At 40.0% G+C, this 111,793-nt stretch overlaps 2 protein-coding genes across 10 annotated transcripts; both read right to left on the bottom strand.

The window, feature by feature from the left end:
• Positions 1 to 34,646: 34,646 nt before the first annotated feature.
• On the bottom strand, positions 34,647 to 41,261 carry LOC127430230 (galectin-9-like). Its single transcript, XM_051679864.1, has 12 exons — positions 41,136 to 41,261; positions 40,848 to 41,025; positions 39,970 to 40,058; positions 39,150 to 39,357; positions 38,884 to 39,003; positions 38,262 to 38,291; positions 38,089 to 38,118; positions 37,913 to 37,942; positions 36,991 to 37,020; positions 35,896 to 35,984; positions 35,603 to 35,759; positions 34,647 to 35,406 (listed from the first exon to the last, which is right to left on the bottom strand). The coding sequence occupies exons 2-12, from the start codon at positions 40,881 to 40,883 to the stop codon at positions 35,260 to 35,262; spliced, it is 966 nt and encodes a 321-aa protein (XP_051535824.1). The 5' UTR covers positions 40,884 to 41,025; positions 41,136 to 41,261; the 3' UTR covers positions 34,647 to 35,259.
• Positions 41,262 to 49,252: 7,991 nt separating this feature from the next.
• LOC127430222 (kinase suppressor of Ras 1-like) lies at positions 49,253 to 110,563 on the bottom strand. Of its 9 annotated transcripts, none has more exons than XM_051679827.1 (20): positions 110,026 to 110,563; positions 90,993 to 91,142; positions 76,267 to 76,414; positions 74,157 to 74,619; positions 72,898 to 73,055; positions 72,129 to 72,198; positions 71,936 to 72,019; positions 71,790 to 71,851; positions 71,583 to 71,695; positions 69,591 to 69,759; positions 68,809 to 68,850; positions 67,458 to 67,500; positions 59,651 to 59,732; positions 58,960 to 59,372; positions 58,371 to 58,461; positions 57,979 to 58,112; positions 57,107 to 57,238; positions 52,742 to 52,883; positions 51,671 to 51,804; positions 49,253 to 50,896 (listed from the first exon to the last, which is right to left on the bottom strand). In XM_051679827.1, the coding sequence occupies exons 1-20, from the start codon at positions 110,269 to 110,271 to the stop codon at positions 50,758 to 50,760; spliced, it is 3,015 nt and encodes a 1,004-aa protein (XP_051535787.1). In that variant the 5' UTR covers positions 110,272 to 110,563; the 3' UTR covers positions 49,253 to 50,757. The 9 variants fall into 9 exon arrangements, with proteins under 9 accessions (XP_051535787.1, XP_051535789.1, XP_051535788.1 ...); XM_051679829.1 differs by having other exon boundaries at positions 59,651 to 59,711; positions 110,026 to 110,561; XM_051679828.1 differs by having other exon boundaries at positions 91,002 to 91,142; positions 110,026 to 110,561.
• Between the last annotated feature and the right edge of the window lie 1,230 nt (positions 110,564 to 111,793).

Genomic DNA, 111,793 nt, shown 5'->3' with positions numbered 1-111,793 from the left:
GATTTATATACATTATTTCATGTTAGTTCATACTGTATTCACTAATGTTTAGATGCACAAAAAAATTGTGATAGTATATGTTGAAATCAACATTAATCTAGACTAATAAGTGCTGTTTATTGTTAGTTCATGTTAACTAATATCCTGTATTTAACTAATGTTAATTAATACAACCTTACTGTAAAGTGTTACCTAAAAAGAAAATGTTTTGCCAATGATCTGTGTGTTCAGCATAGGTGAGTCAGGGACAGGGGCATTTTAACCTTGAATAATAATGTGATAGACCTAGCCACATACATTGTGTAGACAGTGCAGTCCCATTCCTCATATGATCACAAACAGGAATTATATGATGTTCAAAGAGAGACAGGGGAATGCAATCTTTGCCTCACAAAATATCTGTCCATTTAAAAAGGAGTCCATAATCAATCTTAAGAAGCACTTGGAGGTTCTGAATGTTCTCTGTGTATTGTATATTTGTTCTTTAAATATAAAGTATTTTAACAATTATTATATGTATCATTTAGCCATGTGTGCTTGTAGCTATACCAAAATGCAAACACTGCATTGAAAGTGCTTAATACAGTCCACAAATTCACATACAGCATTTAAAAAAAATGTTTTTTATTAAGATTCTAAATGAATGCACAAAATGCAAAGGTGTATGTATTTGCCCCCTTCTTCAAAAAATAAAGTTTTATACAAGCCCTTGTCCATATTTCTAGACACTCTTTTGTAAAAACATACAATGCAAACAAACATTTCAAAGGTGTCAGTCACATTAGGGTTGCGACCATTCCCATAAAACGCGTAATCTTCCCGTATTTAAAAATGAAATGATGATTGGATCAATACAGTAAGTGATTTGTCCTATATTTTTAAGACGGAACAAATGTTAAGAGACCCCAATTAAGTGCAAATGAAAGCTTAAGTTATTAGTTAAAAAAAAAAACATTTAATGTCAGCAAATATTGATTGACTTTAGTTAATAATGATTAACATTGGGGGCCTGGGTAGCTCAGCGAGTACAGACGCTGACTACCACCCCTGGAGTCACGAGTTCAAATCCAGGGTCTGCTGAGTGACTCCAGCCAGGTCTCCTAAGCAACCAAATTGGCCCAGTTGATAGGGAGGGTAGAGTCACGTGGGATAACCTCCTTGTGGTTGCGATTAGAGGTTCTTGCGCACAGTGGGGCATGTGATAAGTTGTGCGTGGATCGCAGAGAATAACATGAGCCTCCACATGCTGTGAGTCTCCACAGTGTCATGCACAGCGAGCCACGTGATAAGATGCGCGGATTGACTGTCTCAGAAGTGGAGGCAACTGAGACTTGTCCTCCGCCACCCGGATTGAGGTGAGTAACTGCGCCACCACGAGGACCTAGTAAGTAGTGAGAATTGGGCATGCCAAATTTGGGGAGAAAAAATTATTAATGTTAGATACTGTATAATGATTAACACTTTCACATGTGATTTTCCCCTGTACGTGCAAAAGGGTTAAACCAGCCCCAATATTGTTGTAGCATAATGATTATGCAATTAATAAGACTGAATTTATATGATTATGATTAATGTATGATTAGTTCATGGTTTGGCATTGATAGCTATGAACATTTTTAATGGTATAAATTGTATAAAACTTGTAAAAAATACAAACATATTTACATATATAAATTATGTATAAATGTAAAACATTTTTAATCACAAATGATGAACTAATTGTATCATTGGCTTGAACCATGTGTAATAATAAAACAATTATTCATAATTTTATATTTTATATGCGTGTGTATAGAGGTATTATGTTTGTAAATAGTGTGTATGAAGGTTATCTGTTCTTTTTATACCCATTGTGCTAACTAACCCCAAAACCAATGTGCCAACCAGCCCCAAAATCAATGTGTCAACCAAGCCCTCTCACGCTCTTTTTATAAATTATGTCAGCCAGCTAGCATAACTTATCACAGACTTACAAATCTTATATCAAAACATGAACACTTAACTACAACTGAAACATTTTAAAAATATTTCTTTGTATTACTTCTACAACATTTTTAGCAGAGGTTTAATTTTTGTTTTGACATAGATAAAATGTAGTCACCTTAACAGAGTATTTTAACATTCAAATGTCCTGACAGAATCAATCAGTCAAGAAGTTAAAAATGTAGGTGTTACATTTTGGTGAAATTAAATTACAAAATTACCAGAAACTAATTGTGTGCTAAACAACCCCTGTAGCCAACACTGTTCGCATGGAATAACCAATGATTTACTACATAATATACAACAGAGCACGCTGTGTGGATATATTGTATCCAACTATGCAATGTGCTTAATTATGCTGGCTTGACAAATTTAATATACTGTTATTCTACAAACTTTGCTTAGGTTTTTTTAAATCCCTATACCGAGAACAATTCTAACACTTACTACTAGAGCTATCAATCTACATCCACTGTGCAGTTTTCACACGGCGGACAAATTTTAGCCATTTTAGATTTTTAATAGGAATGAAAACGAGGATGTGAGGGGTAGACTTAGGGCATACTCACACTAGGGCCGGTTGCCTTGTACCGTGCCCAAGCACGATTGTCCCCCACTGGGCTGCACTCACATTGCACTTAACGTTCCGGGCCTGAGCACACTTACGTTATTACGATGCAACTTTTTGTTTGGAAGAAAACAGGAAGAAAACACTCTCGCAGAGCACAATGGAGTCCATCATTGTAACGTTACTTACTTTGTGGCTTATTTTGAGTCGTTTGGAGCACGGTGACACACGGCCCTCTCATATGCCTAATTGTCGACAGCATCGTACCACTGGAATTTATCCTTTTCGCCCAACGAGCTGCCAGATTTACGGAGTGCATTCCGTACCTTCAGATACTGAACCCACAGTTTTTTCAGCTTGACACGTCATTACTCAATGGATCTTCGGTATCCACGAGCACGAAGATAGTCGCAAATCTGACCAAATATCTCGTTGTTCTTGTGTGTTGTATCCAGTTGTTGCTGTATACTCTCGTCTGCCCAAATTTCCAGTAAACACTGCACCTATGATGTAGACCAAAGTGATCCCTTTGCCCAGTCGCATCATTGACGTCATGTTTCGAGTTCTGGTTAGCGATCACACTAGATGTGTACCGTGCCCGAGCCCACCTCTTCAACTGGGCAAAGGCACGGTTCAGCATACCATGCCCGGTATGGAGCGATCACACTAGTCAAACGAACTGGACTTTGGGGGTCAAACATGCTCGGGCACGGTACAGATTGCCTAGTGTGAGTACACACAGTCTCTTCAATGGACTGTACTGCAGTTTAAAATGTTTTTGGATCGTTCTGCGGACAAAACATTAATTAAATATCTGTCCAAGAACATTCAGTATACAAAGAACTCCAGACAACATGAGATGTGGAAAATCAGATGTGATCTCGGAGCTTTATACAGCTTTATATTGTTCGTGCAATTGAAGAGATTGTAAGTCTATCCCTCACAGCCTCGTTTCCATTCCCATTAGAAATCAAAGATGGCGCTAGCTTGAATAAGGTGTGTAGACACAGGCTCACATTCACACAGTGTTTGGGATTGACAACCGTATTTAGTTACAGGTGTGAGTCTTGAAATGTCCCATTCATACAGCTTACAGTAGCAGTTTGAATGCTGTCTGTATGAATGAACAAAGTCACAACCGTATTCTAATCGCTGCAAAAATTGTGACAGACAATGACTAAAAGATGGCGACATCCAACACCAGCATGTCTTATCAAAATTGCCGTCATGTTATTAAATAAATGAGTCCAATCAAGGCGCGAATTCATCCATCAGATCATAATTAACAGACAGCGGCTTTGAATGTGTTTTAACCGCATGCAGAGAGCAGCTTTCGTGTCGCGAGGCTCGTGCCTGTAAGCAGCCGGTGGAAGAAGACAGCAGTTGAATGAATCGTCGGATGACAGGCAGCTCATTCCTCCATTCCTCCATCTCCGTGAGTTAACAAACCCCACATGAAACACACGAGACACACACGTGTACAGTGCAGCATGTCTCCCACTGTACATGACGCAACTAGTTGTCCAGTACGGTTCCATTCACACAGCACAGGGTTGCTGAGAGTGTGGTTTGAGACCTGATCATTTACGGGTGTCAGTTCGGTTATAGAATTCGGTTGTCACACCCGTAAAGAACCGTCCTGTGTGTGAATGTAACCGTATTAAGCACTCAAAACAGGTCTGATAACTGTATTCTGCTGCTGTGTGAACGTGGACTTAACATTGGCAGAATGTTCAAATGGGCCAATGTGTCAAAAATTGCAAAGGTAAACAAACGCACACAAGGCATTTAATCTGATTAATTTAATGTAGTTTAACATTTTTAGACATTAAAATTTAGAAAGACATCAAAGATTATGTTGGCAAACAGTAGCCCTACTTTTAACCTTAAATTTCCAGTGTGACAAATGTACTTAAAGTATTATCAGTGATTGTAATTCTTTGCTTGACATTTTTCAGACCACTAAATAATGTTAAAACTCCAAAATCCGAATTTATCCCCTGACTACACTCCGCAATGCAATTTTGACATCATTAGGCAGCAGGTTAACATGCAGACAAGCTGAAGGTAGCTAACTGTCCTTACATATGAATAAATATGACTAATAAATCGGTGGAAGTTTTGAAAAAATCTTCTTGTAAACCTGGATACTATGCTTGCTAGGTCTGTACAAAGGTCAACAGTAGATCTTCATATACTTCCAAAACATTAATATTTCCCAGTGTAGAATAGCGTTGCTTGTATGTGTGTGCATGTTGGCCATTAACAAGCACATCGCAATGTTGGGGATTGCACAAAATGGGACCTGAAACACATAAACAAAGCTAAGATTAAGATGTGGTATTATTTATCCTTAATCATGTCCCAAAGACACATGAAGTCACTCTTAAATGCTATGAAACAGATTACCATTAGTAAGTTTTGTCTCAAACATGAAAGAGTGCAATATGGAACATGTCCCATTCACTACAGTCAAACACTGTCAAACTGAATAGAAACTACATGTTCAGGGATTAAAGATGCGAGTATGCCTACCTGAAAAATGTGTCCTCTTTGAAACGGCATGCCTCCAAACTGTATCCCACTTCTCTATATCAAGGGTGTTGCGCACAACCATATTTTCTTCTTCTTTTTTTTTTTATTAACATTTTTTATTGATTCCAACAAAGACAAGAATAGATTTAACAACAGAATTATCCATACGGAATCAACTTATAACCCTTTATAACGGACCCTCAATGGTCATCCCAGTGCTCAAATACAAAATAACACCATACACACATATAAACAGACACACAAATAGAAATACATAAGTACATAAAAAAGACAAAATTCAACAAATAGGGAAAAAAAGGACACACCAATAAAAAAAATTCTCCTTCCACTGCCCCTCACTAGGAGCCTTCCAAATGAGACAAATAACTGCCCCATTTCCTGCCATAAATTGCCAGATTACCCAGCCGTCTGGAAGTCATGTCCTCAAATGCCGCCACTTTACCCAACTCAGTGCATCACTCACGAAATGAGGGTGCATCAGTTGACTTCCATCCCCTGAAGATTACCTGTCTGCCAATCATCACGCTGGTTAGGACCCAGCTTTTTATATATTTATATCCTATATTTAGGACAGCCCCAATCGCCCAAAATACACAGTTTGGGGCAAAATGAAAATTGAGTGTCCACTATGTCACACATAAAGCTCTGGACCCTCAACCAAAATTCTTGGATCTTAACACATCCCCAAAAAACATGGGTTGTGTCCCCGTCTTCTGATTGGCATCACCAGCAGGTGGGTGTGTCTTTAAGACCAAGCCTATACAATCTAGAGGGGGTCCAACAGAATCGATGCAAAATCTTAAATTGCATCAGATGCACCCTTTCATCTCTAGATGTAGACTTGACCTTTTTTAGAATCCTAGCCCACACTCCCTCCTCCAATACCAAGATTAAAACTTTCTCCTATAATCTCTTGAGAGAAGTTGAAGCTCCGTCCCCCAGACTCTGAATTAACAGGGAGTAATACACTGATGCCTCATGACCTTTTCCAAAGGCAGTAATCACAACTTCCAGAGTATCTGCCACTTTAGGGGGGTGTATGCTACCCCCAAAAATAGTACAGAGCAAGTGGCGCAGCTGTGAATACCTAAAGAACTGAGATCTGGGAATCCTAAAATGTTGAACCATATTTTCAAAAGATCTCAACCCTCCACTCTCATATATGTCACCGAGCATATTAACCTCCCTAACAGTCCACTCTGACCAGCAGAAAGGGGACTTATTAATACGTAATTTTGGGTTCAGCCATATGCTTGAGGCAACATTTTAAATAAATGTCTGAATTAAACACTGTGGACACTTTTGTCCATACCGCGTGCAAATGCGAGATAACGGGGTGTGACTTAACTTCTCCGGTTAGTTTAATAGAAAGGTTTTGCAATGGCAAAATAGGGGCAAGAACTTCCTGTTCAATACAAAACCAGGGTGGGGTTCTCTCAGGTGGAAGCGACCAATGAGCCAAATGTCTGAGACCAAATGCATAATAATAAAATAAAATCTTGGGTAGGCCTAGCCCACCTTTGTCAATCGGCCTATGTAACTTACTGAAATGTAATCTGGGACGCTACTATCAAATTGCTTGAAATAAGAGAGGGGGACATCTACAGGGAGAGACTGTAGCAGGTAGATGAATTTTGGAATACAATTCATTTTTATAACATTAACCTTCCCTATCATAGATAAATGTAATGATGTCCACCTGCCCACATCGCTCAAAAACCTTTTTATTAAGGGGTCAAAATGAACTAACTAAATCACACAAATTTGCTGGGAATAAAATGCCCAAATACTTAATGCCCTGTTTGGTCCACTAGAAGGCACCAGGCTGAAAAGTCGTTACTGGGTAGTACACTGTCAGAGCCAAAGCTTCAGATATAGACCAATTGAATCTGTATCCTGAGAACTTACAAAAGGAATTAATAATTCTGTGGAGGCAAGCCATAGATCTAGTGGGGTCGGAGACGAATAATAAAATATCATCTGCGTAAAGCAAAAGCGCATGCACCATACCTCCTGCCACCACCCTTGGAAAATCATCCTCCTTTCTTATCGCGGCTGCTAATGGTTCCAGGGTAAGACAGAACAATGATGGGGAAAGAGGGCAACCCTGCCGGGTGCCCCTATCCAGAGTAAAATAATGTGAAATTAATCCATTTGTCTGTACTGCCGCTACCGGGTGTCTATAAAGCTTAAATCTATCAAATAATGGATTTCCTGATATAATATAATCCATCAAATAAAAGTATTCCTGAACCCATATATTTCCCAAACCTTAAAAATATAATCCCATTCTACCATATCAAACACCTTTTTGGCGTCAAGTGAGATGGCAGCGACCGGAGTCTGATCATTCGCCACTGATCATTCGCCACTGACCAATGAAACCTTCTGATGAAACGCCTAATGTTATCAGAAGAGCTGCAGACCCAAATAAACCCCACCTGACCTATATGTATAAGAGATGTCATAAATTTACTTAATCGGTTAGCCAAAATTTTTGACAATATTTTAACGTCTAACTGGATCAGGGAAATTGGACGGTAACACTTACACTCACTTGGATCTTTGTCTTTTTTAGGATTCAGAATGATCCGGGCTTGTGTCATGGTTGGCGGAAGCTTTCCATTCTTTAATGATTCCATATAAACTTCTAACAAAAGTGGAGCCAGTTCTGTAGCATAAGATCCAAAAAATTCAGCGGCAAAGCCGTCTGACCCCAGAGCCTTGCCTGTAGGAAAGGCCTTAATTACCTTGCCAAGCTCCTCCAAGGTTATCTCAGAATCAAGAGAATTTTTTTGCTCAGTCGTCAGTTTAGGGAGTTCCACAAAGTTTCTAATATCTTCATCAGTAGACGAAGACGTGGAACTATAGAGATCAAGACAGAATTCTTTAAAAGCATTATTAATATAAATGGCTGAAGTAAATATTTCACCACCAGCAGATTTCACTGAGGGAATGGTAAAAAAAGACACTCTCAGCTTTATATATCTAGCCAAAAGCTTCCCTGCTTTGTCCCCTGACTCAAAATATGATTTTCTTGCCCTGAATACCCAAAACTCTACCTTCCGCGACAAAATAGTATTATATCTGTATTTTAATCGGGTCAGTTCTCTGAGGCCATCAGATGACATTCATCGCTTCAGCTCTTTTAATATTCCCTTCCAACTTCATGAGTTCTCGTGCTTTGGATTTTTTGATGAATGAGGCATACTGTAAGATCCATCCTCTAAGAACTGCCAGAGTGCCTCCCAATCCATGCCCACAGAGGATACTGAGGACCAGTTGGTCTCCATATAAACATTGATTTCAGCCTTTAACATTTGTTGGAATTCAGGATTTTGCAAAAGGGATACATTAAACTGCCAACTATATAATTTCTTTTTCTCCGTATGTGGCAACACCTCTAAACTCACCAGGGTGTGATCTGAGACTAAATTATTTCCAACTGAACAATCAACAACAGATGAAATAAGGGACTTAGATATTAAAAAAAATCTATTCTAGAATAAATCTTATGGACTGATGAAAAACATGTATAGTCTCTACCAGGCTCAAAAGTCTCCAAATATCTGTAAGACCAAGATTTTTACACATCCTGTGAAGCGTCACTGTTGCTCTTGGGGACTTACACACTTTTGCTTCACTATGATGAAGGACTGAGTCCATCAAAAGATTAAAGTCTCCTCCCAGTATTATATCATGAGGGGTGCCAGCGGCTTGCAACATCCCTTCAAGATCTATAAAAAAGCCCTGATCATCACCGTTTGGTGCGTAAATATTAGCCAAAATCAACCTTTGCTCCTGAATTTCTGCTAAAACAATAATGACTCTTCTTAATTTATCTTTAATCTGTTTGAGACATTTGAATTGTAGATATTTACTTATCAGTGTAATGACTCCCCTGCTCTTACTTGAGCCAGCACTTACCAAACACATGTCCACCCCATATCTTCCCAAATTTTTTAGCTTCCTGCGGGGAAAGATGCGTTTCTTGAAGAAACACTATAATATTTCTTACGTTTAAGAAAATAAATAACCTTTCTTCTTTTTTATGGGGTGCCCCAACCCATTCACATTCCACGTGGAGAGAGACAATCCGCCCATATTAACATTTTACATTTTGACATATTAGAAAAAAATAGATTGTGTCAAAAATAAAATTATAACGACAACATTCCAACATTAGTGCAACAATCAACCCCGAACATCCCCCAGAACAAAACAAAAAAAAAACAGAAAAAAGAAAAATGCACGCATTAATCCCGAGCACGACAGTGCCAACTGGCGTCCATCCCTCTAAACTCAAACAGTCCATGTACGCCTACGAGAGCCCCCGTGACAACTTTGCCGTCAGATGCTCAAGTCCGGTGCTTCTATGCAAATTTTGTGAGACAGAATTACATAGAGGAAAATAGCCAATAGGAGGCATAAGCACAAAGAGCGTGTAGATTCATCCACATAACTGTCCCGAAGGTGTGTTCCTCCACAAAACAAGCTCCAGCCGCTAGCGGAACCAGCACAAAAAGAACAAAAAGTCGCTCAGTTTCCTCAGACAGTCAAGTGAATGTCCAGTGAATCAGGCTCACTCGTTCCATTGACTTTATGAAGGATATTGCTTGCTGTGGGCATGTAAATATTTTGCAGCCATCCTTAGTATCTGTTCTCTATTTGGCCGGGAACATCAGTGCAAAAAACCTTCTGTTGATGTAAGAGTTTCTTGCATTCCTTGAATCAATCATGTTTCTCTCTTGTTGAATTCGCAAAGTCTGGGAACAAGAAAATGCTGTGGTTTTTCCAAGAAAGCCTTCCTTTACTCCTCGCCTCGTGTATCATGAGATCTTTATCGGATGATCTCAGAAATTTGGCCAGAATTGATCAGGGCCTGTCTCCCTCCGCGGATCTCTGAACCTGAACTCTGTGAGCTCACTCGATTTCCAGCTTATGGCCTGTTATGTCGAGCAGACTCGGGAAAAGCCCGTCTAGGAATTTCACCATATCTCGGCCTTCTTCGTCCTCAGGAATTCCAAAAATTCGGACGTTGTTTCGCCGGTTACGATTCTCCAAGTGTTTCAACTTTTCCCAGATGCACTCCAAATCTGCCTTGGTCGATAGCGGGTTAGCAGCTAATTCCCTCTCCGATGACTCCAGATAATCTATTAGTTTCTCGACATCCCCCACTCTTGTAACCATCTCAGTGAATTTCGTCTCCATCGCAGTGATCGATCAACGTCAACAGCAAGATCCTCCAAGTCAGCAATGACCTTCGTCAGCATTGACGACACGTTCATCAGTTGATACCGAATTTCCTTCACTTCACCATCCAAATTGACTCCCGGGCTTTCGGCCTGCTGCTCAGGGGCTTCAGCTTGAGCACATAAGTGTCTTTTAATATCTCCAGAGCCTGAGGATTTTGAATTCTTTGACATATTGTCTACCTAGAACAGTTAAGAATCAGGGTGTATCGAATCTCACCGGTTTATGACACAAAAAGTATCAAAACTAGCAAAGTGCGCAGAGCTCGCCGTTCACACGTCCGAACCTCGCATGGCGCCATATGCTGCTCGCACAACCACATTTTCATTGAAATGGTGTAATGCAATCCCAGTTCTGTGGCGCAGGTTAAATGATACTCTGATGGAGAGAAGAGTAGTGGAGGCTAAATAAACAGAGTTTCTACCATCAGGAAGGAGATGCTCTATATACAAAGTATTTACAGTAGTCCCTTGACCAAATCTTACCAAATCTTAAAATAAAAATAATACTTTGACAGTTCATTGTGATGATTAGTTTTTTTATTTCAATACATATAGTTGAATTATTTATTTTTTAAAGTGACAGTGATTTAATGAACATACTGTAGCTGTATCTATAGTTATGTCTAAAACTGGCATGCATGTAAAGATTGTAAAAAAAAAAAAAAAAAAGCTATTACTAAAGATGAATCTCTATGGAACACGCCAGAGTGCATTACAGGCAAATTAACAAAGAACAAATGTACATGTTCACTCACTTTGTACAGACCTCATAACTCTTTACTCTACCCCTCATATTACCCAGCACAATAATATTCCCCCCAGGACCCTAACAACATACATTTGACAGGCAACAATAAAAATGACAATGTAATAGGCCTATGTAACCCACCCAGAGTAAAAACAAAACCTCTCCACATACGTTTCCATAAAGGTGTCATGATTTGCATTTCAAAGCCCAAACATTTCAAGTAACTTACACCAGATCCAAGAGGTGCAGCACATTGAGGCTGTAAATTAAATTTAAGGTTCGATTTATGCAAACCACTTTTCGCTAAAGTCATGGTCTATTAAATAAAAATTAACCAAACTATTTTCTTACATTATTTACCTCCCAATGTATCACTTAAGTTGTCATCTAAAAAAGAGAAATGCTAATATTGTAAAATGTATTAATTTATTTGTCCTCACCGCAGGATTCTGAAAAACAAAAACACTCAGCTCCACCATTCCCTCCACTGAGACAGTGTCCACCCGAGTGAATAGAATACGGTGGATGAAAACTATGAAGTGTCTCCCATTGGTACTTATCTAAAGTGTTATTGTAAAACCAGCACATCAACAAAAAAAAGAGAAACATTATCATTCTAACTAGTACAGAACAAGAAAGATGCCATGCATTGGTGGACAACAGAAAGATCTTCTTTGCCTGTCATGTATGATTACGAACAAAGTCACATACTAGGTAAAAGCAAAAAAGCAGGAATGACAGAAAGTGAATGACCTTGTATGAGTTCTTGTATGAGTGACAGGGATCTGGAGAATGAACGGCTGGCCTGAGGGGAAGGGAGTTTCATACTTGTGTTCCTTGGAGCCCCAGTTACCATGCTGGTAGGTGTTGTTCAATACATACCCACAGCCACTCTCATAGTATGGATTAAAATGCAGAGCAACATCAGCCCCAGACTGAGAACCACACTGGAGGTTCACACTGAATCTGGAGAACACAGAATGATATCTGAGACATGGTAAAAAGAGGGGAAATTACTGCTGTGACAAGAAAGGTGATGGGTGATCTATATCTATTATCTATAGTCAAGTTTTCACTAGTTAAAATGTTAATTCTTGAAATCAGCAATGGAATTACTGCTAGTACTGCTAGTTTTTTTTTTTTTAATCAGTAATTAGGTTTGCCCTAGTCAAAAATTAGCATTACTGTACATGTATGTCTTTGTATCAAAGAGCCTGCATGAATAAACCTGAACACAATTTAGGTCATAAATCACAACAAAATGCCATTTACTTAAAACATTAGGCTTTATGCCACTATTAATTATGTTTTTCCATGCAAAAAATACATTCAAAATGCCAATATCACAGTGCCTTGCATGATTTTAGTTGACCACTTTCATGCTTGTCACAGTGAAACACCTTAATTAGCAACGCTAATTCTGCATTTTTGTGCTTTGTTCAGGTGAACTGCATTTTTAAAAAGCGATTTATGACCTACATGGCTTATCAGACCTGAAATCCTTGCTAGGCCTGCACTAAAGTCAACTGTAGATCTCTGCAAACCTCCAAAATATCATTGTAATGATGGGGATTGCAAGAGATGGTGACCTGAAACACACAAAACTACAAGTAAGATGTGGTATTACTTACTGTCATTTTCACAATGACAATTCTTGACAGCAAACATAATCGAGAAACATGAAACAATGGAACATGTCCTATTACAGTTTAATTTTAAGTATCTGTTCAGGGATCATAAAGATGTGAATTTGCCTACCTGAAAAGTTTGCCCTCTTTTAAAGGGCATGCCACCAAACCATTCCTCCGTTCCCCACTTCTCCATCTGATGGGTGCTGCGCACGACCACATTCTCTTCGAAACGGGGATTGTAGTGTAATGTGATCCCAGTTCTGTGGCGCAGGTTAAATGTTATTCTGATGGAGAAATTAGAGACAAGCATGTTATAATTATCTTCACTTTGTGACATTAATATTGACTCAAGAATCACAGAATATTTGGAAACATTTTGATACTTAAGAGCTATTCTCTCATGTGTCAAACCTTTTAGCATTAGGGTTGATCACTCCATGGATGACAATGTTTTTGCCAGGGTGCAGTCCACCGTTGATGACGCTTTTGTAGGGGATAGTCTGAGTGTGGGTCAAAATAATAGACAATATTTATGATAGACTGTAATATAGTATATTACATATTTGTCTATTGTATTGTAATAATAGTAAATAGTATTTTGTTTCTCTTTTCTCCCTTCTCACACTTTACTGAAATACAAATGACAAAAATTCTATTATACTTTGTGATACTTATTTAATCATTTCTTAAAAACTGAAATGAGTGCCTGATTTAAAGTGACAGTGGTTTTACAAACATGCTCAAAAATATCATATCCTCTTCCAAATGTTTAAAAAACTAAAGGGATAGTTCACCCACAAATGACAATTCTATCACCATTTACTTTCATTGTATGGAACAAAGATACAATGAGAGTGAATAGTGACCAAGGCTGTCATTCTGCTTATTCAACAGAAGAAAGAAAACAAAGCTATACTGGTTTAGAACAACATAAATGTGAATAACGGATGACAGAATTTTCATTTTTGGGTGAACTACCCCTTTAAAAACCTAATTAAACAACAACCTCTAAACCCCTTCAAGAAACTTTGGCAAACATGATTCCAAAACAGTGGGGAAGTGGTAGATATCTCCCAAAAACAAAAGCAAATTGATTAACATTTGACACTGGTTTTATGATAGATGAATATAAATATCTGTTGCCAATTGTATAACTGTCCAACCTGAACCTTTTAATAATTAATAGAAATATATTTTGTTAAATTCAGTAAAATGTGGGAGTTGAAGAATTGTTAAAGCCTAATTGTTTTTGCAAGGCACATACAGTATAATCTGAAAATAATCATTCATGTATGACCTTTCCCCTAGATTTGCTGAAAATGTGATGTCCTGTGATGGGAACTGCTCTTACATAGGCAGCTGGAGCCAAGTAAGAAGGAAACTGAAGGCAAAAAAAAATAAACTCTGTAAGTACCGCTTTTGTATATAGGAGAAACGCAATGTGATTTTGCAATAATGACTGAAAGATAAGAGGGAATGCTAAATATGATCTAAAACAGTAGAGAACAATACGATGGGCACTAACAACATACTGTATGTTGCACAGAACATCAATACAAATTATATATAATTTAGAAAGATAATTATTAAATATGAATTAGTAAAACAAATCACATTGCAGACTATGAAATATCACCAGATAAAATATGACAGTGGGGTCACACTGACTTGTTGAAATCACTGAGAAAAACAGGAAGTTGTGTGCACTGACATTTGGCTGAGTGGATTTAGTCATGATCCGTTTCATGAGTCACAGTTTACACATGAGCCCCTTTGTGTTTGGCTGAAGTCTGTACTTGCCACACCAAACATGGGAAAACAAGATAATCTATAGAGATTTTTTGTAATCAGTTCTTTCCCTGGAAGTATTTTTCATCTGATGTGATAATATGTTCCACAGCATAGACTGTACAATACAGAATATGTGGACAGAACTAGTTGAAAGAACATGTTTCTCAATTAAAGAATACAAAATTGATGTTTGCCAGTTCCTTTCATATTTAATAATTATAAAAAAAAAAAGCCTGTAAAGCTGCACAATGCCAGTTCCATATATTTATAGGTTTTAAGAATGATTGAAAGGATCTTTGAACCAGCAGTCTAAAACACCCTATGATAAATATGGTTTCAAGTTGTTTTCTTCACTAAAAGCATTCTTTTAACCTTGTTGGATCATCAGTTGTAGGCTAATGTTTGTAGAATCAAGCAGTAACTTTTGAACTGTCTAATGTGTAGATCACCATAAATTTGTCACGAGTTGCATTTCAAAGTCTTCCCAGCATTTGATATCTTGAGCTTACCCCACATCCAGGAGGTGCAGCATACTGTGGCTGTAAGTGAAATGTATTCTTGCTGTTTATGGCAGTAAAACTAAAAAGAAAATGTAATTAGTTTAAAACATATTTTCCTTTTTTTACTTGATTAGCCTATTCAAAAAGACTGGCATAAACCTCCAACATATTCCTACCTGAAATCCTGGCTAAGCCTGCATATTATAACCCTGGAAAGATAATATACAAAGTGGCTTCAAAAGACATTTCAATGCTATGCATGTCATTATACATAGTTTTGCTGTCTCTGCTGTGATATAGCAATATGACTGAGCTGAACTCTGTCAGACGCATTGGCACACAGCTGGCCCCGGTGCCTGCGCAAATATGCATTTCCCCCAGTGAACCTGCTTGCACAGACTCTGTGCAGGGTCAGGGAGGATGAAGAATAAGTCGTGTTGGTGGCACCGTACTGGCCCGCCCAGACTTGATTCTCAGAGCTCACGAAAGTTCTTTCACTTTAATTTTATCATCAAGATGGCGCCACAGATGGTCACCTCAGTGTGTAGCTCTTCAGTTCTTTTGTTGTTTTTGTTTGTTTGTCCTGTGTTTAGTAATATTTTTCCAGTCAGTTTTACCAGGGACGTACTGCTGAACATTTGGCAGCATATACTAGACAACCTTTTCCCAGTTTTTTAATATTCGGACGTTTTGCTGAACATTTTAGTCGGAGGCGCAGCTGTGTTGTTTAAACGCGCTATGAGACGCAGGCGAAGGAGACGAGCAGGCGTGCTGGTCAGGATGCTGGTCAGGCTCTGTCGGCGTGGTTTTCGAACAGCGCTGCCAAGTATTCATCTAGCGAATCTCCGCTCTCTTCCTAACAAAATGGACGAACTACATCTCCTCACCCGTACAAACAAAGACTTTTCAAACTCTGCTGCCTTGTGCTTCACAGAAACCTGGCTGAGTGAAGCCATTCCGGACAGCGCGTTACATCTCCTGGGCTTTCAGCTGTTCAGAGTGGATTGCATCGCGGAGTTAATGGGGAAAACGAGAGGCGGTGGTACATGCTTTTACATCAATGAAAGTTGGTGTACAGATGTAACAGTGTTATAGAGGATGTGCTGTCCTAATTTGGAAGTGCTCTTTATTAACTGTAAGCAGTTATACTCGCCGCAGGAGTTTTCCTCGTTTATTCTGGTGTGTATATTGCGCCAAATGCGTGTGTGAACACAGTGCTGCAACAGCTGACTGATCAAATCACAGACACAGAACAACAATACCCGGACTCAGTTATTATTATTCTTGGGGATTTTAACAAAGCAAATCTCACACGTGAGCTGCCCAAATACAAACGACACATTACATGCCCCACCAGAGACAGGAACATACTGGATCATTGTTACACAACAATAAAGGATGCATATCGCTCTGTCCCTAGAGCAGCTTTGGGACTCTCTGATCACTGTCTGGTTCATCTTCTTCCAACCTACAGGCAGAAATTTAAATCAACCAAGCAAGTATTAAGGACTCTAAAGAGATGGACCAATGAAGCAGAGCAGGAACTACAAGCCTGCTTCGATTGCACGGATTGGAGTGTTTTTGAGGCTGCAGCCACAGACCTGTACGAGCTCACAGATACTGTTACATCATATATCAGTTTCTGTGAGGATATGTGCATTCCTACTAGGACTTATTTAAAGTTGAAGAATGACAAACTGTGGTTTACAGCAGAGCTCAGGCAGCTTCGTCAGGCCAAAGAGGATGCTTAAAGGGGTGGGGATAAAGTCTTGTACAATCAGGCCAGGAACACACTGAACAAGGAAATCAGAGTGGCTAAAAGAAGATACTCTGAGAAGCTGAAAAACAAGTTTTCAGCTAACGACCCTGCATCAGTGTGGAGTGGCATTAAACAACTCACAAATTACAGGAATCCTACCCCCAACCCTGTGGTGGACCAACAACTGTCTGACGACCTGAATGTGTTCTACTGCAGATTTGAAAGGCCCAATCTCACACCCCACACCCACTCTGACCTTCACTTCACACAAACACCAACACCTCCTGTAACCCCCCTCCTCCCCCCTCCTGCTACTCAACCTGCACTTAAGATTTGTGAAGATGATGTGAGCCGCGTCTTTCGGAAACAAAAGACGGGGAAAGCTTCAGGCCCAGATGGCGTCTCACCAGCGTGTCTTCGATCCTGTGCTAACCAGCTGGCCCCCATCTTCACACAGATCTTCAATAGATCACTGGAGCAGTGTGAAGTCCCATGCTGCTTCAAATGCTCAATCATTATTCCTGTCCCAAAGAAACCAAAAATCACAGGACTTAATGACTACAGACCTGTCGCCCTGATATCTGTGGTCATGAAATCATTTGAGAGACTGGTGTTGGCCCACCTGAAGAACATCACTGGACCCTTTCTAGATCCCCTTCAATTTGCTTATCGAGCAAACAGGTCTGTGGATGATGCAGTCAACATGGGATTGCATCATATCCTGTAACATCTGGACAGACCAGGGACATATGCAAGGATCCTTTTTGTGGACTTCAGTTCGGCTTTCAACACCATCATCCCAGCTATACTCCAGAATAAACTCTCTGTTCCAACGTCTATCTGTCAGTGGATTACCAGCTTTCTGATGGACAGGCAGCAGCTTGTGAGATGGGAAACTCACTTCCAGCACCTGTACAATCAGCACTGGTGCCCCCCAGGGATGTGTGCTCTCCCCACTACTCTTCTCCCTCTACACCAGTGACTGCATTGCCAAGGACCCCTCTGTCAAGCTCCTGAAGTTTGCAGATGACACCACTGTCATCGGCCTCATCCGAGATGACGATGAGTCTGCATACAGAAGGGAGGTTGAACAGCTGGCTGTCTGGTGCAGTCAAAACAACCTTGAGCTGAACACGCTCAAAACGGTGGAGATGAATGTGGACTTTAGGAGGAACACCCCAACACTGACCCCCCCTTACCATTCTAAACAGCACTGTGGCAGCAGTGGAGTCATTCAGGTTCCTGGGCACTACCATCTCACAGAACCTGAAGTGGGAGACACACATTGACTCCATTGTGAAAAAAGCCCAGCAGAGGTTGTACTTCCTTCGCCAGCTGAGGAAGTTCAACCTGCCACAGGCGCTGCTGATACAGTTCTACTCAGCAGTCATCGAGTCTGTCCTCTGCACTTCAATAACTGTCTGGTTTGGTTCAGCTATGAAATCAGACATCAGAAGCCTACAAAGGACAGATCGGAATGCTAAGAGGATTATTGGTTGCCCCCTGCACCCCCTTCAAGAACTATATACTTCCAGAGTGAGGAAAAATGCTGGAAAAATCACTCTGGACCCCACTCACCCTGCCCATTACCTTTTTGAACTGTTGCCTTCTGGCCGATGCTTCAGAGCTCTGAGCACCAGAACTGTCAGGCACAGGAACAGTTATTTTCCCTCAGGCTATCCATCTCATGAACAGATAAATTGCCCCATTGAGCAATAACTACAGTGGTGTGAAAAAGTGTTTGCCCCCTTCCTGATTTCTTATTTTTTTGCATGTTTGTCACACTTAAATGTTTCAGATCATCAAACAAGTTTAAATATTAGTCAAAGTTAACACAAGTAAACACAAAATGCAGTTTTTAAATGAAGGTTGTTATTATTAAGGGAAAACAAAATACAAACCTACATGGCTCTGTGTGAAAAAGTGATTGCCCCCTAAACCTAATAACTGGTTGGGCCACCCTTAGCAGCAACAACTGCAATCAAGCGTTTGCGATAACTTGCAATGAGTCTTTTACAGCGCTCTGGAGGAATTTTGGCCCACTCATCTTTGCAGAATTGTTGTAATTCAGCCACATTGGAGGGTTTTTGAGCATGAACTGCCTTTTTAAAGTCATGCCACAGTATCTCAATAGGATTCAGGTCAGGACTTTGACTAGGCCACTCCAAAGTCTTCATTTTGTTTTTCTTCAGCCATTCAGAGGTGGACTTGCTGGTGTGTTTTGGATCATTGTCCTGCTGCAGAACCCAAGTTTGCTTCAGCTTGAGGTCACGAACAGATGGCCGGACATTCTCCTTCAGGATTTTTTGGTAGACAGCAGAATTCATGGTTCCATTTATCACAGCAAGTCTTCCAGGTCCTGAAGCAGCAAAACAGCCCCAGACCATCACACTACCACCACCATATTTTACTGTTGGTATGATGTTCTTTTTCTGAAATGCGGTGTTACTTTTACGCCAGATGTAATGGGACACACACCTTCCAAAAATTTCAACTTTTGTCTCGTCAGTCCACAGAGTATTTTCCCAAAAGTCTTGGGGATCATCAAGATGTTTTCTGGCAAAAATGAGACGAGCCTTAATGTTCTTTTTGCTCGGCAGTAGTTTTCGTCTTGGAACTCTGCCATGCAGGCCATTTTTGCCCAGTCTCTTTCTTATGGTGGAGTCATGAACACTGACCTTAACTGAGGCAAGTGAGGCCTGCAGTTCTTTGGATGTTGTTGTGGGGTCTTTTGTGACCTCTTGGATGAGTCGTCGCTGCGCTCTTGGGGTAGTTTTGGTCAGCCGGCCACTCCTGGGAAGGTTCACCACTGTTCCATGTTTTCGCCATTTGTGGATAATGGCTCTCACTGTGGTTCTCTGGAGTCCCAAAGCTTTAGAAATGGCTTTATAACCTTTTCCAGACTGATAGATCTCAATTACTTTCTTTCTCATTTGTTCCTGAATTTCTTTGGATCTCGGCATGATGTCTAGCTTTTGAAGATCTTTTGGTCTACTTCACTTTGTCAGGCAGGTCCTGTTTAAGTGATTTCTTGATTGAGAACAGGTGTGGCAGTAATTAGGCCTGGGTGTGGCTAGAGAAATTGAACTCAGGTGTGATAAACCACAGTTAAGTTATGTTTTAACAGGTGGGGCAAACACTTTTTCACACAGGGCCATATAGGTTTGGATTTTGTTTTCCCTTAATAATAACAACCTTCATTTAAAAACTGCATTTTGTGTTTACTTGTGTTATCTTTGACTAATATTTAAACTTGTTTGATGATCTGAAACATTTAAGTGTGACAAACATGCAAAAAAAAAAAAGAAATCAGGAAGGGGGCAAACACTTTTTCACACTGCTGTATGTGCAATACACAGTTTAGTCTTTTTTATATTTATCCAACACATCCAACCTCTTCTGCCATTTCATTCCTCTGAAAAACAAAAAACAAATTTGCACTGTACATAACAGATTTGTATTAGATTTGCAGTACATGTGTGGTATGTATGTATGTGTGTGTGTGTGTGTGTGTGTGTGTGTGTGTGTATGTACGTACGTGTATAATTATTTTTTATTTTTTATTATTATCTTTGTCTTGCTGATGTTTTTGTATTGTTTTTGTATTGTTGAACACTGGAAGCTCCTGTCACCAAGACAAATTCCTTGTATGTGTTAGCATACTTGGCAATAAAGCTGATTCTGATTCTGATTGAATATTAACATAAAAATTTGTTACTCACCTTTTAGCCCCTGGCAAATCCCATCCACTCAGGATAGTCTTGCTTCCTGCAAGCCTCCTAAGATCGAACCAGTGAATGGGGTTCTCTGTTTTGGATGAGTAAATATCTGTAACGATTGCAGGAATGAGGCAAGAGAAAAAGGATCTATATGCAGACTTTTTAATAACTCAGATAAATAAAGAAACTCAAACACGAAAATAGAACAAACTGTTACATCCATGAATGGAATACAACTGACAATGAATACAGGGGAACATGGGGACTAAATACACAGATAACTAATGATGCAACAAGGGACACCTGACACTAATGAACACAAGGATCAAGTGACAGAGCCATAGGAAACTTGAGGGGCAGAGCCATGGAAGACTTGAAGATCACCGGGGGCTGGACAGGCTCATCGACAGCCACAGGGAACTGGACAGAGTCAGTGTCTGCAGGGAACAGTACAGGCTCATCGACAGCCTCAGGCAACTGCACAGGCTCATTGACAGCCTCCGTGGTCATGAGCACTGGCAGTGATGGGAACAACCTCTGTGGCTGTGGGCACTGGCAGTGACAGAGCAACGGCCTCCTTGACCGTGGGCACTGGCAGTGACAGGGGGACAACCTTCAAGGTTGTGAGCACAGGCAGTGACGGGGAATGGCCTCCGTGGCCATGGGCACTGGCAGTGACAGGGGAACGACTTCCGTGGCCGTGAGCACAGGCCGTGACAGTGGAACGACCTTCGTGGTCCTGAGCACAGGCCGTGACAGGGAAACAACCTCTGTGGTCGTGAGCACAGGCAGTGACAGGGAAACGACCTCCGTGGTCGTGAGCACAGGCAGTGACGGGAGCAGGAGCCCTTCTCCTCCTCCTCCTCTTGTTGACATACTATAGGCCTATATAAAGACTTCCTATGATTAAACTTAAACTGTTATTCAGAGTAGGCAAACTGCTTTAGACTAAGTGATTTCAGCAGATTCACAAATTACCAGTGAATTACCAATAGCTTCCTGATGGTAATAACTTTACAGCAATAACAAGTTTAAATGTAATTTTTTTTATTAATTTATCTTATCTTACCTTTACTGGTAAAAATCACTTAGAAACTTAATGTGAAAATGTCATAATAAATTAATTGGCAGGGCCCAAATTTGTTGCTGACAGGTTGCTCAACTACATTTTTTAATTTTTTGAAGATGGGAGTGGTGCCAGTTCAAAACTCGCCATCACAATGTTGTGGTTGCATGAAAATGTGAAGTCATGTTAGCTTTTGTTGTCATTTTCCCAAGTGTATGGGGGAATGAAATTGTGATTCACTTACTGGTCACTGCCCTACTTTCTACACCAGAAACCTCCAAACTCTGTGGGTGATCTTACAGTATGTTGATGTTTCATGTGTCTGACGCAACAAATTTGTGGATGTTTAGAACAAGTTTTTGGACCTTTAATTTTATTATTATTATTATTGGAACACTCAAAAATATTTTAGCCTGTTTTTAAATGTTTAATATATACATTTCAACTTTATTAACTGTAATTTTATTAAACTGAATTGTGTAATTTTTTAAAACAAAATTAAAATAAGAATGCTTAAAATATTTAAGTTTTTTTAATTTTATTTTGTTAAAGATTTTTACAGATGAAGTGGAATTCAGGTAGACAGAGGTTTGAATTTGGCATATAAAACCCAGAAATACTTTTCATTTGAAAGGGTTATGCACTGCTTCATTCAGTGCCTGCTGTGTGCACAAGAAGAAGGTCCAATAAAAGTATTTATTATTTTAATACCAATAAAGATTTTTTTTATGAATAAATATGGTAAAACATGGGTAATACTTTGCAATAAGATTCCATTAGTTAACATTACTTAACAACATTAGTTAACATGAACTAACAATGAACAATACTGAAGCATTTATTAATCTTAGTTAATTTCATCATATACTGTAGGCTATACTAATACATTTTTGAAATCAAAAGTTGTATTTGTTAATGTTAGTTAACAAATTAGATCTCCAAAGAAAGATCTTCCTGGGCTGCAGTTACTAAGCTTAAGTTACTTACGGTGCTTTTGGGAAATGCAGCCCTGGTCAGTAATCAAACTGAGATCCATAAATACATTACAAATATCTTTAAATGAGATTTGACTAGTAGCCTAATAATTCAAATTCAAGATATCTGGTATTTTGACTAATAATATCTTAGTTTCAGATATCAAAGATGCATTAGGATATCTTTAATGAGAAGGAATTAAAGATCTCTGAAATTTGAGTTATGACTAGTCAAAGACCAATTGAGACATCTCTAATTACAATGGGCCGACGTCCATACAGGAGCTCAATGGGGGAAAACCCCGTGGAGACTTGCTGGACCTCCCTGACTGCAAATAATAGGGGTTCCAGCCATTTGCGGGTGATAAACACTGGTGCGAATCGATTTAATCCCTAGCAATTCATAAAGTTTGCGCAGTGTACGTGACATAAAATTTGTGCCTTGGTCAGTGAGGATTTCTTTTTGAATCCCCACCCGGGAGATATAGGGAAGAGTGCCACCGCAACACTACGTGCTGAGATGTTGCATAAAGGCACCGCTTCTGGATATCACGTTGCATAATCCACCAGGACTAATACAAACCGATATCCGCATGCTGACCGCTCTAATGGCCCAATGACGTCCATACCAATTCTTTTGAAGGGGGCCTCGATCAATGGTAATGGGCGCAGTGGCGCTCTTGGGGTGGACGGTGGATTCACCAACTGACATTCACGGCATGCCGCACATCTGCGTACATCCCCACGAATGCCCGGCCAATAAAAGCAGGCAATTAAACGTTGCAGTGTTCTTTCTTGTCCTAATTGACCCGTCATCGGATTATGGTGAGCTGCCTGGAAAAGTGTTTCCCGACGGCTCCTTGGGACTAATAACTGGGTTGTATTTTCATGCATTTGGGTGTCCTGCATCACTCGATACAACCGGTCCCAAATAATTGAAAAATACAGATATGTGAGGGTGACATCAGGCTGGAGCTGCTGACCATCGATTACTCTCACTTGGTCAAACGCATGCCTAAGAGTTTTGTCACGCAACTGCTCTAGAGGAAAATTCCCCTCAGGGCGGGAGTGCCGGAGGATTCCCCTCCTGTGTCATCCTGAAGCTGAGCAGACGTGGACAGCCCCGGCTCTGCCTCCCCAGCCATTGCATCACACACCGAGACTTCAGTTTGCAGGACCCATCCACACACAACGCTTTTAATAATCTTTTAAACCCCGGCTAATTGGTCCCCAAAATTAGTGGATGGGTGAAATTGAATTTGAATGACGGTAGTCACTACCGGATATTTGTGAACATCCCTATGCACACACCTCACCATCACCTTGTGTTTTGTACCCAAAGCCCCATCATGAACCAAGCCGTGATGAATCGAGGTTTTATTACAGCCCGAATCCACCAGGGCTTGGTATGTATGCCCCTTAATTTTTACCGGTATACGGTACATCCCTGCTCGATCGGGGGTAGTCTGTGACATGTCGGGTACACGGATCCACGTCTCTGCCTCCATTACTGGACCTGCAACTCCGACAGACCGGCCCAGGCTTTCCGGCTGCACTCATAGTGGTGGATACATCAACCTGGGAAGGACAACGGAGAGGGGTAGGGGAGGGGGCCGGCACGTAGGGGGCCGATCTCGTGAGCAGGAGGTGCGGCTTCATCACTGCCTCCGGGGTCACAGCGGAGGATCCGCCGGCATGCAAAATTTTAACAGGGCCAAAGTCCCTTACAAAGGTATGCACAAATGAATGAGAATGTGCCTATCCTTGCCATGTTCTTTTCTGGAGAATTTCACCTGCTGGTGAAAAGGCTCTCATTGGCCATCCGCCAGTCAATGAGGGCCCGGGTTTCCTCAGTCATCCCTTGATTAAAATATTGCTTAAATGTTAGTTTTAATGTACAATAAAAGCCATTATAACAAGTATAACACATTTGTTCAATAGGGAATAAAGACAAAGGGAAGCTTTCTTGGAAGAACCATAATATTTTCTTGTTCCTGGACTTTGCGAGTTCGACAAGAGAGAAACGCGATCGGTTCAATGAATGTAAGAAACTCTTACATCAGCGAAAGATCACTTTTGCTCTAATGTTTCCGGCCAAACTGAGAATAGAAACGAAGGACGGTCACAAAGTATTTACATGTCCCAATCAGGCAATGTCTCTTATTGAATCAATGGGTGAGTAAACCATTGGGTGTTTCTCATGTGAGTGGGTCGACTCGCTGTACTTACTCTGGCTTTTGAGGAAGCTGGGCGTCATTTTGGTTTCTTTTTTCTTTTTGCGTTGGCTTTGCCGAGCGGCTGGAGTTTGTTTTGTGAATAACACTTTTCCTTAAAGAAACTTTTGCATTGACGAAAGATCACTTTTGCATTGTAGTTCCCGGCCAGTTTGAGAGTGGACACTACGGATGACCACAATATATCTACATGCTCACACAAAGGATGTCTTTTATAAAGTTGACGGATTGTGTAAGTCATGGTATATACTTTTATGCAGCCTCCGAGTAAATTGACTCTACCATCTGGGGAACCGGGATGCCGGATTTGTTTCTTTTTGTATTGGTTCTGCCTAGCGTCTGGAGCTTGTTCTATTGAATAACACTCCTTTGGAACAGCTGTGGATTAATCTGTTCGTTCTTCGTGCTTATTCCTCCTGCTGGCTGGAGTTTGTTTTTAGTTTTTTTTATGGGACATTGGAATGATTACGTCATCAGCTGAACTCATAACAGCCAGCTCACTGAACATTCGTTTGTCTGTCCAAGGAATCTGAACGGTTTTATATCAGCTGAAATTTGTTTTGTGGAAGATCACACCTTTGAGACAGTTCTGTGAATGAATCTACACGTTCTTTGTGTTTACTCTTCCTATTGGCTGGGGTTTGTTTTACAAAGTATTTTCTGTTATGTAATTTTGCCTCACAAATTTGTGAGGCAAAATTGAGCAATCTGATGGCAAAGTTGTCGTGGGGGCTCGTGGGTGTTCATGGACCTTTTTTTTGTTTTTTGGGGGGGATTTTTCCCCTTTTTCTCCCAATTTGGAATGCCCAATTCCCAATGCACTCTTAGTCCTCGTGGTCGCATAGTGATACACCTCAGTCCGGGTGGCGGAGGATGAATCCCAGTTGCCTCCGCGTCTGAGACAGTCAACCCGCGCATCTTATCATGTGGCTTGTTGAGTGCGTTGGCACGGAGACATAGCGCGTGTGGAGGCTTCACGCCATCCACCGCGGCAACCACGCTCAATTCACCATGCGCCCCACCGAGAACAAACCACATTATAGCAACCATGAGGAGGTTACCCCATGTGACTCTACCCTCCCTAGCAACCGGGCCAATTTGGTCGCTTAGGAGACCTGGCTGGAGTCACTCAGCACGCCCTAGGATTCGAACTAGCGAACTAGCGAACTCCAGGGGTGGTAGCCAGCGTATTTTACCACTGAGCTACCCAGGCCCCACGTTCATGGACCTTTTGAGTTTAGAGGGATTGTCGCCGGTTGGTGCTTTCGTGCGCGGGGTTAATGTGTATGTTTTTCTTTTTCTGTTTGTTTTGTTCTGGGGGAAGTTCGGGTTTTGATTGTTTCACTAATGGGGAATGTGGTCTGTATAATTTTGTTTTTGACACACAATTAATTTTTTCTACTATATCAAAATGTCAAATGTCAATATGAGTGTACTATCTCTCTCCACATGGAATGTAAATGAGTTGGGGCACCCCATAAAAAGAAGGAAGGTTATTACTTTTCTTATACGTAAGAAATATAATATAGTGTTTCTTCAAGAAACACATTTCTCCCCGCAGGAAGCTAAAAAATTTGGGAAGATATGGGGTGGACATGTTTTTTAATGCTGGCTCAAGTAAGAGCAAGGGAGTCATTACAGTGCATCCAGAAAGTATTCACAGAACTTCACTTTTTCCACATTTTGTTATGTTACAGCCTTATTCCAAAATGGATTAAATTCATTATTTTCCTCAAAATTCTACAAACAAAACCCCATAATGACAATGTGAAAGAAGTTTGTTTGAAATCTTTGCAAATTTATTAAAAATAAAAACAAAAAAATATCACATGTACATAAGTATTCACAGCCTTTGCCATGACACTCTAAACTGAGCTTAGGTGCATCCTGTTTCCACTGATCATTCTTGAGATGTTTCTACAACTTGATTGGAGTCCACCTCTGGTAAATTCAGTTGATTGGACATGATTTGGAAAGGCACACACTTGTCTATATAAGGTCCCACAGTTAACAGTGCATGTCAGAGCACAAACCAAGCCATGAAGTCCAAGGAATTGTCTGTAGACCTCCGAGACAGGACTGTATCGAGGCACAGATCTGAGGAAGGGTACAGAAAAATTTCTGCAGCATTGAAGGTCCCAATGAGCACAGTGGCCTCCATCATCCATAAATGGAAGAAGTTTGGAACTACCAGGACTCTTCCTAGAGCTGGCCGCCTGGCCAAACTGAGCGATCAGGGGAGAAGGACCTTAGTCAGGGAGGTGACCAAGAACCTGATGGTCACTCTGACAGAGCTCCAGCATTTCTCTGTGGAGAGAGGAGAACCTTCCACCAATCAGGCCTGTGTGGTAGAGTGGCCAGACGGAAGCCACTCCTCAGTAAAAGGCACATGACAGCCTGCCTGGAGTTTGCCAAAAGACACCTGAAGGACTCTCAGTCCATGAGACACAAAGATTGAACTCTTTGGCCTGAATGGCAAGTATCATGTCTGGAGGAAACCAAGCACCGCTCATCACCTGGTCAATACCATCCCTACAGTGAAGCATGATGGTGGCAGCATCATGCTGTGGGGATGTTTTTCAGTGGCAGGAACTGGGAGACTAGTCAGGATCAAGGGAAAGATGAATGCAGCAATGTACAGAGACATCCTTTGATGAAAACCTGCTCCAGAGCATTCTGGACCTCAGACTGGGGCGAAGGTTCATCTTCCAACAGGACAATGACCCTAAGCACACTGCCAAGATAACAAAGGAGTGGCTCCGGGACAACTCTGTGAATGTCCTTGAGTGGCCCAGCCAGAGCCCAGACTTGAACCCGATTGAACATCTCTGGAGAGATCTGAAAATGGCTGTGCACCGACGCTCCCCATCCAACCTGATGGAGCTTGAGAGGTTCTGCAAAGAAGAATGGGAGAAACTGCCCAAAAATAGGTGTGCCAAGCTTGTAGCATCATACTCAAAAAGACTTGAGGCTGTAATTGGTGCCAAAGGTGCTTCAACAAAGGATTGAGCAAAGGCTGTGAATACACTTATCTTTTTAAGATTTTGGAAATGTATGGGTTCGGGAGTACTTTTATTGGTTGGATTAAGCTACTTTATAGACACCCTGTAGCGGCGGTACAAACAAATGGACTAATTTCAGATTATTTTACTGTAGAACCCTTTCTTCATCTTGGCTGGAGGGACAGGCTCTATTGCGCCCTTGCGCAGAAGGGTAGCGATCTCCGCACGCAAGGTAGCGGTGTTCTTGCCCTTCACCGAGGTGAAGTGGACACCGCTGAACCTGGGCTGGTGTCTGACGAACTGAATCGCGTAGCCGAGACAGATGGTCCTGGTCAGCCATTGTGACGGGTTGGAAAGTGCCCAAACTCTGGGCGAGGGGGACCAAGGGAATGATCCATGTCAGACGTACCGGCAGGTGGGGCCTCGCGGCAGGGCGGAGCTTGAGGTGCCACATCGAGGGGACTCGAGCCCCGTAGCCAGGAGTCCAGGGACATTGAAGCACTTACCTGGCTCCTGCTGCCCACCATAAGATTGGCCGAGAAGGGGGGAGGAGGAATCTCATCCCCGTAGTCCACTGGAACCAATCCCGTGTGGGTGTGTTTGTGCCACAGCTGGGCGCACAGGGGCGGGGGTCCGCTGCTGGAGCGCCATACCTGCCAAAATGGGACAGTGGACGGTGGTCATGACGATGGCGTGTGCACTGGATATGCGACCCAGGAGACAAGGCAACCATTCTTTTGTCAGGCTTTTGGGTGCCGCAGTCTCCTGGGCATGCGGCGACAAAATATTCTCCTCCCGGCCCTCCACCGAGGGATGGAGTGGTCTGTCGACCAGCCCCAGAGAAGTGGGTCTCCTCGCCCCTGGGTCACCTGTCTTGGGGGCATTTTGAAGCCTTCCTCGGGTTCTTAGTGGCCGGCTGCGAGACGGGTGGCGTCTGCTTCCTGCGGCGGAGCCGGTGTTGTTGCTGCAAGAGGACGCCTGTTGTTGCTGCCAACAGACAGGGTGCAGGGTCTTAAGCTGTGCCGGGGCAGGATACGTTGTAAAACCTCTGTCTGCTTCTTCACCGCCGAGTGCTGCTGGGCAAAGTCCTCGACGGCGTCGCCAAACAGGCCAACCTGGGAAATGGGGGCATCAAGGAACCGTGCCTTGTCCGCCTCTACCATCTCGACCAAGTTGAGCCAAAGGTGGTGCTCCTGGACCACCAGGGTGGACATCGCCTGCCTGAGAGACCACGCCGTGACCTTCGTTGCCCGGGGAGCGAGGTCGGTCACTGAGCGCAGTTCCTGCATCAATCTTGGGTCAGAACTACCCTCGTGCAGTTCTTTTAGCGCCTTGGCTTGGTGTACTTGCAGGAGAGCCATGGCATGCAGGGTGGAGGCGGCTTGTGCAGTGGCACCGTTGGCTCTAGCCGTCGGGGACGACGAAAACCTATAGGCCCTGAACGAGAGTTTTGGGTGCCCACACAAGGTGGCGGCACTCTGCGGACACAAGTGCACCACGAGTGCCTTTTCCACCTGGGGGATCACCGAATACCCCCTGGCTGCTCTGCCATCAAGAGTAGCGAGAGCAGGGGAGTTGAAAGACCGGGACCGGGCAGTAAAAGGTGCCTCACACGATCTTGTCAGCTCCTCATGCACTTCCGGGAAGAAATGAACGGGGGCAGGGTGTGGCCATGCCCAGGAACCGATCGTCGAGCCGCGAGGGTTCAGGGGAGAGTGGAGGGTTCCAGTCCAGACCGGTGCGGGGAGCCGGTCCTTCTTTTTTCTTTTCATACGAAAGCGAGCCGCGACCGCAACATTTTCATGGTCATGTTCTCGCAATGAGGATATGACTCATCCACGAACAATGTCTCCGTGTGGGCAGTGCCCAGACACATAAGATAGTGATCGTGGCCGTCAGAAGCGGAGAGATATCGACCGCAACCAGGAATAACACACAAACGGAAAGGCATCTTTAAAAAGACATTCCGTGTGTGCCGCTCTTTTAGAAAGAAAATATACTCTTTTTTAGAGTATACTGTTTTAGTTATTTCTGCCGAAGCGCCCAGGGGCGTTCTCTGCACTCCACGGGTGCAGAGGGGGAGAAGCCACTGAAATGTGCCGTAGAATACAGCAGATGAGGTGAATGAGCTTCGCGGATGAATTCATCTTTAATGAATAGAACAGCTCGGCTCCGAAGAGAAAATCTGAATGAGTGGTTGCATACCAGCTCCTTTTATACCTGTATATCCGGGGGAGTGGCATGCACATTCCACTTGCCAATTCTCATTGGCCTTTTTTCAAAAAAGCAGCGGTGTTTGGGGCTCCCAAGAGTGACCCCTAGTGTCACTACATCGACACAACGTCGAGTGAGTGACAGATAGGGAACGCACTTTTCCTTCAGCATGTGCTTGTTTAATACCTGGCCAGAGCGCTTCTCTAGCTTCTCTGTCCTCTTTGTTTAAGTCCTCCGCGAAATGAATGCCTGCCTCCTTACACACGGTTGAGCCCTTTGACATCACCCAAACTTGATCTCTATAGATTCTCTTTGAAAATTGAATGATGATCTGCTGCATGCGATTTCCTTCCTTTCTGCCAATTCAATGAACCGTGCCAACTGCCTCTTCCATTTCCCAGGGCACTTCAGGAGCAATCTTTGAATGCAGCGAAATCACCTCTTCTCTGATGTTCTCGTTCGGTTTCTCTGGCGAGCCTTTGATGCGTAAGTTCCAACGCCTTTTGTAGCGATCCAGTTCTCCTACCCTCGCCTTCAGCACTTTATTTTCCTGTTTGAGAACAGAAAGATCCAGATCCATTTCAGCTGCCTTCTGCTTGTGAGCTTTCAGCTCTCCCTTAACCTCGTAGATGACACTACAGTTCTCTTCCATTTTCTTTGACAACTCCTCCAACTTTAATTCCTGCAGGTCAAACCTCCTTCCAAGAGAGTGAATAGCCTTGAGGATATCCGCATTAGAAATCTCTTCCTCCTGCTCAGGATGCACTTTCTTCATGACGTGCGCTTTGTTGGGAGTAACAGGTAGATTCTCAGGACCAGTTTCTTCCAAAAGACACTTGTTTGCAGCAACAGCTACCTCCATCACTTCGGCGTAATCGTGCTCGTTTATGTTACTACTCACTATCTTCCGATTTTTTTGCTCTGCCTGCCATCTTTAGATGATGAGAAATATATTATGTTGAAAAACTAGTTGGAAAAAGTCTAAAAACACGAAAATAAACTATAGGACTTTGCTAGTTGTTAACTATGCTGCCATCTAGTACGCCATCTTGGATCCACTGCGTTCTTGGTACTTGTGTTCTTGAAGATTGGAATCAAACTTCGGCAGTGGATGATGATGTAGAACGAGTCCACGAGAACGTAAGAACACAAAAAAGAAGGCAAAAATTGGAACAGTACTTGGGCTGCGAATGATGATCCATAAGTCCATAAAAGCACAAGTACAGACAAGAACGCATAGCGAGTAATGTGACCATGCAGTTTAAAACTTAAATATGCCTAATAAATAATTAAAATTAGGTTAACAAAGGAGATTAGAGTGAGAGTGTGCAATGAGAGATTCCCTCTCTCTCTTCCTCCTCCTCTTCCTCCTACAATGGATGTTTCAAATCAGCTAGCCTGTAGTCTTTTTACAAGGCAGTAACAAATTGTATGATGCATAATGGCAGTAAGGCTACAAGTACACAGTGCCTTGAACTCTAACCAGATGATCTATTCATGTTTAGACAGGTCTATGTGTAATTCAATACACTGATGCCTGTCATTTTAATCCTGTTCTATGTGCATTTGTTCAGTTTCCAGCCAAAAAATGTTAGGCTAGGTGAGAGCCCATTATGATTCATATCGCGTACATTCACGCTACATGTATTTATTGCATCACTTTCTTTAATCTCTATGATTGAGCATCAACACATCTGAAACTCTGTCTAACTAAAGCCATCATTATTTCTTTAATTAAATTCTGTAATAGTTAATACATTTCGGCGCCTCGACAAGGTTACAAACAACTTCTATGTTTGTCAGTATTTCCATATTATTTTCAAGTTTAAAAGACAAACTCCTGGACATACTGGCCAAAGTGATCAGCACCTTTGGACGGGACAGCTCCCGTAACAAAGCACTTATGTTCTGCTTTATAATGAGCGATCTTCGTGCTGGTTTGGGAAACAAGCGTTTCAATAACAAGCTACGTAGTTAAGGGTTGAAATACAGATATCAACAATTAAGTTTTTTTTACTAGATTCAATTCTATTTTTGATATCACCAATGGGTATTCCCATGAGTAATGACATATTTTTTTATAGGCCTATCAAGAATTAACATTTTTACTAGTGCAATCCTAATTACTGATATCAAGAATTAGCATTTTCATTAGTGTTAATTCCATTGCTAATATGAAGAATTAGCATTTTAACAAGCGAAAACTGAATCACAGATATCTAATTCATATTCTGCACAAGATGTTGAAGCTTGCAATATACTGATAGCATCTTTAAATTCAACAAGCTTCTCATGCACTCAGACTCCAATGCTTTTTGTGTTCCAATGCTTTTTGTTTAACAGATCTATTTCACCCATCATTAAAGGTCAGTTTGCTAAATAATTTTATATATAATTTCCATTACTAATGATAAAAATTTGTTGTGGTTCTTCTGGATGAATTTTGGTTCAGCAGATGACAAGACCGTATACTTTTAAGTCCTTGAAGATTATCATAAAAGATTGTAACAGACCTGTTAAAAACTCATCCACTTCTGCTGCTATAATACTCTTCCCTTCCTGCAAGCATCCCTGGATTGAACAAGTGAATGGAATTATCTGTGTGAGAGATGTACATATACTGATTACTTTGAACATGCCCTGAAAAATATACTGGATCTGATATAGGGCTATTGTCGTACACATTGGTAATAATAATGCACTTCTGTTTTGAGGATTCTTCATAATAATTTGGCAAATAAAATTAACGGGCTTAATAATGCCCAACATCCTTAACATAAATGCAGCATAGAACTTTAGAAATATGATCTGCATGAAACATGCATTGTGCAGAACTGAGTAAAATATATATTCTCCAGCTCAATGATGTACCAAACAGTTTATGTTATGTCAAAGAAAAACATTGTTTTATGAAACTGGTCACATTCACTTCTGATAATTTAAACTCACTTCAACTCTAAAACAGAGAAAAAATATATAAAGATAGGTAGAATGGTGAACACTCAGTCTGCTGCTGATAAACCTAACCTAATAAAAAAGTTCTCATTTTAAAGGCAATAACATAAAAAAATAAATTCTAGGGGCAGCGGTGGCTTGGCGGTTAAGGCTCTGGGTTACTGATCAGAAGATTGGGGGTTCAAGCCCCAGCACTGCCAAGTTGCCACTGTTGGGCCCTTGAGCAAGGCCCTTGACCCTATCTGCTCCAGGGGCACCGTATCATGGCTGACCCTGCACTCTGACACCAGCTTAGCTGGGATATGTGAAAAAAAGAATTTCACTGTATATGTGCAAATGTATAATGTGTGATAAATAAATATAATTAAATAGCCACTTACGATTGTAAATATGCTGCTGTTGATGGAAAGCCATTCTGTCCATACTTGCTTTCCTACACTCTTATTGTTTTGAGCTCAGTGTAATACTGCCAAATCTAGAACAAGCCAAAATATGGCTATTGAGGATAGTCATTATTAGGTGTCAGTTTCTTTAAAGGAGAATATGGTTTAAATATTTATTGTCTGTGTATTCAGCATATTCAAAGACACCATTTATTTTCTTATTCACACATACAGTATAAATCTTCCTATTATTAGGCTCTTTTAACTACTGAATGACTTGACATCTTTATTTTTACAGCAACCAAAAAATACACTTAACTAAGGGACATTCATAATAACATCACAGTCGCAATTGTATGACATTTTGAATCCTCTAACCAGCATAGAAAGAAGCATTCTCTTATACAATAAGGGGGAAAATGAGGGGTTTGTTAATGGAGGGCCATGACCATTTTTTATTTATTTACCATCTAAAGTCTTCAGCTGGGTATTGAAGTAAGCCCTCTACAAAATATTGTGCAAGTTAACGTCCATGGTGTCTATGTGATTAAACTATTATTCCAACTCACTGTCATAGTTATATTAGTAGTAACGTAATGTATTTTGTAACATCATTCAGTTCCATGATTGAAATGAAAGGAACCACTGTCTCTTATACAAAAAAATTAAAATTAAAAAAATAAAAAATAAAAAAAATAACTGGCATGTGGGTTTCTTTGTTTTTCCAAAAATTCATTGTATATTTGGAAGGGAATGGAACTAAAAATCAATTGCTAATCAATATATTTAAAGCATTTGTCCATTCCCTGCTCTTCATAAATAAAAACTTTTGTTTTTAAATGTTTGACAAAGAAAGGGGTCTGAACTTACTATAGGGTACAAATAAAAATAGTTTTTTTTCTACTTAAGCCAGTTTCATTCAAAAAAAATTGTTTAATTGCAGGGACCACTAAAAAGAAAAAAGCACTTAAAGAAACATTAAGTAGTTTTCTGAGGCACAATGGCACTCAATCTATATCACATAACAGGACTCTATGAACATTAGGGGGCACCAAATTAAAGTTAATTTTGTCTTGAATTTGACTTCAGATTTAACCGCTCTTTCCAGCAGAGCCCCTGGCCTGTCCAACAGAGACCAGTCCAACTAGGTCCCAGAGTCCTACTTAGAATTGAGTATTTCACAGATGTGTTTTATCACAATAATGTCCTTTTTATGCTTATGCATATTCATCATTTTGCAAGTGTCACAATAAGTGAAAATATGTGCTTTGAAATAGCTTAAACAATATGAAATGTAAGAGCCAGCAATACTTATTTGCAAATAACTTTATTGTTTTTATATATAGATATTAAAGTTCACAGTAATATATGCCACAGTGATGCTCTCATGCACTCTAAAAAATGCTGGGTTATTTTTTCTACCCATTCGCTGGGTTAAGTATTTTAACCTATTTTGCTGGGTTATATTCTCGGTAATGGCTCATACTGACCCAGCGTTTGGGTTCCTTGGGTGACACAAAGTGCACTTGGAATATTTACCCAGCACTGGGTTACCAAATAACCCAGCAATGGTTATTTTTAACCCAGCATTTTTTAGAGTGTGGGAATACTGAGTTGATCTCTGCTGCTACCTTGAGTTTAATGTAAGTACAATGTCAATAAAGCACATAGGCAGTAAGGAACTTTATAAAAACATATTGGCACATATAAACTAAAGCATGCTATGTATGTCTTTTCATCAAAGAGGCTACACACCCAATACGCCAAAATCATAGTGCTTTGCATGATTTTAGTTGACCGTTTTCATGTGTTTCACAGTGAAACTCCTTAATTAAAAATGCTTTTTCTTGTTTTTCTTTGAGTGAATTGCATTTTTAAGAGCACTTTATGACCTAAATGGCTTATCAGACCTGAATCCTTGTTAGGCCTGCACTAAAGTCAACTGTAGATCTCCGCAAACCTCCAAAATATCAATATCGTCCAGTTTTTTGTAACGATGATTGTAAGTGTGTGCTTGTTGGCCATTGACAAACACATTGTAATGATGGGGATTGCAAGAGATGGTGACCTGAAACACACACAACACTAAGAGTAAGATGTGTTATCACTTATTGTCATTTTCACAATGACAATTCTTAACAGCAACAACATAGACTAACTTTAATAAGGATTTCGAGAAACATGAAACAGTGGAACATATCTATTACAGTGTATTTGAATATTATGAGTCTGTTCAGGGATCATAAAGATGTGAATTTGCCTACCTGAAAAGTTTGCCCTCTTTTAAACGGCATGCCTCCAAACCGTTCCTCCGTTTCCCACTTCTCCATCTGATGGGTGTTGCGCACAACCACATTCTCATCGAAACGGGGATTGTAGTGTAATGCAATCCCAGTTCTGTGGCGCAGGTTAAATGTTATTCTGATGGAGAAAGTAGCAGAATTAGAGACAAACATGTTATAATTATCTTCACTTTGTGACATTAATATTGACTCAAGAATCACAGAATATTTGGAAACATTTTGATACTTAAGAGCTATTCTCTCATGTGTCAAACCTTTTAGCATTAGGGTTGACCACTCCATGGATGACAATGTTTTTGCCAGGGTGCAGTCCACCGTTGATGACGCTTTTGTACGGGATAGTCTGAGTCAAAATAATAGACAATATTTATGATGGACTGCAATATAGTACATTACATATGTGTATATTGTATTGTAATAATAGTAAATAGTATTTTGGTTTCTCCCTTCTCACACTTTTCTGAAATACAAAGGACTGTAATTTAATTATATGTGATACTTATTGAAACATTTAAAAAAAACTAAATTTCAAAAAGGTTTAATTTAAAGTGACACTGGTTTTATGAACATGCTCAGCAATATCTAGAACTTCAAAATGTCTAATACCGAATTATAAGTGAGGACAGAATAAAAATAGACACATCTAATGTGCAAATGCCAATGCGATGAAAAACACCACCATCCCTAAAATGAAATGATGTTTATAACAGATTTTCTTTGTCAGCATAGACTTAAAATCTATTTTAAAGTGCAAGCGGATTTCATGGAAAATAAAGGAGGGAACTATTGCTAGAGAAACAGCTTAGGCAATAACAATCTTCTCAAAGGAAAGGGAAGGCCAAAATCTGGTTGGCTCCTGAACAATAAGGTTGAATGTCCTACAGTAACTTTTACAGTTAAGGCTATAAACTCATTTTCTTTGGCAAAAGTTTTTTAAAGGGATAGTTCATCCAAGAATTATTGTATGGAACAAAGATGCAACAAAAGTGAATAGTGACTGGGGCTATCATTCTGCAAATATCTCCTTTTGTGTTCCACAGAAGAAAAAAAGTTGCACAGGTTTGGAACAACATGAGGTATATGTGTGTGTACATATATATATATATATATATATATATATATATATATATATATATACACACACACACACACACACACACACACACACACACCAGTGTCAACTGATTATCTTGTTTATATTTTATGTTAAATTCAGTCAAATGTGAGAGCTGAAGAACTGCTAAAGCCTCAACTGTTTTGCAAGGCACAATACATATAATCATTAATGTATGACATTTCCCCTAGATTTGCTGTAAATGTGATGTAATTTCCTGTGATGGGAACCTTACATAGGCAGGTGGAGCCGGGTAAGAAGGGAACTGAAGGCAAAAAATAAAATAAAAATAAAAATATATATATTATTATTAGTGTCACTTCTTTATACAGAAGAAATACAGTGCAATCTTGCAACAATGACAGAAAGATGTGAGGAAATGCTAATATGATCTGAAACAGTGGAGAATACAGCAGAAGATACTACAATATGCACGAACAACATTTATGTAACACACAAAAGTTATATATAATTAATTTAGAAAGATAATTATTCAATATGTAATGTAATAAAACTATTAAAAATTAGAGCTAAACAAATTATACTGCAGACTATAAAATATCATCAGATAAAATCTGACAGGTGAGACACACTTGGTCATGCTAGTATGTTGAAATCACTACGAAAAACAGGAAGTTACTGTATGTATGCATGTTGCAGAGGGGATTAAGTTTAATCAGTTTCTTAAGCCCCACAAGTCTTTCCTTGCCTACCAAACATGTTAATGGTAAAACACTTTTATCCATAGATATTCTTTGTAATCAGTTATTTCATTGGTATTTGATGGAATACAGAATGTAGAATAGGCTGTGTAGACAAAACTAAGTGAAAGAACAACATGTTTCTCAATGGAAGAATAAAAAAATCCTCTAATATTCAATCCCAAAATGATGCATAATGCCAGTTCCATATATTTACAGGTTCTAAGAATGATCACAGGGATCTTTGAACCAGCAATCTAATGAATTGTGTGATTCATAATATAAACCTGGTTTCTAGAAGCTTTTTCAACCTCATTGGATCATCAGTTGTTGGTATGTTAATGTTTGTCGAATCTTAAATCCAGAAAACCTTTAACTCTCTAGCATAGACCACAATAAAGTTGTCACATGAGTTGCATTTCAAAGTCCTCTGTGCTTTTAATATCATGAGCTTACCCCACATCCTGGAGGTGCAGCATACTGAGGCTGTAAATGAAATGAATTGTGGTTGTTAATGGCAGGGATGCTAAAATGAAAATGTAATTATTTAAAAAATAATCTTTTCCTTGTTTTACTTGACTAGACAGTTCAAAAAGACAGCAGACATTAGCAAACCTCCAACATGTTCCTACCTGATATCCTGGTTGGACTGGCACATAACCCTAGAAAGATAATTTACAAAGTGGCTAAAAGATGTTGCAATGGTGTGCTTATCAGGTAACATAATCAGCAGTGACAGAGCAAAAATGAATAAGCTGAAATTACACTATCTCTGTCTTAAAGGCACAGGGATGATTGCACTTACTGGATAACCTGGTTGTGGAGGTAAGTAGGACTGCAAAAAGAAAAAAAGTTCAGAATGTTTATTTATCATATTACTGAAATACATAAAAAAAACTAAAATCCCATTTGAATATACAGTGACCACAAAAAGTATTTAAACACTGTCTCCACACTTTAAAATGTATGAATGTCTTTGCATTACATAACTTTTCATTCATTTTAAAGAAAGATGCACAAGCACACTTTCTAAGCAAGTTAGGTTTCAAATAGTACAACAATAGATACTCTGTTTGAAATTAAGACAAAATCATTTGGATATTTTCTGGTTGCCAAACTTGGTGAAACATGTCCATAGTTAATGTGATAAACAACAGCTGTGGTTACTCTACTAGTACACCTGTTTGAGAGGAACCAACTTCATACATACACTGAAATTACCTCGGGACTTAAGTAATCGGAAAAATGGTGCAAAATCTATTTTTATTATCTAAGGCAATTAAATGCACACATTTTAAATGTGACTCAAGTATCTAAAAGTTCGCTAATATATTTTGGGTCCACTGTATTGAGTCTGTTGCACTTTTTGTTTTCTCATACCCAATGCATTCATATAATACCAATAACATTGCTATAATTGTCCTCACCACAGGATTCTGGAAAGCAATAGAATTCAGTTCCACCATTCCATCCACGAATACAGTGTCCACTCGGGTGAATGGAATACGGTGTCTGAAGTCCATGAAGTGTCTCCCATTTGTGCTTATCTAGAAAGGACCATTGTAGAAATAAGTAAAGGAGGAGAAATGCTCTAACAATTAATCACTGTTATAGATAGATAACCAGCTAAGGAGTAAACCAACGCAGGAACTTTTTAGAAACAGAAAAACAAATCTGAATGAGAGTGAATGACCTTGTATGCATCCATGGTGACAAAGATCTGGAGGGTGAATGGTTGGCCTGAGGGGAAAGGAGTTTCATACTTGCGTTCTTCTGAGCCCCAACAACCATTGTGATAGGTGTTGTGCACTACATAGCTAGAGCCACTCTCGTAGCGTGGGTTAAAATGCAGAGCAACATCTCCTGTGGACTGGGAGCCACACTGAAGGTTCACATGAAATCTGGAAAACACAATGAAAACTGAGGTAGGGTAGAGAGAGGAGGAATAACAGCTGTAACAAGTATTGTGCAATGAGAAATAGTTTGCCATGACTATAATTCTTTATGTCAGTCCTGTGCAATGCAGCTCAAGTTTCAAGAAAGGACACTTGAACTGGTAAATAATTAACAGAAATTTCTCATTTGCATATGCTTTATCTCACTTCTGCTGCTTACAGTAAAGGAAAAACACCACTATTTGGTAAGCATATAGTGGTTTAACAAAAATCCGAGAAACAGGCTTTTCATATACCAAACCCTTGATTTTCACCCATTGAAACCCAATCCTGCAAAATTCCACAGACTGCATATCTGCACTAATCTGAAAAATTAGGTAACCTAAAAATGTGCTTCACTTGGTTACATCTAAATTAACTGGTTTTCAAGTCAAAAATATGACTAAATTAGGAAACCAACAATAAGGGTTAGATCAAGTAGAAATGGGTAACAATTGCAGGTTACCACTTTTTACAGAGTACAGAACAATAAAGAAACTAGGTCTGCACCAGTTACATAGAGTATGTAATATCCACAACCTATAATAAAACTTTGTTTTAACAAAAACTGTTTTTCACCTGTTAGCCCCTGGTAAAACCTGTCCACTGATGATAATACTCTTTCCGTCCTGCAGGCCTCCTTGGATCAAACCAGTGAATGGGATTCTCTGTTTTGAAGGAGTAAATATCATTCATAACACCTTATTTGTGTTCAAGAAATGATACATCTTCTTCGGGTATAATAATAGAACATGGTCACTTAATAGATTTTATTACATATTATTTTTTATTTTTCTGGGGAAATTTATATTCATAAATGTAAGTGCCTTAAAACAAAACCTTTGTTAATCAAAACAGTGTTTTAAAGTTTTTGCAAATCCTTAAAATATGCAGGCTATTGAAGAAAAGACTCTAGAAAATACGTTGAGTAAATAATTCAATTTATTTTGAAGAAGAACCTGCTACATTATTATTATTATTATTATTTTTTTAATGTATGCTGTTTTGTGGGACCCATGTTTCATTTTGTAATGCCTTGTTGTAATTGTGGTTTTGGAGTAAATAATAATAAAAAATAAATAAAAATAAAAAAAACTTATATTTGTGAAGAGTAATTATGCATTTCCGTTTTGAAGACTGATTCCTCATAATTTGGAGAATAAACCAATATAAGAGCTTAATCTGGCAATATAGCCTTTTGCACATGAAAATGGTGCGATTCGTAACGCTATCATATTTGTTACATAACGGAGTTTTAGTTTCAGTTTGGCCAAACGTTACTTTTGCGATTGCCAAGCGCAGCACTGCACTGTAGTTTTAAATAGTGAACACTATTACTGAAATACTTAATGCATTGAAAGAGGATGTAAAAACGAGCAAATAGCATATAGATATATGTTGTTTATTTTATAACATTGTCTGTTATGGCCGATTACAAAAACCAGTGTGTCACTTACCGGGTTGTAAAACGGCTGTTGTTGATAAAATGCCATTATCCCAGTTCTGACTTTAATAAAGTCGTATTTCTAAGTGTATCTCAAGCTATTGTCAAGATCACAAAAGCCTAGCTAGAAAAGCAAATTGCAGAGAATATATGGTATGGTTAGAAAAGGACCGCCCATGGATCTCGTGCTTCTGAAAAAAAAAAAATGAGTAAAAAAAAAGATAGCGTAGGTTTCAGGTTTCTTAGTTATAAGAAAGTTAGTTATAAGTTCGACATTCGTTGGATATTCGGTTTCTCTTACCCGCGCTCTCTTCAGTATACAATCTTACAAAGATGTCATTAGCACACTTGGTTTAAAGGGAGTATAACGTTACTATGTGGGCATAAAAACTGGACTCAGAACAGTAAACGCTTGGTGTGGCTGCAAAATTATACCTGAAATGCTCCGATGCGCTTTGACTGCCTAGCAGATGTAAGGAACCGTGTGAAAACTCCACCCACTACGCTCAAACATGGGAGATGTCAACTTATTAATTCAATTGACGTGCAAGTTATACATGAACAAACAACAACAACAAAAAAACAGTAAAATACATTTTTACATTCAGAATGTTGTAGTAACTTCCCAGAGGATAGATGGACATACTACAGGTGAGATTATTACAGTATGTTCAATTATATGAGTACATAATTCAATTATTTAAGGAAAATATTCACTAACATTCACCAAAATGATATTTTCTCATTCAAAAGGTTGTAGTAAGTTTCCAGAGGATAGACGGACTTCATACAGGTGAGATTATTACAATATTTATAACAATACAAGTACAATTATGAATTATTTTAGAAAAAAAAAAATAGTTGTGCTTTTCCACCTCCACCCACATAATTATTGGGCTAGTGTTTTCTTTTACCCTATGAATTTATACTCTGCCTGTTATATAGCTTTTTGCTAGATCATCATGTGTTAGATCATCTGCTTTCTGTCTGTTCCTGTTACTTGTTCAGGGAGTTTTGTATGTTCCTTGTGTGTCTCTGAATTAAGGCTTTTTTCATCTGTTTCTGCCTCCCTGCCTGTTGCGACCAATGCTACTGTATGTTTTTCTTGCCCTGATTTAATGAATTTGCCCTCTGATTGGACTTTCACTATAAATTCAGTTTTGTTCTCCCTGCTGTACCCATGAATGGCTGGGCAGTGAGAGCCCAGAAAAGAAGCATACAATGAAATGATTACTTCAAATGAAAGTAAAATTGATACACATGATGCAAGTTGTCCTGACTGAAACAACCATCAGTTAACATCACTGTATCCCTTAAAATCTCCAATGTCACTCAAAGCCAATTAATTAGCAACAACTTATTCAGTTATTTACTGAAATAAAATGAAAAACATTGCAAATTGACTTGCCTGTCACATTCTTTAAAGAATATCCCAAATTAATTTAAAATAGTCTTACAGAAGGAATAAAAAAATAGAATAATAGCAATAAACTTTTTTTGGTGGAAAATTTGTTATGGATTTGTTATAAATTTTGTTAATGGAAATGTAGTGAATATACCTAAGTTTAGAAAACTATTTACGACAGCATTAACTTAACTTGGGGATCATTATAAAAGAGTTTTTGAAAAAATAAATACCACAGATGTCCTACTTATTTGTTACTGGGAATTATCATAGTAATATTATTGTCATGTTTTAATGTTTTAAACATTTTCCACCATGTTTATTAGTCCTGTCTCTTCACTGGTCTATGTTTATGAGTCTTGTTATCAGTTCTATTTTATCATTGGTTCTTGTTTCATTGCCTTGTTATCATGTTCATTAGTTTAGCCTCATCATTGGTTGTCTCTGTCATGTGGTTACCCATGTTCATATATTTAAGCCCTCATGTTTGCCATTGTCTTTTGTCAAGTATTGTTTTGGTGTAATGTCAAGTCAAGTCGTTTCTGTTTGTTTCGTTTTGGATTTTATGTTGTTAATAAATACTGCACTTGGGTTCACTCGTCATCGTCGGTTCCTGTCTTCAGCCTGTCTCAACGTTACAGAATATTCAACCACAAAATGAACCCAGCAGTTCAGCTACTGCGTTTACACCAGGGAAACCTTCCCATAGAGGAATATGTGGAAGACTTCTGCTCTCTGGCCAGCAAGGTGGATTTTAATGAGATCGCCCTTAAGGACTTTTTTTCGGGCAGGCTTGAACGAGCCCGTCTACTCCATGATGCCTGGCAGTCGGATAACTTTCAATCTGGCTCAATACATCGATTTTGCCCTACAACTGAGCGGTTCATCTTTCACTGTAGAAGTGGCTGATGAGGAATTATGCACTCCTACAGTGGCCACCACGCCTGTGTCCCCCGTCATTTCCCGAGTCCCTCGTCATGGCCGCTACATTCCAGGAGCCAGTGTTGCAAGCCTCGTCCATCCCGGAGCCAGCGTTGCAAGCCTCAGCCACCACGCCTGCCACATCATGCCATGTTACCACGCCTGCCATGCCTAGTCAAGAGGCCCTGCCTTGCCATATTGCCACGGCTCCGTCCCCTGAGCCTCCCACGGCTCCGCCTTCTGACTCTCCCACAGCTGTGCTCACAGCCGTCTGGAAGGAGAGAAGGAGGACTCCTACTCCCCAGGCCTGCCTGTGCTCATGACCACGGAGGTCGTTCCCCTGTCCCTGCCAGTGTTCATGGCCACAGAGGTCGTTCCTCTGTCACTGCCAGTTTCCACGACCACAGAGATCATTCCCCTGTCCCTTCCTGTACTCACAGCCACAAAGGCTGTTCCCCCGTCAATGCCAGTGCCCGAGCCTTCCACGGCTCCGCCCTCTGAGCTGCTCCCTCCCAAATCCTGTCCAGAACTCTGTCCCCTCTGCCACGTGGCCACCTCCCAGGCCTCCTGTCCTGTAGCCGTCTCCTGTCCCTGCCCTGTGGTCACCCCCCCCCCCCAAACCGCCGGACCCCGCTCCCTTCCTGGAGCAGTTTCCTGTTTTCTAAATAATTGATTATTGTACTTATATAATTGATGATACTGTAATAATCTCAACTGTAGTATGTCTGTCTATTCTCTGGAAAGTTACTACAACATTCTGAATGTGAAAATGTATTTTACTGTTTTTTTGTTTTGTTTTTCATGTATAACTTGTACGTCAATTGAATGAATGAGTGGACATCTCCTATGTTTTAGCGTAGTGGGTGGAGTTTCAGACGGTCCCTTACATCTGAGGGGGTGTCAAACTCGGTTCCTGGAGGGCTAAAGTCCAGCAGAATTTAGCTCCAATCCTAATTAAACACATCTGAAGCAGCTAATCAAGGTCAACCAAGCGTTGACTGTTCTGAGTCCAGTTTTTATGCCCATATAGTAACGTTATACTCCCTTTAAACCAAGTGTGCTAATGACATCTTTGTATGATTGTCGACTGAAGAGAGCGCAGGTAAGAGAAACCGAATATCCAACGAATGTCGAACTTAAAACTAATTTTACCGCGGTTTGATAGCATGGTGCAAGGACGCCTTCTCTGCTTCATTCACGTTTTACACTTCCTTCCTATTATTAAACTCAAACTGTTAATCAGAGTGGGCAAACTGCTTTAGACTGCGTGATTTCAGCATATTCACAAATAACCAGCAAATAATGGTTTTCTGACGGGAATATTTTTATAACAATAACAAGTCTTAAATGTAACACGACGTAGATGACAATTGAGAGGCGAGTTATGTTAAAACTAGACAGGTTATGTAACACGACGTGCTGAAGATTTTTCCCCATCAAACTTCCATGTAATTCCATGTAGCCTACTATAAATCCCACATTACTGTCATTGTAAAGTTATTCATTGTGTAACTGATTCCTGAAAGACATAGGCTAGCTATTTCCTGCAGGCCAAACAGTGGGTCGGATGATAACCAGAATAAAATTGTTTTTGGCACCATTCTGAGTAAATTCTAGAGACTGTTGTGTGTGAAAATCCCAGGAGATCAGCAGTTACAGAAATACTCAAACCAGTCCATTTGGCACCAACAATCATCTATGTGATTATCTAATCAGCCAATCGTGTGGCAGCAGTGCAGTGCATACAATCATGCAGATGATTGTTGGTGCCAACCAACAATCACGGGAGCATTAACTGGAGCTTCAGTTAATGTTCACATCAACCATCAGAATGGGGAAAAAATGTGATCTCAGTGATTTGGAGAGTGGCATGATTGTTGGTGCCAGATGGGCTGGTTTGAATATTTCGGTAACTGCTGATCTCTTGGGATTTTCACACACAACAGTCTCTAGAATTTACTCAGAATGGTGCCAAAAACAAAAAACATCCAGTGAGCAGCAGTTCTGTGGACGGAAATGCCTTGTTGATGAGAGAGATCAACAGAGAATGGCCAGACTGGTTCAAACTGACAAAGTCTACAGTAACTCAGATAACTGCTCTGTACAACTGTGGTGAGAAGAATAGCATCTCAGATGATTCTGAGATGTGGGTTGGTGCTGTTTTGGTGGCACGAGAGGGACCTACACAATATTAGGCAGGTGATTTTAATGTTGTGGCTGATGGGCATATACATATATAGCCTATACAGTATATCGCCAAACAGGAAATAATTATGTAAAATCAAAATATATAAATCTTGAATATATTGTTGTAAGTCTGTATATACTGTACATATAAATCTGAATATAAACTTGTAAGTCTGAATATCTAAATACAGTATAATTCTGAATATATTATTGTAAGTTCGAATATATAAATACAGTATAAATCTGAATATATAGTTTTAAAACCTGAATATATAGTTGTAAGTCTGAATATATAAATATAATTCGGAAAATATTGTATATCGTTGTAAATCTGACTATATTAATGTATATCCAAATATATATTTGCAAATCCTGAATATAAAATCTGAATATATAGTTATAACTTTATGATAAGGCATAATCATAAACAGATGTTCTTGAATAAAATGTAGAATTATACAGATTAAGCTGTCCTTGAGAATATGCTATAAAGGAAATTTTGTAATTCTACAAAATAATTAGAGAAGTCTGCCATTTTGAACTGCCTGTAACGAAGGACCCCTTCGGCTTCTAAACCCTGGCCAGCAAGAAATTAATGAAGCAGAAAATAAATAAATATTATTATTATTATTAACACTTGTTATATGTGGAAAGCTGGCTGATTATGACAATCATGGTGTAAAACAAATAATTATATTAAGCATGTTAACTCTTTTAGTCAGATATGGAAAATTAGAGCTTGTATATAGGGGAAGATACAGATGGTTCTTTTGGCAACAAAAATGCAGTGGAATAACAACAGGGGTGGAAAGAGTAGTAGAAGTACTGTTACTTCTTAAAAAATGTAGTTTGAGCAGAGTAAAAAGTACCTGTCCTAAAAACTACTCAAGTAAGAGTAAAAGTGGCTCATTTAAAAGTACTCATGAATAGTGAGTATTGAGTACTGAGTTGCGAAAGCTATGTCCCTTTATAATAAAAACTCTATGCTGCAATTTAAAAATGTAGCACACATACTGTAATTTACATTCCCTTTTATGGCTGTTTGCCAGAACGAATAAAAAATATAGGTATTTTATAGGTGTTTGTGATTGACAACTTTTAAAATACATCACTTATCTATAATAATGTAAATACTACATGAATCTGATTAAAAAAAATAAATTAAAGGGCGACAAGATTACAGAAATGAAAAGATGAAAAAGTTATTTTCAATATCGTAGTTCATGTGTAGGGTCTAAATTTCCCTTAGTGCTGACTGAGAGAGTTATTGTTGCACATAAAACATTTTCAAAGCAATGCAAGGAATGCAAAAAAAAAAAAAAAACACTAAAAAAGGAGGGTCACTTGGCACGTCATGTCCCGCACAATAGAGGTGGTAGAGCAGTTGTTTGGTACAGGGACCACATCGTGCTTTAAAGGAATAATTCACACAAAAATGAAAATTCATCATTTAGTCACCCTTATGCCATCCTGGATGTGTATGACTTTCTTTCTTCAGCAGAACACAAATTAAGATTTTTAGAAGAATGTGTCAGCTCTTTTGGTCCATACAATGCAAGTGAAGGGTGCCAAAATTGTAAAGCTAAAAAAATCACATAAATCAGCATAAAAGTAGCCTAATTCATGTGACTCCAGTGGTTAAATCCATGTCTTCAGAAGAGATATGATAGGTTGGGTGAGAAACAGATCAATATTTAAGTCAATTTTTACTATAAATTCTCCTCCCTGCTTAGTCAATCTCCACTTTAACTTTCACTTTCTTCTTTTGTTTTTGGTGATTCACATTCTTCATGTGTAGAGAAGAACTTTTAGCAAATATGGACTCAAATATTGATCTGTTTCTCACCCACGCCTATCATATAACGTCTGAAGTCATGGATTGTCATATGGATTACTTTTGTGCTGCCGTTATATGCTTTTTGGAGCATTAAAATTTGGCATCTATTCACTTGTATTGTATAGACCTAAAGGGTTGAACTATTCTTCTAAAAACCTTATTTGTGTTCTGCTGAAGAAATAAAGTCATACACATCTGGGATGGCATGAGGGTGAGTAAATGATGTGAACATTTTCATTTTTGAGTGAACTATTTCTTTAAGTAGCACATGGGGGGCCACATTGTACTCCTTTTGAGATACAATGTTCCACACTGATTTAATTATTGTAACTTTTCAGCCCAGAAATAGTTGTGTTCTCATTCTAATGCATGATGCACTGGTGGTAGTTTGTGACTGGTGGAATATTCTGCCTGAAGTATTGCTCTACAAAGGTTGATACTTTTCTATCAGTCATTAGAAAAAAACGACTTGATAAAGGCTAAGCATAATTATAAATGATTTTATCATCTCTACTTTCCTGGTAATTTATTATACAAATTAACACACTCTCTACATCAGGGGTCGGTATTATTAAAAAACTAATAATATTATTAAAAAAATATTATTAAAAATGTCACTGTTTTATTCTATTACATTAATACTTTTAAAGCTACTCAAGTATATACATGTGATTTGATTTGACGGGAGTCACGAGACTCCCTAGCCAATCATGTTGATAGATAAAAATAAAATCAGGACAGGGAAGTAGTGAACACAGATGGTGGGAAAATAGCACATTAAAAGTACAGTTACAGCACTTAAAATGTACTCAAGTAAAAATATAAAAAATTTAAACTACTTAAAGTACAATTCCTGGGAAAAATACTTAATTACAGTAACTTGAGTATTTGAAATTCGTTACTTTACACCCCTGACCAGGACAACCAAGTGATTTCTGGTTGGAAGTAAATGCTCAATATATCTTTTCAAAATACAACCTTCAGAGTTCTTATTCAGGAAGAAATCTAAAAAAAAAATAAGGTGGTTGTAACTTGCAAGTACTAGCAAACTGTGAATCTGTGGTTTCTCCCCACAGAGTGCACAGGAAATTGATGTTGCATTTCTATGATTGATATAATATTAATTAAACTCTTACAAGTAACTAGAAACAAATATTTTTGGAAACGTGGTAGACCTACTAAGTGCAATATATGATATCCTTCTGTATCATTCACATATCTCTGATGAGAGGATTCCAATACAGGTTTATTCATGTTTTTGTGTGTGTTTTTGTTCAACATGTTTAGAAAAGGAAGCCAGCCTGCTGTAGTGGACTCTAGATAATGGTCTTCCATCTATGCCTATTCACTTTACTGCTATAGCAAAGAAGTCTAACCTCAGAACTAACCTCAAAATCTAGCTATCAGAATAAAAACAGATATGGAATGAATGACCTTGTAGTGTAGACCTCATGCATTGCATCATGTACAGAGAGATCTGAACAGTACGAAATATCCAGTACAAAGAAAATAATTGAACATTTGTTATAGTATTAAAAACATTTTTCTGATAGTTTATGGAATTATCTAATGCACACAAAAGGTTTTTACTCACCTTTTAGCCCCTGGCATGTATTTTTGCACATAACCATAGTGCATTGATTTTGGTTTATGTCTCACAGAAAAGGTAAAGGATTAGCAAAATGTTACCATACACACAAAACCCGCTTTCCTACATAAGAAGCAACCCAAGAGAGAAAGAAAATGCAGTCTGTTTAAAGAAGGCCCATAGGTCTTGGGTTTCTCAAAGGATTTTTTTTAATTATTATTATTATTATTTGATCATTTCCATATGTCTAAAGTTCAGTGTTGCACCCAATAACAACATTTTGTTTTATATCAGGAAATTCTAACTACTAAGTGAAGAATACAACAGTATGAAATCTCTTGAGCATACAGAGTTCTTAAGGGTAAGTATGAAAAGATAGCGCTAAAGGCATTAGTTATCACCCCCACACCCACTTATGCAATACATTATGTAATATTGCTCTGTCCCATTCTCTCACATTCCTTGAAGGTAAAAAAGGAAAATCTTTGATTTGTTTATTACTTTTTTAGAGTTAAAATAACATTTACAGACAAGCGGCCATAAGCTTTACAAAAATATGAATGCATACATAACATTAAAACAACAATCTCATTCTACAAATGTACATTTTATGTTTTTATATAAAAAGCTGTACAACAGGAGTAAAGTACCTTTTCAAAATACTGTGACAAAAACATACAATTTTGTACAAATAATATATGACATTTTAGCTGTACAATAAATAAACAGGTCTCTATTCAAAATTCCTTTAACTTGTCTGTTGTAGTGGGAAGAGTCACTGCAATCTTTAACAAAAGTCCTCTCATTGTTCAATATAAAATAAATCACCCAAAACTTTACATGCAAACACTCACACACTCACTCTGACAAACATACACCAGCATACACACACACACAAACTCAAAAGAGAGGTATTACACATCGAACGTTCCTGAACATTGTCCTGCTAGGTCAAAAAACATTTTTCACTCCTTCTGCTCTTACAAACAACTTTATTTTTACCAGTCCTGTTTCAGGACAAAAATGTGAGTTCAATATCTGGAGTATGGCTAGATTAGAAAGAAATTACCACTCAAAGTAGACTTCACATATGTTAAAATAAAGGGTCATTTTGTTCATACTTGTGAAAGTACTGTAGGGTACAATCCTTTGTGGATCGCAACAATATCAGTTCTTATCTCTCTGACTTAAGCAGACAGGAAGGGAGATCACATTCCATTGACACAGCACACAAAATGGAAATATGAAACAATGCCACCATGTCTGCAAACTGAATTAAAGTGCTGAAACCCTATCCAGTAGTTGACAGCATGTTTTTAACTCACAAACTCAAGTTTAGCAAGAATTACTTTAAAACCTTTAGGTATAAGTCAATAGGTGCATACAGACCAAAGTTTAAAAGGCTTAGAGATGCTAAAGATTGAACTACCATTAGTTTTGTCAATTTCCAGGTTGTGCTAAAAAAAAAACAACATCAACGTGAACATTGCAATGGTCAGTAAGACAATGTCTTTATCAAAATCTCTGATTAAAAAACAAATAAGGAATACAAATAAAAACCGTAAAAAAAGATCAGTATTTTGTCTTGTTTTCCAGTAAAAATATCTAAACATCCTTAAAACAAGATACATTTACCGGTTCAGAGAACATATCTTGAATTGTTTATTTTTAGTACCTCATTAGCATATAGTTTTCTCTCTTCTTCTTCTTGTTTTAAGCATAAATCTAATTAAATTTAGTGACATTTATGCTTTAAAGAAGAAAATTTGCCAATGGGGCAAGAAAAATAAACTTCTTTTCAAGGTATATTCTCTGAAAACAAGTCTTATTTTCTTATACGGTTTTGCTTCTGTAGTAAACGGATCATGTTTTAAGGATGTTGAGGTATTTTTATTGGAAAAAAAGACAAAAATACAGATTAAGTAAATACTTTTTGCAGTGAAGGAATTGTTGAATAAAATGAACACATCTGAATTAAACTAGATTCAGTTGTTTTCTTTGAATGAAGCGGCCAGGCTATTGTCAGTGGCAGCTGTGCTCAAACCATCGTTTTTGTACATGTAGGGACAGCGAGAACCGAGGCCTTGGCTACAGTGCTCACGCAGACAGTGGTGATGCCATGCACTAAACATCCAGCCAATCGGCAAACAGAAGAGAGGAAGCACAGTATGAATGAGAGAAAAACAAATGGAGAGCATTGAAGATGTGGAAGGGTTTGGTACAGTATGAAGAAAACGGAAGTCGTGGCATCAAAGCAGGGACAGGAAAAGTCACAGGTTTGAACCATTCCCAGTATGATGAGTGAGCCACAGGAAAAATAACAGAGACAAAACACAGAGACATTATGATTTTATTTTCTATAAAGGATTGTGTCATATATTAACTATGTATTATAAAGGTGCATAACTGACCACAGGCCAGATACTGGGGTATATGAACCTCCTCAAAATGTTATAGGTTATAAGAGGCACCTTCCCTCCAAACCACTCATTTTCAGAACACAACCTAATCCTTGAATTGTTATATGGTGAATAATAAAAGACAATTCTCTAATGGTAGAGCATTACACATATTTGCACTTTTTGTAGCACAAACATACACACACTCTTTCATACATACTTTCCAGCTTAGTCAAGTACGCTCTCAATAAAATAGACTATATTGTGTTTGATTATAAATGAGCAGCACACATCCTGCTGATTCCATGCACAGCATCCTTACGAAACACGTTCTGAAATTAAGTTGGTTAAAAAAAAAAAGGCTCAGAATAAAAAATAAAAACAATTGCAAATGTTGGCTCAAACCAAGCGATCAGTTAGTGGAGTTCACTCTCTAGCCCAGTGGGGAAAAGGTGTATCAAGTCTGAAGCATGCCAGCATTCAAGCCTAGGATACATACTCCTCAGACTTCCAGAAGTGTCCAGGGTGCGAGAGCCTGCGGTTAAGTTTGGGCAGCCTCTCTAGTAGGTCTGATAGGAGAGTAAATGTAGGCCGGTCTACCGCCTCAAACGACCAGCAGGCTGTCAGGATCTCCTACAGAGTAGTACATTGATCACATTAGACCATAAGACCATATATATATATTATTAACCGCAGTAAATCGTTTATTTTAAAAAAGCGGTTAGCTATACTAAAAGCTACAAACAAAGAGTGGCTAACTACACTGAAGCTATGTAATGAAACCTTTTTATATATATATATATATATATATATATATATATATATATATATATATATATATATATATATCAGATAATACAATCTAATAGAATCAATATTAAGGGTCATAAGTATTAAGGACGACAGTATTAAACATAAAAATAAACAGATACTTTTATACCAAAGACATAGTGACTAGAAGCAGCATTTAACAAAATATTCTGCCACAAAACAGAAGACGTAAAATATTGCAGTTGGTGAAACGTTTTTGTTTATTTTTTATTTTTTATCATTTTACATGAATCAGCCAAAAGAACCAATTCATTAAACTGAATCAGACTTCTCAGTGCTACATACAAGAAATACATTCTGGGAAAACGCATTTCATATTGCATCAAATCAATAGGCTGTAAAGTTGCAAGAGCAATACAATGGGACAAAAAAGTGCATTATGGTATTTTGTTATATTATACCACTACTCTGTTACGGGAAAAGCTATCCTATTTTCAAAACAGCAAAACTATTGTCGCAATCCTAAAAAATGTTGTAGTAGAGACACTACTTTGCACTGAAGGGAAAGAATTGGTTTTCCCACAATTTCCAATTTAATACAATATAGTTCTATCAAGATCGTTCATATGTAATAATATAATCACTGGCAGTGTGTTTTAGTTAGGAATGATTGACAACATAGAATTAGCAACAGCAGCCATAAATCATAATTGGACAGAAACTCTTGTATATTGGTTTTAACCCCTAGGTCAACAAAGTCCACTGGTGAGCTGCCCCACAGTATCTGCGCTGGACTTACCGTAACCTCCTTGCCCAGGCTAGTACCCTTCTGGGCCAGTAACCTTCTTATGCCTTCTCCACTCCCCACCAGCCAGATCAAAGCTTCAGCTGGTTGGTTGGTGATGGGCCAGTTTTTGGCCTGGAGTTCATACCAGATGGTGCTGAGACAAAAACAAACAAAGTCAACTGATCATCCAAGCAACGGCTTGGAAAATACTGTAATTTGAATTTTGAAATTATACAATTGGGGATAAAGGCTTTCAGTTACATTTACAATATCTTTTGAAAATGAATTCAAAGAGGAAGCAGAAAATAAACTCAAGATGCGTCGTAAATTGCACACTTCTACACTATTCTATGTTGTTTTGCAGAGTACGCAGTGCAAGTAGTACAGCTAAAATGCAACATAAGAAGATTACTACAAGCAGTGGTGCAGCCAAGGGTGGGCATTAGGCCCAGGCCCACCCAGAATATTAGAGATTATTTTTTTACTTCAAATATGCATTTATAAAACAGTTTTAAAAATGCGTAAATTCTGCTTTCTGAAAGTGTGAAAGAACTGCCTTTCTGTTGCTAAGGAAAATTTGTGTGAAAATTTGGCCCATCCATTTTTATTGAGGCCGACCCAAAAGTAATTTCCTGGCTACGCCCTTGACTACAAGTACCCGGATAATGTACTTCTTCAACCGAAAAAACAGAGACTGGAATGTTGGACAATTCATGCACTCATAATTGTGAATGTGGCAACTAGCGAAACATCTGTGATGACAGCACCACACAACTGTAAGTTGACTGCTTTACCATCACTCCACACTGAGTGAATATGTACATTACTTGACATACAAGTTTGTCTAATGCGCTAAAGCCAGCATAAATATTGCATGCATGTTAAACGTCACTTCCGCCAGCTAAAAAATGGTGAAAGCTTCTGTGAAGTAAAAATTGTTTTTAATGTTCCATTTCAGAATCAGAATCAGAATCAGCTTTATTGCCAAGTATGCTTACACATACAAGGAATTTGTCTTGGTGACAGGAGCTGCCAGTGTACAAAAATACAAAAACAGCAGCAAGACATATATAATAATAAAAAATAAAAAATAAAACTAATTATACACATACGTTCAGACACACACGTACATACATACACACATACACATGGGTAGTGCAAATCTAATGCAATCTGTTATGTACAGTGCAAATACAAATCTGTTATGTACAGTGCAAATGTTTTTTGTTTTTTTTCCAGAGGAATGAAATGGCAGAAGAGGCTGGATGTGTTGGATAAATATAAAAAACACTAAACTGTGTATTGCACATAGTTATTGCTCAATGGGGCAATTTATCTGTTCATGAGATGGATAGCCTGAGGGAAAAAAACTGTTCCTGTGCCTGATGGTTCTGGTGCTCAGAGCTCTGAAGCGTCGGCCAGAAGGCAACAGTTCAAAAAGGTAGTGGGCAGGGTGAGTGGGGTCCAGAGTGATTTTTCCAGCATTTTTCCTCACTCTGGAAGTGTATAGTTCTTGAAGGGGGGGCAGGGGGCAACAATAATCCTCTCAGCAGTCCGAACTGTCCTTTGTAGTCTTCTGATGTCTGATTCCATAGCTGAACCAAACCAGACAGTTATTGAAGTGCAGAGGACAGACTCAGTGACTGCTGAGTAAAACTGTATCAGCAGCGCCTGTGGCAGGTTGAATTTCCTCAGCTGGCGAAGGAAGTACAACCTCTGCTGGGCCTTTTTCACAATGGAGTCAATGTGGGTCTCCCACTTCAGGTCCTGTGAGATGGTAGTGCCCTGGAACCTGAATGACTCCACTGCTGCCACAGTGCTGTTTAGAATGGTGAGGGGGGTCAGTGTTGGGGTGTTTCTCCTAAAGTCCACAATGATCTCCACCATTTTGAGCGTGTTCAGCTCAAGGTTGTTTTGACTGCACCAGACAGCCAGACTCATCGTCATCTCGGATGAGGCCAATGACAGTGGTGTCGTCAGCAAACTTCAGGATCTTGACAGAGGGGTCCTTGGCGATGCAGTCATTGGTGTAGAGGGAGAAGAGTAGTGGGGAGAGCACACATCCCTGGGGGGCACCAGTGCTGGTTGTACAGGTGCTAGAAGTGAGTTTCCTCTGTCTCACAGGCTGCTGCCTGTCCGTCAGAAAGCTGGTAATCCACTGACAGATAGACATGGGAACAGAGAGTTGATATAATTTATTCTGGAGTATAGCTGGGATGATGGTGTTGAAAGCTGAATGAAGTCCACAAAAAGGATCCTGCATATGTCCCTGGTCTGTCCAGATGTTGCAGGATATGATGCAATCCTATGTTGACTGCATCATCCACAGACCTGTTTGCTCAATAAGCAAATTGAAGCGGATTTAGAAAGGGTCCAGTGATGTTCTTCAGGTGGGCCAACACCAGTCTCTCAAATGATTTCATGACAACAGACGTCAGGGCGACAGGTCTGTAGTCATTAAGTCCTGTGATTTTTGGTTTCTTTGGGACAGGAATAATGATTGAGCATTTGAAGCAGCATGGGAACTTCACACTGCTCCAGTGATCTATTGAAGATCTGTGTGAAGATGGGGGCCAGCTGGTTAGCACCGGATCGAAGACACGCTGGTGAGACGCCATCTGGGCCTGAAGACTTCCTCATCTTTTGTTTCCGAAAGACGTGGCTCACATCATCTTCACAGATCTTAAGTACAGGTTGAGTAGCAGGAGGTGGGAGGAGGGGGGTTGCAGGAGGTGTTGGTGTTTGTGTGAAGTGAAGGTCAGAGTCGGTGTGGGGTGTGAGATTGGGCCTTTCAAATCTGCAGTAGAACACATTCAGGTTGGTTCCCTACAGGGTTGGGGGTAGGAATCCTGTAATTTGTGAGTTGTTTCATGCCACTCCACACTGATGCAGGGTCGTTAGCTGAAAACTTGTTTTTCAGCTCCTCAGAGTATCTCCTTTTAGCCAATCTGGTTTCCCTGTTCAGTGTATTCCTGGCCTTTATCCCCACCCCTGTAAGCATCATCTTTGGCCTGAAGAAGCTGCCTGAGCTCTGCTGTAAACTACAGTTTGTCATTCTTCAACTTTAAATAAGTCCTAGTAGGAATGCACATATCTTCACAGAAACTGATATATGATGTAACAGTATCTGTGAGCTCGTCCAGGTCTGTGGCTGCAGCCTCAAAAACACTCCAATCCGTGCAATCGAAGCAGGCTTGTAGTTCCCACTCTGCTTCATTGGTCCATCTCTTTATAGTCCTTACTACTGGCTTGGTTGATTTTAATTTCTGCCTGTAGGTTGGAAGAAGATGAACCAGACAATGATCAGAGAGTCCCAAAGCTGCTCTAGGGACAGAGCGATATGCATCCTTTATTGTTGTGTAACAATGATCCAGTATGTTCCTGTCTCTGGTGGGGCATGTGATGTGCTGTCTGTATTTGGGCAGTTCACATGTGAGATTTGCTTTGTTAAAATCCCCAAGAATAATAATAACAGAGTCTGGGTATTGTTTTTCCGTGTCTGTGATTTGATCAGCCAGCTGTTGCAGCGCTGTGTTCAAACACGCATTTGGTGCAATATACACACTCACCACAATAAACGAGGAAAATTCCCGCGGCGAGTAGAAAGGCTTACAGTTAATAAAGAGCGCTTCCAAATTAGGACAGCACATCCTCTTTAACGTTGTTACATCTGTACACCAACTTTCATTGATATAAAAGCATGTTCCACCGCCTCTCGTTTTCCCCGTTAACTCCGTGATGCGATCCGCTCTGAACAGCTGGAAGCCCGGCAGATGTAACGCGCTGTCCGGAATGGCTTCACTCCTTGTTTGAAAAGTCCTTGTTTGTGCGGGTGAGGAGATGTAGTTCGTCCATTTTGTTAGGAAGAGAGCGGAGATTCGCTAAGTGAATACTCGGCAGCGCTGTTCGAAATCTGCGCCGACGGAGTTTGACCAGCGCACCGGCTCGTCTCCCTCGTCTGCGTCTCCTGAACAACAAAGCCACGCCTCCAACTAAAATGTCTAGCAAAACGTCTGAATATTCAAAAACCGGGAAAAGATTGTCTGGTACATGCTGTTGAATGTTCAGCAGTTCGTCTCTGTTAAAACTGACTGGAAAAAGATGACTAAACACAAGACAAACAAACTGAGGAGCTCCACACTGAGGCAGCTATCCACGGCGCCATCATGATGATATTTTTTTTTTTTTTTTAACGATATACCACATTTTTTAAAAAAAAACGATATAACACTTTTAAACTTAATATACTACATGGCTGAGTGCATAGTGCATAGTTTACATGCACAGTGCATAGTATGTCATTTGGGACACTGCCACTGACACCCAAACCATTATTTGTGTTAGAAGTGCTTGGGAAAATAGAGCTGTGGTTTTTACCCAAAAGCATAAACGTCAGCAGCATTTGAAAAGGGCAAACAGTCTTCCTGGTTTCCTGGTCCCATCTTCTGCACGATCTCAGGAGCCAGGTAATAGATCCATCCACGTGGCAGCTTCAGTTCATTTTCCCGCCTACACATAAACACATATGTTAATAAGGCTCTTAAAGAAATAATTAATCCAAAAAAGAAAATGACTAACCCTCATGTTGTTCTGAACCCTATGAATTTTTACCTTCGTCCATGGAACACAAACGTAAATGTAAAGCAGAATGACAGCATCAGTCACCATTCACTTTCATTGTATGGAAAAAAAGATGCAATCAAAGTGAATGGTGACGGAGACTCTCCTTTTGTGTTCCACAAAAAATAAGAACATGAGGGTGAGTAATGATGACAGAATTACTACTGCAATACATAAATACATGTGCCCTGTGGGTATGGGTAGCTCAGCAAGTAAAGACGCTGACTACCACCCCTGGAGTCGCAAGTTTGAATCCAGGGCGTGCTGAGTGACTCCAGCCAAGTCTCCTAAGCAACCAAATTGGCCCGGTTGCTAGGGAGGGTAGGGTCACATGGGGTATGCTCCTCGTGGTCGCTATAATGTGGTTCTCACTGTCGGTGGGGCACGTGGTGAGTTGTGCGTGGATCCCACGGAGAATAGCGTGAAGCCTCCACGTGTGCTACATCTCCGTGGTAACGCGCTCAACAAGCCACGTGATAAGTTGCGCGGATTGATATCTCAGATGCAGATTCGTCCTCCGCCACCCAGATTGAGGCGAGTCACCATGCCACCATGAGGACTTAGAGCGCACTGGGAATTGGGCATTCCAAATTGGGGAGAAAAAAAAATAAAAAATACATGTGCCCTACCTGTCCTCTTGCACGACTCCAGACATCCCAAACAGGCCAAAATCTGTTATGACTACTTTGTTTGAATCATAAAACACATTCTTGGACTTCAAATCCTTGTGCACAATTCCCTTTGCATGGAGGTAGCCCATACCCTGTAAAAAAGAGAAGAAAAAAAAGAAAAAAGATAAAGTCAACAAGAAACAGTGCTCGCATGTAGAGCAGGACTTGATTTTTATCCATTAGGAATTGATTGGTTTGTGAAAAAGTGGTTGGAAGGAGGGGGTTGAAAAATAAATAGGCTTGGTAACATCAGCTAAAAAGTAAAGATGTTTCAGAGGCGGAGCAAGTTACATTTTGATGAAAGATTGACGCTGTTGCTGGCTGTGTTAAGAATCCGATATGCCACATACCTTTACGATTTCCTGAGCGATTTGTCTTATCTTGTTGATATCAAGTTTAGAGTCTCTGACAACAGAGTACAGTGTCCGTCCCTTACAGAAGCTGTGAAAGGACAACACAAATACACTGAAACACAATCAAAACCCAGTTTAAGACACAAAAATGCTCTTATAACCTTTCACATTAGCTAAATTAAATTCAACCTGACTTGAGTTTTACACATTAAAAACACATTTTAAAAAATATACATCTGTTCATTTCAAGATCCCATTAATTCGCTTCATGTGTGCAGTTTTCTCTTCTGTGTTGACGTATTTCCTGCACGTTTGCTACTTGCTACTCAATTGCAAGTGCTGTTATATATTCTCATTCTAGAGAGCATTTGATTGGACAAAAATCTGTGTAGTGCAGAATGAGCCGTCAATATTTTGGGTCCATTTTTAAATGCGTATAGATTTATTTTTTCAACCTTTAGAAGTACACTAACATACAGTATATATGTTTTTGAAGCTAATAGACAAAGACAAAAAGCCACACAATTCCAAGTTTAATTTTATGGGGTCTTTAAAATTACTAATATTAATACTAAGAGAGGTTAACCTGGTGATGATGGCCAGATGGGGTGGGTTCATGCAGGCCCCCATAAACAGAACCACATTCTCATGTCGCGTTTGCCGGTAGTTCATCACCTCCTTTTTGAACAGCTTCAGATGCTCCTGGTTGTTTCCATCAATCTCTAACATGCGAACGGCGACCTCTCCGTGCCAGCGGCCCCTGTACACCTTCCCCCATCGGCCTTTACCGATCAACTCTCCGAGCTCCAGTTGCTCGAAGGGAACATCCCACTCTTGCAGGTAAACACTGGTCTGACTGGCCTTACGGCTGATGTGGTCCTTCCAGTAGCCCCTGCAGCTGGGCAGGTCATCCAGTTCATCCCCTTCACTTTCATTGCCCGATCCTCCCTGATCCTGATCGTCCTCTTCCCCCTGCTGCTCTTCTTCACAATCTTCATTCTCAAAGATGAATATAATAAACATACTTAGCCTGTTGTTATCCCCTTTTAAATTTACATTTTTAATCATCATTGATGTTTGCATATTTAAAGAATGTTGATTATGTTTTGTCAACACATGATTCAAAATGCAGATATGTTATTCAATTAAAAAGGGTATATACCAAAATAAAGTGACCTTTACTGTAAACTGGTAATTGTACCAACAAAGTAATTCTTGTAAGCAACTTTCAGTTCCTGATAGCTTAGTTGGAGGAACATGTGTCTTGCAGCACTCACCACAGCTTCCTTTTGGCTTGCTGACTGCTGAGTGATGTTACCATCCACGTGGTCTGTTTCTCTAAATAGGAAAGAGGAGACACTATACACAGTTATTGTTTACTAATCCAATTATCTACAGTGCTGCCAAAAAGTACTTAAGCCACACTTAGATTACATTACATATCAAAAGTGGAATTTATGATAAAAGGTATATAGTGCAAACACACCTTTCAAGCTAAACATGTTGCAACAATAAGTTTATTAGGTTTCAAATTAAAACCAGTAGATATATTGTTAAAAATTAAGTCAAAAAGTATTTGGACACTTTCGGGTTGTCAAACTTTGTGGAACACGTCCATATAATATGATGAACTTGAGGGGAACTGACTTCATGCAACCACTAAAAATGAACTTAGGACCGGTTGGTCCAAAGTACCAGCAAAAATGGCTACATCAGAAAACGTCATGGTTACTGGTGTAACCTCCGTTCCCTGATGGAGGGAACGAGACGTTGGTGTCGATGTAGTGACACTAGGGGTCACTCTTGGGAGCCCGAGACACCTCTGGTCTTTGATAAAAGGCCAATGAAAATTGGCGAGTGGTATTTGCATGCCACTCCCCCGAACATACGGGTATAAAAGGAGCTGGTATGCAACCACTCATTCAGGTTTTACGCTGAGGAGCCGATATAAGGTCCGGCCATTTCAGCGGGTAGTTCAGCGTTGTGGCAGGAGGGACCAACGTCTCGTTCCCTCCATCAGGGAACGGAGGTTACACCAGTAACCATGACGTTCCCTATCTGTCACTCACTCGACGTTGGTGTCGATGTAGTGACACTAGGGGTCCCTATACAAAACGCCACAAGGCTGAACTGTGTTACGTGAACTGGCGGTGTGTGGTGGGCAGACTTGCTGTGTGCCTCATAGCCAGCACACCAGGTCGACACGTAACCTCCCCCAACACAGTTATGAGTGTCGAACGGCCCTTTTTGGGGACAAGTCGACTACCCAGAGATAGAGACAGGCTTAACCCAGTCATGGCCTCTTTCCCCTTCTCTTTTTCCACTCCCTAAAAAAGAAGGGGGATTATCTGACTGGGCCGCCAGGTCTAGTCGGGGGGTGTCCCTCCCAAGGGGAGGACACCGCGGAGACCACACCTCGCCCCAAGAGAGGGGGGATATTTAAGTGGAAGAATACATCACATGGTCTTTCCAACCATGTGGAGAGCCTTCAAGGTAGATCCTACCCAATGGGGGAGGAGTTACTACAACATGGAGACTGAGGGGCTCTGCCCAAGGAAGACGCAGTTTGCCAGTAGGGAAACGAACTAGCGGAAGATATAGATCGCATGGGGTTAGCCTTACAGGGAACCGCCACATGCGGAGCACCTACCCCAGAACCGGGCTCTTAGTTAGCGCGTGTACTGGGCCGGCAGCGAGTCTCTCCGAAAACTCGACTGCCACAGGGCTCGGAGGAAGTCAACCAGGGAACAACCTTTGTGAACACTACTGGGAATTAACAGCGCACGTCTTCAGCTCAAAAGGAGGTGGAAGGCGCTATGTGCAAGCGATACACCCGGCCGGCTATCCCGGGCTTATCCGCTTGTGTTGCGTGCCACTACCTGGGACGAAACCGGTTCCACCCGGAGGTTGTAGAACCTTGCAAAGGTGTTGGGTGTTGCCCAGCCCGCTGCTCTGCAATGTCTGTTAGAGAGGCACCTCTGGCCAGGGCCCAAGAAGCCGCTACACCACGAGTAGAATGGGCTCGTAGCCCTACCGGGGGCGGCATGTTTTGGGCGAGACATGCCATAGTTATGGCGTCAATGAGCCAGTGGGCGATCCTCTGCTTGGAGACAGCGCTTCCTTTCCGCTGTGCACCGAAGCAGACAAAGAGCTGCTCAGAGAGTCTAAAGCTCTGCGTGCGATCCAAATAGATGCGCAAAGCACGCACCGGACACAGCAACGCCAGGGCTGGGTCTGCCTCCTCCTGGGGCAGCGCTTGCAGGTTCACCACCTGGTCTCTAAAAGGAGTGGTGGGAACCTTGGGCACATAGCCCGGTCGGGGGTCTCAGGATCACGTGAGAATAGCCCGGACCGAACTCCAGGCACGTTTCGCTGACAGAGAACGCTTGCAGGTCACCTACCCTCTTGATGGAAGTGAGCGCAGTCAGGAGGGCAGTCTTCAAGGAGAGTGCCTTAAGCCCGGCTGACTGCAAAACTCAAAGGGGGCTCTCTGTAGACCCTGAAAAACTACAGAGGTCCGATGAGGGAACAAGGCGTGGCCTGGAGGGATTCAGCCTCCTGGCGCCTCTTAGGAACCTGATGATCAGATCATGCTTCCCTAAGGACTCACCGTCGACTGCGTCATGGTGTGCTGCTATGGCAGCAACGTACACCTTCAAGGTGGAAGGGGACAGCCTCCCTTCCAACCTCTCTTGCAGGAAGGAAAGCACTGATCTGACTGCGCACCTCTGGGGGTCTTCCTGATGGGAAGAACACCACTTAGCGAACAGACACCACTTAAAGGCATACAGGCGCCTCGTAGAGGGAGCCCTAGCCTGAGTGAATGTGTCTACCAACGCAGGTGGGAGACAGCTTAGGTCTTCCGCGTCCCGTCCAGGGGCCAGACATGGAGATTCCAGAGGTCTGGGCGCGGGTGCCGGATGGTGCCCCTTCCCTGAGAAAGAAGGGCCTTTCTCAGGGGAATTTGCCCGGGGGAGCTGTCACGAGGAGCGTGAGGTCCGAGCACCACGTCTGGGCGGGCCAGTAGGGTGCTTACCAGGACGACCTTCTCCTCGTCCTCCCTGACCTTGCACAGGGTCTGTGCGAGCAGGCTCACTGGGGAAAACGCATATTTGCGAATGCCAGGGGACCAGCTGTGTGCCAGCGCGTCTATGCCGAGGAAGGCCTCGGTGAGGGCGTACCAGAGAGGGCAGTGGGAGGATTCTTGGGAGGCGAACAGGTGCACCTGTGCCTGACTGAATCGACTCCAAATCAGCTGGACCACCTGAAGGTGGAGTCTCCACTCTCCCCTGAGGGTAACCTGTTGTTACGGCGCGTCCGCCGAAGTGTTGAGGTTGCCCGGGATGTGAGTGGCTTGCAGCGACTTGGTGCTGCTAACTCCGTTGGAGGAGACGGCGGGCGAGTTTTGACATACAGCGGGAGCGCAGACCGCCTTGGCGGTTGACATATGCTACCGCTGCCGTGCTGTCTGTCCGAACTAGCACGTGCTTGCCCTTGATCAACGGCCGGAACCTCCGCAGGGCGAGCAGAATTGCCAGTAACTCGAGGCAGTTGATGTGCCAACGCAGCTGCGGACCCGTCTAGAGGCCGGCAGCTGCGTGCCCGTTGCCAACAGCGCCCCAGCCCATTTTGGAGGCGTCTGTCGTGACCACGACGCGCCTGGAGACCAGTTCTAGCGGAACACCTGCTCGTGGAAACGAGAGGTCGGTCCAAGGGCTGAAAAGACGGTGACAGACCGACGTAATGGCCACGCGGTGTGTCCCGTGGCGCCATGCCCGTCTCGGGACTCGAGTCTGGAGCCAGTGCTGAAGCGGCCTCATATGCATCAACCCGAGCGGGGTGGCCACCGCCGAGGACGCCATATGCCCCAGGAGCCTCTGAAAATGTTTCAGTGGAACCGCTGTTTTCTGTTTGAACGCCTTCAAACAGGCCAGCACCGACTGGGCGCGCTCGTTCGTAAGGTGTGCCGTCAAGGAGACTGAGTCCAACTCCAAACTGAGAAAAGAGATGCTCTGAACCGGGAGAAGCTTGCTCTTTTCCCAGCTGACCCGAAGCCCTAGTCGGCTGAGGTGTGAGAGCCCCAGGTCCCTGTGTGCGCATAACCCGCCTCGAGAGTGAGCTAGGATTAGCCAGTCGTCGAGATAGTTGAGAATGCGAATGCCCACCTCCCTTAACGGGGCAAGGGCAGCCTCTGCGATCTTCGTAAAGACGCGAGGAGACAGGGACAGGCCGAAAGGGAGGACTTGTACCGATACGCCTGACCCTCGAACGCAAACCGCAGGAAGGGTCTGTGTCGAGGAAGGATCGAGACGTGAAAGTACGCATCCTTCGGGTCTACCGCCGCAAACCAATCTTGATGCCGGACGCTCGCTAGAATGCGTCTTTGCGTCAGCATCTTGAACAGGAGTCTGTGTAAGGCCCGGTTCAGTACTCGCAGGTCCAAGATTGGCCGCAACCCACCGCCTTTTTTCCGGTACAATGAAGTAGGGGCTGTAAAACCCCCTCTTCATCTCGGCTGGAGGGACAGGTTCTATCGCGTTCTTCCGTAGGAGGGTAGCGATCTCCGCGCAAGGTAGCAGCGTTTCCATCTTTCACCAAGGTGAAGTGGACACCGCTGGACCTGGGCGGATGCCCAGCGAAGTGAATCGTGCAGCCGAGTCAGACGGTCCGGACCAGCCCTCGCGACGGACTGGAAAGCGCAAGCCATGCACCCGAGTTCCGCGCAAGGGGGACCAAAGGGACAACGTCATCGGATGTACCGGCGGGTGGGGCCTCGCGGCGGGGCGGAGCTTGAGGTGCCACACCACATCGTGGCCGTGCTGAGTCCGAGGACATCGAAGCACTTACCTGGCTCCTTGTGACCACCCCCGGAACAGCCTGGGACGGGGGAGGAAGAGGCCTGTCCTCATGACCCGTGGAGACTGTCACATCGGGGGCGGATTTGTGCCACAGCTGGGCGCTCAGGGCGGGAGACCGCCGCTGGAGCGCCAACCTGCCAAATGGAGTGGTGGACGGTGGTCGTGATGCCAGCCGTACACACCGAATATGTGACCCAGGGAACAAGGAAACCACTCTTGCGGAGCTCTTGAGTACTGCAGCCACTTGGGCATGCAGCGCAATTAAATGCAAAAGGTAACAAAAAGAAGATCTGCTTACCAGCTCCAGAGCAGCGGGTTTCGTTGTCCCTGGGTCGCCCGTCTCAGGGGCGCTTCGAAGACCTCCGTGGGTTCTTCGGTGCCGGCTGTGAGACGGGTGGCGTCGGCTTCCTGCGGTGGGCTCCACGCCGGGGCCGGGCCGGAGGGGCGGGCTGCAGCGGAGCCGGTGCAGTCACCGCAGGGGGACGCCCTCGGCGATGAGTAGATGGGGGGATCTTGAGCCACGCCGGGGCAGGACAAGCCGGCTAACATCCATCTACTGCTCTACCATCGAGAACTGCTGGGCAAAGTCCTCGACAGTGTCGCCGAATAGGCCCGCCTGGAAAATGGGGGCAGCAAGGAATCGTGTCCTGTCGGCCTCACCCATCTCGACCAGGTTGAGCCAAAGGTGGCGCTCCTGGACCACTAGTGTGGCCATCGTCCGCCCGGGAGACCGCGCCGTGACCTCCGTCGCTCGGAGAGCGAGGTCGGTCGCCGAGCGCAGTTCCTGCATCAATCCCGGGGCGGAACTACCCTCGTGCAGTTCCTTTAGCGCCTTGGCGGACTTGCAGGAGAGCCATGGCGTGCAGGGCGGAGGCGGCTTGTCCAGCAGCGCCGTAGGCTTTGACCGTCAGAGACGACGTAAACCTACAGGCCTTGGACGGGGGCTTTGGGCACCCACGCCAGGTGGCGGCGCTCTGCGGGCATAGGTGCACCGCGAGCGCCTTTATCCACCGGGGGATTGCCGAATAACCCTTGGCCGCCCCACCATCGAGGGTAGTGAGAGCGGGGAAGCTGAAAAGATCGGGACCGGGCAGTAAAAGGTGCCTCCCGCGATCTTGTCAGCTCTTCATGCACTTCCGGGAAGAAAGGAACGGGGCGGGGCGTGGCTTTGAGCGGCGCCGCGAGCCCAGGAACCAATCACAGAGCCGCGAGGGTTCAGGGAAGAGCGGTGAAATCCACTCTAACCGACGCTCGCGGCTGTCCGGGAAAGCATGTCGTCACCTCCGCGTCAGCCTGTGACTGGGCGATCGACCCCGAAGGGAGGAGCCCAGCCGAGGCTTCCGACTGGACGAGCCCGCTCTCCGATGCTGCGCTCGAGAGCTCATCACTTTCGCGGGCTCCGAATAAGAGGTCGAACTCGCCCTGAGACGAGCCGGCGGACTCACCCGGAAGCCCGATCGGGGCAGACGAGCGTGCTGGGGAATGGGAGTTCCGCGGGGGGATACCCGGCGGAGGCGGTCCCATTGGGGTCCCCAAATCGCCCCCAGTGCTAGCCGCGCTGGCCTCAAACCCGTGGGTAAAAGGACCGAGGCGGGAGCCTCTGGGGTGGCTCGCTTCCTTACGAAGGCGAGCCGCGACCGCAACGTTGCCATGGACAAATTCTCGCAATGAGAATGTGACCATCCACGAACGCTGTCTCCGCGTGAGCAGTGCCCAGACACGAAAGACAGTGATCGTGACCGTTAGAAGGCGAGAGATAACGAGCACAACCAGGAATAACACACAATCGGAAAAGCATCTTTAAAAAGACGCATCTTTAAAAAGACGTTCCGTGTGTGTGCTCTTTTAGAGAAATATATACTCTTTTAGAGGGGAAAAATGCTCTTTCAGAAAATATACTCTCTAGTTTTTCTGCCGAAGCGCCCAGGGGCGTTCTCTACAGTGCACCAGTGCAGAGGAGGGAGAAGCCGCTGAAATGCGCCGTCAGATCCAGCAGGTGAATGAACAGTAGTATTCAGCTCAATGAGCATGACCGTTCGGCTCCGAAGAGAAAATCTGAATGAGTGGTTGCATACCAGCTCCTTTTATACCCGTATGTTCGGGGGAGTGGCATGCAAATACCACTCGCCAATTTTCATTGGCCTTTTATCAAAGACCAGAGGTGTCTCGGGCTCCCAAGAGTGACCCCTAGTGTCACTACATCGACACCAACGTCGAGTGAGTGACAGATAGGGAACTGAAATTCATGGGTATGGGTAGCTCAGCAAGTAAAGACGCTGACTACCACACCTGGAGTCGCAAGTTCGAATCCAGGGCGTGCTGAGTGACTCCAGTCAGGCTTCCTAAGCAACCAATTGGCCTGGTTGCTAGGGTGGGTAGAGTCACCTTGGGTTAACCTCCTCGTGATCACTATAATGTGGTTCTTGCTCTCGGTGGGGCACGTGGTGAGTTGTGCTTGGATGCCACGGAGAATAGAGTGAAGCCTCCACACGCGCTAGGTCTCCGCAGTAACGCGCTCAACAAGCCACATGATAAGATGCGCGGATTGACGGTCTCAGATGTGGAAGCAACTGAGATACGTCCTCTGCCACCCGGATTGAGGTGAGTCACTACGCCACCTCGAGGACTTAGAGCGCATTGGGAATTGGGCATTCCAAATTAGGGAGAAAAGGGGAGGAAAATGCAAAGAAAAAAAAAGAAGAAGAAAAAAAAAGAAAACCGAAATTCATTCTGAGAAAATTCAGTATCTGGCATAATTTGTTTGCAGATGCCACTTGGTTTGATATTTTGTATCTAATGCAATTAGATTGCATTAGATACAAAATAAATGTCTCTAATGTATCTATTGCATTTTTAAGTGTGACTTGAGTGTCCAAAAGAGTCCAAATACTTTTTGGGGCCACTACATATGGCAATATCAGTCCTACATAAGATCTATATCAAAAAATTTGAATGCTTCTATGATGCATGTGAACTCGCTGGGATATTTTACTGGAGTATGTACTGTCACATACTGTAAGTTCAGCATGAACTAAGTGTAAGTGATGAAACAATACAATGGAACAATAACAAAAAGTGTGTTGCTACACTGCTATGGTTCTCAAAAATGCACAGAAATTACAATGTGCTACAAGGAACCAAAACCAATGTGATTTGTGTTTCAGTTACACTGTGTCAAAGCACTTTTAGAAATACTGTTGAAATACAGCAAAAAGTCTTGTCTTACCCCATGCTGTAAAGGCCATCTGAATGAATGGAATTAGATACATCTGTCAGAAAAAAAGTGATACCTTAGTTCCTCAGTTAGTGATCACAAAAGCAGTGTATGCTTAATTAGCTATTTAAAAGAATATTTCACCCCAAAAAATAAAAATTCTCTCATCATTTACTCACCCTCATGATGTTCCGGATGTGTATGACTTTCTTTCTTCAGCAGAACACAAACAAAGATTTTTAGAAGAATATCTCAGCTCTGTTGGTCCATACAACACGAGTGAATGGTAACCAAAACTTTGAAGATCGAAAAAGCACATAAAGCTATCATAAAAGTCATCCACACAACTTCAGTGGTTTAATCCATGTCTTCTGAAGTGATCCAATCTGTTTTGGGTGAGAAAAGACCAAAATATAACCCCTTTTTCACTATATTCGGTCCCTTTGATGATAGTGATTTCAAGCTTGATTACACTTCTTAGCACTCTGTGCATATGTCAAGCAGTAGGAAGTGTTATCGAGCTTGAAACCATGATTGTGCCTAGAGACTGCGATTGCAAAATGTGCAGTCTAAAAGGATTTATACTTTGGTCTGTTCTTACCTGAAACTGATTGGATCATTTCAGAAGACATGTATTTAACCACTGGATTAATTCTATACTATCTTTATTTGCTTTTTGGAGCTTCAAAGTTTTGGTCACCATTCACTTGCATTGTATGGACCTAAAGAGCTGAGATATTCTTCTAAAAATCTTCTTTTGTGTCCTGCAGAAGAAAGAAAGTCAAACATTCAGATTACATTTAAAGGTGCACCAAGTTATTATTATTATTATTATTATTAATATTTATTTATTTGTAAAAAATAATTAAATAAAAAAAAGTTCTCAAACTAACATTAAATGAAGACTCCAGTAACTGGCCTAGAAAAGATATTTTATGCTACACAGGTTGCAAAATAACCACATACTACTCTATCTTGCTGTTATAGCACAGGCATCAGTACAAATTCCAAGACAACTGTTGTAATGGTCAGTAAAACAAACAATAAATTACTTAGTGCACCTTTAAAACTATGCATCTGAATAATAGGTGTATCAGTGCTTGTTTTCTTTTAAAATATTATCTTGGCACAACAAAAGAGGCAGACATACAGAGAGCTGGAAGTGCAGACAACTGAAAATTGAGAGCAATTCCCTCAAATGGCCACCAGGAGGCGCACACACCACAGTATAAATACAGCTTGATCTCAAATCATACATCAAGCACTCAAGATTAGTCGCACAGCTAAGTTGCTTCAAAAAGCCAATACTCGACAAGAAATCTAAACACCACACCTGAAGAGTAAATGTGGGGTGTTAACTCACCAGGGAAGATAAATTGTTGTCTATGCTGAAAGTAGCAGGCAGCTAATGAGCGGGACAGAGAGAAAATTGTCCACGACACAAAGAAAAGAGAGAGAGCTTGTTAAACAAGCAATCCTAGGGGTTTAGTTTAACCAGCTTGGTAAAACAAATGATTTCTGGTGAGGTTTTGCTTTAAAACTGCACTATGGCTGTGTTAATGACAGATATTAGCATACAACACACAATGGTCAGTAAAGGTTAGTATACATTATTCAAGGAGGACATTGCTGAGCATCAAAACACTAAGCATTCTAAGACAGACAACAGAGGATTGCTAGAATAGCATGTTTAAAAAGTGTGACATTTTGTAGTCAGGATTCCCACTCTTTTTTACTAATGAAATTCCATGTTTATTTTTATTTTTTTAATCCTTTCGATTCAGACTGATTCGTTATGAATCATTCAGACTGATTTGACAAATCGGACATCACTATTGCTAATGAGCAAATTCTACCCTCCACAAGCTTTAACCAAGAGCAATTTTTAGATGAACTATTTCAGAGCAGAGCATAACAAGAAAAATGTATGTTCACTGTAGAAATTTCCATGACTTTTCCACGACTTTTAAGATTTAGTTAATTTCCATGGCATTTTCATGCCTGTAAAACACAATTCTAAAATTCCCTGGTTGAATTTCCGGGTTTTCCATGACCATGGGAAACCTAAGTAGTGTAGAATTTGAAATGGTTTTAGAGATGGGGTGGTAAGTAAACTACTATGGTATCCATGTAAATAAGACTGACCTGGGAAGTGAAAGCGACTGTCAACGAGACCCTTAGGGGAGTGGTTGGGTGGCGGGGTGGCGCTTGGGGGGTTGGTGTGACTGAAGGGGATAGGTGAGGAGGGGGTGGAGGAGGTGGTGGAGGAGGGGTTACTACTGGAGTCCAGGTGACTCAGTGACTGTGGGTGGTCCTGAAGGAAAAGAGGAGGGACACATCACTATTTAACATTTAGCAAAAGGTGCAAAAAATTGTAGTACAAATAGAGACATACTACAAAAGGGACAAAACTAAGTAAGGCAGAATATCCAAGCAAATTATTTTACTAGCAAGCTCTAGAAAATCACTGCTTAGGTATCATACAAGTAAACTCAAACTCAGATCAAAAGTTTGTTATTCACTGATAATCTTCCCCTCTGTCATAGCTCTCAAATATAATTTGCAGTCGAATCTTTATGATGTCAGGTGACATGCAAGATCCAATGCTATTTGGCATCAATGACGTTAATATGACATTGGGATCAACAACAGGAGAATTTTGATTTGTTCCCTCACACAAAGCTATCATATGGCTTCAGAAGACCAGTACGAATGGACCACTTTTATGATACTTTTGATACTTGGTGCTTTTTAGTTCTTTTTGGAACTTTGTTGTAATACAATTGCCATCTACTTTCTTCTGGAAAACAGAAGCTCAGACATTCTGTCAAAGATCTCCTTTGATGTTTCACAGAAGAAAGACAATAGACCTTATTCACGCTAGCGCCATCTTTGATTTTTAATGAGAATGGAAACGAGGCTGTGAGGGATAGACTTACAGTCTCTTCAATGGCATGAGCGGTATAAAGCTGTATAAAGCTCTTAGATCACGTCTGATTTTCCACAACTCATGTTGTCTGGAGTTCTTTGTATACTGAATGTTCTTGGACAGATATTTTTTCAATGTTTTGTCTGCAGAACGATCCAAAAACACTTTTGTGACGACGAGGAGAGCATGGCCTGTGATGGAGCACAGCCGGCGCTGAATCAGCTGTTCAGCGGGAGAGTGAGATAAGGGGCAGCCGGAGACTCTGGTTTGAGAGAGAGAGAAGAACTTGCTTGTCGGCTCCCGGACGCACTGTCACCCGGTCCTCAACCGCTCCTCTGCCCTCTGGCGGATGCCAGCTCGCTCCTCCCCTGGTGGACGGCAGCAAGTCCTACGGCCCCTGGCGGATGGAGCCACTCCTCCCCTTCTCGGCAGACAGCCACGGTTCCTCCGGCTCTCGGCGGCCGGCAGCCCCCAGGCAGAAGGCTGCAGCTGCTCCCCTGGTGGATGGCAGCAGCAAGGACTCCACGACAGAGCATCCCTCCTCCCTCCCGGGTTTCGGCACAACTGTAACAGTTAATGGATGGGCAAGGAGGAGGCGGGAACCGGCTGAACAGTAACATAACGTTTAATGATGAAACACAGCGTAAAACATAAACAAACAGACACACATGGAACGCGGCTGCGTGCGTCTCTTTCTCTCCCCAACTGGTGTCTCCGGCTGCCCCTTAACCCGCTCTCCTGCTGATCAGCTGATTCAGCGCTGGCCCTCGTTGTCATTCCCATTAAAAATCAAAGATGGCGCTAGCGTGAATAAGGTCTATAATACTGGGTTGGAATGACATTAGTAAATGAAGAAAGAAATGCAATTTTTGGTTAACTATTCAAAAAAAAATTTTACATTTCACCATTATTTAACAATAACATTTCAACAATGAAACCTTATGTAAGTTCAAAATTATTGTCCCATTAAATGAAAACAGATTTGCATTCCGTGCACAGCAGCCACAGAGTTCATCAATTTTTTCACTAAATGGGAAAATCAATTCTATTCTATTCTATTCTACTAATACAGAATGCAATGAAGGTGCACCTCTTCAAAAAACAACACCACACAGAGTCAGAACACAAAGTGAGTTTTAATTTGACATTGATGGTGTTTTAACATGACATGACTCTTAATTTCCTGGTTTGTGTGGTTTGCTACATACCTTTTTGTTTATTGCCTTCGGTAACGTTCCGTACTGATGAGACTCAGCCGGCCGCTCCACCTTGTCGTTGATACCTGACGGAACTGACTCTGTTCTTCTGATCTTGTTTGGAACTGAAAGAACAGACAAAGAAACTTTGCATGCTCTACAGCTTAAAGCATTAAACTGTAAAAATATACTAAGGTCTGTACCATGTTGAAGTCTTACATGGTGAAAATGAAATTCTGCACTTAGGAGCCTCTTTGGTACATTTGTTGTGGCATTTTACCCTAAAAAGATGAAAGCAATCATGAGCAAGAAGATACTGGGAAATCAGACATGGTTTCCATACAAGGAATTTTGTTTTTCCTTACTTGCAATGTTTACATTTTACACCAAACATCATGTTCTTCTTGCACACCTGGCACATCTGAGACAACCAGGACTTGGTGGAAAACCTTTGAAGAGGACAAATAAAAAAGCCAGTTTCAGTTGTCACCCAAAGTAAAGCTGAAAGACCAACAAGGACATATGAAACAATAAAAACAGACATGTTGTGGTTGATACCTGTGTGTGACATCTAGACCGATATCTTTCCTCATAATTAGCGGAGAGCTTCCATGCGTTGCAACATTATCTATACAATGGCAAAGTAAAATAACAAAAAGTAATGAGACAAAAAAAACAAAGTGTCTGTGAAACAACCATAAAAATTTGTCTGACACTGGATGACTTCAGCTCTGTTCCAAAAACTGAGTGAGTCATCTTGGCGTTTACTCCTTACATATACAGCTGCCAATTAAACGCATTGCAAGCGTCATGGAACCACAGGCAGCAACTGTGTACCACACAATTAGTGCTCCTTGTAAGAAAGGCATGTGGGACTTGACTAACAATTGATTCCAATAGAGTTTGAAGTTAGCTTATTGCTAAGCTAATGAGGCAGTACTCAAATAAACATAAAAAAAAAAAATACATAGCACACATAAATATAGGATAAACAGTACATTTATAATTAGATTAAACTATTTATATTGATATATTTCAGTATTAAATTACATATATTTATAGTCTACATTTCTCCCGAATCTGCTGCCATCTTGGATGAATTTTGTTGTCACCATGGATTATGGGAGTGCCTTATCTATGAAGGATACATGCGATGCTACTTTAGAACCAAAACAAGCCCAATCTTATAAGGCACCATAATGTTTATGGGTACAGTTTAGAACAGCTTTATGTCAAGACTGAAACCTTGCAATACATTATGATGTTTTAAAATTGTCTAGTTATATTGTCTGATACTGTTTTACTAGGGCTGAAGAAGAACACTTACTTCTTACCCCCGTAGGGTCCCCAGGGTGAGTGGGGGTGTTTGGTAGTATGCAGGGGGAACGTGCAGACAGCAGCGGCGACCTCGAGGGAGAGACCTCCCAGACATTCCCTCCACCGTTTATCTGCACGTTCGGCAATGGGTTATTTTTCTTCCCACTTCTGCAAGGCAGAGGAGACAAGATTAAATATCTACAAGTTCTATTTTTCCACCTATACAATGTTTCACTGGAATAGTTGCAATGTAACAATTAGAATTCCCAGAATGACCTTTCTATAGAACTCAATAAACCTGAACCAGCAGCATGCAACCACAAATATTTAAAAAATATGGTAGACAAATGCAGGCATGCTGTTTCAGAGGTAGGGAATTTGTGCAGTGGACTTCATTTCACATAAATATTCCAAGGAGGAGCTTCGATCTTGGCTATGTTTATTGGCTCAGAGAGAGAGAAGAGATGAGTGGGAATGATCTAGCACTGGACTCCAGCAAGTCTGAGAAGGGATGTAACCTCGGCCTTGGGTTAACGGGAAACACTGGGGCTAACTGAAGGGGTGGATGCACAAGGAGTGTTGAACTACTATCCCCCCTCCAAACCCTGCCTGGAACTGGGCCATCAGTGATCTCAAATGACACTGCAGATCACTCCCACAGACCAAACAATTTGGTATATAGGGCATACAGACAGCAAAGAATGGTATGCATATGACGAACGTGAACTATAGAGTTGAAAATATATGTAGAACATTTTGTCCAAGGAGGATTTTTGGACGAAACCACATTTCCGTCACACACATACCTAAAGGGGGAACAGCTTTCCAAATGGGCTGTTTCAAACCAAAACCTATCCTATGTCTTCAGAAGACTTGGAAAATGTTGTATGAGTCACATGGACTAATTTTATAATTATTTTGGGTCCTTTTTAAGCCTTAAAGTGAGTCAAAATCAACTGCAATTGTATTGCAAAGACACAGAGGTTTCTTCATTAAAACATCTTATTTTGTGTTCCGCAGTAGAAAGTAATTCGGGTTTGGAATGACATGAGGGTAGGTAAATGATAACAGAATTTTCATTTTTGGGTGAACTATTCTTCTCTTAATCATTTCTATGTAAAACACTATGTAAAGCACATTACAATTGTGTGTGAAATGTACTATATAAATAAACTTGCCATGCCAAACTTGCCTTGCCTATTCCTTTAAATGCGCTTGGCTTAGGATAATCACAAATGTGGATGAAATAGTATTCTGTGCTAAACATACTTGTTGGGCATGGGGTCCTCTATCCGGTTGGCCAGTTGGCTCTGGCTCTTGCTACGTGTGAGAGTGATGTTGGGCAGGAGGTTCAGCAGTTTGCGAGGGGGCGCTGGTGGGGTCCGGGGGAGCATCAGCATGCCATACCGCTTCGATGGTGGGGTAGCTGGGGGGGTGGATAGCAGCCCAGATGTGCAGCTGTTGAGCTGCGGGGAGGGTGGAAAGGGGTCTGTCAGTCTGTCACAGCGTGTATGGACAACTGTAGGAAAGTCCGTAGAGGGCAAGGCAGAAACGGAGATGCAGGAGCGAAGGGCAGGGACAGCAGAAGGAGTAAGAGGAGTACAGCTGATGGGGCTGGGACTGTAAGGTCGAGGTGCACGTATGGAACAGGTCAGCTGGTCAGCAGAGGTACTGTTGTCACGTTGAGTGGGTTCTGCAATCCAGGGGATACCCTCTTTCCTTAGTTCACCCCCTGGAAAAAAGAGAGAGATTTTAGGACAACTTAGAAGTTTGAAGGAGTGTGAAACACTGAAATTCAAAACAAGTAGTCTATGAAGGTATGTATTCTGAAGTTCCAAGGGGAGTGAGTATAATTCTATTTACGAGCTTTGATTACACATTTAAGGCTCGAAACATACTCATACTGCAAGTTAGGGCTGCAAGATTACAAAAATCATAATTGTTGATTAATTATCTTGATATTGTAATAGCGATTATTAATGTTGATTAATAGAAGTTACATTAAATGCTTATTTGTTCACCCTAGGCCATATTTTTTATGTAGGCTACACATCCAAAACAAGCGGAGAACTGTTAAGCTGAATTACTTTATTGATGTTTTATACATCAGTAAATCAACTGTCACTCACTGCAGGTTTAGACTGTTTGACCCCTGCAGTTTAGCGTGAGCTCACTGACACTTTGCACACAGTTCTTCACTCTCTTTGCAGTGTATTTACAGTCTACATTGCAAGTGAGCTACGCAACATAGCGAAGCCAAAATAATTCCAAATGACCGACTATGGTTTTCGCTTTTGTTTTTAAAGCTTCTTCTCGTGTGTAAGGTGATGTTTCTTCAGCAATAATTTTCGAGTGCCACCATGAACAGAGGTGAAACATAAAGCAAGCATCTGGGCATCAAACTGTTTCAAACTAAAGATTAGGATTGGTTATCATTATTGATAGGACTAAGGAGTAATTTGTACATCTCTGATTTTTCATTGCCATTTCACTGCTCAATGGACATGTCTGGAATGGGTTAGAAAACTCAACTGCTGCAAAAACACGTTGTAAATAGAAACCTTTGGAGCAGCAGGAGTAGACTGAAATGGAATGCTGTAATCGTCAGTTTTCACTGATAACTGCAATCTCGTTTACTTTTCCGATTCATTGTGCATCCCTACTGCAAGTACATGATTGCAAACCTTTCTATCTATGCAAGCTCAATTTCTAGCACAGTTGCATACCAAAGGGGCATTGTAGCGACCATAGCGTAAACTGTCTTCTACAGTCAGTTTCCTCTTCAGGTCAACAACTACTGTCATGGCAGAGCAACAGTCTGAAGAGCTAAAGCTAAAGTTAAACTGTCAACATGTTTATAGCTAGCAGCTGAATAATACATTTGGTTAATGGCACATACATTTATGAAGGGACACCCTTGAGTACTGAGGATTTTTATTGCCACAGTAATGCAAAAACACAAAGTATATACTGTATAATGGGACTGAACATTTGCAATGCATTGGCCAAACATTTATGTTTGCGTATTTGTGTAAAGTGTTTCTGGTCTTCAGTCCTTTTTTTGCATCGTTTACAAATGGCTATAATTTGCATATTTCTCTTAAATCAAATTTACATAACCAGTCAAAGAACAGCGAGCATACTGGAGTAACAGGAGTTCAAGGAGGAGTTACTCAAGGGTTAAACATTATTGGTCAAGGAAGTGCCCTGGGCAGGATCTGGACATGGACATACTCTACTCACTAAATACATTGGCCATCAGAACTCCACTATGCATTATCAAATGCTGTCTTTTCTGTGCCTTTCTCTCCTTTGCTGAGCTGAGAGCCTACAGCTGAGACAGCCTGAAGAATGGAAAGAGGAAGGGGTCAGCCCTGACCTGTGTCAGTAGCGCTCTTGAGACAGGAGAGGGCAGCGGTGATGCGGGAACACTCCTCACCACTGGAGCCCAGTCTTTTCATGGTCTCCTCCACCTGGGCACTGGACATCTGCAGCAGAGCATCCAGAGATAGCTTCACTGGCACTGCCTGGGAAGACAGAATAAATTGATAATGAATGCATAATGACAGAAATGGACACATGTGGTTGCATATGGCACACAATTCTTATTAAGCACTGGAAAATAAAAATCTCAAAAAAAAAAAAAAATAATGTTTTTAAACGTATGTTATTCTTTGCATGGAAAATATCCAAACTAAGAAGTGCAAGTCTGTCCATCAATAGTTTTCACACAGTTTTTTTATTTTAGTCATCATTTTTGTCTTTTGCCTGAAAATGTCATTTAAATTCAGTCAATAGTTCATCATGTTATTTTCATTTATTTTAGTCAATTTTGCAAAATGACAAAATCATGCATAAAACTGTATCAGAACAAAATTTTACCAAACATTCCAATATTCTGAAACATTTATAAACTACTTATGAAATGTATTAATTATTATTAACTACTTATTAACTATTTATACATGTTCTATATCTTAGCAGCATTATTTTCTTCATGTGATATTTTCGTCAACAGCATATTTAAATTAAAACTTCTTGCAAGTCCTTTTTTACTATAAATTCTCCTCCCTGCCCAGAAGGTGGCAATATGCATGAAGAATGCTTATGGACAAAAATAAAAGAAGAACCTTTCATAGGAGAGAAGAGAGTGCTTAGTGGACAGCTTTTTTTAACAGTCATTTCATTGGCGAGATTAAAGAAATAGTTCACCCAAAAATTTTAATTCTCTCATCATTTACTTACCCTCATGCCATCCCAGATGTGTATGACTTTCTTTCTACTGCTGATCACAAACAAAGATTTTAAAAGAATATCTCAGCTCTCTAAGTCCAAACAATGTAAATGAATGGTGGCCAGAAATTTGAAGCTCCATAAAGGACATACAAGCAGCATAAAAGTAATCCATCAACTCCAGTGGTTAAATCCATGTCTTAAGAAGCAATATAATAGGTGTGGGTGAGGAAAAGATCAATATGCAAGTCCTTTTTTTACTATAAATTCTCCTCCCTGCCCAGAAGGTGGCAATATGCACGAAGAATGCTTATCGACAAAAATAAAAGAAGAACCTTTCATAGGAGAGAAGAGAGTGCTTAGTGGACATTTATAGTAAAAAAGGACTTAAAAATTGTTCTGTTTCTCACCCACACCTATCATATCATTTCTGAAGACATGGATTTATCCAATGGCGTCGTATGGATTATTTTTATGCTGCTTTAAAAAAATTGGAAAATTTTCTCCCAATTTGGAATGCCCATTTCCCACTACTTAGTAGGTCCACATGGTGGCACGGTTACTCACCTCAATCTGCGTGGCAGAGGACAAGTCTCAGTTGCCTCCGCTCATGCTACCCTCCACTATCCACGCACAACTTACCATGCACCCCATTGAGAGCGAGAACTACTAATCGTGACCACAAGGAGGTTACCCCATGTGACTCTACCCTCCCTAGCAACCGGGCCAATTTGGTTGCTTAGGAGACCTGGCTGGAGTCACTCAGCACACCCTGGATTCGAACTCGCAACTCCAGGGGTGGTAGTCAGCGTCAATACTCGCTGATCTACCCAGACCCCTTTTAAAGCTTCTTTTAAGTGATTTCTGGTGACCATTCACTTGCATTTTATGGACCTACAGAGCTGAGATATTCTTCTAAAAATCTTTGTTTGTGTTCAGCAAAAAGAAAGTCATACACATCTGGGATGGCATGAGGGTGAGTAAATGATGAGAGAATTTTCATTTTTGGGTGAACTATTCCTTTAACACTGTTTAGAATGCACGCCCACAGACCATTCCTAGACTGTCTTATGCAAATCGCACACAAAAATACAGTGAGTTGACTGATATCACCAGTTGCAAACTAATGCTGGCTTCTGTGCAATTACCAGGAATCAGAGTGCACAGATCTTTATCAGTCTGCCAGGAAACAAAATCAAGATCCCAGGCTGCTACAATAAGTGCTTCCAAGGAAGAAATAGTCGCTAGAATTACTGAAGTTTGTGAGGTTCATCATGGCATCAAATCTTTCAAAGATATTCAAGAGTGTTGTTGGAGACATTTAATCCCTTATAAACAATCCTTGGCCATACCTGTATATTATGATTTGCTCTCACAGTTATGCCTGCCTCTAAATGTCACTCAAATAAAATAAACTGTAGTCTGTCACTTTACATGTCAGACAGATGGCAACTGTCTGTCTAAGTGGGTGGTTCTTGGTCAGATTAAGCAGCAAAGCATTCCAAACAAAAGTCTAACTAAACAATACTAGTCTATCAATGCCTCCAAAATAACAAGGACTGGATATGCGTGAGATGGTACTGCTGTTTGAATGGTCAGCATGGGTCGTTAGTCCCCATAATTAAAGCGATAGACGACGTAAGCTGTACACCTGTTGTTTCCATTTAAAACAGACAGTTTGTTGACACCCAATCAACAGAACAGATTACTGACAATATATATATATAAAAAAAATTGGGTGTGCATCCAGTTTGACAAACCTACGTACTGAAAAGATCTTTTGACAATGCTAAGTAGAGCAGAATGATTCAGGTGGGCTGTTTCATATTCTCACACACATACAGGTACACACTACACTATATCTTAATAAGGGATCATGTAAAGTCAACCAGTTATTATAGCAAAATAAATCAAGGATCCAGATGAGAAGTGAAGCGTTTCACCCTGGAGTTTTGTGTGTGATAATGACCAGCTAATTGTGCTTATTACATGGCTACATACTGAATAAATAAACAGTTATTTTTTATTTTATATATTTTTTTGTTTTGTTTTATTATGTGAGATGAAATAGACTGTGGAGTGATAAGACACATAAAAACTAGCACAATTATGTATTGGTTATTGCATTGGAATGGATATCAGTCAATTATTCAGATTCACTTTCATTATATTTGACTGCAGAATGCCACGATCAACCAATAAGAATCAAGTATTCCATAGAGCTGTATATTAATTTCTATATCATCTTATTTGGAGCATTTATGATTTTTTTACTTATCAGAACCATCATAATACTCATATCCTCCCCAATTAATATTTGTCAGACACTTTTATCCAAAGCATCATACAGTGCATTCAAGGTTTTTTAAATACAAATTTATCAATATGTGTGTTCCATGGGAATTGAACCCATGGCTTTTGGCATTGCCAGTGCCATGATTTACAGAAGAAACCAGTCACTTCCAGCAAGGTTCTCAATGAGAGGCCTCATGTGGCTTTAGATGGGCGGGGAGGAGTCTGTATGTTAATTAGAGGATGATTCGCTGAGACAGACAAAAGCATAATCATGCCCTCCTGGAATCCCCCAGCCGCCACTAAGACTGTTGGCATCTTGTGGCACCAGAGTTAGCCAAGGTCCAAATACCCTGCACGGTCCAGTTCTTTCTCTCTGTCCACTCCTCTCTGTTCAATTCCTCCACCCAACCACATTCCTGTGCTCTTTGGCGTCTCTCTGGCGTATTTCAATTCTCACCCCAAACACACACACTTACTTACTCACACGCATGACTGAACAACTGCCCAGCAACAGTTGGAGCTGTGGTCAGTGTTGTCTCCATGGTAAATGAATAGATAACAGGACAAAAGAAGGTCCCCGTTATAGAGGATCAGAGGAGGGGCAGAACCTCTAATTTTAAAGACAGTGGGGTGTATCAGACTCATCATTACAGCATTTTTCAGGGTTTTGATTTGAAAAGTGTGATTCTATAGCGCACATCAACGCAAAACTTTACAGGGGCTATATTGATAACTGTGCTTTCGTTTTCGGTTACTAAAAATAGACTAGATGAACCAGTGTGCTGTAGAGTGTATATACAACCACGTCACATAGAAACACGTTAACGTACGTATCGCAGCAGTTTCCTGCTGAAATGAACACAAAAGGCGCTAAAACAACAATTACTTTTATTCCCTATACACAAACCACGAGTAAAACAGCAGATTATCAGTTCATAAACATTTGCTATTCGCCCTGTTCCTCACACAATGCTATCTTATGACATCAAAACACTTTTCCTATAGTGCATGACTTGTTTAACGTGAGGTGATGTTCAACGTTTGCATTACATAACCAACTACATTTACAAACATGATGAAGCACAATTGAATTTCACAGTTGTTCAACTGATAGAGTGTTGCACTTGCTATGCAAAGAACCAGGGTACAAGTTCTGAAGAGGATGCGAGTGGACATATGAGCTGAAAATGTCATAGAAGCACCAGAAAAATGATGTGGTTGTTTCAGAAATTTTGTTTTTCATGTCACATTTGCTATTTCTGACACTAGTATCCATTAGGTTTAGGTTTAAGGTTTAGGGTAGGGTGGTAGGTTTTGTTGATTTAAAACTTGATAGAGCATTGCACTTCATACAAAATCGAAGAACTAATGGATGTGATGTAATTTAGAACATAATATGGCCAAAACGAAGGTGTTTTTGTGTTTGTTTTGGTGGTTCATAACAGCTCGCCAGCACAAACTTTCAGGAAAACTTTGTACTGACTGCTAAACACCTTCTTACTGCCATTGGTCTACGTCATCTGTAGGTGTGTCCTGGAGCTCAACCTAATTTCAGGCCGACAACTAATCCCCGTTCAGTCAGTTGAGATCAGTCAACATGAACACACCAGCATGCAATTATTAGCGATCTGGTGCAAATTGACCAACATCTGTATGATTGTTCGCACTGAGACATTTTCCAAGAACATGTCATGCGATTTTTTGGTTTAATTAGTCTTCAAATATAATCAAATCTACTTAAATACTCTTATGTGCCCATTCACTCTGTTGTTTGATATGTTGCTTCACTCAAGTACCTTCTGCAGCCAAACTGCCAAAAGTAAGAAATGCCTATCATCATTATTTTGTCAGTATTCTGACCATTAACATTCATTTATACATCCATCTTAGCAGTAGTATCAGTGTCATCATACAGTATATTACAATAGCAGAGTGTAACCAGCACATATTATGTCCGTATATTGCATGTTAGCGAATGTAACTCCTCTCTAAGCAGTGTGGCCGGTGTTTGAATGTTCGCAGACAGTATGTCGGTGCGCAGCTGTTTCAGACTTCTTTTTGGCTCCAAACAAATAATGAAGGCCTTTAACGTTAAAAACCTTGTCCGTTTGGGAGAACATTAACTCGATTTTACAGTGGACATTTAACCTTTGGAACTGCAGCAATATGTGTAAGGAGCCACATAATATAATTTTCGTGAGATCAGGCTCTGAATATCTGGGCCAGGAAAACCACATAGACTCTGATGTGCTTCTTGACACCAGGGATATGTGTGTGCATTATTTAAATGTGTGATTTGGGTGTGCACTTGTTTCACTATGTATGTGAGCCTTAATTTGTCCTCACAAGTTTCAAGTTTTATTGGTCACATACATAACCATACACAGTACAACATGTAGTGAAATTCTTGGTACAACTTTTCTCCCCACAGTTTACGTATATATATATATATATATATATACACATGTACATATAGATATGCATATAGATAGATATACAGATAGATAGATATACAGATAGATAGATAGATAGATAAGGAGTAGAAATAGAAGTAAAAAACAATTAAAAAATTTTTTACAACACAATAAAATACACAATAAAATAGGAGAAAGAAGAAATACATACTGTATGTACAAAGTATGCATCTGAATATGAAATAGTGCATAATAACAGATGTAGAGGTGGTAGCAGCAATAGTTTGACTGGCAATATGTACATTGTGCAAGGTAAAGTGCAATTGTGCAGTAATGTTGACCTGCAACAGGCTGATGTTATTGAGGTGATGTTGTAGATGTATAATAATGATAATATATAATATGATAATGCAGAGTGTAATATTGCTTCAAGTGTGTGGCGTTGAATAGTGAAACTAGTCCTAGTGTTGTGCTTGGTTCAGGACACGGATGGCCTGGGGAAAGAAGCTCCTCCTTCTCATTCTCATTCTCTCTGTTTTGGCCATCAGGGAGTGGAAACATTTCCCTGACCGCAACATAGAGAAGAGTCCATTATTTCCCAACTAACGTCATCATGGTCAGGTTTAGAATATTACAAATATCATTAGCTAAGTATGAAAACCACTGTATCCCCCAACTGAAAAAAACAAACAGCTAAAACCAGCCTTATCCTCATCTGGTCTCCCGGCTTAGCCAGCTAAAAAGAGCCCAAAACTGCTCCAAAACCAGTAAACTGATCAGCCTGACCAGGCTGGGCGACCAGCTCTACAAACTCTGTCTACCAGCTTAGGCTGGGTTTTTCAGCAGGGCCATGAGTGGTCCTCACAAATTTTGGCCATGTTTACACTAGTACATTTAAGTTTGAAACCTCCATTTTCAGTTTCCTGACGTCAAGTCTCTGTTTTTGGTGGAGGAAAATGGCATTTTATTGTAGACAAAAAGCGTAAATACACTCACGAGCACTTTATTAGGTACACCTGTACAGCTACTTATTCATGTGATTATCTAATTAGCCAATTGTGTGACAGCAGTGCAATGCATAAAATCATGCATATACAGGTCAGGAGCTTCAGTTAATGTTCATATCAACCATCAGAATGGGGAAAAAATGTGATCTCAGTGATTTTGATTATAAACATAATTGTAAGTGTCAGACCGGCTGGTTTGATTATTTCAGTAACTGCTGATCTCCTAGGATTTTCACGAACAACAGTCTCTAGAGTATATTTCTAGAGTTGTGCCAAAAACAAAAAACATCCAGTGAGCGGCAGTTCTGCGGACGAAAACGCCATGTTAATAAGAGAGGTCAACGGAGAATGGCCAGACTGGTTCGAGCTGACAGAAAGGCTACGGTAACTCAGATAACCCCTCTGTACAATTGTAGTGAGAAGAATAACATCTCAGAATGCACACCACGTTGAACTTTGGGCACTTTATTAGGACCATAGTGTTCTGGTGACCTTAGCCTCAAAGGTCTGTGTGTGTGTGTGTGTGCGTGTCTTAAAAAAAACAACAACAAAAAAACACTATATATTCAGTAGAAATTTGCAACAAAAACAAAAAAGACAATAAATTAAGATAAAATAAATTTAACAAAATCTCCTTTCAGTACTTCCATTACAGGACAAAATTATTCAGCAAGTGTTTTTTTTTTCTTTCTAAGAATGCAAAAACGTCTCCATACAGATAGGTAATATAGGTAAACGTGTGTGTGTGTGTGTGTGTGTGTGTGTCAGTCAAACAGAAAATAAAAGCAACACGACATCACAAACAAGTGAAATCCATCTAAATGGTATGCATGGCACTCAAATGAATGGAAATCACCCTCCTAATGGAGACTTTTTGGCAAAGAGCCAGAAATAAGCTTTAGCTGCACTCTGCGACTTTCTCAAACCAAATATTAGCCCAAATCCTCTTCTCAAGGTTTAGCTTATGGTTGGAAAAACAACAAGAGTACAAAAATCAAGGTAAGCCAGGTCTAAACCAAACAATAAGCCTAATCCTTCCATAAACACACAGTACCATGACTAACCATTCATCTAACGGATGCATGTTTATTTCTCTATTCTGTCATTCACAAAACACATCCAATAAGAGATTAAAGGGCCACAGTTGCATAAGGAGGGCATAACAACACCTGTCGTTGTTACATACGGGTCGTATCTGAGTTAATAAGTGTGAGTTGTGAGTTAAAATGGGCAAGCCAGGGCAGAAAGCAGGTGAAATGACACATACCGATACCAAGGTGATGTCTGGACATGCCTCTTACCTGAGTTTATGAGCCGACATAACCCAGGGAGTGATGCTATGAACATTAAACTGAGATGCAGCATGCGTTAGCTTCCAACCAAACATGTATACAAACTCCTACCCACTGCAATTAAAAGCACCCAGGAAAGCTGCGTCGACAAATCATTAATCAGGAGATGCCGTAAAAAGCAACCAAGCCATGGTGGCTACATCTGGTCTGTGAATACTTTCCCATTAAACTACAATCAAACAAACAAGCACCCAAATAGCTACTTGAAAAACAAATTAAATAAATAAAACCTAACAAACAGGAAAAAAAAAAAAAAAAAAAAAAAAACAAAGCCTACTGACCCACAAACTGCCTTCACAAACTGTTTAATACCTCAAGCTTGCAAGTCTGTTAACACTCTTGACAAACACTGAATAAGTAGATTTCTGCTGTTGCCAATTCTGCTTGCAGCTTTTCTATGACCACAGAGTCTCTACATTCAACCCAACTTGCATGCAGGCAGGAAACCAACAAACATCAAAAACACAAAAGACAGTTGACACAAAGTTTGAAAGGAAGGCTCTAAATCATGAAACAGTTAAAAATACTATACCATGGGAGATTGTTAAGTTGCCTTTCTTAAATCTCATTTCCCAGAAACGGAAAATTAAAGTGTCCCCCTCAGAAGTCACACAAACTTTGAGAACTGCTCCCTTCTAACCCAAACTTCTCCTCGTACCCACCCCGTCTCTCCTCCCTTTCCGCACTGTCCCTCCCTTCCATCTCTCCCTCCTTCCTGTGAATATGCCTGAGAAGTCTCCACAGATCTGGACACTCCTCCTAAAAGCAAATGGTCACTGACTGGGCCGTCCCTAAGAAGTTCTGTGTTTTCTGTATACACAGATCTAATCTCCAGGACACAACAGAACAGATTCTTTAAAACTTTTGATTCAGGACCAAGTTTTACAGTACATTGGATATCAAGTGATGAACCAACACAGTATCAAAACTGTCCTTAGATTCAAAAATTGAAATTTATTAAGGGGCTAGTTAAAATGAAAATGCTCTCATTAATTATAGACCCCCATTATGTTCCAAACCCGTATTACCTGGAACAGAAGAATGTTGATGCTGTATTTTTGTCCATACAATGAATGTGAATGAGGACTGAGGCTGTCAGTCCCAGCCTGATTTAATCAATATTACATGACTTGCAAAATGACATTACATGGTTCATTACACATATCACCGCAGTTCTGAGGTGAAATGCCCACTAAGTGGCGCTAACAGAGAGTTCTCGAAAACAGACAGGTTTTTAAAGGAGTAGTTCACCCCAAAATGAAATTTCTCTCATCTTTTACTCACCCTCATGCCATCCCAGATGTGGATAAGTTTCTTTCTTCTGTTGAACACATGAATTTTTTTTAAAAAATATCTCAGCTCTGTAGGTCTATATAATGCAAGTGGATGGTGATCAGCACTCTAAAGACTGATCACCATCCACGTAAACACTCCAGTGGTTAAATTAATGTCTTCTAAAGGGCTGCGATCATTTTGGGTGAGAAAAGGATCAATATTTAAGTCCTTTTCATTATAATAATTTACTTCTGGTCGCTCTTCCATGCACGTCCATGAGGGGAATCAGTTCATGCTACCTCTCGCTACCTCATGTGTATGTCTTTCTTTCTTCTGCAGAACACAAATGAAGAGTTTTTGAAAAATATCTCAGCTCTGTAGGTCCATACAATGCAAGTGAATGGTGACCAGAACTTTGGTAATCAGTAAGACTCCAGTGGTTACATCTATGCCTTCAGATCAATATTTAAGTCCTTTTTTCCTATAAATCTTCACTTTCAATTCCACATTCTTCTTCTTTGTTTGTTGGCGATTCACATTCTTCGTGCATTTTGCCACCTACTGGTCGGGGCTGGTCAAATGTGCAGATGTATACTAAAAAAGGACTTAAATATTGATCTGTTTCTCACCCACACCTATCATATCTCTTCTGAAGACATGGATTTAACTACTGGAGTCATATGGATTACTTCTGTGCTGCCTTTATGTGCTTTCTGGAGTTTCAAAATGCTGGCCACCATCCACTTACATTGTATATTGTACATGGACCTACAGAGCTGAGATATTTTTCTAAAAATATTTGTTTGTGTTCTGCAGAGGAAAGAAAGTCATACACATCTAGGATGGCATTAGAGTGAGTAAATGATGAGAGAATTTTTGGGTGAACTATACCTTTAATATTACTATATAAACTGCATAGGCCCAACAAAATGTAAAAAGATAGACACGAAAAAGGCATTTTAAATGCCACAACAACAATAGGATTGCATATAGGTAACAAACATTGGAACAAATGTTGTATTAGGCTTGTCTTTATAATTTGATTGTTTGGTTTCTAGATGTTTCTTGAATTTTAATGTTTTCATTCATCCGGTAGCCAATAATTCAAAGCACAAACAGCATTTTTATTCATTTTGCAAGTAAAAACGTATTTAATGAGTGAGGGCTGTATTTTCCAGAACATTACATCATTTTGTTCATGGTTTTCAAGGATGAAGGCAGTCTCGCTACCAGTCCATGTTGATATTTTGTTGCTTAAACTAAGGGACAGATACACCAAAATACCATAGAGTTTAATTGGATGCACAGCCTTTGACATCAACAACAAAAGAGCAGCAAAGTGCTTTGCTCGTCCCTTTTAAAAGTTGATATTTTCCTGTCCTCTTTGTGTATGACTACTTTCGCATTTTATTATTTGCAAATAGCCATATTTCTTCCCTGCTGTCCACAACAACCCTATCAGAACAGACCTGCAACACATTTTTGAGTTTCTTGTTACCCACCAGTTGAGAAACATCGCTTTAAAACCACTAGTTGAACATGAGTATAAACTTGACACTGCAATCATGCAGATATGTTGACTATTGTATGACAAATTGCTTGCTGTGTTTCTCATTTATAAGTCGCTTTGGATAAAAGCATCTACTAAATTATTAAATATAAATGAAAATATAAAAACGCCACATGCTCTACAGAAAGACTTTAATTTATGAGGCTATTAATTGTGCTCAATGTCTTTTGACTGTGTGAAACAGAGATTAATGAGGGTAAAGTTGGCCTTTCTTTGACCTGCTACCATGCATTTTGAGCATGAACTATAATTCTGGGCCATGAGAGAGGCCAAACCAAAGGAACAAAGGAGAGCGAGAGGGGCAGAGCACAGGAAACAAAGGTTTGGGTGAGATTGCTTTTGTCAAAGTCTCATTTTTCTTTCTGTCTCTATCTCTCTACCTTAAAGAAGGCCTCTTGTAGATCCACAGGATGTTACCAATAAAGAAATTACTCAAGCAACCACTCTTGCCTGTGCCCTTTGAACTTACCTGATAACCAGTACACAATGGGCTGCCAAAACATACCAACAAAAAAGTTCCAAACTCTGGTAAGACTAATATAAGCATTCTATTCCATTGGTGACTCACAATAAGTTTCCAATCTAAAATGTCAATAAAAAAGGTTTAAATGGTGGATCATGGTTGTTCCACTCACTCTCGCTGAGCAGTGGGAAACCCCACCAAGCCAAAGCAGATGGCCTTATCAAGGAATGAGTCACAATATGCATAATATAGTGTAGTATATTAGACTATACTATATTATATAGTTATTATTGTGTAGTGACTCAAGCTCTAAGTTAACAATCTTTTTCTCATCCTAACTGATATGGAAATGAGCATATGTTAGGGTATGGTAACATTGTATATGATCGCACAGTGGGCCAAAAAGGTTTTGCGCACTTAAAACATGGACACTTTTCATGCAAAATAGGTTTTGAATTATGATAACACAATATTGCTCAAAATTATGCTAAAAAGTATTTGGATACTTTCTACTAACTAATTGAAAAAATGGCTATGGAAAGTGATGCCATTTGGTTTGACAATGTGTTATCTACAGTATACAATATAATAAGTGTGTATTAAGTGTCTGACTACTTTTTGGGGTCACTGTAATTTCATATACTGTGTGTATATATATATATATATATATATATATATATATATATAGACACATACACACACACACACTGTATACACTGTATACATACAGGGAGGTATGAAATCATATATGGTATGAGATTAGACACAAACCTGATCAGATATGATATGAAATGGGATCTGGATATGTTCAAACTGGTATTTCTGGTAACAATACTTTAATGAAGAAAAATACACTACATAGAACTATATTTTTAAAACCTAGAAGTAAACATCCACTAACAATAAAAGGGAAGCCACCAGAGGTATTTCCTGGTATTTTGTAGACACATTGGGAACCACAAGTCACGTATATGTAAAATACCTGCTATGGATCCATTACTCTGAACTGTCCAGTCATGCAAATTCATTGGTCCAGTCCACTCGTCTTCCTACAGGAGGAATAGCATTCCTTTTCTCTTCCTGGGAAAACACAGGGCTAACCCTATTCTAACATATTGTGATATGCAGGGGTCACTGAACTCCCTGCTGCCCGTTCCTGCCCACACTTGCATTCCTGCCCCTAATTCACACTATGGCTGCGTGGCAGCCTTGGCGTGATATGTTAAAAAACAACCTTATTAGAAACCGAGTTTTCGGATTTAGAAAACCATATAACTGGGAGGTAGAGACCCATAATTTGGTCATTCTGATAAGGTTATGGGGAGCAGAAAAAAAAAAGAAGAAAAAAACAATGCTAAATGCAAATAATAAAATCCAACTTTATAATAATTCATATTTAGGATAGGAATACAAATAGGCTTAACTTTTCCCATGTCTTTTGTGTTTGATGTCAAAGGACAAGTGTCCAATAAAATTCTACGAAAATATTCATGCGTCACTTAGACAAATTAAACAGATGCCAAGATGGACAAAAATGGCATGTTCCTCAAAAATAAAACCATGCAAGGTAAAAGTGCTAAATATGTGATTAATAATACATTTAAATATAATACTAATAATTTAATATGATATAATACTAATAATACAATTCTATATAAATTCTAATATATATATATATATATATACATACACACACTGTATATTTGTAAATCAATATTCATATTATTGATATACACAGATTATGAAATAATTGATATTTTATAAAAAATTACATTTTGTTTACTTTTGAGCAATAAATAATTTTGCTTATGTGTTGGGTCCAATGTAAAATCTGGGACCTGAAGCAAAACTAGTTGAGAGTTAGAGGACAGAAGACCACAGAAGGAAAAAACAGAAAGACAGAAAGAAACTCTTGGGAGAACACAAAAACAAGGCAAGTATTCTGTGACATTTGGATCAAAGAAAGAGGAAAACTGGGAGGACACATAACAACAAAAACAAAAAACACAATTTTGGAGACCCCATTCTGACCTACCTCAGTGACCGAAACGAAGCAGTGAGCTAATCAGAGGCATGCTGCAAACTAACCCCTCTCATATCCACCAGGATAAACTGCTTTTATTTTTAAAGTTTTCGTTCTTCAGTCTTGTCTGTTCTGTTTATTTCCCTGTTTGTCTGTTTCCGTGTCTAATGAGGCCACACAAGCCTGTGTGTTTGCCAGGCAGTCCTGAATGCAGTTCTGTTCTGGTCAGCTTTGTATGTGTTTGTTTCAGAGAGAGGGAGGGAGGGAGAGACAGACCCAATTTGGAAGAGTATAAATAGACAGATGGGAGAGTTTTTGACAGAGCGGCTGACTCTGCACATTCTGAGTGGCATCAGGTGCGTGGATCCACAGAGGACTAAATGCCGCAGAGACACACAGCACTGAGCTAGCAAAACATCTCTTCTTTAACCCTTGAATAAAATCCTTTTTTTTTTTTTATGGTAAGAAATTCCATTGGACTTTCATGCTTTAAATATTACTAATCCAAAAAAACCTGAATATGGGTAGTCAAGCAATGACAGTATAGTGGAGTGACACAATATACTTCATCTAAAACTATTTTAAACAACATTTTAAATTCTTGTATAATTATTATTAGTACTTGCCGATTTTATGTCCTTTTATTAATGGAGAAACTGCATGGAACATTTGTACTTTTGAAAAAGCCTTTTTAAATCAAAATCATTACACTGCTAGACTATTTAAGTGAATGGCAAAAAGCTAATCTGATTTAAAATACTGGGGGAAAAATTAAAAACAAACAACAAATTAAAAACAGTTACAGCACCTAATATATACTTTTCCTTTTACATTTAAATAGTAATCTAAAATCTTGTAGGTGAAAAAAAGAGTGATTTTTCACACAAAAATGAAAATTCTGATATCAATTACTCACCCTCATGTCATTCCAACCGCATATGAATTTCTCTTTTTCTTGCAATACAAAAGGGGAATGTTAGCCTCAGTCCCATTTCACTTTTATTGTATAGAAAAAGATGCAATGAAAGTGACTAGTAACTGAGGTTGCCAGACATCTCCTTTTGTGTTCCGAATAAAAAAATAAAGCCATAGAGATTTGCAACAACATGAGGGTGAGTAAATGATGAGAGAATGTTCATTACTGGGTGAACTATCCCTTTAAATATCTATGTTATGTCAATTACATATGTCTCAAATCCTTAAATCAATATTAAAACATAAATAAATGCAATATATATATATATATATACACACACAGTATATGAAATTACAGTGACCCCAAAAAGTAGTCAGACACTTAATACACACTTATTATATTGTATACTGTAGATAACACATTGTCAACATAAAAAAATAAAATGCTGACTCATTGGGGTCATGAAGCAAGACTTTTTGTGGGACATGGCTGCTTTAAAAGTACCTCAAAGCAATAAAGAAAATCATACTCCAAGTATGAGCACAGAAAACACATACATAAGGTACCTCTATGAGCTCTGGCCTGAGGTTGATGGTGTAGAGCCAGTCTGTGAGGTGTGGGTATGAGTCCAGTGCCAGCGGTCGGTCACTTCCTGGAACACTCTGCTTCCACTCTAACTGTTTACGGATGTACTTCACTATCTTCACCTGTAGAGGGCCATCACACACACACACACACACACATAGACTTGTGTAACGACTGGTTAAGACAGCTAATTTCGTCTATGGTAAGGAGCTACTATCAAAGGAACAAAAGGTTTGCCTTTTAAACTGACACTGCTTGGCAATCTTGTGTATCCTCAGATTAGTTTAACAATTTTTTCCCTTCAAACTAAAAAGGACTAAGCATTGATTGTGTGAAATGTCTAACATGAACCCTGCTGGAAAAAAATAAATAAATAGCTTAAACCAGACTAAGATAGGTAGCTTGTCTTAGCTGGTCTCGCACCAGGTCATGCTTGTCAGCTTGCTGGTTTAGAGGGGTTTGGGGAACATTTTTGGCTGGTCAAGCTGGGAGACCAGCTGGCCGACCAGTTAAACCATTTGAGTACCAACTTGGCCAGGCTGGAAGAACAGCTTAAACTAGCTAAAACTGGCAAACAACTTCAGGCTGGTTTATATTTTCTTTTTGTTTCGTTTTTTGTTTTTGTTTTTATGCAGGGAGGTTTTTGTGGTCTAAAATCATCTGAGAACAATCAGTAATAGCAACAAAACTGCATTTTTGTGACATCACAAAATAATATTCAAATGTTTCATCATATGTTTCACAGCACTTCTGAGAAAAAAGGAGCAGATTCAATGGGACAAGCAAGATGTCACACGAGATTGAAGTGGAGATGCGTGCATGTGAAACCTAGAGATACAGTATTTCAGAGCAAGCAGATTCTCTAAACCTATGTGTCCGCAATTGAGCGTTGCATGCAGAATGCAAAGTGAGAACAAAGCAAAGGAAATCCCCATGTGTGACTTCATTGTAAGTGGGTGATGAACATTTGTGTTTGTATGTGTGTGGAATCAGCAAAACAACAAAGTAACTACAATGAGTGCAAACCAGGGGTGCCATGAGCCTATTATTTAATAAGCAATCAAGGGGACCCTGGATCAAATCCCGACCAAATATATAGATGTTTTTAAACCAATTGCAACCGAACTTGACAACCAGTGATCCCAATGCATTTTCATTGTTTAAAAAAAGAGCAGCCTTGACAATTTGATAATAACTCCCTTTGTGTAAGGTACGACTCGATTGGACTGACAAAATTTAGATGTGAATTTCTGCCAGTGTTTTAGGCAAACACTTTTTTTTTAATACCTAAAATGATAGTGCAACTTAATTATCAAGGGCACAAATAACTTATTTAAATATTTATTTTTATTTTATATTTTTGGGGGAAAAGTTCCTTTTAAAATCCACTTAGCTTGAATGGGCATTACGCTTCTGGTACAAACACAGTTTTTTTTTTTCCACTTTAAATTAAGGCCAGAGCCTAGTTTCAAGCATCCACCCGTCATTATCTTCCCATTACTAGACTGATATTGGGCTAAAAACATCAAGCCAATCATGTTCAAGTCTCTTTCTACAAAGATGGTGCCCTGCATTGATTGGTGTAGCGCTCCCACTACAATAAACAGGGCTGTCTATAAATAGACACTGGTTATCATGGCAAGTGAGTCTGGACTCTTTCTCATGGGGGCGTCTGTTCAGCCACTATGGCAACCCTGGCTGGAACACAGCAGTGGCTGCAGCCAGAGTCCCGTGTGACATCATGGAGCAGCAAGACACTGTGGTCCACAGGTTAACAGAAACCACCACACACCTGCTTTGAAAAGTGCAAGTTCAAACACCCCTGAGACAGCCACAACAGCAACTCTATTCATAGAGAAAAGGCCATTTTCACTTGCTGATCTATACATGTTACAGACTCTATACAATTCATGTAAACATGCCATCAGGCTGGTGGCTGTTTGATGGTCCAAAAGGCATATTTAGGCAGCATAAAAGTAATCCACATGACTCCAGTCGATTAATTAATGTCTTCTGAAGCAAATCGATAGGTTTGTGTAAAAAAATAAATTGATAATTAAAACTTTATTAACTAAAAAAAAACTGTTTCCTGCCAGCAGTCGATGTATCAGTGACATAAGCACTATGGCGTGTTCACGCGAGAAGTCGGAAGCGTGCGCATTGTATACAACAAAGGAACAAATGTCATATGAGAGTTAGGTCATTTCAAACAGCAATACAGCACTGGGCGGAGGCAACGATTTAAAGTTAAAAACTTTTTAATTATCGATTTGTTTCTTATACCAACTTAGCGGTTTTTTACAGAAGACATTAATTGATCGACTGGAGTCGTGTGGATTACTTGTATGCTACCTAAATATGCCTTTTGGACCGTCAAACAGCCACCAGCCTGATGGCACCCATTTACATGCATTGTATGGACAAACTGAGCTGATATGGGTTTATAAAATTCTTCATTTCGGTTCTGCTGATGAAGGAAAGTCATACACATCTGGGATGGCTTAAAGGTAAGTAAATCATGAGAGAATTTTCATTTTTGGGTGAACAAACACTTTAATAAGCTGCTTCAATGAGCTAATTGCTGGATTTTTTGGTTTGTAGTGGAATTTGTTCAAAGCAGTTATTTGTTATTATTATTTACCAGTAAACGAGACATACTTACGCATGTTCATCTATTATTATTATTTCAGATTTCCCTGGCCCTAAACATGGGTGGTGCTAGAGGCGGGCTGAATAAGTTAGTAAATAGTTTTTTCTTTTTACATATATATATATATATATATATATATATATATATATATATATATATATATATATATATATATATTAATGTATATGTACACAACATTTATATAAATGACAACTCACAGATGTAACATTTAAACTTTTACTATTTAATGTTTTATATTTTTACATTTCATCAAAGGATGGCCTCTGTCATATCCACAGAGGTCTGTGCTATGCCCCGAATATCCACTGCATGGATGCCTGCAGGATTTCATCTGAGGGTACGCACAGAAATCTGCCTACTGTAACCTTATATCTAGGGGGTTCGGGGTGCATGGTCCACTGGGAGATGTTTTTTTTTGTTTTGTTTTTTTGGGTAAAACCAACACCAAAGCATTCAATTCTGGTGACTTTGAGAGAAGCATTTTTTTTTTAGCATTTATGTAACTATTGGCTAAAGAATTTCTTCCAGTAATGGTTCAGAACAAACGCATTCTCGCAGTAAAAAAAAAAAGCTAAACGGACCAAAACGAATTAAGGATTTGAAGAAGATCTTTTTAACTTGACACAGCGTCTAAAATGCAGCACTCCCATGAGAGATGCTATAAACCACCCTACTTGATCCAGCGCTCTTTGTCCTCTGTGTTCATAAATATACTGTTTTACTGTGCTCCAAATAATTCAGTGAAAGAGCACTCCAAACTAATTGTACTGAATCACAAATCGATTCAGATTGTTTTGCAAGACTGTTTGGCTAATTCACTGAAAAGAACCAACTCAAAATAATTATTCATTCTCAAATTGGGCATCGCTAGTTCTTTTAAACAGAAATAGGGGACATTTGATGATTGATGAAATATTCTGAGAGCAAATGTTTCTCAGGTCAGTCGGAGCGCACATGGTATACACAGTGCGTACAGCCGTACAGCTGCAGGCGCCACTGATCCACTGACCCTACTGTAAAACCACCCTGCCCCACATGTAACAAATTAACAAGCAAACTGAATAGGTTATTTTTGCTCAGAATACGCTATAATAAACACCAGACTTAATGCGGATAGTCAAAAATATCACAGTGAGAGTGACAGGGCAGACTCTTGTCGAGCAGAAACAGAGGAGAGTACCAGTAGTTTATGAGAGCTGCCAGTATGTAAGAATAATACCCGGTATTATGAACAAAACAACAGATTTATTGGTGCCGTGACTATTTCACACAGATGTTACACACTTTCCTATAAAATGCATGTTTTGATAGATACTCATGCTCTGTCTGTAGAAAGATATCTGTTGACAAAAAAAGTCCTTATAGGTCACTGTGGCAGCCTCCACCTGTAGCCCAGCAACCAGCCACCTGTTCAGTTGATTAGCTCTGTATCTAAGGTCACAGTGCAGCTGCCGTATTAGAACACCTTACTAGCAGTTAACGGGATAGATCACCCAAAAATTCTAAATTAAGTTCTTTGAAAACAAACAATAAAGCCATCAAAATTTAAAGTAGTTATGTGTTGATAAACCCAGATGCTTCATCCTGAAGTAGGTTTATTTTGTGATATCAACCGGCTGACTGTACATTATCCCGCTTATTACACAGTTACTAAGCAAATAAATATATAAATGGACATAAAATATTGATTTGCATTGAAATTATGTAGATAAGTGATAAGAAATAGATCGCTGAACAGCTGAAATCCACTACCGGTTTGCGTCAGAGTTCTGTTGATGTTTATTTTGTAAAAATGACCAGCTGACTCCTCATTATTCAGCCTATTACAAGGCTACTTGCTAAATAAATACATAAATGGAGATGAAACATTAATTTGAGTTGAAATTATTTTTATGCAAGTATATTTTTACTTGCAGAGATCGCAGAGTGATCCAAGAAGCGGAAAAGATGACTCGCAATACCCAGATGAACGGTCTAATACGACTTAATCCCCAGATGTGCGGTTGTTATTCTGACTCAAAAAAAAAAAAAAAAAAAAAAAAAAAAATTATAATATATATATATATATATATATATATATATATATATATATATATATATATATATATATATGTTCATGAATCTGACATCACTACTACTCTCATATATATGCCAAGGAGAACTATGTCGTATGTCAAGATTTTCAGTGAATAATAACTTACATTTGCAGCTGTTTCTCTCACAAAGCTATCGAATGTCTTCCGAAGACTTGGAATATAGCATACAAGTTGTATGGACCACTTTTAAGATACATTTATGGTGCTTTTTCATCCTTTCTGAGGCTTCAAAGCTTTTCATTGTAATTGCATGGAAAGGCACGACCAGCACAGTCTTCAAAATTCCTTTATTTGTATTCCACATAAGGAAGTCATATGGGTTGAATGACATGGTGGTAAGTAAATGATAGAGTTTTTATTTTTTGAGTGAACAATCCTTTTAATTCCATTGAGTGTTCGATCTGAGACAAGACAGCAGCAGATGAGTTGAGCCTAAACTTTAATACCTCTCCAGTCACATAAAGTGAAGTTTATTATCACTTCGCGATGTCTAAACCACTATCCGTCAAGATAGCATGTAGCGTGGTTTTCAAATGAGGACAAGAGCAGCGTATCATTAAAGTTTCAGCAGGTTTATAGCAGTCTGAGAAGGCGTGCTGACTTCTTTTTGTCTTAGAATGCTCCCAAGCTGATTTAATGCATTGGTCGGCCACAAATGCATGCGGGTGTTAGTTTGCACCAGACACAGGGTGGTACAATGTGCAGGGGTACGCCTGTATTCAATGACTATCTCTGCTCTCATCTGCCGTCTCTGTTACACCTGGCTGGAGTATGGGGCAGGGGGGACTGGTATTCATCCCCACCTGCTTAACTAAAGTGTCTGCATGAGACTGGAGAGGGTAGGTTGAGAATCTTTAGTGAAATTAGAAAGCAGGCAGTCTTGCAAGAAAGGGCTTGTGCATGCAAAATGAGCTAGCTTCTTCATAAGAGAGGTAAGAGAGGGAGACACAATCCATACTGGGTGATGTACTGTACCTCTGATGATGTCTGTTACAGTGGCGATTAAGACTACATGGGAAGCATGACTTCCCCTAATGATTGTTGCAATGTTAAGTATTTGTACAAATAATCTATTAAATATCTATTATGCATCTGAATAAAATTGAGAAAAAGAAAGAAAGATAGAAAGAAAATTATAGAGTATAAGAGTATAGCAAGTGTGATGCTGATTTCATCACCATGGTACCTGGTAAAACTGTGCTGAAGAAATTTTAGGAAGAGGCGTGTTTCTGGCATGGGGGTGTCCAGAGTAGGACACATATGATTACATAATGGAATTTCCCTATCTACTTTCTTTTGTGTCAGCATGTATCATGTCATAGCCCCACTATAATATTTATTATATTTAGTTTATTTATCAATGAGTGCATGAAATGCGTAAAAGCTTTAAGGCATAAAAGCTTCACATAAAGAACTGCCACAGTTGTAAAAGATGATTAGGTAACTGTAGACTGCAGTGGATCCTGTTACACATGGTGTTACCAATACAAGCAAACCAGCTCCTATTGTTTCTGTTAGAGGCATAAAGGCATATGGAATAATGCATGCTAGGATTAAACAACCATGCTAAATTCCAACAGTTATGGAAGGAATACAGTTTATTCAAATCGATGGAGCTCAAACAGGGAGACAATACTTTGAGACTTCAGTTTTGTCACAGGGGAAGACAAATGTTGCAATACATTGTAAAAACAATGTCACAGACTGTCATAAAATAAAATTTTTATCGAAGCCCCTGAAGTTGATTTCCAGGGGCATTTTTTTTTTTTACCTTTATGAAGGCATATTTTTCTAACCACATAGAAACACATTCTTCTATTGGATAAATTCATTAATAATAACATAATATTAATAATTAATTAATTTAATGAAAAAAATAAATACTCTGTAATTTGTAACTCTGTAATACCTATAAAAATAAATCACTTTAAACTCATGTTTTACGTGATGATATGTATAGCTAGGCCTAGAACTAAATTTGAGGAAATATATCAGATGTTACAAATAAAAAAAATAATAATTTTGCCCCCACATTTTTTAACTTCAGGGGCATTTCTGACACTTTCTGCCTTGATCTCCTGTTGATTTCTGACCCTGATCATAATGCATTTTATTAGGTGGTTGTGTGACCTGGAAGGCCTGATAAAAATCATGCATATGAAAAGAAGATTTCAAATAAATGGAAAAAAGCATGCAGGCAAGCACACATTAAAAAATGAAGTTACGACAGTGAAGATCTTACACGAGCCTGTGAAGCGTAAAACACAAAAAAGAGAATTGAGAAAAAAAAAAAAAAAGACGGTTGAAAAACCGCATGGGGATTTCCTGATATAAACTAACATTAGTCGGCCGAAAGACCTATATGCTCCACTGCACCTAATGAGCCACACAGTGATGTGTTAACTTTCCATCCATAGAAACAAAGTGCATATGAGCCTCAAAACGCCTTTGATGAGCACTTACGCTAATGAGCAGCAAAGACTTGCATTTCCCAGAAACCAAAACTGAGACGTTAGGGAGCCGGCTGTGGCTTTTAAAATGTGTTTTTCCCACATCTCTACACTCAATTATGATATCAAATAGTTACCTATTACATGGAAGAGCATCATACAAGAATATCATGCAAACAGATTGCTTAGAAAGCCAGATTGTGTCATCAGAAAGTTAAATGAGAGGACATCCAACAGTGTGGCAACCGCTCTTCCCATTAACTGCATATTTAACGATTCTGAAGTAAGCCGCAAGTGATGCTGCAAGCAATAGAAACAGTAAAGGTTGTTGCATGTGGTTTACAAGGAAATCAGGTTTTTCAAACAGGTTTGTATCTTGACTGTACTGCCCAAGTTTCAAATTAGGTACATTGTTTACATTAAAGGGATGGTTCAAGCAAAAATTGACTCCCCTTCATGTTGTTACAAACCTGTATGACTTTCTTTCTTATTCAGAACACAAAAGTAGATATTTTTATGAATATCGCAGTCTGTCATCTCAATTCAATGGCAGTGGATAGTGATTCACTTTAAAGTTAAAAAAGCACCCAAAAGTATCATAAAAGTAGTCCATGCGACTCGTACACCATTTTTGCACCAAGTCTTCTAAAGGCGTATGGTAGGTTTGGTGAGAAACAGCCCAAAGTTTTGTAATTTTTCAATAAAAAATCTTGATGTCTGTTGCACGTTCATGAGCGCTATGAAAGAAGCTTGTTCACAGTGGCATGCATGTTCACATGAGAACCTGCATTGCATAGAGCTAAAAAAATAAAAAATAAAATTTACATATTGGGAGAACTATTTCTTGAACACTGTGTCAGGGCTCCAAACTAAAAAAATGACTTAGGAGCCATTGGCTCCATAACTGAAATATTAAGGAGCCAAATGGCTGTTTTTAGTCGCCAAATCATATAATTGCTCGATTTAGATTGTTGATCAGAAACAAGATAAAAAGCAGAAGAAAAGGTTTAATAAACAGTATATATAGTTGAGAAGATACGCAAGTTTGCATTCCCCTTTTGTCTCATTAATGTTCACTCCCTTTTCATAATTTATACAAATTTAAGAGATAAAACCTTTTTTTTTTTTTATTTAGAACTGCCCTTCAGAATCTAAATAAGCAGATATTTACATAAAGCATAGTATGCATATAGTAGTGTGTTGCCTTCTTGTGCATCAATGAATGTTTGCAGCTTGTGTAATAAGTGTGTATGAGTCCCTCAATTGTCCTAAGTGTCAAAAGCTGGATCTCATATATATATATATATATATATGGGATAAAATGGGTCATTTAAAATATAATAACTCATTATATTTTTATTTATTTTACATTTGTGAGCCTAAACAGAAAATTGTTAGACTTCTGTTTTGTTTACCCTTACAAAAATTAACCATAGTTACCACACAATTAACCATGGTTACTACTACAATATTACTGTAGTAAAACCATGGTGCAGCGAGCTCGTCAGAAACAGAATGTGTGAAAATCGGCTTGAGACACATTGGCGCTCTAAAGTTGTATTCAATAACTCACAAGATGATATCTGACGAAACCACATATTTACGCACACAACCTGACTGTCGCCAATGGCGACTAGATTTTAAATTATTGTCGCAATCAGTTATTTTTGGTCACATTTGTGACCATTTTAGTCGCAGTCTGGAGCCCTGCTGGGTGATAAAATAGTGCAACAAATTTAAGTTAGAAGTGATAAGTGAGAAGTAATCCATGTTACTCTATGTTTTTGTTTTTTAACCTTCACAACACTATCAAGTAACTTGAGTGTTTGCATGGTTCTGCGGCCGTCAAGTGGAGTCAGAAATATTGTAATTACGACTTCCGAGTACATGCATGACCATGTATTTACAAGTGGGAAACTCTGAATTCTAGATGATACCAGAGTTGCCGAGTTGTGACATTGGAAAAGACATGTTGCCATGAAAGATCAACAAAAGCAATGATTTTGCAAAGTTTTCAATTTCAGTGTGTTATTCAATAATATTAATTTTTATATATGAAAGTCAACAACTGACTCGCCCTTCACGGTTTAAGCAAAATTATTAGTAATTTGATACCATGCATTAATAATTAATATAGGGTGTATTAAAGGGATGCAGGTGTATTCAGTTATTCTTATTCACTGGTAGATCAAAAAAAGAGAGCTTTTACTGTTGTTCAGTGAGCATTTGCTTTAGTTTGGCTTCTTCCGTATTTTGTTTCTGACTTGAATGTATGAAATGTCATAATAATGAATGAATGACTTAGACATTTCCCATTATTAGTCCCACCCACAGTGTAACCTAATTGGTACACCACATAACTTTACATTAAACATCAATTATGTTCTGACTGGCTATGGATTATTGAGGGACATGAGTTCACAGAAAGATAGAAAAATCCATCACTAATGGGCTTTTATGCATTTTATTTTACCTCCAGGCTATGCATGCAGGAATGTCCAAATGTAGTTGATGGTTTGTCCATTTTCAGTTTGTACCAACAGACCAAGGTTCTTGTTTTATCATTCTAAGTGGTTGTTGGGATATTTCTTTTGATTTCCATTGTGAAAACACATTAAACATGTCCCACAGTGGCCTGCTTTCAGACGGGGAGACCCCTTCATCAATAGCAACGTAACTACAGCAGGCAGGGGCAGCACCAAATACCCTACAGAAAGACAAGCACGTCACAACTCTTAGAAGTGTTATTGCAGACCACAAATTAAACTGCAATACTACCCAAGTACTGGTAAATTATCAGCCTAAAATAGTCTAGTGACATCATCCCCCTCCTGATAGTTCTCAGACTACAGATAAAATGATTAATGGGATGAGATTAGTGAGCGAAAGAACATAATTTTGAATGTCTTCAAACCTCAACTTGATACAGACTCAGTATAACAGATTGGCTGATTTTTGGTTAGCAGTCTACAGTCTGTCAGTATATACAGTACTGCCATTCTCTGTTAAGACTAGCTATGTTGGTCCACAGGAAATCCCCAAAACACCACTGACACAGTTTCCTTACCAGCACGAAATGGGGAGTAGGAAACATGAATTCAATGCACAACACTTTCTGAAAAAAGGGACTTGCATCTACAGTGTATATAAAAAAAGATGCATTTCAGATTTGCTTCCGAGAACCCACACAGTCTGTAGACCAGCAGACTGGTTGTGGGCAGATCTGTACAGATCTGTACTGACCCTTTAGAGAACATTCAGTGATATCCATATGACTTCAAACTGAACAAGGTTTTGTTTCGTAGCAATTCAGTTCAAATGGCAGTGTAACAGTGTGGAGCTTTCAAAAAAATAAAATACAAAAAATTTACAAAAAAATTTCAGGGTGCAATCTGAAGTGACTCCAACACTAATGCCATTAAAGGGACATTGAAGAAATGATGTGCAAGATTAAAGCCGAAGTGGCAATTTCCACCCTGGTCTCGTAGAATCACATTACTTCACCTACATTTTTGTAAAATGAGTTTTACGTGACTCGTTGTATGTTTCGCAGCACTTTCCTGGTGAAATGAACACTAGAGGCATGACAACAATGACATTAAGCCTATTTCCTTTCTCACAAATCATGAGTAAAATGGCAGATTATCATTTCATTAACACATACTTTTCACCCTGTTCCTCACACAATGCTCTTTTATGACATTTAAACACTTACTATAGAGAATGACTTATAAGGCGATACATATGAACATCTGCATTACATGACCAACTACATTTACAAGCTTGTTCAATTACAATAAAATTACGCAGAAGCTCAACTGATAGAGCGTTGCACTTGCAAAACAAACGACCTGGGTATGAGTCCTGAAGATCACGCAAGTCAACACGTGCATTTTTGATCTATCAATTGCTTTTTCTTAGGGTTAGGTTTAGGTTAAAGGTTTAGGGTTGAGAGGTAGGTTTTGTTGATTTTAAACATCCGTTTGGGAGAAAAATGTACTCCCTTTTGGCAACACACAGTGGACATGTCATCTCGGAACTGTCGCAATATGTGTACAGAACCATGTTACATAAATTTGTAAATGTAATTTTGTAATATAAATTTTAATGGGATCAGGCTGGTTATTTCTACACCACTAGTGTCACCAAATGGAATTGCAAAAATACTGATTGTTTTCAAACAGTATTCAAACACCCCATCTTCCATGGTGTGCCCAACAGATAGTCCAGTCCTAAACTCACACCACTGGTTGAGGCAATGTTGCTATGCTGGGCTGGTCTAGATGCTCAAACAAACACCGTTTTGATCGGAGAGACACAGTGTTTACACTGTTGTGGGGAAAGCAACCAACAAACAGCTTACTTATAGTTCTGGCTGCATATTAAAATGGGAAAGGAAAAAGTATTTTTACATAAAAAAATAAATAAATACATGCCTCGGCTTTAAGTGGAACATATTTACACCTGGATGAAGACTGACCGACATTTTTTTCCTAAAAGTAAGCTGTGAAAAGAGGTGACAAACTTCTGATCTAAACTAGATCTGAATTTCAAACACTCCACAGCTCACCACAATTGGAATAAGTGCACACATAACAATAGAAAACCATTGCATATCTGTGGAGACACAAAGAAGTATAGTTTAAAATACAAAATAAAATTTCTTGTGTCACCTCAAATCGCCAACCCTCATTGAAAATGAATGAGTCCTGGTCGCTTTGCAAAACACCATCAGAGTGAACGCAACTTTCCTCTGACATCTTTATTAGGAGAGAGAAGGGCTCTGTGCCCAGATGGAAATGTAACACTACCTGGTTATTATAGTTGTTGTGTAACACATGGTTGTAGGACATCTGCTGGTGCCCAGGTCTGCATCTGTTTCCTTGACTAGATCAAACAGGTGGATCTCCTTTTGTTCCACCTCCGAGACAGATAAAGGAGATGTCATATTGCAAACTGCCCCCCTTCTCCAATATCCATAAACACACACAGTCTACACAGTTTATTCAGAGTGCTTGATGTAACCCTACTCCTAATGCAATTCTGCCTGCCGCTAGCAGGCTTATTGTTTAAGCGGAGAGAGGGAGGAATACATTGCCTGGACTTTCCACCACTTTTGTTCTTCAAGCTTTTGATGGTTGCCCTCTGTCTATACAAAAGTACTTAGTGGAGATTGGGCAAGTCTGACCCACTTTCCCAACCCTTTCGCAAATCACTCCCAATTCTTGCACACGAATCACAAGTTATGTGATTTTTTTTGTTTTGTTTTTTGTTTATCAGACAGCTCCCACATCCAGATGAAGGGAGGGCTCTTGTTATATATAGCAACAGCCACAATAGCACATTACAAGCATGCTGCAATCTTTCCAATGGCCAGGGAAGACAGGCCACCAACCAAAGATTCTCAGCTGTTCGCCACAGTCATTCCTTCAATGTTTGAATTGCCTCCACTTCTTGAGAAACAAACACAGCTAGTTTTCCACAGGAATTTAGAGATTTAGAGATAGGGATCTCAATGTTAACTGCCATTTAGCATCCTCTCTCTGTGCTCAGCTTTGAGATCACAGATGACCATGGTTATAAAAGTGTGGCCAGACGGTACATGCCCAACCCTGCAGAACTGTTTCGATCACACTCAGTACATTTAGAAGCACAGTTATAATTGGTCTACAGCAGGGTTTTGGGTAGTTGAGCTATACAGTCTTCATCTGTATGTCCAATGTGACACAGTGTGCAACTGAATATTTGAAGAAAGGTTGTCAGCTGGGGAAGAGAAGTAGAAGTTTTCAGGTTGACCTTGATGTCCACTTCTGGCATTTTGGCGAATTTTTACTTTGTAAAGTTCGCCGTTCCTTGTTTTTTGTCCCTCAGTTTATTTAAAGCTGAAGTGTGTAATTACTGCACCACCAGTGGTACCGAACAGAATTGCAAAAATAAATATTGTTTTCAAGCAGTTTATCAAGTACACCCCTGTCTTCTGGTGATTGAACAAACAAATAGTTCCACCCCCTACTCACACCATTGTAAAAGTCAGTTTAGAAAGTAACTTAAAATTAATTACTTTTTCGATGAAGTAATCAGTAAAGTCAGTAATCTAGATAAAATTTTAGAGAAGCAATTAGTCATTTGTTATTACTTTTTTAAGTAATTTACCCAACACGGCACGTCACACATCACCTCGGCCTTTCGTAGCATGCACACAACACAGAGGCCACTTGTGGTCCGATTAATGTGTATACGTGTGGTACGAAGCCGAGCTACAATTGTATTATCTAGGTCTGTTAGTCCAACTTTGGAAAAATCAGACTGAAACGATTTCAGTCGGACTGAAGCGTTTACATTACATTTTAAAAATACAAATGACTGTTTTAGTCCAACTGAAATCAAACTTTTGAAGAGCATGTAAGTGTACTAATTGAAATACGTTCAGAGAAGCTGTGGAGGTTACACTGAAGAATTTGCATCACCCATCACTGATTACATCAGCAACTGTGTGGATATGTTTATGATTTTCAGAACTATCCCAACTAAATAGCCTCAAAGCTTCAGCTTCAAAGCTTCTGATTCTAGGAACAGAGCGCACGTCACACTGAACCAACTCTCCACATGCATCAAAACAGCCAAGGCCTCATGCTGTTCACTGACTTCAATCGTCAGCCGAAGCTGTGTACAGTCAGTCCACTCCTGTGCCCACCTTCCTGACCTGTGACAGTTGCTTACATGCACAGATACAGTCGTACTTTAGTGGGTTTTTGCGTAGTCGAGCTATGGTCTTCACCTGTCTGTCCGAGTATGCATGACATAATAAACCTCTACCTTTTTTGTATTGCCTTCATCTTCTGGGTTAAATACAATCACACGTCACCTCTGTCTTTCAGATTATGCTCAGAACAGTGTGGCCAATTTGAGTCTGATTAACATGTGCATGCTGGATGAAGTCGGGCTACAATCATATTATCTCGGCCTTGTAGTCTGACTTCACAAAAAATCAGAATGATGTGATTTCAGTCAGACTGTGCTATACATACATATATGACATATTAAAATTATGAATTACAGTTTTATTCTGACTGAAATACAACTTTTACAGTGCATGTAAACCTACTGAGTGTTGCCAAAGATCTAAGCAATTACCGTACATAAGCCGATGACATCACAGTTGTGGCACTCATCAACAACAACGAGACTCAAAAGTCTCAAAGTCTAACGAAAAGTGAGTCTAATGAAAAAAGATAATTGGAGACTTCAGAAGGAGCTGAGTAGGTCAAATGCCCCTGCTCATCAACGGTGTAGACATAGCTTCCAATTCTTTGGTGTGCAACTTGCCAGCGACTTCCCATGGACCATGAACACCTCTTTCTTAACGAAGACATTCTAAAATTTAAAATCATAGGTGCCAATTTATGTTCTTGCTTGTGGGTGCCCTAAATTATCGAGTCCCTCTCACTCCCCAATAAAAATATATACACTAATAGGTGCAGGATTTTAATGCGGTGACAGAAGCTACAAAAGGTATCAGGGTCCTATAATTTCTATGGTTCTTTCTGCAACAAACCTTATTGGTTCTCATTGTGTGGTTCACAATGAGAACCAGTGAGGTTTGATGTTAACATCGTTGGCAACATTTTTGATTTAAGCACTTTATAAATTTTTTTTATTTGATTGTAGAGCGATTAATGTCTTAAATATCGTTCTGTTCATTCCACAAAGTGATTGGGTGAGTTTGGAAAGGCATACTACCATACTATTTCTGTTGTAGACACATATGGCAGATATATTAAGAGCAGTATCGGTAGTATGCCATTCCGAACTCAGACACTGTATCACTTCAGAAGATAAGTAGTACTTTTACTGTTTTATTATGTTTATTATATTCATACTCCTACCTACTGAAGGAAGGTTGATAAGCATTAAGTGCAAAACCGCCAGATGACAGAAAAGTTTCTTCCTGCAAACCGTCCGACAACCTAAAAACTCTTACAGCTTACAATTACCACCCTTGCCCAGTGCAGTAGTGTAACCCATCCTCCTGACTGTGCTTGTAATTGTTCCACCTCAGCACAATCTTTGCCGCATTACAGTCGCTTTATGAGCACTTAACACTGTACACGTTTACATTTTGCAACGCAAGTCTGTATAACACTGTCTGCTCTTATTTTAACACTGTAAACTTCTCAGTCCATTCTGTTTACTGTTTGGTATTTATTGTTTATTGTCTGTAATTATAATTTGCTGTGTGGCCTGGGTCACCACAGATTATCATTCTCTGTTCTATATTTTTGCTGTGGTTTCAGAGTAACTACAGTATATGTCATTATGTCTCATATGTTTGTCTTATAATAAGTAGAGTGACAACAACGCAAGTGAGTGAGCCCTATTTCTGAATTTAATTGTGAGAAATACAAGAATTAACCCACTCCTAAGACATAGACAGTAGAAGAGTATCTTTCTCTCACTCTCAAATAAGATTGACAAATAAAGCACCAGATGCAACAACAATGTGACAATTACCAATGTCTGTGGGAACTAGCATCATAAAACCTTCCAAGGTGGATGGATTATTTATGGTCTCATCATACCCCTTTTGAGTATTTATAAGTGTGAGTATGTGAGCACAGACCATTAGGTGGGAAATACTCAGAGAAAGCCATTTATTGATTCAGAGAACAAGGTGATTGACCTTACTAAGCAGATAACATGTTCATCTTCAGAGAAAAGCGACTGAAAGTGACACTCTTTGTTCCACAGGTTCAACCAACTAGGGATTTCAGTTCATTTTTGTGGGAGGGGTTAACCAGTGTTGCAAGATACCTGTGTGTGGTTAAAAATAGCACAAAACTACTCTGACACTCCTCTTGTTTGTAGAGTGAAACTGAGATAACAGGCTGTTTAACCTGGAACATACATTTTTAAATCCAGCTACAGGACTTTGATTAGTTTACTCGTCTACAACAGGTTATGGCAAAAGCATTCCATACATTGCACTGATTATCATGAAGATCAGTATGACAACTGCTCAGTATGAAAGACTGTACAACTTCATTATTGCAAAAGCCTAAAATGTACGTTTATAAGACATGCCACTGCAATACTATATATCTGAGGGTGCCTTTTGATGTCTTATGCACATAGGTGCATTACGGACCGGGACAGTGGGGCCAGTGCACAGGGGCCCTTGGCTACCAGGGGAACCTGGGCTGCAAGGTCTCGTAGCCCATCAACTTTGAAAACAAATGTTTATATACGCTTGAATATGTGGGCCCAAAGCTTATTAAAGGCCCTCTCAATAAGGCCCTGTGACTATGAGGGGCACCAGCCCTCTTATAGCACAATTTTGCCTACCTGTTTCAAACTACATTTCTTGAGCCACTCTTTAACCCTATGATACATGACTTTCTAAAGCCTCATCATCAACATGATCAAAACTTAGCTGAAAAACCTGTTGTGTGCAGTGTACTATATGTATACTGTCTCCTGGTGGAAGTTTCCATGCTCTTCTGGAAGTAGAAGACCTTGTAATATAATTTCCAGAATGGCTACCTTCATATTGTGATGCACTCGTCTTTTTGCTCTCAGGCCTTTGCTGATTTTGATAAAGTAAAATTAACAATAACGTTTATAACAATAATGTTATTTCAAAATTAGTATTTATTGAATTGAAAAAACATGTGCTTACTTAAAATGTCATTTTATAGAAAAATCTGTTTAAATAGGTTTAAAAATATATAATTTTTAGACTATTATGTCATACGTTAGGTTAATAGGGTTAAGCTTTATTCTTTGTATGAAAAGTGCTGATGAACAAAAACATTTATTATACTATTCCAACACACTTTCACAGCGAAATTGTAAGGATTTGTTCGACTTTTCTAAATTTGGCTAATTTGTATGTTATCGTATGACTTTCACCACAGCCAATGACATCGCTGGACATCGTTTCCATCTAATATGCGACAATTACTTGCTTCTATCACACATAACAGCTTCCTATCATGTTTACACACTCTACTGATTGGTTAGGTTTAGATAAGGGGTTTGGGTAAGGGTATGATATTAATAAGCATGTCCTTAACGCCTCGTGCGTGGAACTTGCTCTTACATCCGCATTAGACATCCGAGCATTTGCACGTGATGAAATCGTATGAATTTATACGAAAGAAATCGTTCGAAATAGCCATCTCGTAAAATATGTCTGAATTTTCATGAGATCGGGTTGAATATTCATTGCTATAACTGCATGTTTGCCCTACATTACAAAATTTTACTGGGCTTAGGATGTTGGGAAAAATAAATTATTTATATTTTACTTTGTGTGGTTCAAAAGTACTGATTAAACTAGATAGTAAAGTTTGTTGAGACAAACTATAATACTGGTTTGACAAAACCTGTTCTACAAGTTGAAAATAGTTTTACGTTTTTTAAGGTAGAAATTTTTACAGGTCTTACAGTAAGAGAAAGAAAGAATGAAAGAAAGGAGCATCTAAAAGCAGATTTAAAGGCTTGTGTGTAAGTTTTGGCAGTTGAAGTATGAAATCAACATTCCAAAACAGACTCTTAGCTCATTTGAACATTCTCTCAATGTAATGTAGTCATGGGGATTTTGACTTATGATGCCTTCACATGGCTTTTTTAATGGGAGAAAAATAATGGTAGCCAAGCTGTAGGGTCGTTCTATACTGAATTTCCAATAAAATGACCAAATGACCACTATTTTTGAGCTCCACACCTTTCAGCCCTTTGAAGCTCTCACAAAGTAGGGTAAAGTCTTTGAAGGAAATAGGGTATAGGTATGATCACTTCTGAATGGAACGTACCCCATAATTCAGATGAGTTAGGAAAGATAGGGCAGTGCGAGCCAGAACTGTCTGAACTCTTTGCCAAGTTTCACCAAACCCATGTGTAGATGCTGTAGGAGCCTATTTGTTACATTCTTCAATATTTAAAGTGTTTGAGGAAGTTAAAATATTTCATAATGTATTATTGCCTCTTTAAATATATGCACGTTTACACATTTATTATACATTTTGTTACATGCTTTTTATTTTTGTATGCATAACTCGTAGTATTTCCAAGTACAGGTATCTACACTGAGTTTACATTATGGATAACAAATGTTAAAAATGGAACCTTCACTTTAAGAACAGTGGTTGTTCAGCAAACTTATTTCGGTTGAGTGGTTTCTTTACCACATCTGCTCTGTGTGTTTGAATTAATCTGACTGTAAATAACAGAACAGCTATTAAAAGAGACTTAAATCAATGAAAATTGATTGCGTGGATCACAACTTTCAAAGATGGGGGGGACCTAAAAGAATATTGGCCCAGGGACCCTTGCTAGTCATAATCAGTCCCTGCTTATGCATAGGCCTATTTTAATGCACAGTTTGACAAATAAAATGTCACACTGAGCGGGTCAGCAGGTGCACACTTAAATAATTACTTAAAGAACCAGGAAGTCATATCAGTTAAAGGGGGTTTCCATGACCCCATTTTTTGTATCAATGCATCAATAGAAAAGAGCAATTTATGATGACTGCTATGATCCATATTCTGATGAATATTAAAAAAAATCTAAGTAAATGCTTTTGAAGCAATTATCATTATGTAGCATATCAAGACCTATCATTGATCTCAACAAAACATCCTGAGTCGCACTAAGTAATCAAAGTTTTGATAAACTTGTCGGATGTGTATAACTTGGCATGTACACTATCCATAATAATTCAATGCACGGTTGCGTGTTACTCATGGACACAGGGAATCCCGACAGCTTTGCAGTTTGACATTACCTCTAAAGCGCGTATCTCGTGTTGGGTCAGGTCGTTAGATGCGGCGCACTTGGTCCGGAGTCCCTTCAGACTGGAGATGGAGATCTCGATCAGGTTCTGAATGAGTTCGCACTGGTGAAGCGCGTCCATCCCTACGGTCCTGCTATCAGTCCCTCCCAAATGCACATCATCACTTGTGACCATGTTTCCACCGCTTCCAGAGACACTAGTATCCATTCCTCTGCATTGGCACGGCTTGAGGGGCATGGGCTCAAACCACAGCAAACACTAGTTCAAAGACATTAGAAACAGCACATTGAATTGTTCAACGTAAGAGCGCAGACATACTCCTGGAACGACCTGGACTGGTTTGACAGTCCGATAGGGCGCGTTGTCAGCTTGTTCCGCCTTAGACGTTGTGTCTCGATCCCGTGAACCCCTAAGAAGCGCTCGCATAGGTTTGAACCTCTGTCAGCTGTTTGAAACATCGTTTGAAGCGTTGCATCATGGTGAATGAAGTTCTTTGAAGACGCGCAACGGACCGTTTGTAGATTGTTACGTAATGGATTTCTTGTTTAAGTCAAGTTGAACAGAATCGGACATTTATATCCTTAGCCTACTATTGAGTCTGTTGCCACATTTAATTTTTTTTTTTCATAACTCAATGATAGACATAGAAAAGACATGTTTTGTAGTGTTTTGCAACTGTATGTAACATACATTATTTTCCTAAATCACAGTAAAATTTGATTATGTACATGTGCCTAAATATATAAACTCTCTCTCTCTCTCTCTCGTGTGTGTGTGTGTGTGTGTGGCACACACCTTTCAGCTGTCAAAATGCAAACAGATGTGCGTATTAACATAAATCATGTTTTTAATGTATTCTACATATTTAATATTATTTTAGAAATATATGTAATCCTTTTAATGTTCTTAAAAATAATTAACTGAAAGTCAGTAACTGCAATCTGATTACAAGAAATGTAATGTGCTTCACCACTTTTTGTACTAAAAAGTAATTCGATTATAGTAATTAATTACAGTTGTACTTTGTAACTAAATTACACCCAACACTTTATGTGGCCATATATCATATTTCTGTATATTGTACAATGTTTGGCATTGTATCTAGTACTGTAAAGTGTGTTTGTACCGTATTTTGTAGTGTATTATCTTACACATATTACTGTAAATTTGTTAATGTGCATTATTTAATGTATGTTACAAAGCTGTACCTACAAAAATTTCCACCAGGCTGTTGCGTGGCAATAAAAGCTTCTATTCTATTCTATTCTATTCTATTCTGTTCTGCCTGGAAATGAAATGCATCAAAATCAGAGATATTTATTTGTTTGATATCAGTATATCTTCAATTTATTGTACACATTTAACAATATATTCCCTTTATATTTTAACTAGGATGTAACTTAATTTATCTATCTCGTGTTGACTCAGTGATGCAGTGTTCCCATTATGACATCAGAGGCATAATTTGTATAAGGGCTGGAAAAACATGTTCAGTGTGTGTGTGTGTGTGTGTGTGTGTGTGTGTGTGTGTGAGAGAGAGAGAGCATATATGACTGTTTATAGCTACTGCTCTGCCCACTCAGATGAGAAGAGAGCAGTTTTTCAAACTTTCCACTCAGTTAGGACTTGCTAGGAATCCTTAATGTCAACAAATTGTTACTCTAATTAAATAAAGATATGATCGTCCACATAAACAGGATTTTGGCAGCTCAGAGTTTATGCGAGTTTTTGTTTTCTAGAGCTACTATATGCAATATAC

The sequence above is a fragment of the Myxocyprinus asiaticus genome, chromosome 39, assembly GCF_019703515.2.
Source record: "Myxocyprinus asiaticus isolate MX2 ecotype Aquarium Trade chromosome 39, UBuf_Myxa_2, whole genome shotgun sequence".
In the NCBI taxonomy this organism is placed as follows: Eukaryota; Metazoa; Chordata; class Actinopteri; order Cypriniformes; family Catostomidae; genus Myxocyprinus; species Myxocyprinus asiaticus.
This window is presented reverse-complemented; position numbering and strand designations above follow the sequence as displayed.

Bases quoted from the DNA above. Each gene is read 5' to 3' on its own strand.
- LOC127430222 (XM_051679827.1), bottom strand. From the start codon at position 110,271: ATGCCCCTCAAGCCGTGCCAATGCAGAGGAATGGATACTAGTGTCTCT. The intron at 59,733-67,457 runs GTAAGACAAGAC...AACTGTGTATAG, and splicing joins GATGGCCTTTACAGCATGGG to TGTCTCCTCTTTCCTATTTA. The intron at 58,462-58,959 runs GTTAACCTCTCT...GTCCTTTCACAG, and splicing joins CATCTGGCCATCATCACCAG to CTTCTGTAAGGGACGGACAC.
- LOC127430230 (XM_051679864.1), bottom strand. From the start codon at position 40,883: ATGGCATTTTATCAACAACAGCCGTTTTACAACCCG. The intron at 39,358-39,969 runs GTGAAAAACAGT...TGTGTTTTCCAG, and splicing joins GTTTTACCAGGGGCTAACAG to ATTTCATGTGAACCTTCAGT. The intron at 35,407-35,602 runs GTAGGCAAATTC...TGTGTGTTTCAG, and splicing joins AAAGAGGGCAAACTTTTCAG to GTCACCATCTCTTGCAATCC.